Source organism: Lissotriton helveticus, chromosome 1_1 (assembly GCF_964261635.1).
Source record: "Lissotriton helveticus chromosome 1_1, aLisHel1.1, whole genome shotgun sequence".
Lineage (NCBI taxonomy): Eukaryota > Metazoa > Chordata > Amphibia > Caudata > Salamandridae > Lissotriton > Lissotriton helveticus.
In genome coordinates, this window is record NC_136057.1 from 1,787,977,173 (window position 1) to 1,788,121,351 (window position 144,179).

A 144,179-nucleotide genomic window follows, 5' to 3' on the forward strand; every position below is an offset into this window, starting at 1 on the left:
TAGGAAGCTCTGGACACCAAGAGAATGGTTCTGCCATGTTGGGAGTGGGCAGAATGGTGTATCTTAGGATAGCCATATGCCACACTTCCCAGTAAGTGGTCATCAGGAGGGAGGAAATCTTGCAGTCCATTGGCCACTGAAAGCATATACCATGAGGGCACTTTTGGAGCATAAATAGGGCACCCAGAACTCAGATCTCAACTGGACCGGAAGAAGGATCGAAGAAGGACAACCCCTGATGCACCGGTATTGACTGCACCTGCTGAACATGGTGGCTGCCAAAGAAGAGGTACTATGTTTGCTGTGTCCTACTCGTGAAGAAGTTATCTCCGGAGCTCAGATGAAGCAAAGAGACTCCAAGGATCAGTTGGCTGATCTGTTTGAAGTACAGGGCCACAACAGCTGGGAAGCAAGTTGGAAGGTCAGAGTCTTCACATCGCCACTAACCACCGTTGTGCAGCACCAGAGACCAGGACCAGATGCTTAAAGTTGCACCGGAGTTCGCTGAATCCAGGAGAGTCGTCGGAGTGCAGCTTGGTCATCCAGAAAACAAGACACCCAGGGAAGGATTTGGATGGGACCACAATACTGGGTGATTGGTAGCCCAGTGGTGACTGGAATTCTGTCAGGACCGAGAGAACTTCTAGGAACTTCTGCCCTGCGACCAGGAGCACCTCACCCCCTTTATGGACCAAGGAGTAGCCACAGGAAGACCTGTCGACAGCATTGCATCCACAGCATCCTAGAGCATCTACAGCATCCAGCATCCTTTGCATCAAGACCAGTTGCATAGGGGATGAATGAAGAGGGATTTAAGTGCCTGGAACTTCCTGAAGACTGCTTCTACTTTTGAGTTACATCTTCCTGTGGAACTTGCTGGTCCCCCTGACTGGCTCCCTGCCAGAGTTGATCTACTAAAGTAACCGCATTGACTCTTGCCCAAAATGGGGCGTGGCTTGGACGCCGACCGGGATGGCAGTGTGAGCGATCAGCTCCGCGCCGGATCCCGCTATTCATCCTGAAATCCATACAATCGGTGCTCCCGGAGACGCGGTTTCACCGCTCGAAGCACAGCGGGAACGGGGGAGAGCAGCTGGGGGCTTGATGGAGACCGAGCGCTGCGCTGCGGGCTGATCCCAGACTTCGAGGGGACCGGACCGACACAAAGGAAGATGGCGGCGCCAGGGAACTAAGGGGACGGCTGGCGGCCTGAGGAGAGACCCGACTGGAGCCGGATTGCCAAAGACTGCTTTCTACGGCAAGTGAAACAGGGGCTCAACAAAAGGACTTTCCAGCGCCGGGCAGGAGACGTGAGAGGTTCTCACTGCCCGAGGAACAGACGAACACGGCGCCCATCCCCCCGCCCCCTGTAATGGTGGCCGAGTGCGGAGCAGTCTGACCTAGGATCCGGCGTCTCCATCGGGCGGCGGCCGGGGCTTTTGCAAACACGGCCGGAAACCATTTAGGGGAGAGCGGAACGAGATTGCGGGTCCGGCCGCTTGCGTAAGGGACGCTGATCGCTAACCCTGATCCCACACGCAACTGCAGGCGCGGACCCGGATCGCGAGCGGCCCCGGGCTCTAACTGCCGGAAGACAATGGCGGCTGCCGTGTGCGTGGGGGCATGCTGCTAGCCCAGCGCGAAGCACTGGCAGTGGCTGCGGGGGGCTGATGATGGGCGGTGATTACTACAGCACTGATGGGCTCGCTGTATGGTGGTAACGCCGAGTGACTATAAACGGAGTAATATCCGTGAACGGGCAGAACGACCGGCTAAGGAGGACACTCGCCTACATCGTTGTGATCACATTGCCGATTGCCTGTGTCTAAGCTGAACGCTTCCTGGACCTTGGGGTGGAGGTGTAGTGAGCCCACACTGTGGACGGCCAGAAACTGTGGGGGGGTCCCCTGAATCAGGAGCGCTCCGGGGGTGCATGGGAAAAGAAGAAGCTCTATAGACGATCTTTGGCTTCGGAAGCTGGGCCCTTCCGCTGAACACGACTGGGCCCCGCTGAGACACGTCAACGAACAGTGTTCCTGCGACAGGGGACCAGCATAACCCTTTGAGGCAACCCCGGGGCGGTGCTCGAGGAAGCCAGGATGGCCGCTACTGGTGGCGAATCCGGTATGAAACGAGGTCATGATGATGCGACCGCCCTGATCCAAGATGGCGGGGCTCATGCCCCCTCGGACGCATCGACCCAGGAGCAGAGGCTGAATCGACGACTAGACAGCATATTAGAAGCGATAACGGCGACGAAGGACTCGCTGCACCAGGACATAGCACAGTTCGCTACGGGGCTGGGTCTCCTAAAGGCGGACCATGCCAAGCTCTCAGACAAAGTAAAGGACAATGAGCAACTGCTGCGTGAGCTGAAGCCGGCAGTGGTCACTGCGGAACATAACCTGACCGATATCCTGAGCCGTTTGGCTACACTGGAGAGACGTGCGGAGGATGCCGAAAGTCGCAATCGGAGGAATAATGTGAGAGTGGTGGGCCTTCCGGAAAAAATTGAAGGGGACGACGCTGTGGCCTACATGGAGAACTGGTTTAAAACGGTTGTTGCACCGGAGGGCCTCTCTCCCTTCTTCTCCCTAGAAAGAGCACACAGGGTTCCGGCCCGTCCGCCCCAGCTGGGCCGACCACCTCGACCGATGGTGATTAAACTGTTGCACTATAAAGATCGTGACCTCCTAATACAGAGGGCACGCTCACAAGGCCCATTCCAAGTGGACAATAACATGGTTACGGTCTTCCCGGATTATACACAGGAGGTCCAGAGAAATAGGGCGTCCTTCCTGGCCGTGAAGAAAGAATTGAGGGAAGAAGGGATTCAATACTCATTGCTCTTCCCAGCCAAGCTAAGAGTGATCCTAGATGGGAAAACACAATTCTTTTGAACCCCGGATGAGGCTTGGTCATGGCTGGAGCTTTACCGTGCTGGAACGGACCGCACTGGCAAAAGCGGAAGGGACACGCAGAAACCGCCCCAGATCAGAAAATCACAGCGCATCCGTAAACGGAATAAACTCAAGAAAGCGATGCGGGATGCACAAATGGCGGCGGACAGGAAGGGCGCACTAGCGGCAACAGCGATCATCACGGGATCACAACAAGAGAAGACGTCGGAGGGATCGGACTCTGACGGAGAGGGATTGAAGACGGGAGGAGACGAGTCGGAAGCAGAGAGCTCGAAGGGACCAGCGGTCACCCCACAGACTTCGGATGAACTATTTAACGAGTGATTTCTCAGAGACATGATCAACTCTGACATTTGTACTGGGGCAGTCTCTCCAGATGCTGGACGTTCTATCATGTATGGGGCTGCGACTGCAGTATGGGATCGAGGGCGCGGGGTGGGAGCTCTGGTGGCCCTGGTTTGGCGCTAATTCACTCTCTTGTGGCCCTTAAGGCCTTCTGTGGTGGAGACCACAGCTTAGTATAATGTGTGTTGTGTTACGAGTTTGGAACGGGGCTGAAGCTGGGTTATTAAGTCCTGTCCTGGGGAGAGGGGTTTGGGGAGTTTTCTGGGGAGTTCTGGAAGGGGGACACAACCGCTGCGATGTGGGGGGTGATGGGTTGTTGCTGCTCCTATACGGAGACGACTACTATGGGGACGTTACCTAATTTGAAATGCGTTTCATGGAATGTCCGTGGTCTTCGCACGATGGTAAGACGTCACAAGGTGCATGCCCACTTGGTGAGGCGGGGCATTCAGATTGCAATGCTACAAGAAACTCATTTGACAGAGAAGGAATGCACTGCACTACAGAGGAGGTGGCGTGGGCAGGTGTTTGGTACCACATATTCAGCGTTTGCCAGAGGGGTGCTGATCTGGATAAGGGCGGGGGTACCGTTTCAAGTCATGACCCAGCGGATAGACCCTGAGGGTAGATTCGCGGTGGTAGAGGGGAGGCTCTACGGTCGAGAGGTAACCCTATGTAGTGTGTACACCCCCAATGCTGATCAGGCCCTTTTTTTTGATAAACTGACGAGCTCGCTAGCCCATTTCTTGGCGGGCCCCATCATTATGGGAGGAGACTTTAATTCGATTACTAATGTGGAACTTGATAGATCACACCCGCCATTGGCCGAATCAACAGTGCGCAGATTAGCCACTCACAGGAAGGAATGGCAAGAGAGATGGGGACTACTAGATGTGTGGAGAGAACAGCATCCTGAGACAAGGGACTACTCCTTTTTCTCAGCGTTACACGCATTGCACGTCAGAATAGACTCGATCCTCTGTAGTGGCCCCTTAGCTGCCATGGTAAATCACACGGAATATTTGACCAGGACGATCTCAGATCATAATCCTTTATTGGTATCAGTGCAATGGCAACAGGTGAGATCAGCGGTCCCCACATGGAGGCTGCAGCCTTACACACTAGAGGATCCGGTGTTTAGCAACACGATCCAGCAGGGCATTGAACATTATTTTGGGGTGAATGAGGGCTCCGCGGCCACGAGATCGATAGAATGGGATGCGATGAAAGTGGTGGTGAGAGGCGTATGTATGGGCAGGTTCTCGAATGTAAGGTCATCGGTCTTGAACGATCTGGTTAAGGCTGAAGATGTGCTGAGGGGATTGGAGCAGCGTAGGCCTGAACGACCAGACCTACAGGAGCAGTTGCTTGAGGCTAAGGAAATGGTGGCGAAGGAAACTGAGCGGCTGCGATGCTATGATTATAAGCGGTACACTATCAAGGTGCATGCGGAAAGGGATAAAGTGGGTACGCTCCTTGCCAAGCTCGCCAACCCAGAACCTAGGGGGTGCCCGATCATGAGTATAAGAACGGAGACAGGAGACATAGTTTACTCGCAATCAGCGGTCCTGGCACGCTTTAAGTCTTATTACACGGATTTATATAAATGCCAGTTAGAGGTGGAGGCTTCTGAGATAGGTGATTATTTGGACTCTGTCCCTTTGCCGGTGCTAGATGTCGAGGATGCGGAAGATATAGGGGGACCCATAACGCTGTCAGAGATTAAAATGGCCATCAAACAGATGGCCAGAAACAAAACACCAGGGGTGGATGGACTACCAATTGAATTCTATGTCAAATTTATCGATATATTAGCACCCAGGCTATTGATAGTGTACTCGGAAGCGGGACAGAGGGGACATTTGCCCGAATCGATGAGGGAGGAGCTGGTGGTTCCACTTCTGAAACCAAGCAGAGAGGCATTGGACGTGACATCCTATCGACCCCTGTCCATGCTGACGGTGGATTATAAGATCTTAAGCCGTATCCTGGCCACCAGATTACTACCGTACATGACCAGATTAGTTCATAGGGACCAAGCAGGGTTTATCCCTACCAGGAACACATCCATGAATATACGCCGGCTGATCCAGATACTAGACAGTGCCAGGGACTCACCTCATAGTCCGGTGGTATTATCAGTTGACATCGAAAAGGCTTTCGATAGCCTTGAGTGGCAGTACCTGGATGGGGTGCTGCTGAAATTCGGCATAGGTGAAGGCTTCAGAAAATGGACGAAGGTTCTATACTCCTTTGCCACAGCGAGGGTACGACTGGGACCGGTAATATCCTCGGTTTACCCTGTGCGTAGGGGGACGAGGCAGGGGTGCTCGCTGTCTCCCTTGTTGTTCGCACTGGCGATGGAACCTTTGGCAGCACTGGCAAGATCAGGCGTAATGTATCAAGGGGTAACGCAGAGAGCGAAGTCGCATTACATATCACTGTATGCGGATGACCTGTCACTGTACCTAGCCGACTCCGGACGAGCCCTGGAGGGAGCGGTAGACATGCTATCCAGATGTGGCATGATATCGGGCCTTAAGGTGAACTGGGCCAAAACTTGTGTTTTTCCATTACAGGAGGGCACACCGTGCCCCCCCCTCACACTGGAGGTGGTTTGGGAGCCCTCCAGCTTCACTTACTTAGGCGTCCGCATATATCACGAGACCGCAAACTTATTAGAGGGCAATGTGGGGCGTTGCATGCGCGCGCTGAAGGGTTGTATGTCCTTTTGGGCGTCCCTTCCCTTATCCGTGTTGGGCCGCGTGGCACTATTGAAGATGGTGGCACTTCCGCGGCTACTTTATTATTTTCGGACATTGCCGATATGGATCCCGCAACGTATGTTTAAAGACCTACAGATGATGGTGACTGGCTTCCTGTGGGGCCACGGACGACGCAGGGTGGCGTTGAGAACCCTGACTAGGCCCAAGCTCGAAGGGGGGATGGCAGTCCCCGATTTTGAGTTATATTATCTGGCAGCACAACTGCAGATATTGACGCAACATGTGGCCAGGGAATTCAGGGGACCAGACCTCGACCGAGGGATCGGTATTCAGCGGCATGTCTTGTCCTACATAATATTGCAACAGAAACTAGATATGAGGGACCTCACGATGGAGGAAAGGACGCTCAGGCTCTGCTGGAACAGGAGTCTGAAGAGAGCGAAAAGCACCCGGTCATATGCACCAGAGATCCCACTGGGGATGCTGACTGCGCTGCCGCATGGGGGCGATTGGTCCCCGTTATCGGAGTGGGAGGAAGTGGGATTGCAGATGGTGGGAGACCTATACTTTGAGGGGACACTGGTCCCCTTCCGGACATTGCAGGAACAGTTTGGCCTACCGGACGGGAACTTTCTGCTGCACGCAGCAGTGGTACGGCGATGCAAAAGCACTGGAAGGGAGGGCTGGCCGAGCCAGAGACGACTATGGCATGCCAGTACGTGGTTATGGCTGCGGGCACTACCAAGGCGGTGACCTGCCTCCATACTAGAATGTTACACGAGGGACTGGAACCGCTATTGGCGCTGAAGGCAAGATGGGAGGATAGTATAGGTAAGCCCATACCGGACACGATCTGGGGACATATTTTGAGACGAACATGGAAGGGCACGAGGAATGCCAGATTGCAGCAGGTGCACTTCTTCATTATACATAGAGCTTACCTGACCCCGGAGAGGATTAAGCGGTACTTTCGGGTACATGACGCCATGTGCCCGAGGTGCTTGGCGCCTGAGGTGGACCTGGATCACCTGTTGTGGGGATGTCCAAAGCTGGGGACGTACTGGCCTGAAGTAGGGGAACTCCTGAACATGGTTACGGACAGGGAGGTCGATTTCGACATGGCGGCATGTCTGCTGCTCTGGTTCCCTCACACAAAGAGGACGAAAGTTACAAGCAAATTTATCGACTTGGGACTCATGTTGGCTCAGAGGGAGATCACCTGGCACTGGAAGTCTAAAGAAGGCCCCTCAGTGAGGAGGTGGATGAATGAGCTATTGAAATGGGCCGGTTGCGAAAGTATTCTTAGGATGCGACAGGCTGCCAAGACCGATAACGATAGAAGCTTGGAAATGGCGAGAGCATGGGAAATGATAGTTCAAGCATTGCGTGATTACATGGTAGAGGAGGAGGATGAAGCGCAATGAATGACAAGGGCTCCATGAGGCGTAAATGAGCAGAAGTTACTCCCGATTAGTGGCGTGCTCCAGTTTTACTGCAGCTTACATACACCCACATCAGCGGCAGTTGTGGAGGGGGGAGGGGGGAAGGGAGGGTTTGATAGGGGTAGTTAGGCACACCGACACAGTTACAGAGGGAGCTGGGAGCTGGGAGATGGGATCTGGGGCGAGACCACAGTACTAGGGCCCCGGAGGTCTAAGGCAGGAACCCGGGAGGCGAGTATAGTATATCCCCAAGTTGGTCGCCACAAGAAGAAATGATAGGACTACATTGCAATAGGGGCCACACACTGAAACTGCCCCCGCGAGATGGTTGGTTGTGATTGGTGATGCATAGGGGGGTGAGACTTTAGGGGGGTAAAAAGCAGAAACCGAATAGTGTTGTTAACCGACCACCCATGCGAGGTGGGCACTGGGACATCTTCTTGTAAATATGACCTGGCACGCCGCCCGACCTCCGGGATGTGGGCTGAATGGCTGTGTATGATTGTCCTGTCATCTATATGTTTTGTGATGTCGTAAGTGTACTGGTCGACCTGTTCTGAGGTCTTGTTACTAATTCTGCAATAAAAACAACTTTAAAAAAAAAAAAAAATGGACTCTTGCCCAAAGTTTCCAGGAAAAAGTTTCTAATTGTCAAATTTGTTGAATTTTCCAATACTTGCACGCAGTTTAGTAAAATATTTTTAATGTACTATACCTTGTAAATTCTATACCACCAAAACGCTCCAGTGGATCATTTTCGTTGTGGTGTCTAAACAAACACATAAAAAATAATGGTCTATTTTTTATAAATTGGTGTCAGATTTCTTGTGTCTTGTTGATTTCTCGCCTGCTACAACAGTCGTGTGTCACCACTTGCAACATTTACTAGGTCAATCCCAGAAACATTTGCTGTCTTGAAGGCCTCTGTATCTCTAGGTTCCTAGAAGAGAATCTTCAGCAATAAAGAGTTGTCAAACAAAGTTTATTATCAGAACATAGAACTCTCAAATAGTCCCCAACCCCCTCACGAGGAGGAAACAGATGATTAAGAAGTACGTGCATCGGTACAGACCCACAAGGAGTGAAGGCACCGGGTGGGTTGAGGTTCACTGGGGGATTGGTGGGAAGCTTTACATGGAGGCTTAAAGACAGTGTTGATTGGTACAGTGGGGATTGGGAAACTGGGTCTACTGAGCTATGATGGGGCTAAATGGGGGGGGGCAAAGAACCACAGCCAGGGGGGCGAATGTGTCAAGCTGTAGTGGAGTCTCTGGAGTTGGTGGTCTTTTGATCAACAAAGGCTTAGTATACGGTGACAGTGGAAAGGGGGTCCTGGTTGAGGTCTCTTGAGGTATGGTGCACTCTCAGCTCTGCTGGCGTACAGTGTAGTCCTGGGGCGGTCTGCTGGGGTTCAGTGGAGGACTAAATATGACTACGGCGTCTGTCCTAGGTTTCCAGTAATGACTCTCCCCCCATCACTGCACCCCTCGCAGTCACAGCTCATCGGATATGTAGCTCCTGGTGAAAGGAAGGAGGTCACAGTAGTTCTCAGGGCATACCTCCCTGGGGGTGCAGCGCAGGCCCGGGGTCAGAGTTCATTAGTGCTTTCCTCCTAAAGGCTAACAGGATTGTGCGGTCTAGGAGGTTACCCTTCTTGCCATGATTCCCCAGGGGAAGAATATGTGTGTAGTTCACAGTTCGTGGTGTATTTGTAGGCATTGGAAGCAGCTTCACTAGTCCATCACAGCCCAGGGCTCCTCTCTGACCCGCTCCCCTCAGCACAACAGCTTCTTCACGAAGGCCTCCAACTGGTCCTCCTCCTTCAGGCCCACAAACTTGTCCACCACCTTTCCGTCCTTCACCGCCATCACCGTAGGGACAGCTGAGACCTGGGGGCGAGATGAGGAGGGTTAATTATAGACCCAAAGGGGGCTGGATGAATACACAGCCCCAGCCTGTCCATTCTGCTGAAGTAATGAGCAACATACATACATTTCGTGATAAATGTAAGTTACTTCCTGTAAAAAACAAGCATTTGCAATGCAATAGGTCTCGCATTAGGAAAGTTAGAGCTATTGGTCCAGTAAATGACAAATTTTTTATATGTGTATTGGTTTTGAAAATAGAGAAATTAATTGCGTTGTCATTTACAATGCCAATACTTTTAACTTTTGCAAATGTGACACCTATAGCATTTGTAATGCAACATGTTTTGTATATACGTGACTTAGATGTATTGATATTACAAATAACAATGGCTTCTCATTTTTTAAATAATTAATACTTAAATAAAAGTTATTGTAATTTATAATGGCAATAGCTTAAACTTTTGTAAATAACTTATGTGAAGATTATGTTCAGTGTGTTTTATTGTGACGAAAATCCAAGAACAGAAGTGAAATATTAACATCTTTTTGTGACATTTGTAATAAAGCTTGAAACATTGAGAGAACATATTTGAACCAGTTGTTGTTGAATGGTTGCACAGATTGATGCTGTGGTGGCGCCGAGTGATATTGTGGTGGCGACGAGTGATGCTGTGGCGTTCAGTGATACTGTGGTAGCGCATAGTGATGTTGTGGTGCCCCTGATTGATGCTGTGGTGGTGCGAAAGATAGATAGAGTGAGGGCGATAGATAGATAGAGCGAGGGCGATAGATAGATAGATAAATAGAGTGAGGGTGATAGATAGATAGATAGATAGATGGAGGGCGATAGATAGAGGGCGATAGATAGAGTGAGGGCGATAGATAGATAGAGTGACGGCGATAGATAGATAGATTGATAGATAGATAGAGAGTGAGGGCGATAGATAGATAGATAGATAGATAGATAGATAGAGTGAGGGCGATAGATAGAGTGAGGATGATAGATAGAGTGAGGCAGATCGATAGATAGAAAGATGTGTGTGGTTGTGTGTGTGTGGTTGTGTGTGTGTGTGGTTGTGTGTGTGTGTGGTTGTGTGTGTGTGTGGGGTTGTGTGTGTGTGGTTGGGTGTGGTAGTGTGTGTGGTTGTGTGTGTAGTTGTGTGTGGTTGTGCGTGTCGTTGGGTGTGGTTGTGCGTGTCGTTGGGTGTGGTTGTGTATGTGTATGGTTGTGTGTGTGTGTGGCTGTGTGTGTGGTTGTGGTTGTGTGTGTGGTTGTGTGTGTGGTTGGGTGTATGGTTGTGTGTATGGTTGTGTGTGTAGTTGTGTGTGTGGGTGTGTGTAGCTGTGTGTGGTTATAACTTTCGCAAATGTGAAACCTATAGCATTTGTAATGCAATATGTGTTGTATTTAGGCGACTTACATGTATTGATATTACAAATAACAATGGCTTTGAATTTTTTTAATAATGAATATTTAAATAAAAGTTATTGTAATTTATAATGGCAATAGCTTAAACTTTTGTAAATAACTTTTGTGAAGATTATGTTCAGTGTATTTTATTGTGACGAAAATCCAAGAACAGAAGTGAAATATTAACATCTTTTTGTTACATTTGTAATAAAGCTTGAAACATTGAGAGAACATATTTGAACCAGTTGTTGTTGAATGGTTGCACAGACTGATGCTGTAGTGGCGCTGAGCGATGTTGTGATGGCGAACGAGTGATGCTGTGGCGTTCAGTGATGCTGTGGTAGCGCATAGTGATGTTGTGGTGCCCCTGAGTGATGCTGTGGTGGTGCGGAGTGATGCTGTATGCTATGCTATGTTTTGTTTTGCTATCCTATGTTTGGTTTTGTTTTGCTATCCTATGCTTTGATTTGTTATGCTATGCTGTGTTATGATATGCTATGTTTTGCTATGCTATGCTTTGTTATGCTATGCTATGTTTTTATGATATTCTATGTTTTGTTATGCTATGCTATGTTTTGTTGTGTTTGGTATGCTATGCTATGTTTTGCTATGCTATTATATGTTTTGTTTTGCTATGTTTTGCTATGTTTTGTTATGCTATGTGTTGTGTTTTGTTATGCTATGTTTTGTTATGTTATGCTATGTTTTGTTATGTTATGCTATGTTTTGTTATGTTATGCTATGTTTTGTTATGCTATGTTTTGTTTTGTTATCCTATGCTTTGTTTTGTTATGCTATGCTATGTTTAGTTTTGCTATCCAATGCTTTGTTTTGTTATGCTATGCTGTTTTGTTGTGTTTTGCTCTGCTATGTTTTGTTATGTTATGTTTTGCTATCCTATGCTTTGTTTTGTTATGCTATGTTTAGTTTTGCTATCCTATGCTTTGTTTTGTTATGCTATTTTGTTTTCTTATGCTATGCTATGCTTTGTTTTGCTATGCTATGTTATGCTATGCTATGTTGTGTTTTGTTATGCTATGCTTTGTTTTGTTATGCTATGCTATGTTGTGTTTTGTTATGCTATGCTTTGTTTTGTTATGCTATGCTATGTTTTGCTATGCTATGTTTTGTTATGTATGCTATGTTTTGCTATGCTTCGCTATGCTATGTTTTGTTATGTATGCTATGTTTTGTTATGTATGCTATGTTTTGTTATGCTATGCTTTGTTTTGTTATGCTATGTTTTGTTATTTTAGGCTATGTTTTGTTCTGCTATGTTTTGTGTTTTGTTATGCTATGTTTTGCTATGCTTTGCTTTGTTATGCTATGCTTTGTTTTGTTATGCTGTTTTGTTGTGCTATGTTGTGTTGTGTTTTGTTATGCTATGCTATGTTGTGTTTTGCTATGCTATGTTTTGTTTTGTTATGCTATGTTTAGTTTTGCTATCCTATGCTTTGTTTTGTTATGCTATTTTGTTTTCTTATGCTATGCTATGCTTTGTTTTGCTATGCTATGTTATGCTATGCTATGTTGTGTTTTGTTATGCTATGCTTTGTTTTGTTATGCTATGCTATGTTGTGTTTTGTTATGCTATGCTTTGTTTTGTTATGCTATGCTATGTTTTGCTATGCTATGTTTTGTTATGTATGCTATGTTTTGCTATGCTTCGCTATGCTATGTTTTGTTATGTATGCTATGTTTTGTTATGTATGCTATGTTTTGTTATGCTATGCTTTGTTTTGTTATGCTATGTTTTGTTATTTTAGGCTATGTTTTGTTCTGCTATGTTTTGTGTTTTGTTATGCTATGTTTTGCTATGCTTTGCTTTGTTATGCTATGCTTTGTTTTGTTATGCTGTTTTGTTGTGCTATGTTGTGTTGTGTTTTGTTATGCTATGCTATGTTGTGTTTTGCTATGCTATGTTTTGTTTTGTTATGCTATGCTATGTTTTGCTATCCTATGCTATGTTATACTGTGTTTTGTTATGCTATGCTATGTTTTGTTATGCTATGCTGGTGAGGGTGAGTGAGGGTGAGAGAGTTGTGAGGATGAGTGAGGGTGGGTGAGGGTGTGTGAGGGTGTGAGGGTGTGTGAGGGTGAGTGAGGGTGAGGGTTAGAGGGTGTGAGGGGGTGTGAGGGGGTGTGAGGGTGAGGGTGTGTGAGGGTGAGGGGGTGTGAGGGGGTGTGAGGGTGAGGGTGTGTGAGGGTAAGGGTGTGTGAGGGTGAGAGGGTGAGGGGGTGTGAGAGTGAGGGGGTGTGAGGGTGAGTGAGGGTGTGTAAGGGTGAGGGGGGTGAGGGTGGGTGAGGGGGTGTGAGGGTGAGAGGGTGTGAGGGTGTGTGAGGGTGAGGGTGGGTGAGGGGGTGTGGGGGTGTGTGAGGTTGAGGGGGTAAGGGTGTGTGAGGGTTAGGGGGTTGTGAGGGTGAGGGGGTGTGAGGTTGAGTGAGGGGGTGTGAGGGTGAGGGGGTGTGAGGGTAAGGGTGTGTGAGGGTGAGGGGGTGTGAGAATGAGGGTGTGAGGGTGAGTGAGGGTGGGTGAGGGGGTGTGAGGGTAAGGGTGGGTGAGGGTGTGTGAGGGTGAGTGAGGGTGAGGGTAAGGGTGTGTGAGGGTGAGTGAGGGGGTGTGAGGGTGAGTGAGGGTGTGAGGGTGAGTAAGGGTGTGTGAGGGTGAGAGGGTGTGAGGGTGGGTGAGGGGGTGTAAGGGTGTTTGAGGGTGGGGGTAAGGGTGTGTGAGGGTTAGGGGTTGTGAGTGTGAAGGGGTGTGAGGGTGAGTGAGGGTGTGTGAGGGCGAGAGGGTTGTGAGGGTGAGGGGGTGTGAGGGTGAGTGAGGGTGTGTGAGGGTGAGGGGGTGTGAGGGTGAGGGTGTGTGAGGGTAAGGGTGTGTGAGGGTGAGGGGGTGTGAGAATGAGGGGGTCTTAGGGTGAGGGGGTGAGGGTGTGTGTGAGAGGGTGTGAGGGGGTGTGAGGGTGAGGGGGTGTGTGAGGGTGAGAGGGTGTTTGAGGGTGTGGGGGTGTGTGAGGGTGGGTGGGGGTGTGTGAGGGTGGGTGAGGGGGTGTGAGGGTGGGTGAGGGTGTGGGGTGGTGGGAGGGTGTGGGGTGGTGAGGGGGTGTGAGGATGAGGGGGTTTGAGGGTGAGGGGGTGACGGTGGTGAGGGTGACGGGGTGATGGTGACGGGGTGAGGGTGGGTGAGGTTGTGTGAGGGTGAGGGTGAGAGGGGTGAGGGTGAGAGGGTGTGTGAGGGTGAGAGGGTGTGTGAAGGTGAGGGGGTATGAGGGCGAGAGGGTGTGTGAGGGTGAGAGGGTGTGTGAGGGTGAGAGGGTGTGAGGGTGAGGCGGTGTGAGGGTGAGAGGGTGTGAGGGTGAAAGGGTGTGTGAGGGTGAGCAACGATGTATGGTCTGAAAGGTGCTTGTGAATTTCTAAAAGGTAAACACAAGGAAACAGAAACCTTGTACACATACATATACATTGCACCTATCACTATACTCTAACTATACACTCGTTTGTGGAGGACGAGAATGGTTTATACTTGACTTTTGTAGAACTGAAAATTAAGGAGCACTGTAAACATCCTACTGATCCATGCTCTTAGCAGTATACATACAAGCTGGAAACTGAATACCTTGTACACAGAATTCATTAAACAGGCCTCAAAAACTGATAACAGATATTTTAGAAACAGAAACAGGTCTCCATGAATGTGGGGAAACAAAAGGGGCAAAAATATTTGCCTGCAATTGAGACACTGTAATTTTAAATAAGTAGGGTGTATGAATATTGAGGTGGAGCAGTGTAAAAAAGGGGTACAGAGTGCAGCGAAACAGTGGGTGGAGTTTGTATGGAGAAAAAAAAGACACCTGGGGCATGGCGGGGATGCTGAGGAAGGGTCCAGTCGTGCAAGTGTGACTGAGTGAAGGTTGTGCTGTATAGGGAGTGAAAAGGGGTGCGGTGTGTAGAGCGAACGATAGGGAGCAGTGCATGAGCACCCGTTGAAGCTGAGCAGAGGAAAGGCAGCGCTGGGAGGGGGGCTGGGCAACCATGCCAGCATTCCGATTCATGAGCAGATGGTCCTGTTTATGACCTGCGGAGCGCGTGAAGTGGATGCTGGCAAATGGAATCAAAGCAGCCGCAGTCGCTTTGATGTTCTTGTCTTGTCTTGCTTTGTGGGAGGGGTAGGGGGAGCGAATTCCTGTGCACGCGCCTGGCTCACATGAACTGTTTGCGATCCGCAGTGGGTAGACTTTAGAAAGCAGCTTACTAGAATCTCGTCGAAAACAATGTTTACGCATTGCTTCAGCGAGACCTAAAAATGTTTCTGTTTCTAGGTATTGTTAACAGATTTACAAATGCTCTGCTCTTCTGACACCTTGTGGCTAGATATAGAACTGTCTGCAATACACAGTGTTTTGAAGACTACGGAACGCTGCAGAGGTCAATCGCAAGTTCTTCTCCCTTCTTTAAATTTCGACGCAGAGAGATTGCAATAGGTACCTTTGCCATGGAATTCACGCTTCTAATACCACAATTTAATATTTCTGCAGTAATAAAACAACACCGTAGTCTCCGAGCGGCATCAGTCTTCCATAAAATAAGGTGCTCGATAAACGCGACTCTTCGGTACCGCGCCAGAAGCCGGGTCTTTTATTTTAGGAGCCTAAGCCCTTAAAGGCTTACATTTCGGTCACAGGGCTCAGAATGTGTGGCACTGCCCTTCCACATCTCCATATTTAGGATGTTCGAAGCGCTAGGAAAATTACTGTTTCCCATTTGGGTGCTTCCCCTCCCCTCTAGCAATAAGGCCATTTTTGGATGCAATTTGTCGCCCTCTTGCGGATTTTGTTTTATACCAATTTTTTTTTTTTTAACATACCAAAAAAAAACACAATGCCATCATTATATAATGTTCCCTACTTTTGTTGTCGGTATGCATTATTATTCTTTTTTCCTGTGCACTGCCTGAAGCTCTACGAAGGGCAGACTCGCTGCAGAATTGCGCAGGCTAGTGCGGATACTGTGCAGTACTCTTGCAATGCTTGACCGCAAGGACCCTGAACCTGGGACTCCACCCACGCCTTTTAGCTCAGAAGCGAGTAAGTTACTGCTCCTCACTTGAGCCTATTTTTGTACAAAACCACCTCTGTGCCTCTATTTCTTCCACTTAACCTTTCTACTACGACAAATGTTTTTATTTCCTCTTATGAAAACTTATGCTCAGAGGCAGTTGCAAACTATGGCTATTTACTTACCAACCTTTTGTTGTTCTACACATTCATGTTTGTTGTCTTTTAAATTAACTTTATAAAGTCTCTCCTGCCTTCCCTTCCTGTCCTTGTTGCAAAATCCATCTTTAACAGTCACTAACATTGCAGTAAAATGTTTCTTCACCATGAGCTGCACAATGTTAACACGTTAACATGCAGCTATACGCTATTTGGTGAATACGGTTATTTACATATTCATCTTCACAGCCTGTTCCTCTCTTCCCCTTTTATCGTCTGTCCATTCCCTCTACTTTTAACCCCCAAACCTCCCGCCACTTCTTCCTCCTTTGAGCTAATCACTTCCTCCTTTCTCCATATCTTATGCTTATGGTCTTAGATTTCTGATTTCCCCAACCTTGTGCATATCACTTTCTTCAAACGGGCATATCCCTGCAGCACGGTTAGACAGCTCTCTTCTATTCCTTTACTATCCTTCTCAATCCAAATAACAGACTAACAAATCACCGCTCAATTTAATTTCATATTTCACCATACAAATTCACCACTAATTCTTTATGGGTTCCGGAGTAGCGTGCTACTCGCCGAAAAAGCGATTTGAATCCTCATCAGGGGATAGTTAGCCTCTATATAAATGCATTTACAATGCAATAGAATAAACTGTATCCGAGGCCATTATAGGCCTATCATTTCCCATGCTTCTGAGGACAGTCCCTTGCCACGTACATACAAAGACTCTTCCTGTTCCGCGCACTAGGACATTCAGAAAAAGAGGCGTAGTTCCAGTGCTTGGCGACGTCTCTTTTTGAAATCAAAAATCCAGTCCCAACCAGGGCACAGTCACCACAGTTAACACCCCCAGATTTTCAAGAATACCTAAGAGTGCAATCCAAGGCAAAGGATCTAACAGTTTCCAGAGGACCCTAGACAGGGTGGGAAAAATTCCCCGCCAATACAATGTTATAACGGGGTAGTCCCATACCAAATGAAAGAAATTTGAGGCATCAGCTGCATTTGGGTTCAAGGAGATTTTAGACTTGCCACACTCACTGGGACGTATGGCAGATAACATGAAGGTATTTGAGCTGAATGAGTTAGAATCTCATAGGAATAACAAGCACACGTGAGGCGCTACAGGCATATATCCAGTTGCTATCATCTAGTGGACACAGCCACCACTTCAAGCATGCCTTCATTCCCAAGAAGTAGTTAGGGGAGTGGATGACCAATAATTTGTAAATCTGAGATATCCCCCTTTCCTTAGAGGGCCCATGGGGATCTTTGCCTCGAGTGGGCTACATTTAAAAATATCAGAGAGGGACTCCTTCCGCTGTCACTCCTCATTAATGATATCGACGGTGCCCACTTAATGTCCAAAATGTACAAGGCAGCTATTGCACTTCTTCCACCCAGGGATGTGAAACGCAATGATAGGCACAAATTGTTACAATTCAAATTCCTCCGGCGGTCCTATGTTATGCCCTGTATGGTCCACCGTATAGACTCCTCCAGGCCCCACACTTGTCCTCGGTGTAAGACCCCCATGGCAGATTTCGCACACATGGCAAGGTCTTGTACCAAGACTGCCGCATTTTAGGATAAAGTGTTCGAGGCGATCTCTTCAAAGTTGTGTCAGTTCCATTCACTTTGGAGATGTTGGACTTCATTGTACCCCCTCCCAGACATCCCCAACTTTCTATATCATGATAAGGTCCCAGCCATCAAATCCCTCAAGGTGGGCTGAGTTTTCCAAACATCGACTCTTCCAGGGGTGTGTTTTGAGCATTTCCTTGCGATCTCCATGCCATCAGCTGCACCCTAGTGACCTATGAAAGGGCCCATGGGAGGGGACGACAGGAGCACTAGAATGTTGTCTTAGATGATTAATGCCACGTTCCCTAAGAAGACGTGATTGCACCATGCCCCATTCAGCCAGACATTGAGGACTAAGAACTGCGCTGCCCAATAATAGAGACGGACATGCAACATGGCTGTATTTTCCAGTATTTGACAACACAATTGTCTCAGGGGGATCAAATGGGCCTTGGACCAATTAACCCGGAGGCCTGATGCCTCCCCGTAAACCAAGAGCATTTGAATTAGGCGAGGAGCTGTGATGCATGGTCAGAAGAACAGAAAGATATCATCCGCAAGAGTGTGATCGTATAGTCCATCACTCCCTCAATCGAATCCCCAAACCGGAGCATCACAGCGGAGCCACACTGTGAGGGGCTCTATTGCCAGAGCAAATAAGAGGGACGAGAGGGGGCAACCTTGCCTGGTGCCTCTATGGCTCAGTAACAGAGAGGAGAGAGCCTCATTCACCTGGGCCTGGGTTGCCTTCTTGTGGATTTTTACGGTAATGCTTTAAGGCAACTACATGAGATCATTTAATTTAGAGACAGCAAGACTACTCACGTACAAGAGCTACTCTTAAGTAGAAACTATTCTATGTGCGTTATCACTCAAATGAGATTTCAGTTCGAACCTTTTGTACGAGTCAGATTTTAGTCAAGATAATACGTTTTGCACCCTTTGCCAGACCCAGGCAGTGCTTAGGTGCCATGTTGTGCATTCAGCTCCACAGTCAACATAATGGTTGAGCTACAGGTCTGGAGGAAGCAGCTGAACTGAGTTTATTTTGTCTGCCTTTAAGTAAGTGTGTCCTGGAGGAAAAAGGGAGGTCGGCTGACTACAAGAATCAGACACACTGTGAGCACCGTGGGTCTGTCTAGAACATTACTCACAGGAAGGAGAACCTGAAGTTGAGGGGTGGGGCAGGTGGGTAGAGGGAGGTGTTTGAAATTACCCATACTATTCCCATTAAACACTGGCCTGCTACAGAAACATTGCATCCACTGAAGAGCCAGATGGCACAGTAGTGTCTCTTTGCCGCACATAGGTGACATAATGCATTTCAAACGCAACCTAGTCCCAGCTGTGAGGGCAGTAGAGGAGTACAGGGAAGAGGGGGATTGACCCACTGTTCCAGACAGGGACATATTATTGGGTTCCACTGTTGCAACTTCCCTCATAAGGGCTCAGGTCCCATGAAAATACTGCATGACTGAAGTAGTAAAATTCACAGTTAACCCTTTGTCACTGGATGCTTGCACTCTTGGCATATTGTAGTTATAAACCAGAGTTCAACCTGGTAGCATGGACTGTACCAAGGTGAAAACATTGTTTGGGTAACGGCGGTCACTCTGGTTTAGTGATATTGGGTGCAAGATGGCAGGCACAGGGCAGACAGAAGCTACTGGATCCCAACTCAGAAGGTTGAGGTTGTTTCCCACTGGTGTCTTAGAGTAAGTCTTATCGCTCTGTAAACTTGGCCAAGTACAACGTTTCTGCACTTCACTCTCTGGGTAGCAAGGGAGAGCAGTCACAGGATTCTCAGGGAGGTAGAATGGGGAAAATAAACACTCAACCTACAGACACTATTAAGCATTGTCTAGCCCTGTACTAGCCTTTTGAGTAAAAGAAAGTACTTTAAACACGAAGCGGTACTAAATATTACACTCTCCAATGGTTGTTGGGTAAAAGGGTTATAGAACCCATATGGGATCTAATGAAATGCAGCAATCTTTATAGTGCTCCCTTCCACCCACCCCTTCTCTCTCTTGTGCGACTTGTACAAGGATATAGGTTCTAAGATAGCTTAGGCACAGGTGCAGATTACCTAGTGATCACCCCAAAATGGGACCCTAGGCCAGTAACATTTCAGCAAGTTTCTCTCCGTTTCCATTCAGTTACAGTCTCTCAGTTTGGCTAGACACTGTACCGCGTTACATGCTTCATGATGCTGGGGTGGCACACTTGAACATCGGCACCAGGGCCAGTGAACACGGACAGCGGACTAGTCCCCTTTTGGATTACAAGTGTTGAGTAAAGGTCTCAGCAGGTTTGCCGTTGGACATGGCATACTGCCAAACACAGGAGGGTGTTCATTTTCTGACGTTGTGGCCCTTGGAACCGATGGAGCAGATGCTCATCTTCTGCAGTTGTGGCCCTGGAGGCTAAAGCATGGGGAGGCTCATGTTCGCCATTGTAGCCCTTTAGGCCAATGCAACATTTACTCTTGGGTGAGCACCTCGGGTGGCGGCAGCAGCAGCACTAGGCCTTCAGGGTTGATGGCGGAATGTCAGCCCGCAAGGCGACAACTTGGGGAATACTTCTTTACACAGCTGACCCGGCAAGCTGCAACTGAACACAGGTTGTCCATGCAGACTTCAGATCAGGCCTGGCTATCAATCGATCATATCATTTGTAAAGCGCACTACTCACCCGTGAGGGTCTCAAGGCGCTGGGGTGGGGAATGCTGCTACTGCTCGAAAAGCCAGGTCTTGAGGAGTTTTCTGAAGGTCAGCAGGTCTTGGGTCTGCCTTAGGTGGATGGGGAGGGTGTTCCAGGTAATGGCGGCGAGGTTGGAGAACGATCTGCCGCCTGAGGTCGCTCTTCGGAAGCGGGGGACTGTAGTGAGGGCGAGGTCGGCGGAGCGGAGCTGGCGGGTGGGGGTGTAGAAGCTGAGTCGTCTGTTGAGGTACGTTGGTCCGGTGTTGTGCAGTGCCTTGTGTGCATGGGTGAGGTGAATGTAAATGTAAATGTAAATGTATTTCGATTTATATAGCGCACTAATCACCCAGGGGTCTCAAGGCGCTTGCTTAGGGAACCCGTCCTGGTATTCCCCTGTGAGATACCCCGGCAGGGTATTCACAAGGTGAAAGCCAGGCATCCCGCCGCGAGGGGCCGTAGTGGAGATTAAGCAAGCTATTGCCCAGAGTCGCAGAGTGTGACCCCGTGAGTCGAGTAGGCACCGGAGCGAGAATTGTCGAGTCCGTGGAATTTTTGAGCCCGAGACCCGCCGAGGCGGGGAATCGAACCCTGGTCCACGGCTGATCTCAGCTTCCGGGTCTGCCGCCTCTAACCACTGAGCCACGCTTCTCCACAGGTGCTTGAAGGTTATCCTCTTGTTGACCGGGAGCCAGTGCAGGTCTCTCAGGTGGGGTGTGATGTGGCTGCGGCGAGGGATGTCGAGGATCAGGCGTGCAGAGGCGTTCTGGATACGTTGGAGCCGTCTCAGGAGTTTGGCCGAGGCTCCTGCGTAGAGAGCGTTTCCATAGTCCAACCTGCTGTTGACAAGGGCCTGGGTGACTGTTCTTCTCGTTTCAGTGGGGATCCACTTGTAGACCCTACGGAGCATGCGGAGGGTGTTGAAGGAGGAGATGGCGGTGACCTTTTTAGTCATGGAGAGGGTGGAGTCAAGGATGACCCCTAGGTTGCGTGCGTGGTCGGTGGGTGTTGGAGCGGTTCCCAGTGCGGTCGGCCACCAGGAGTCATCCCAGGCCGAAGGGCTGGATCCGAGGATGAGGACCTCCGTCTTGTCCGAGTTCAGCTTCAGTCAGCTGTTCCTCATCCATTCAGCAACGGCTTTCATTCCTTCGTGAAGGTTGGTTTTGGCAGTGTGGGGGTTCTTGGTGAGGGAGAGTATCAGCTGGGTGTCATCGGCATAGGAGAGGATGTTGAGGTCGTGCCGACGGGCGACGTGGGCGAGCGGTGCCATGTAGATGTTACACAGGGTTGGGCTGAGGGATGAGCCTTGGGGTACGCCACAGATGATCTCGGTGGCTCCGGAGCGGAAGGGGGGAAGGCGGACGCTCTGTGTCCTGCCAGAGAGGAAGGAGGTGGTCCAGTCCAGGGCCTTCTTTTGGATCCCAGCGTTGTGGAGGCGTGTTCGTAGTGTGTGGTGACAGACCGTGTCGAAGGCGGCTGACAGGTCCAGGAGGACGAGGGCCGCGTTTCTCCGTTGTCCAGCAGGGACTTGATGTCATCGGTGGCGGCGATGAGGGCAGTCTCAGTGCTGCGGTTGCTGCGGAACCCGGACTGTGAAGGGTCCAGGATGTTGTTCTCCTTGAGGAAGCGGGTCAGTTGTTCGTTGACGGTCTTCTAGATGACCTTTGTCGGGAGCAGGGAGATGGGCCGGAAGTTCTTGAGGTCCTTGGGGTCCGCCTTGGGTTTTTTGAGTAAGGTGTTGATCTCGCCGTACTTCCAGCTCTCCGGGAAGGTTGCTGTCTCGAAGGAGGTGTTGATGACTTTCCGGAGATGGGGTGCAATGGATGTGATGGCTTTGTTGAAGATGTGGTGTGGGCATGGATCTGACGAAGATCCGGAGTGGATGGTGTTCATGATCTTGATGGCGTCATCGTCGTTGATGTTGGTCCAGTAGAGCAGGCAGTTGGTGGTCGTGGGGGCGGAGGTCTCAGTTTCAACGTCATGACCGCCCCGACAACCACTGTCGTGTATGTCTGTGATCTTGCGGTGGAAGAAGGTGGCCAGCGAGTCGCACAGGTCTTGCGAGGGTGGGACGTCGTTGGTGTTGGAGCTGGGGTTGGAGAGTTCCTTCACGATGTTGAAGAGCTCTTTGCTGTTGTACGCGTTGTTGTCTAGGCGGTCTTTGAAGGAGGCCCTTTTTGCGGACCTGATGAGGTGATGGTGTCTGCGGGTGGCATTCTTGTGGGCGGCGTGGCTGTCCAGTGTTCTTTCACGGAGCCAGATCTTCTCCAGCTTTCGGCAGGTTTGCTTGGAGGCCCGGAGGTCTTCAGTGAACCAGCTGGCTTTCTTGTTGGTATGGTTGTTGGAGGGTTTCTTGATCGCGGCGAGGGTGTTGGCGCAGTCGTTGATCCACTGTCTGAGGTTGCGGGCGGCGGTGTCGGGGTCGGTATGGTCGGCGGGTGTGCTCTGGGCGAGGGAGGTGGTTAGCTGGTCTTCGGTGACTTTTCTCTAGCAGCGGTGAGGCATCTGTTGGGTGCGGTGGTGCGTGGTGGGTTTCTTGAAGGTGAAGTGGATGCAGCGGTGGTCGGTCCAGTGGAGTTCGGTGGTATGGTTGAAGGAGACCTGGGGGGCTTGCGGAGAAGATGGGGTCAAGCGTGTGACCGGCGGAGTGGGTGGGTGTTGTGACGAGTTGTCTGAGTCCGAGGTTGGCTAGGTTGTTGATCAGGGAGGTGGAGTTGGTGTCGTCATTGTTCTCGAGGTGGAAGTTCAGGTCCCCGAGGAGGATGTAGTCCATGGAGGCGAGGGCGTGTGTGCTGACGAAGTCGGCGATGGAGTCGCCGAACTGTGGTCGGGGTCCGGTTGGTCTGTAGATGAGGGTTCCTCTGAGGGTGGTGTTGGGGTCGGTGTGGATCTGGAAGTGCAGGTGTTCAGCGACGCTGAGGGTGTCGTAGGTGTTGGTCGAGACTCTGAGAGTGTTCCTTTGGACGATGGCGATTCATCCTCCCGCTCTATTGGTGTGGTCCTTGCGGGTGATCTTGTAGCCTTCCGGGACGGCTATGGCTATGTTCGGTGCCGAGGCGGGGTTCAGCCAGGTCTCCGTCAGGAACGCGACGTCTGGGGAGGTTGAGTCGAATAGGTCCCAGAGTTCAACAGCATGTTTTCGGGCGGAGCGGGTGTTGAGAAGGATGCATCTGAGGTTGTTGGGTTCTTTCCTGGTCGGCAGCATGGTGGGTGGATGCTTGTGAAGCTGCAGTTCAGGCAGGTGAAAGCTCCGTGGGTGCACTTCGGGGCGGCCAGGAAGCAGGTGTGTGATCGTCCGGTGTTGAGTGCGTGGTCTTCTGGCATCGTAGCGGTGTCGGGCGTCATGGTGTCCAGGGGTCCTGGCGCTGGGCGCGGTCTAGGCACGGACGGGCACAGACGGGCTTGCCTTAGGTGCGCTAGCGGCCACTGCGCAGCTTCCATATGAGGGGATGTGGGAGGGAGGAGCAGCTGGGAGGCGGGAGCGGGGCGGCGAATGGGATTGCAGGTGGGCGGAGCCGCAGGGACGCAGCGGCGGGAAAATCGTCGGGGCCACGGGAGAACTGGGCACAGGAAGGAAAAACAAGTTTAGATAAGAAAACAAGTACAGGCAGAGAGGAATAAAAACAAGTCTGGGCAAGAAAGCAAGTTAGGCACAGGGGAATAAAAACAAGTCTGGGCAAGAAAGGAAGTACAGGCACAGGGGAATAAAAACAAGTCTGGGCAAGAAAGCAAGTACAGGCACAGGGGAATAAAAACAAGTCTGGGCAAGAAAGCAAGTTAGGCACAGGGGAAAAATACAAGATTAGGCAAAAACAATGCAGGCAGAGCCGTGCAGCAACGTGGGGAGCGACCTGCCTGCGAGCAGGGTCATAGGTCGCTATGCACCTCTCACCCGTTTAGCTGCGTCTGCCACACCCCAGAAACAGGCTGGGCTTCTTGTCCTAGACAGTCCCTCCTCCTGCAGTGCCAGAAACAATCCTTCGCTCTCTGAGCAGGCATCCAGGCTCTTAGATGCGGAGTCAAACCCTCAGCTTCTCAAGCAAGTTGCAAACTTCAGGTAGTGTCCCCTCACATCTGGCAGACTGGTTGTCATGCAGACACCAGACATGGACATACAGCAGTCTTCCAAGTACCCTGGGGAGCACTCCTATCCTTGGTCATGAAGAACCTAAAACTGGAAGAAAAGTGGGATCGTTTGGATCCCTCTTTTATACAAATTTTCCAGACAACAAATGTGGATCCTTTTAATTGGTCCTTTTTTCAAATGTGATTTTCCAGGCTGCTCTCTAGACACAGCCTCTGTGAAAGGAATGATTCTCTCAGCAGGTAGCAATGCGGCTGTCACTAAGCAAGAGTATCTGAAACCATGAGCACAGTGTGCAAGTTTTCTGCACCCGGTTGCCATAACCTCCCTGACACAGTATTTGGAAACAAACTAAAGTGCTCAAAATGCCTAAAAACGTCCTTATCTCAAACAGAAACCGAAGCCCCATACTCACCCCTAAAATGTACTGACTGCAGTGTTCAGGAAGAACTAATCAGCAGTCCTTTGCTAACAAAGACTTCACAGAATGTCCGAAGGGAGACCTGTCTCTATCATTCCTACATTACAGTCTGGGATTGCAGGCAATATACTTACACTGTGTCTAAGTGAAACTGTTGAATAACTGAATAAAGTCCGCTGCACTCCATGGTAATTATGATAGTCTTGAAGGTAATAGGTAAAGTTCAGATCATTCAGGGTGCTCAGGGTGAACCCCTTCTCTCCAGGGGGGGCAGAGACTCAATATTGAAAGAAAGACCTTACAGGCGTAAGGTAAGAAACCTGAGCACTCCTTTGTGCAAGATGAATGCAAGTTACACAGGGATGTTCGAAAGTTCAAAATTTTATTCACTTTGTAGTTTTAGTGGATGTGGTACATCCTTCTGAATCAAAAGTATTCCTTTGGGTAAGGATGACTCAAATTAAGCATTGCGTGGTAATTCCATAATCACAAGAATTCAATACATCATGGTTGTGAATATGAACAACATGAGTCAATATCCCCGAGGCATTTCGAGCTGAAAAGCTCTTCTTCAGGGGGTCGGTGTGCGCGCGCCCCGGTGACAGCGCCTGCAGAACACGTTGACCCCCTGAAGAAGAGCTTTTCGGCTCGAAATGCATCGGGCCCTATACGGGGCTGAACTATGGGGCTTCGAGAATGTTAGCGAGCTTGCTAAATCTGTTTTCAATAGACCCTGGATTTAGTCAGTCCACCCTATTCAGACCCGACCCCCCCTACAGGTCTCCCTGATATTTCAAGGTCTGCCACCCTAGGTGATGTCCATAGTGATAAGTGTCTAATCTGGATGGCAGTTTGCTCTGGAGAGGAGGTACGGAATTCCAAGGCCAATAAATACTCAGCGAGAACAGCATGAGTTAGCACCAACTCGATGCAGTCTAGCTCAGAATTTTGTGATACAATCCTCCTTGCTCTAACAATATCCTCGCGAATAATGGATCTGCATCCCCATACATGTCGCAACCAGTGTATGGCCTTATTGCGGAGGGACTCACCGCTTTCATACCCCTGCCTACAGGAAGGTTTTGGGACTTTCCCCATGTAGACTGTGGCCTGAGTCTTCATGGTCGTACCCAAAGGAAATTGTCCCTGTGGCCCCATGGCGTTAAAAAAGGTATTGAGAGGCCCGGGAACTTTCAGTGACTCATCATAGAATTTTTTGGTGCTAAAGGGAGGAGCCCAAGAAGGGGTGGGGTTTCCTCGATCTCGCAGCCCAGAGGGGATCCCACCAGCCCCTCAGAGAGACACTGATCGCTGGCCTATTCGAATGTAAAGCAGCTGTAAGGGAAGGAGGCTGGGGCAGCAGGGTGGGAGCTGGGGGGAGATGTTTAGCCCTACAATTTAAGGCTTCAACCATTTTCCTCAAGGAATCCACCTCTCTTTGGAGGAGTGCCACTTTCTGCAGCAACCCCTCATTGGAATCTCTACATTTACATCTAATCACTGAATTCGCTGCACCAGTAGCATTACATTCCTTCCTTGTTGGGGGTACAGTTCCCTCTGCCAAGTACTCTAGCGCTGAGAATCTATTAGAACAGGGGATTAGCGGAGGATATTCATCAGCAGGTCTGATGGGACCTATAGCCCCTGGATCAATCCGATTTAAAGGTGATGATAGGGGAATAGATGGAGGAAATACCTCCGCACCCTCTGCCGGTGTGCTATGAAGAATTGGGTTAGTGGATTGATATGCCTTTTTTTTTAAACATAGATGGAATTGATCGTTGGGGATTGTTACCTAATACCTCCTCCTGATGCTCTATACCAGTATTAGCTGCTACATTATTGCCTCCTAGATTTTCTTCACATTCATTTACTATGATCTCAATGTGTGAAAATATCCAATTAGGGCTTTAACAACCATGTACTGACATGACACAACTTTCGCTGCCTAAAGTTCGCCAATGGTGGTGGTATTGATGATGAAAAAGTCCCCAGGTATAAACCAAAGAAAGTCAGTCACAAGGTGCACAAGCTAAAAACAGTACCTTGTGTCCCGTAGCCTAGATGAAAGAGGGGGGGCCCTGCCCTGCCTCTTCCTGGCAAAGACGGGCCCGCCGGGCGGGAGTAATGAGTTGTTTAGATAACACTGCTGGTGGTGAGGGAGGGGCTGTGTCACACGCTAGTTGCCCCGCAGTCTCCTGGGGCAAGAAGTCAGAATAGCAATGCCCCCGTAGGCTCACGAAGCGGGAGGCGCGAGATGTATTTAAAGTCCTGCCGGTGGTGAGGGAGGGGCTGTGTAACACGCTAGCTGCCCCGCTGTCTCCTGGGGCAAGAAGTCCGAATAGCAATGCCCCCGCTGGCTCACGAAGCGTCTCCCGTGAAGCGGGAGGCGCAAGATGTATTTAAAGTCCTGCCGGTGGTGAGGGAGGGTCTGTCACACACAAGCTGCCCTGCTGTCTCCTGGGGCAAGAAGTCCAAACAGCAATGCCCCCGCTGGCTCACGAAGCGTCTCCAGCGAAGCGGGAGGTGCAAGATGTATTTAAAGTCCTGCCGGTGGTGAGGGAGGGGCTGTGTCATACGCTAGCTGCCCTGCTGTCTCCTGGGGCAAGAAGTCCGAACAGCAATGCCCCCGCTGGCTCACGTAGCGTCTCCCGCGAAGCGGCAGGCGCAAGATGTATTTAAAGTCCTGCTGGTGGTGAGGGAGGGGCTGTGTCACACGCTAGCTGCCCCGCTGTCTCCTGGGGCAAGAAGTCCGAACAGCAATGCCCCCGCTGGCTCACGAAGCGTCTCCCCTGTCTGTATATGCAAAGACTTCACCATATTAATATCAGTTTTCTACCCAAACGCAGCAATTAGCAACTGAAAAGCGACCTGCCTCAGGCCTCCGTGCTACACAAGGCCTGTCACTACCCAGCAACATGTGTTTTAGCTTGTTTGGTAACGTTATATCTGCTTGAGCGAGAAGCAAACTTTTTTGGGGTTTAAATCTGCAAATTGGGCAGACGATGATAGATGGTGTGGAAAGAGTGGCAAATCCATAATTATGTGGGAAAAGGCGCCGCTGAAAATTCGCATTATTCCAATGGACCCAGAGATACGAAATTTCAGTCACGGTGCAAGTTCATTTTTGGGTTCGAGCCTCAGGGCGGAGGTCGCAAGGAACGAAGCGTTGGAAAAGGGCCAGCTTGCGCCCTGACCCGCGAGTTGGCGTAGGTGGCCCAGTCGTGCTGACAAAGCGGGGCGCCACTTTATACACAACAGCAGCATATATATATATTATAGCACAGGTTTACACTATACCTCTATCCACCAAGGCACGAATGAGCAGCAGCTGAGACAGAGATCAGAACAATACAAATGGAAGATGTTGGTGTGGTCCAGGATTGTTGATCCAAAAGTTCTCAGCCTGGCTTTGTGAAGCTGTGCTACCTTGCCCTTGTACATTTGTCTGGATAGCCCTGTGAGTTCATCCTTCCGTGAGCGCTTTCATTCATGCAATCCCACTCCAGATTAACCGATGTGACACAACCAACCTGGGCTCTGATGTGGAGAGGAAAACCAAAGGGCATCCTTCTTTGTAAGGGCAACTGCTATCCCTTCAGGCCAGGCTTTGAGACTATGGGTGGTGGCCACTTAAACCATGGCCAAAGGAGCAACCTGTTGTCCTGTAGCCCTATAGTAACATGGCCTACTGACTCCCTCCACGTGATGCAGTAGTCTCCAATTCATTTTATGTGGCTCTCAAATAGCCATTTTTCTTGTATGCGGTGCTATGAAAAGCTACACAGGTTCTCACTGTTCTTTTCTATTTACCGCAAAAAGGAGCACAGGACAACTGTCTGCTCAGAGGCTAAAGGCCACTTCTTTTCTTTGCGGCTCACCAGCAAATGCTTCCCTTCAAAGATAATGAGCAGTTCCTATTGTCAAGCACAGTGTGAACCTCAAACACTGCCACCATACCCTATTAGGGTAAACAAAGAAACATCCAGAGTCCATGCACAAACTGCAGAGAGCTAAAATTAGTTTCATAACAACTATATGTGAAGACTGTTTCTGGGTGCAGTTAAACCACTAACCATTCATATTGCACACAATACAAAGTAAACTGCTTGGCACTAATTACTAAAGGTTTATTACCGCGCAAGTAGGATTCTTCTTTTAACCATACCGAATAAGTTAAAACACATGGGGCTGTTGAAAGAGGTTGAATGACACACTGAGCCATTGTTTCATAAGTGCTCGTGACCGGCAGGCAACGCAAGGATGCCTGCAGCAAAATCATTACCCCACTTAGATCCCTTACATGAATTACAAATATGTAACCTGCATGTTGCATGCAGTGGATTGCAGCAGGCACATTAACCCTGAGTATTTTTTGCAGCATCTACACCTCTAGACAGAGACCACACATATCTGTCAAGCAAATACAACCTCCTAAGTTACCTTTCCAGTATTATGCCATGAAACTTTGGGGATACCCAGAGATCTTCATAGCAGGAGCCACACATAACTGCATTATTAGGGAAACATTTGTCAATGTTAATACATTTTAATTTAATTTAATTGCCTTCATGACGATTTATCTTTTGTAATCTTAGAAAGCTCTTCAAGTGGTAGCTGTGGAGAGCAGCCTTCAGGCTTAGTCTAGGAAGAGTGTAAAACAGCTTGTTTCACAAGTATATAATCTTGTAGTGCAGATTAAGTGAAAAAGAACCACATAATGTAGTTATAAAAAATAGTTATTTATTACACTCACTAACCCAATGAAACATCGTCTACCCAGAGATATAATTACAATACTCATAATGCTTTGATAGTATGACAGGTAAGTAGCACGAAAATACAGTGGCCTGCCGGGGGAGACCAAACCATATGGAAAAATAGTGGAATGCGACTAGCGACCGTAGTCAGGAGTGGACCCAATAGACTTAGAAGTGCTGGGGGACTAAGGAACCACCCAAGGTACACCAAGGAGGGCCTTTGCTAAATGAATACACAAACGCGTGCTCAAGTTAAGTTAATGGGGAAGTCACGGTTGTAGTTCTTAAGAAAAAGGACCCTTCCCAGAAGACTTGGAACACACCCTGTGGAAGAAGGACAGTTTGAGAGTCACCCCACCTATGGATACCCACGAGATCAGGTTACATGCCCCACAGAAGCCTGGGACATAGGTACAAAGTGACGTTGGGAATCGCTGTAGACCCCAATGGAGGACTTAACGAAGATGCTGATGGCGAAGAAGCTGGAAGAGTCTGATGGATTCCAAGGGTGGATTCAAGAAGAAGAGTATCTGTAAGCAGAGGGGACAGAGTCTAGGTCGCTCAGGAGTGACCAGGAGGCCCGGGTGTCCAGTGCCCACCAATGTCAGCTGTTACAGGAAAGTTGATGGTGCCCTTGTCTTGGCAGCTAATTGGACCAGGTGACACTGCAACGGTGTACGAGCTGTTCCACGCTGGTGTCAATATCCAGGGGGTCGGTGTCCGGCAGAAGCACCAACAGGTCTTGGCAACGGCAACAAGTGGAAGAAGACAAAAAAGTACTGAGTCAGGACCAGCAAGGTCCAAGAGACTCACCACGTTCAAGTAAGTCAGGGTAGGCCTCAAGCCAGCAGGGGAGCCTACTGGAATCAAAGAAGACCCTCGACCGGGCCTGGAGATCACTAGAGATGAGTCGCCCAGCCTTAGCAACAGCCAGCCGATGTGATGCTCACAGACTCTGTTCTGGCAGTGTCGAGGGATCCTGGCCTCAGACTCAGTCTGAAGACAGTCCCGGCTTCAAAGACGCTGCAGAACCACCTCGTATGTTACTGAACCTGTTGGAGTCTATAGCAGGCCTACAATTCCCCCCTCCAACTCCACAGATTTGGGTTGCAGGTGGAAGCATCCTGTGTGCGTTGTAGGGCAGCTGCAGCAGACTGCTTGCATCTAGCATGGACGTGCAGCAGTGGTACTGTACTGGTGACAAGTCACGAAGACCATATCAGAGCTGGTAGAAGAACAGGTTGAGTGTTCTCCCAGGGTTTGCCTACTGGGCCTTATAAAATTGCTTCTGCTCACTAATTGTAAATTAGTGGCAGTGTCATTGTTAATTGCTACACGCAGGGTGCCAATGTGTTGGGGCAGGAGGCAGGCCCCTAAGCATGCTGAGTGGCTCCAAGATCTAGTGTATTGCGAAGACCAACGAGAAACCTATGCTGAAGAGCTCCTGCCAACTTCAAGACCAAAAGACTTTGGGGGCCCTTATGTATCCTACTTACTGTCTAGCACTGCCGATCAATGTGATTACCATTGGTCCATAAAAACACTACATGTGCAGGGGCGGGGAGGACGTGATCGATCCTACTGACTTTTTCATGGGGTCGCAGTGACTGAGTCTCATGTTGGGTTGCTCATGTAATGCTAGTGCTTTGAAAATCAGAAATAAAGAAAATACTTCAGCCTCAGACACCAGCAATGAAAATGTATGCCCATGAGGACTCTCCTCTCAAGTAATACCCCAATGGTAAAGATGACCACCTACCTGATACTCCAGTGCCAGATCAGTGTGGTCGTCTATGTCCACCTTGGCCATCAATACCTTGCCCTTCTGCTGGCCAATTAACTTCTCCAGCCTTGGGGCCAGCATCTTGCAGGGTCCGCACCACCTGAGGGGTGGAAAAGACAAATGCTAGTCAGTACACAGTAAAGTGGGACTATTTTCCGTGTCCCCCCTTCCCAGAGTCTAATCTTGTCCCAAAAAATGTCAAAACCTTCCCTATGAACACATCTCTGGCTGGAGACTAGTGGATCCAAACAAGAAGAACTTACAGTACCCCAGTCAGCAATAACTTGTTATAAGTCATAGTAAATGAGTGATAATTCCACCTAGTGTACTTGAGATATTTTCCCAGCTGGGAGCTTGACTTCTAGAAAAAAGGGAGGATTGCTGGGCATCTCAGAAGGCTATCTGTTGCTTTTTACACTATTTTAAAAACTCTTTTTATCAAAGCCCTAACCTCTCCACCAGGTGGTAAGGGGTGATATCATGCTGCACTCTATGAAACTTCCATTATTAGTGAAATTACCCAGCAAACACTAGAGACACTTCCAATATGATGCCAAGTCAGGAGTGTTCATCTCTTACGTCCTAAGCCCTACTCACTACATCAACACTCACTCAGCGTGGAAGTCCACAATGACCGGTGTGGCACTGTTCTTGACCCGTTCTTGGAAGTCATCGTCGTCCTGTACATTGAAGATCAGAGAGTTGGTTGAAGAGGTGGAGAGGAGCCGGGAGAGGGGTGGTGCAGGCATGCTTCTCCTGTAATGGTGATCGGCAGTGGAGAGGTGGCACACCGGTGTAGCATACTTACAGACAGCTGAGGAGAAAGGCAAAGGTACCGGTGCAAAGAGTGCCTTGGGTGAAGCCGAAAGAATGCGCTGCAGGAAAACTCGAAGCGCCATCTCTGTAGGGAAAAGGAAATCCCAGTCTCAAAAACCGCCCCAAAGCAGAAAAAGACACATAGAATACACATCCAGCTCTGTGACATGCAAGGGCCAATGCCCCTTTCTTTTTTTTTTCTTTTAAACATTTTATTTATAACTTTTCATCCCTGTTGCAAGAGAAGCAGCCAAGTTTACTTATTTCACAATCACAATCACAATGGAGGATACACAGTATATTGAAACCATTGTAAGTAGATAATCAGAAGCATCTGAAAAGGACATTCGCTCGGGAGCCAGGTCTACCACTCAGGTAGCCACGGCCCATTATTGTTCTTCAACGTCTGATGGGCAGGTCAAAGAGGGTGTCATCATGGAAAGCTGTGATCTAAGCAGCCAGTATGACATGGGAGCAAAGAGTGGTCCTGCTTCATATGTTTTAAAGGGCAGCAATACTTTGACTAATCTATCAACTCTATAATGCAAAATGACATTCAGTTTTTTTATGGAGTAAATGTCACAAACCTTAGTCTGACATATATGCATTGGAGGAGCACTCTGTTGCTTCCAAACTTGCACTACGGCAAACCTGGCTGCCAGTAAGTGATGTGATATTTTACCAGAAGGGATCAACGGGGGTAGATTCAGTTGTCTACGATGTGAGGCGTTGTACGGGCACTAAAATGCCTGCCCTTGTAAAATTCTCTGCAGAACCCTTCCACAGGCTGCCCTGCTCATGCTCACACACAGGTCCGTTGCTGCTGAATGCCGGCACGTTAACACACCGAACAAGCATTTGCAATGCAATAGGTCTCGCATTATGAAAGTTTGAGCTATTGGTCTTGTAAATGACAAATTTTATATTTATGTGTTGGTTTTGAAAATAGCGAAATTAATAGCTTTGTCATTTACAATGCCAATAGTTTTAACTTTCGCAAATGTGACACCTATAGCATTTGTAATGCAATATGTGTTGTATTTACGTGACTTAGATGTATTGATATTACAAATAACAATGGCTTTTAATTTTTTTAAATTAATACTTAAATAAAAGTTTTTGTAATTTATAATGGCAATAGCTTAAACTTTTGTAAATAACTTTTGTGAAGATTATATTCAGTGTATTTTATTGTGACGAAAATCCAAGAACAGAAGTGAAATATTAAAATCTTTTTTGTGACATTTGTAATAAAGCTTGAAACATTGAGAGAACATATTTGAACCTGTTATAGTTGAATGGTTGCAAAGATTGATGCGGTGGTGGCGCTGAGTGATGCTGTAGCGTTCAGTGATGCTGTGGCGTTCAATGATGCTGTGGTAGCGCATAGTGATGTTGTGGTGCCCCTGAGTGATGCTGTGGTGATGCGATAGAGTGAGTGCGATAGATAGATAGAGTGAGGGCGATAGATAGATAGATAGAGGGAGGACGATAGATAGATAGAGGGAGGGTGATAGATAGAGTGAGGGCGATAGATAGAGTGAGGGCGATAGATAGAGTGAGGGCGATAGATAGAGCGAGGGCGATAGATAGAGTGAAGGTGATAGAGTGAGGGCGACAGATAGATAGGGTGATGGCGATAGATAGCGTGAGTGCGATAGATAGACAGAGTGAGGGCGATAGATAGATAGATAGATAGAGTGAGGGAGATAGATATCGATCTATCTATCTATCTAGATAGAAGGAGGGCGATAGATAGAGTGAGGGCGATAGATAAGATAGATTGAGTGAGGGCGATAGATAGACAGATAGGGGAACGGCGATAGATAGAGTGAGGGCGATATATAGATAGAGTGAGGGCGATAGATAGAGTGAGGGCGATAGATAGAGTGAGGGCGATAGATAGAGTGAGGGCGATAGATGGAGTGAGGGCGATAGATGGAGTGAGGGCGATAGATGGAGTGAGGGCGATAGATAGATAGAGTGAGGGCAATAGATAGATAGAGTGAGGGCGATAGATAGATAGAGTGAGGGCGATAGATAGAATGATGGCGATAGATAGAATGATGGCGATAGATAGCGTGAGTGCGATAGATAAGAGAGTGAGGGCGATAGATAGAGTGAGGGCGATAAATAGACAGATAGAGTGATGGTGATAGATAGTGGGAGTGCGATAGATAGTGTGAGTGCGATAGATAGAGTGAGGGTGATAGATAGAAAGATATAGTGAGGGCGATAGATAGAGTGAGGGCGATAGATAGATAGATAGAGGGCGATAGACAGAGTGAGGGTGATAGATAGATACATAGAGTGAGGGCGATAGAGTGAGGGCGATAGATGGAGTGAGGGCGATAGATGGAGTGAGGGTGATAGATAGATAGAGTGAGGACGATAGATAAATAAAGTGAGGGCGATAGATATAATTATGTTGCACTGAGTGGTATTGTGTGGAGTGTATGTTGTATTCAGTAGAGTGTAAATATGTGGCATGTAATTATGTGGCACTGAGCGGTATTGTTTGGAGTGTATGTTGCTTTGCGTGCAGTGTATATGTAGCATAATTATGTGGCACTGAGTGGGATTGTGTGGAGTGTGTTGCATTCAGCGGAGTGTAATTATGTGACGTGTAATTATGTGGCACTGAGTGGTATTTGGAGTGTGTGTTGCATTGAGTGCAGTGTAATTATGTGGCGTGTAATTATGTGGCACTGAGTGGTATTTGGAGTGTATGTTGCATTGAGTGCAGTGTAATAATGTGGCGTGTAACTGTGGCACTGAGTGGTATTTGGAGTGTATGTTGCATTGAGTGCAGTGTAATAATGTGGCGTGTAACTGTGGCACGGAGTGGTATTTGGAGTATATGTTGCATTGAGTGCAGTGTAATTATGTGACGTGTAACTATGTGGCACTGAGCGGTATTTGGAGTGTATGTTGCATTGAGTGCAGTGTAAATATGTGGCGTGTAATTATGTGGCACCGAGTGGTATTTGGAGTGTATGTTGCATTGAGTGCAGTGCAATAATGTGGCGTGTAATTATGTGGCACTGAGTGGTATTTGGAGTGTATGTTGCATTGAGTGCAGTGTAATTATGTGGCATGTAATTAAGTGTCACTGAGTGGTATTTGGAGTGTATGTTGCATTGAGCGCAGTGTAATTATGTAGCATATAATTATGTGGCACTGAGTGGTATTGTGTGGAGTGTGTGTTGCATTCAGTAGAGTAATTATGTGGTGTGTAATTATGTGGCACTGAGTGGTATTTGGAGTGTATGTTGCATTGAGTAGAGTGTAATTATGTTGTGTGTAATTATGTGGCACTGAGTGGTATTATGAGTGTATGTTGTATTCAGTAGAGTAATTGTGTGGCGTGTAATTATGTGGCACTGAGTGGTATTGTTTGGAGTGTGTGTTGCATTCAGTAGAGTAATTATGTTGTGTGTAATTATGTGGCACTGAGTGGTATTATGAGTGTATGTTGTATTCAGTAGAGTAATTGTGTGGCGTGTAATTATGTGGTACTGAGTGGTATTGTTTGGAGTGTATGTTGCATTGAGTGCAGTGTAATTATGTAGCATATAATTATGTGGCACTGAGTGGTATTGTGTGGAGTGTGTGTTGCATTCAGTAGAGTGTAATTATGTGGTATGTAATTATGTGGCACTGAGTGGTATTTGGAGTGTATGTTGCATTGAGTGCAGTGTAATTATGTTGCATATAACTATGTGGCACTGAGTGGTATTTGGAGTGTAAGTTGCATTGAGAGCTGTGTAATTATGTGGCATGTAATTATGTGGCACTGAGTGGGATTTGGAGTGTATGTTGCGTCGAGCGCAGTGTAATTATGTAGCATATAATTATGTGGCAGTGAGTGGTATTGTCTGAGGTGTACGTTGTATTCAGTAGAGTGTAATTATGTGGCATGTAATTATGTGGCACTGAGTGGTATTGTTTGGAGTGTATTTGTAGTAGATGGAATGTTATGTGTACATTTTGCCTAAGGGGTATGGAGTGTATAGTATATAGCTTGGTAGTGGAGCCTGTACACCAGCTACTCCAGGTCAGAATCGTCCCTCTGTCAGGGGCAGTCACAGGAACAAAGAAGTGTAGAAGTAACATCCGTGTCAAGCTTGCTTTCCTGCTGCAGAACCGATGTAATTTCAAAAAGGGGGTGGTGATGGACAGAGTATCTGAGTTAATCAGAACACTCCTACCCAGTCAACAGATCAGGGCTTGATCCATCACCGTTTTTTAGCTCACTGCACCATCCCAGTTCAGAACCTGGCTATATGCAAATTAGTCTGTCCCTGGCCCAGTGCATCATGGGAACAGGGCAGACCAAACTACCAAGCCAATTCTTCACTGGAAAGGAAACAAGCTTCCGGGGACCGGTTTCTGGCATTACAGCCGTCTTCGGCCCGGCTTGCTTGAATCCTGATGGTGCAATGAGCAAGGGACTCACGTCTGAGCATACCCTTCCACACTCATGGTGGCCAAAATAATTTCAAAAAGGGGGTGGTGATGGACAGAGTATCTGAGTTAATCAGAACACTCCTACCCAGTCAACAGATCAGGGCTTGATCCATCACCGTTTTTTAGCTCACTGCACCATCCCAGTTCAGAACCTGGCTATATGCAAATTAGTCTGTCCCTGGCCCAGTGCATCATGGGAACAGGGCAGACCAAACTACCAAGCCAATTCTTCACTGGAAAGGAAACAAGCTTCCGGGGACCGGTTTCTGGCATTACAGCCGTCTTTGGCCCGGCTTGCTTGAATCCTGATGGTGCAATGAGCAAGGGACTCACGTCTGAGCATACCCTTCCACACTCATGGTGGCCAAAATAATTTCAAAAAGGGGGTGGTGATGGACAGAGTATCTGAGTTAATCAGAACACTCCTACCCAGTCAACAGATCAGGGCTTGATCCATCACCGTTTTTTAGCTCACTGCACCATCCCAGTTCAGAACCTGGCTATATGCAAATTAGTCTGTCCCTGGCCCAGTGCATCATGGGAACAGGGCAGACCAAACTACCAAGCCAATTCTTCACTGGAAAGGAAACAAGCTTCCGGGGACCGGTTTCTGGCATTACAGCCGTCTTTGGCCCGGCTTGCTTGAATCCTGATGGTGCAATGAGCAAGGGACTCACGTCTGAGCATACCCTTCCACACTCATGGTGGCCAAAATAATTTCAAAAAGGGGGTGGTGATGGACAGAGTATCTGAGTTAATCAGAACACTCCTACCCAGTCAACAGATCAGGGCTTGATCCATCACCGTTTTTTTGCTCACTGCACCATCCCAGTTCAGAACCTGGCTATATGCAAATTAGTCTGTCCCTGGCCCAGTGCATCATGGGAACAAGGCAGACCAAACTACCAAGCCAATTCTTCACTGGAAAGGAAACAAGCTTCCGGGGACCGGTTTCTGGCATTACAGCCGTCTTCGGCCCAGCTTGCTTGAATCCTGATGGTGCAATGAGCAAGGGACTCACGTCTGAGCATACCCTTCCACACTCATGGTGGCCAAAATAATTTCAAAAAGGGGGTGGTGATGGACAGAGTATCTGAGTTAATCAGAACACTCCTACCCAGTCAACAGATCAGGGCTTGATCCATCACCGTTTTTTAGCTCACTGCACCATCCCAGTTCAGAACCTGGCTATATGCAAATTAGTCTGTCCCTGTCCATCATGGGAACAGGGCAGACCAAACTACCAAGCCAATTCTTCACTGGAAAGGAAACAAGCTTCCGGGGACCGGTTTCTGGCATTACAGCCGTCTTCGGCCCGGCTTGCTTGAATCCTGATGGTGCAATGAGCAAGGGACTCACGTCTGAGCATACCCTTCCACACTCATGGTGGCCAAAATAATTTCAAAAAGGGGGTGGTGATGGACAGAGTATCTGAGTTAATCAGAACACTCCTACCCAGTCAACAGATCAGGGCTTGATCCATCACCGTTTTTTAGCTCACTGCACCATCCCAGTTCAGAACCTGGCTATATGCAAATTAGTCTGTCCCTGGCCCAGTGCATCATGGGAACAGGGCAGACCAAACTACCAAGCCAATTCTTCACTGGAAAGGAAACAAGCTTCCGGGGACCGGTTTCTGGCATTACAGCCGTCTTCGGCCCGGCTTGCTTGAATCCTGATGGTGCAATGAGTGCAATGCAGTGTCTAACCCAGGGTGGTGTGGAGTGAAAAAAACGATGGATTTAGGCCCAGATCCTTGTACTGGGGTGAATGTATGACATTGTTCTACATTCTGTCCATCAACTGTGTTCTTTGTAATTTTCACCCCGAGTGGGCTGGGTATGCTCAGACGTGAGTCCCAGGCTCTCCACACCACTGGAGTCAAGCTATCCAGGCTGAATGAAGGCTGATAGCCAGAAACCGGTCCTTGGATGCTTGATTCCGGTCTGGGAAAGACATGGCTTGGTAGTTCGGACTGGACTTTTCCCATGAGGCAAAGGGTCAGAGCTGATTTGCATATAGCCAGTGTCTAACCCAGGGTGGTGTGGAGTGAAAAAAACGATGGATTTAGGCCCAGATCCTTGTACTGGGGTGAATGTATGACATTGTTCTACATTCTGTCTATCAACTGTGTTTTTTGTAATTTTCACCCCGAGTGGGCTGGGTATGCTCAGACGTGAGTCCCAGGCTCTCCACACCACTGGAGTCAAGCTATCCAGGCTGAATGAAGGCTGATAGCCAGAAACCGGTCCTTGGATGCTTGATTCCGGTATGGGAAAGACATGGCTTGGTAGTTCGGACTGGACTTTTCCCATGAGGCAAAGGGTCAGAGCTGATTTGCATATAGCCAGTGTCTAACCCAGGGTGGTGTGGAGTGAAAAAAACGATGGATTTAGGCCCAGATCCTTGTACTGGGGTGAATGTATGACATTGTTCTACATTCTGTCCATCAACTGTGTTTTTTGTAATTTTCACCCCGAGTGGGCTGGGTATGCTCAGACGTGAGTCCCAGGCTCTCCACACCACTGGAGTCAAGCTATGCAGGCTGAATGAAGGCTGATAGCCAGGAACCGGTCCTTGGATGCTTGATTCCGGTCTGGGAAAGACATGGCTTGGTAGTTCGGACTGGACTTTTCCCATGAGGCAAAGGGTCAGAGCTGATTTGCATATAGCCAGTGTCTAACCCAGGGTGGTGTGGAGTGAAAAAAACGTTGGATTTAGGCCCAGATCCTTGTACTGGGGTGAATGTATGACATTGTTCTACATTCTGTCCATCAACTGTGTTTTTTGTAATTTTCACCCCGAGTGGGCTGGGTATGCTCAGACGTGAGTCCCAGGCTCTCCACACCACTGGAGTCAAGCTATCCAGGCTGAATGAAGGCTGATAGCCAGAAACCGGTCCTTGGATGCTTGATTCCGGTCTGGGAAAGACATGGCTTGGTAGTTCGGACTGGACTTTTCCCATGAGGCAAAGGGTCAGAGCTGATTTGCATATAGCCAGTGTCTAACCCAGGGTGGTGTGGAGTGAAAAAAACGATGGATTTAGGCCCAGATCCTTGTACTGGGGTGAATGTATGACATTGTTCTACATTCTGTCCATCAACTGTGTTTTTTGCAGAACCGATGTAAGGCACACTCTGCCTAACCGAGGCCAAAGCACCCAACTCCCGGACATATAAAAAAAACAAAAAAACGACCAGCTGCCCAAACAACATAAGTTGAAATGAGAAAATAGAACACAATATAGTATCAGGAAATACAGTTGTTATGGGTTAATTGACCAGGCAACGAGTGGGGAGAGCTCCTGTCTACGTGTTTGTAAATACCTAAATGCATTCCTTTTATTCCACTTTGGGCGTGAGAATACAAACAAATGAGCATTACACGTGCAGTAAACAGAAGGATAAAGTGAAAGGGATGAGGAGGAGGGCAGTTTAGAGGGGACAGGCAGTGGGTCAGAATAGAAGGGCAGATATGAGGACTGGCAAAAGGAAAGAAGGAGTAGGGAAAGAACAGGCGGGAGGAGGAAGGAAAGGGGCAGACACAAGGACATAGGAAAGGGAGGAGACAGTAGGCAAATGGCCAGACAAGAAGATAAGAGGAAATGGCCAGACAAAGGCAAAGGGACTGAAAGAGGAGAAAAAGGAAGACAAATAGAAGATGAGAAACGTTGGAAAATGGAAAGAGACAGAAAGTACAGTATAGAGGGGGCAGGTACAGTTTTCTCTTTGTGCAGGGTGGGTGTGGTGTATGGAAGAGGTGGAAAAAAGCACTTCACAGGAGCAGCTGAAGGGCACTCAAAGCTGCTCAGTGTCAGTCGCAGATGCTGATGTCAGATTAGCCGCCAGGGCAGTGCCGATGCTATCTGCAGCCTCAGCCAGCCACATTCAATGCCTTTAATTAACAACAAGAGGGGGCAGTAGCTGAAACACCCCGAGCCCCCTCCACCGCCACTGTGTAAACTAGTTGTTGCCCCATGATCATCGGCAACTCGGAGGACAAGAAGCTGCTGCTTCTGAGGGCCTGGACACATCCGGAATGAAAGAGGGAGGGGTGAAAGCAGAACAGCTACAGAAAGCCAGTATTTAAAGGTGCAGGCACTTATCAGGAGTGCTCAATGTCAATAATATTTAAAAGAACATTGCGTGTGCTACAACAGATTGGCATTCACTCCAACTGAATAATGATTTGTCGGACTGGGAGGAAGTGAAATCACGGCAGAAGAGACGCCAAGGAGGTGTCGGAATAAACAGAGCAGGCGTGAAAGCACGGCGGGAGAGAAGCCAGGGAGTCTGATGGGGGCGGGGAGCGGATTCCTTTGAAGTCTGATTCCGAGGCTCACAGGCGTGCAATGTGCACGCGCCCAGCTCACATGAACTGTACCTAATCCGCAGTTTGGGTACACTTTTGAAAGCCTTACTATATTCTCGCCAAACAAGCATTGCTAAAGCAATGCGTGAGGCTCGACCTAAAAACCGACTTGTCCCTCCCCGTCATACTCCTTGTCCCTCCCCGTCGTGCTCCTTGTCCCTCCCAGTCGTGCTCCTTGTCCCTTCCCAGTCGTGCTCCTTGTCCCACCCAGTCGTGCTCCTTATCCCACCCCGTCGTGCTCCTTGTCTCACCCCGTCGTGCTCCTTGTCTCACCCCGTCGTGCTCCTTGTCCCCCGCTGGAAACACCACAGGAACGCCGGGCCGAGACTGGTAGCCGGAGCGGAATGCGAATGTTGTACCACCGGGTTGCCGCTTTGAGCACTGTGGGTGTCTTTTTATTTGGCCAGTTTTGCCCTCCTAAGGCCTCAGCTCACTGAGCTGCTCTCATACCGCTGCTACTGTGCTCAACTCACCCGAGGAGCCGAGTGAGTTGCCGGCTTGCAGCAGGATAGCGGCCGGTGTGCCAGTGGGCTGTTTGTACCGAGGTAGATTGTCTAGGCCCTTTAGATACGAAGAAGCAAGTCAAGAGCTTCCCCCCTCTGTTATTACGGTTTTCTTCCCTGTCCCTCTGCCTCCCAGGACCGGATCCCGGAAGTTGGCCCAAAAATCGGGACTATCACCAAGGTCTGACTGGTGAGGACTGCTGCACCTGGTGTAATGAGGGCGTCTTGAAAATTCCAGAAATATCCCCATGCTTCTTTGTTTTGGAAGGCTAGTGGCGTGCAGGCTGTGGGTGGCGGCAGTGGCTGCCTGCTTCAGCCAGGGATTGAGGGTAAGTGGCTAATCTACTGCTGCTAATATAGCAATCTATTATCCAGCAATCCGCGGTTAGTGACCAGAAATCATTAAGGCTGCTAGGACTTTGTTTTGGACTTGAGTTTTGGAGTCACTGTCTGGGCAATCCTGAACTGTCTTGAGCTATCCACCGGTCATTACTTGTGGTTGCAAAAGGGGTCTGAGGTCCCTATCTACTCTAACCCATCTAACCACTTCAACACTTAAGAGGTGTCTGCCAGTCCACCCTCTTTTGCCACTGGAGTCAAGACAGCAGTTTCCCTTGCCCACACTACTCCATCTGGTGTTCTCAGGCCCTGGTGGGGGAGGATTACGTCTCCCAGCATTCCCTTGTCACAGGAAAGACCTGGACTAGCTTTAAAACGGCGACGGCTCTACAGCTTACCAGCTAGCATGGGGAAGTGGAGAGCTCCAGCAAGTGGGACAAAAGGGCAGCAGGGATCCACTCTGGATGGGTTTGTGCAGAGAGCAGTGGGCTTAATTAGTAAAGAAATTGACTTGGTGGAACACCAGTTATCCTTTTCTTCCCCTGTTGCGACCCCAGACTACGGCCGGCAATAGTATCTGAAAGCCCGGTGGTTGCTCCAACACCCAGCTCTCACTGGAGCATAGGGGCATGTCCAACTATCTGGGTGACAACAGTGCCACCAAAAGAGCCAGAAGGAGCTGCAGTGCAGCCAGTGGACTCCCCACCATCCCACATAAGCCCTATGCTAGTCAACAGAGCAGGAGGCAAAAGGAAGAGAGTAGCCAATCACACCAAGGCGCAGAGACTGTGCCCTCTGGCCCAAGTCGGGGTGAGTGCAGTTGAAGACAGGGCTCCAGCCAGGTCATCAATGGGCTTCATTACTTGTGCGACAAACTCATATCACTAGTGTCGGAAAAGCTAGAGCCCATCTACCAACAGGAGGCGATCGAGTCTGAAATCAGAAACTTGAAGGAAGCAGTCACTTCCAAATTTGTAACGCTTTAACCCCGCCCATTGCTCCCCGTTTCTATGGGTGCCCCCTCCCTCTTATCCCCTAAGGGTGGCGTGGTGCAGATGCATCCTGCAGCTGTAGCTCCTGACACCAGGGCCACCAGGGGTAGTTGCCCAGTTGGCAAACCAGTAGGACAGAATGCTCTTTACAATGAATGTATTAAAGACATTTCTAGAGCGCATGGCTACCCGGGGGCATCCCAGCTCTAAAAAGCAGGGCGACTTTGAATTCGAGTGGAGTTAGGGAAACAGAAAGGTCTTTAGCTGCTTGCGAAAGGTCAGGTAATTTGGTTCAAGGTGGATCCAGATGGGTAAGCGATTCCTTAATTTAGCAGCATTATACGTGAAGCGGCGCCCTCCGCCCTGACCCTACTTCCCCAGTTTATCCATGCCACCTTGCACAAAGACACATCCCTGATAGGCTCCTGGCTCAAGGTTCACTATTTAGTGAAACACAAACCGGATCTGTTTGCCTCTTTCCTGGGGCGGTAGGCCAGTCAGAGGTTGCTGGGCAACAACTGTTCAGGTTACTGTAGTTTACCTCTGGCGTCCTGGGGCCACAATACCCTTGCAATGAAGCTGAATGACGAACTACTCCTTTTTACCTCCGGACTCTCCGGTTACTGGAATTTAATAGCTAATGCATGCTCTAGGGGGTGATGTGGGGTTATAAAGTCAGACAATATTACACTTTAGATTAGAATAAATTAACTAATATTTTATTGCAGCCAAAAAGTTGGGGAGGCATGGGCGTGCTTGTACACATCCTATCTTTATGCTAATAGAGTACTCCGGTTAAATCTTACCTTATAATCAGGCCAGCCACAGGAGGTTTTAATAGGATGGGGACAATTCATTTCAGGAAGGTGGGGGTTAGAGGTGGAGTGGTACACACACTCACAAATGAGACTGGTTTTCCCTGAAACTAGTAAGTAAGTAAAAAAAAGGCTCACCGAGGGACCCTTCAGTTGGTTTACACATGAAGAGGAATCCCTCTGTTTTTAATGTGGTGAAATCTGGTAACACAAGATACCTTAGTGCTCTCTACAGCTTTCCCCCCTTCTCGCTCGTTGTTTTCAGAATGAGATCTCAATCTTTATAATTCAGGAACCTAGAAATCAGTGGTCTAGGGTGGCTTTGGTTTGAGGGAACTGTGAGGTCACAGCATTAGGAAGTAGGTAGCGACTTTTCCTCAGGTAAGATAAAAAAAGAACTCTAAACCCATGTCTTGAGAATTTCCTCTAAATATGGCCTGTTCTCTCGCTGCGGGAAGTTCACAAACCTAAATTATTGAGGCAAGAGCATTCCTCAACACCCTCTGCTTACATAGCCAATTAGTTGGTCCCTTTGAGCTATTAGACTGTAAGCTTGAGCTACTTTACAGTATCTCCTAGCTAAGAAAAGAGTTTCTCTGTGAGGCGAGCCACACTATTGCAGAGGCCTTGGAGTAGGAAGGTCACATCCATCCCTACTTTGCCTATTTTGCTTTCCAGCACCTGTCTCGAAGCCTGGATGGCTTAAAAGATTAACACTTTAGTGTATTTGTTCATCCTACCCAGTTTGGGGACTCAGTAAGGTACTATTTTCACAGGGAGTTCTTGGTGCCATTTTGAACAGGCTGTGTCTCTCCCTCTAGAGGCCCCATCTTAGTTGTTGTGCTCTAGTGTTCCTAGGTTAGGGAGGATTGCCAAGTCCTGCCTTATTTAATAGATTCTAATGCCGGAAAGCACAAAGACAAGCCCATCTGCATCGGACTGAGACCTCTCGCCTCCAGGGCCAGACAAGCTGCTGAGAAAATGGGATGCCGGTCAGTAAAATCAGCTATATCGCTGCTAAGTTATTAATCCATAAGGGGTCTAGTTGTTTACAGTATAAAAGTATTGTCAATAGGGCGAGTGGTTCCGTCTTCTATTGTTATCGTCATAGTACTTTAAAAATATTAAATGATGTGTCTAAGAAGTCCTCTGCACAGCTAAAACAAACTAAGAAATCAAGGACCCAGAAAGTTTTATCGTTAACATCACTTTCTGCTTGCCTTGCCAATTAAAGGTCATTAGCTAAACTTGCGTTAGATGTTTTTTGTCTTGTAACTTCAAACAGTTGGGATTTAATTTCCCTTACAGAAACATGGCTGAATACCACCTCGCTGCCAGATATAGCATTAGAGATTCCCGCTTGCTCCTCTATTTTACAAGTTAACCGCCAAAACCGCAAGGTCAGCGGAATGGCTTTGATCTGACACTCAGATTTTGACAGCTCTATCAGTAAATTAGATGAGGCTATTGAAGCAGAAAATCTCGTTTTCTCAATTAAGATCTCGGCCAACCATCTTACTTTGGAGCTCTTTTTCACTGTCAACCTGGACATCTTGCAGATGTCCCCAACACAATGGCAGAATAAGTTGGTCCATTACACGTACAATATTCGAATTTTACAGTCCTAGGAGATTTTAATGTGCGTGGGGAGGATACTAGTTGCATGCAGGCTGTCCCTCTGAAGGATGTATTTGCTGGTCCTAATCGATCACAGCGTCAGTAGCCCCACTCATATAGCGCTGGCCACACGATGGACTTAATTTTTTCCAATAAAACTGTGCTTTCTGCTGGGCTGCTGTTCCCATTAATCTAGTCAGGCCATTACCTGGTGCCTTTTTCCTTCTTCTATCAACAGAAGCAGGCCCTTAGCCAAAATGCCCTGATTATGTCAAACAGGCATAAAATCACTAAAGGTAACCTCAAGATATTTGGCTCCTTGGTTTTTCATGGAAGCATGGATCGAGAAGTCCAACAATAAGCACCTTCAAAGAGTGTGACGCGGAAACTGCGACATAGCTAAAAAATCAATTAAAAAAATCAATTACAAAGCAGCACTAAAACTGTCCCATAAGGCAATTCAGAAGTGTTGGACTTGGGCCTTCTGGCAGGGTCACCCCTGAACTTTTTGCCTTGAAAGTATAGTGATTTCTGGCCTTTGCGCACTTTAGCACTGTGGCGCAGTGTAAAGTGCGTGCTCTCCCTGAGTGCATGTGTGAGATTGGCCTGCCCTCCCATAGGAATGCATGGGGAATGTCTGTGTCCCTGGTAGTTCCTGATGCGTGAGGGGTGCATGGTCAAGTTTGGTATGTGTGAACTCGTGGGAGTGAATGCTGCGCAACGGTATGTGTGGCTTGTATGTGTCTAGTGGGGAAGGGCCACTTCTAGACATTGATGTATGTGTGCAGTGAAGGTGCTGGAGCGTGATTGGCTGGAGCTGGCTGGCATGCCAGGCTCCAGGAAGTCTGGATGGGTCTGCCCGGTGGTGAGTGTGGGATTAGCATGAGTGATGTGTGGGAGGAGTGTACCTGTGTCCTGGATGGGCTGGGTTTTCCCCACACAATGCTGGCTCCGCCCCCCTGTGGTGTGACTGATGACCCAAGCCCTGCCAGTGAATAGAATGGGTGGTTGGGCCATCAAGAGTGCTCCAGAACCAGCTGCGACTGGTTCCGCCCCCACCCTGCCCTTAGACAAAGGGAAAAGGTGTATAAAAGAGGGGCTGTGACCCCATGAAAATGTTCTTGTTTGCTGCTTGAATCTTGCCAGGGGCGTGCTGCTGCTTGGGCTCAGGGATGGCTTGCCTCCCTGAGCCCTGCCCAGCCCCTGGACTTCTGATGACACCTCCTGAAGGACTTTGTGGCTTTTTGTGCCTTCATAGCACTGGGAGCGCTATATTTTCCTTCCTAGCGCTTGGGAGCGCTCTCCTTTGACCCCTGGTGCATGAGAGCTTTATTCTGTGTGCCTAGCGCTGGGCGAGCGCTTTATTTGCCTTATAGCGCTTGAAAGCGCTGTGTGGTTCCTTAGCGCTCGGAGCGCTTTATTTTGACTTTTGCCCCGATTTTCGTGATATTCATGCACGGGTGCCACCCCGCCTATCAGAGCCCTAGCGGGTGCCACCCCGCCATTTACGTTGTATTTCGAGGGGGCCCACCCCTCGCTATGGCCCTGAGAAATCACCGCCGCAGCCGCGGGCAAAACCAGGAAGTCAGGCAGCATCGCGCCTGACTGTAGGCGGGACTTCCGGTCCGCCAGAGGAAGTCCCGCCCGCCGCCGCGCTGTGATTGGCCGGGGCGCCCGGCCGGAGAAGAGGAGCCCGGAGCCTTGAGGGCTCCACTTTCCAAGTCCCGGTCCCGAGATGGGGGACCGGGTGAAGATGCCCCCCCTCCCCTCCTGGAGCCGGATGTTGCGTGTTGGGGCTCCCAGGAGTGAGGGGAGCCCCAGAGGCGAAGTCCTGCGCTGCCCCCGGTGAGGGGACACAGAGAGAATGGACGCCCGGAGCCCGGTAAGGAGAGGGGCCTCGGGGCTGTCCTGATTGTTCTTTGAGCGGCCCCACATGATAGCGGGCCGCTCCCACGATGTGGCCATATCTGTCGCCAGGGGCAGAGTGATGCCTAGAGCCCGAGAGGCTGTTGGGCCCCATAAGTGATTTCGAGTCCCCCGAGAGGGACTCCGCCTACCGCCCACCTTGCTCGAGAGGCTCCCCTGGGTCCCACATTGATTCACGAGCCCCTGAGAGGTTTATTACCTAGTTTGGCCATATCGAGTCCCCAGAGGGGGGACCCCAGCAAAAGCCCCGCCCTATTTACAAGCCCAGAGAGGCTCTAAGGTGCCCAGTATTTCGAGAGCCAGATGGCTCAGTGTGGCGCAGTGTTCCTGAGGGGCTAGTGAGAGCCCCTGGCGTGTTCTGATCCCAGCTGCCCAGCAAGTAGTGGGCAGCTGCACCGTGTAGGTATTTCTTTCCCTAGGGACATACACTGTGGACTTTAGGAGTGAGGCGCACTCCTTCATCCCTGGCCTTTCCCCAGCTGCGCAGCATTTAGTGCCAGCTGCAGCGTTTAGGCCCCCTGTTCTGTCCCTCAGCTGCCCAGCACTTTGTGGGCAGCTGCTACGTTTAGGTCTTGGCGCAGTGGCGCAACCTGGACTTTGTGAGTTCTACGCTAAAGGTTTAGATGCTGTTATGATCTATGTCCTATTGCTTTTGGGTGTTAGGAAATGTACAATGTGTAGTATGTTTTGCGCACCCTGTGTTCTGCACCTCTGAATGTGTTGTTGATACATTATGTGCCCTGTTCCTTACACCGCTGAACGTGTGTTGATGCGTCATGTGTTCCTTACACCGCTGAATGTAGGTTCTGCATCATGTGTTTTGTCCCCAGGTCTATGCCCCTACTTGTATTGTGATACTGAGGTGGTTGTTCTTGCTAGTGCAGGTGGTGCTAGTAAGGTCCTGGTTCCCTGCGTGACCTGTTCCTAGGGTGGTTAGGATTGCGTAGGGGGGGACTTACCAGTTACCAGTGGGTACTGGTTGTGTGCTTTATGTCCTATTTTGTGTTACAGTGATCTTCTGTTACAAGTGATCCCAAGGGCTTGATACTAAGCTTGCCCCCTGACCAGAGTCCCAGGACCAGTGGACTCTATGGTGCCTTCCCTGCCAAATTGATGGGACTTGTCTGATCTCCCTGGGCCCCTGGGGCCTCGCTGAAGTGTGCCTCGCTCGTTCCCCTCGGCAGCTCGTGCCAGCAGCCCGTCCAAGCCTCGAGCAGCGCCGCTCTCCCCTGAGCCGCGCCGCTTCGCTGGGTCGCCCGCATCCTGCCTCCCCCTCCTCTTCTGAGCCGCACACATTGGTCGCCCCAGAGAAACGCTTGTACCGTGCCGGCAGCCCGTCCAAGCCTCGAGCAGCGCCGCTCTCCCCTGAGCCGCGCCGCTTCGCTGGGTCGCCCGCTCAAGCTTACTAAGGAGGTCACTCGCATTATCCCGTGCAACCAGGACGGAAGGTACTGTTTGATAGGCTATGTTCTAAGTTCTAGGCCTACAAGTATTGTATTGTTACTTCTAAAAGTGCTGATTACTGACAGTGGTCCAGGTGGCCCTGTCTTGTAAATATCCCCTGTAAATTCTGCCCGTGCCTCTGGCACATTGTAAAGTGTGTTTTATCTAATGTGTTTTGGTGTAATACAAAGGCTATTTTTATATAACCTTGTGTGGAGTTTCCTTTGTGGTGGGCCTTTGGGTGTTGTTGCTGGGGTGCGTGCGCAAATACTTAACTTACATCGCCTCCAAGTTTAGCCTTGCTGCTCGCGCCACGTTACCTAGAGGGTGAGTAGGGGTTATCTTGGCGTGTAACTCCCTTGCCCTGACTTGGGTGTGGTGGTCTCTGACTGACTTTGGCGAAAGCCCTGGCCAGCCGGGGATCCCATTTCCAACATTGGCGGCAAGCGGTGGGATAAGGATTTGTGTTTGCGTTGTACCTTAGTAGCAGCTGGCTGCACCACAAAACTCTGCATTTTAGATAAAAACATTTTGGGGATTATTGTATGGAGTTTGCTAAAAATGTCATTTCTGTGGAAATGTGTTTCTTGTGCACTTTGAGTTAGGTGTCCCTAGCTCGGGAGGGTAGATCATCCCCCTAAGTGCAGTGTGTTTTCTGGATTCACCAGAAGGGTGGGATCCAGTGGTGGCAGCATAAGTGTGTCCAGTGCATGTGTCCCCCGTCCCTGCCCTGGAGTAATGGTACCTGTGTCAAGTGTGGTCAGGTTGAGAAGTCAGGGGTGGTAGAAACTGCCTTACCAGTCTGGGGAGGGGTGTGTGTGGATGAATGGTGTGTGGCACTGGATGTGTTTGTGAGTTCTCTGGATGGGGAGCTTGCTGAATGCTAGTTTTGTTCAGATACCTAAGTCCTGTGTGTTGAACTTTTCCCAAGAACGCCTGCAGATAGTGGAGCCTGCTTTTTGATTTCTGTGGTCTGTTGAGAGACAGAATTTTGGAGTTGGTAATGTTCTGGGAGGAGAGAGGCATAGGGGATGGAGTGATTCCAAAAGGAGTGTCTGAGGTGTCTTCCAGCCCAGCGTGGTGGAAGAGGTTCAGTGTAGCCCAGCTAGGTCTCGGTGTAGGGGCTCACGTCCTGTCTCAAGAGGAGAAGGAGTGGGTGGGACTGCATGTCTCCAGGTGCCCGAAACCCAGTGTCAGGGCCTGGAGTGTTTCTGAAGGGAACATCAGGTCGGGGGCCTAGGCTGTACCAATAGGTCATTTGAGGAGGATCTTCCAGAGTGTCTGGAGAACGTGGAACCTCTGTAACCAGGGTTCCAGTAGTTCTGGTGTCTGGCAGTACCGCTCCAGTTGGGAGGGTGCAGAAGTCCAGATGGAGGGGTGCGAGGGGGATATGTTCCCCAGTGGAAGAACCAGTGGGTCAGGGGCCAGCCAGAAGGGTTGTGTCGCCAGTGAGTGACCATGGTGATGCCACTTCTGTCCTGAGTGTCAGGCAGACTTGTACACGACACATTAGTGATGTGTCACCCTCAAGGAAGTCCTGGTGCGCCAGGCATCTGACCAAAGGGTACGTCCCTCGGTTGGGGAGCCAGTAGCCGGTGTTTCCGGATCTGGACGTCAGGGCAACTGTATGTAGTGTCCTGAAGTTACAAGAGGGAACTCCTGCCTGAAGAGAAGGAACCGGGTAAGCTGTATGGGGTATTGACCTGCAGTGGTTGCCTTGCTGCTGAAGGAGGAGAGAAAGTCTTAGATTTTTGTTTCCAACTTGTGGAAGTCCTGGTGCGCCAGGCATCTAACCAAAGGGTAGCGTCCCTAGGTTGGGGAGCCAGGGTCAGGTGTTGCCTGTCCTGGACGGCAGGGCGACTGTAGCCAGTGTCCTGGCCGGTTTGTCTTCTAGGGGTACCCCTGTGAACACAGGTGGGGCTCATCTTAAGTGAAGAGACCCTGTGTTTCCCAGAAGGGGTGGTACAGGCCTAGCAGGGATCTTTAGGGTTCTTGGCTGAGTGTTGTGGTACTACCCTGAGAGCAGGTGGGGCCTACCTTAAGTGGAGGGACCCTGTTCTACAGTGGGAGGGTGCAGAACTCTGGAAGGGGGTCAGAGGGAGTCTGACCCCGGTGCATCCGGTGAATTTGGATCCCAGGTGGGAGATTTGTGTTCTGGAGGGTGCTTCAGAAGTAGAGGTAGGGTGGGGCATTCTTGCCCGTGACCTCTGGTCAGCCTGAGGGTGCGGACCCTAGGTTGAAGGATCAGTGGTAGTTTGGAACTACGCTGAGAAAGGGAGTGGAGAATGGCTATTGTAGGCCAGGGGTTACTACCCCCCACTCTGTGTATTGGCAAGGACCAGTGGTATCTAGGTGGCCTAGGGCCTGGTCCTAGCCGTGGACAACTAAGGAGTACCAGTGGGGTAGCCTAGTTGGGCCTGTCTTTTTTTTAAGTATGTGCTTGTCTTATGGATCAACTTGGCGTAGAACCGGAGGGTGTCCCTGCAGTGCGGGCCCGCGTCCGTGTTCTATCGCCCCAAGCAGGGAAGTCCATCACGGTGGTGATTGGCCTACCCTGCGTTTTGGCTGGAAGGGGGTTGTGTTGGACTTGGGCCTTCTGGCAGGGTCACCCCTGAACTTTTTGCCTTGAAAGTATAGTGATTTCTGGCCTTTGCGCACTTTAGCACTGTGACGCAGTGTAAAGTGCGTGCTCTCCCTGAGTGCATGTGTGAGATTGGCCTGCCCTCCCATAGGAATGCATGGGGAATGTCTGTGTCCCTGGTAGTTCCTGATGCGTAAGGGGTGCATGGTCAAGTTTGGTATGTGTGAACTCGTGGGAGTGAATGCTGCGCAACGGTATGTGTGGCTTGTATGTGTCTAGTGGGGAAGGGCCACTTCTAGACATTGATGTATGTGTGCAGTGAGGGTGCTGGAGCGTGATTGGCTGGAGCTGGCTGGCATGCCAGGCTCCAGGAAGTCTGGATGGGTCTGCCCGGTGGTGAGTGTGGGATTAGCATGAGTGATGTGTGGGAGGAGTGTACCTGTGTCCTGGATGGGCTGGGTTTTCCCCACACAATGCTGGCTCCGCCCCCCTGTGGTGTGACTGATGACCCAAGCCCTGCCAGTGAATAGAATGGGTGGTTGGGCCATCAAGAGTGCTCCAGAACCAGCTGCGACTGGTTCCGCCCCCACCCTGCCCTTAGACAAAGGGAAAAGGTGTATAAAAGAGGGGCTGTGACCCCATGAAAATGTTCTTGTTTGCTGCTTGAATCTTGCCAGGGGCGTGCTGCTGCTTGGGCTCAGGGATGGCTTGCCTCCCTGAGCCCTGCCCAGCCCCTGGACTTCTGATGACACCTCCTGAAGGACTTTGTGGCTTTTTGTGCCTTCATAGCACTGGGAGCGCTATATTTTCCTTCCTAGCGCTTGGGAGCGCTCTCCTTTGACCCCTGGTGCATGAGAGCTTTATTCTGTGTGCCTAGCGCTGGGCGAGCGCTTTATTTGCCTTATAGCGCTTGAAAGCGCTGTGTGGTTCCTTAGCGCTCGGAGCGCTTTATTTTGACTTTTGCCCCGATTTTCGTGATATTCATGCACGGGTGCCACCCCGCCTATCAGAGCCCTAGCGGGTGCCACCCCGCCATTTACGTTGTATTTCGAGGGGGCCCACCCCTCGCTATGGCCCTGAGAAATCACCGCCGCAGCCGCGGGCAAAACCAGGAAGTCAGGCAGCATCGCGCCTGACTGTAGGCGGGACGTCCCGCCCGCCGCCGCGCTGTGATTGGCCGGGGCGCCCGGCCGGAGAAGAGGAGCCCGGAGCCTTGAGGGCTCCACTTTCCAAGTCCCGGTCCCGAGATGGGGGACCGGGTGAAGATGCCCCCCCTCCCCTCCTGGAGCCGGATGTTGCGTGTTGGGGCTCCCAGGAGTGAGGGGAGCCCCAGAGGCGAAGTCCTGCGCTGCCCCCGGTGAGGGGACACAGAGAGAATGGACGCCCGGAGCCCGGTAAGGAGAGGGGCCTCGGGGCTGTCCTGATTGTTCTTTGAGCGGCCCCACATGATAGCGGGCCGCTCCCACGATGTGGCCATATCTGTCGCCAGGGGCAGAGTGATGCCTAGAGCCCGAGAGGCTGTTGGGCCCCATAAGTGATTTTGAGTCCCCCGAGAGGGACTCCGCCTACCGCCCACCTTGCTCGAGAGGCTCCCCTGGGTCCCACATTGATTCACGAGCCCCTGAGAGGTTTATTACCTAGTTTGGCCATATCGAGTCCCCAGAGGGGGGACCCCAGCAAAAGCCCCGCCCTATTTACAAGCCCAGAGAGGCTCTAAGGTGCCCAGTATTTCGAGAGCCAGATGGCTCAGTGTGGCGCAGTGTTCCTGAGGGGCTAGTGAGAGCCCCTGGCGTGTTCTGATCCCAGCTGCCCAGCAAGTAGTGGGCAGCTGCACCGTGTAGGTATTTCTTTCCCTAGGGACATACACTGTGGACTTTAGGAGTGAGGCGCACTCCTTCATCCCTGGCCTTTCCCCAGCTGCGCAGCATTTAGTGCCAGCTGCAGCGTTTAGGCCCCCTGTTCTGTCCCTCAGCTGCCCAGCACTTTGTGGGCAGCTGCTACGTTTAGGTCTTGGCGCAGTGGCGCAACCTGGACTTTGTGAGTTCTACGCTAAAGGTTTAGATGCTGTTATGATCTATGTCCTATTGCTTTTGGGTGTTAGGAAATGTACAATGTGTAGTATGTTTTGCGCACCCTGTGTTCTGCACCTCTGAATATGTTGTTGATACATTATGTGCCCTGTTCCTTACACCGCTGAACGTGTGTTGATGCGTCATGTGTTCCTTACACCGCTGAATGTAGGTTCTGCATCATGTGTTTTGTCCCCAGGTCTATGCCCCTACTTGTATTGTGATACTGAGGTGGTTGTTCTTGCTAGTGCAGGTGGTGCTAGTAAGGTCCTGGTTCCCTGCGTGACCTGTTCCTAGGGTGGTTAGGATTGCGTAGGGGGGGACTTACCAGTTACCAGTGGGTACTGGTTGTGTGCTTTATGTCCTATTTTGTGTTACAGTGATCTTCTGTTACAAGTGATCCCAAGGGCTTGATACTAAGCTTGCCCCCTGACCAGAGTCCCAGGACCAGTGGACTCTATGGTGCCTTCCCTGCCAAATTGATGGGACTTGTCTGATCTCCCTGGGCCCTCGCTGAAGTGTGCCTCGCTCGTTCCCCTCGGCAGCTCGTGCCGGCAGCCCGTCCAAGCCTCGAGCAGCGCCGCTCTCCCCTGAGCCGCGCCGCTTCGCTGGGTCGCCCGCATCCTGCCTCCCCCTCCTCTTCTGAGCCGCACACATTGGTCGCCCCAGAGAAACGCTTGTACCGTGCCGGCAGCCCGTCCAAGCCTCGAGCAGCGCCGCTCTCCCCTGAGCCGCGCCGCTTCGCTGGGTCGCCCGCTCAAGCTTACTAAGGAGGTCACTCGCATTATCCCGTGCAACCAGGACGGAAGTTACTGTTTGATAGGCTATGTTCTAAGTTCTAGGCCTACAAGTATTGTATTGTTACTTCTAAAAGTGCTGATTCCTGACAGTGGTCCAGGTGGCCCTGTCTTGTAAATATCCCCTGTAAATTCTGCCCGTGCCTCTGGCACATTGTAAAGTGTGTTTTATCTAATGTGTTTTAGTGTAATACAAAGGCTATTTTTATATAACCTTGTGTGGAGTTTCCTTTGTGGTGGGCCTTTGGGTGTTGTTGCTGGGGTGCGTGCGCAAATACTTAACTTACATCGCCTCCAAGTTTAGCCTTGCTGCTCGCGCCACGTTACCTAGAGGGTGAGTAGGGGTTATCTTGGCGTGTAACTCCCTTGCCCTGACTTGGGTGTGGTGGTCTCTGACTGACTTTGGCGAAAGCCCTGGCCAGCCGGGGATCCCATTTCCAACAAGAAGTCTCAGAAAGACTATTTTTTCTTACAAATGTCAGTCACCAAATATGCCCCAAGAGAAACGTTTAACATTGGTTGATCTTTTTGATTGCCACGCGCATGTAGGAGTAACTGCGAGAATCTTTCTTCCAGAATAAGACTAACAAAATCTACTCTGAATTTGACATCTCTGCCATTAAGGTAGACGGTATGGCATCGGACACAAGGCTATAAAGAACCCCTCCCTGCTGGAACTAGGGCACATTTTACTGGAAGAATCAGCACAAGCTATTGTGAGCAGTAGCTCTGGTTCTCCTTTGGACCTCTGTCCACCACAAGTTCTTATTAATATGCTATTTAACTAATCAATCAGAATATCGACAGTACCAGAGAGCTGAAAACATGGACAGCTTATTCCTTTGTTAAAAAGGCATCTACTGATTCCACCAATCTTAGAAATGTTGCACCAATTTCGCTGCTCCCAGCACCCACTAAAATGTTGGAAACAATTATAAACAATTTTTCTCAGTATCTGGTAGAACATAATCTTCTCCACAACTCTCAGACAGGAGTCTCTCCTGGCTAAAGTACGGAGTCCGCATTGTTAGGAGTATCAGAATTAATCAAGATGAATTGGATCTATGGCTGATGTACTAGTACTTTTAGATCTGTCCGCAGCCTTCGACACAGTGTCCCATCCTAATCTCTTGGATTAACTCAGGAGCATGGGAATTAGAGGATAGGCATGGTGTGGGCTCTTTTCTGATGGGCAGATATCCGATGGTTTGACTATCTCCGTTTACTTCCACAACCATGTCACAGAGATATAGCATCCTGCAGGGCTCGTTTCTGAGTCTAGTGTAATGTAACGTATATATGGCCCCTCTAGCATAATTCATCGAATCCTAAGGGTTTAATGCAATATCATACGTGGATGACACACAGCTGATGAGATCAAAGAGGCTTTTAGGACTTTATTATCTCTGTGGCTGAGTGGTTGAAAAAGAGCGGTTTAAAGCTCAATTATGACAAATCTGAAATTCTTTTCTCTGGTGGTCCCTCCTCTGCCTGGTCCTACAATTAGCAGCCCAGGGAATTAGGAGTACCTCCTTGCCCAACTTCTACTGCTAGAAATTTGGGATTTACATTTTACAAAGATCTGTCCTTTCACTCCGAGTCCTGGCTCTCACTGCTACCTGCTTCATGCAGGAACAGCTGTTGAATACAATTCTAAAAATTGTTCCGGATCATGCTCAGAAATCTGTTGTTCACACACTAAATAGATCACGGCTGGACTATGTCAATGCCCAGTATCTCGTATTTGCGGCTACCCTGGTTCAACGTTTACAGGTCGTTCTGAATGCAACAGAGTAATTTGCAATAACCCTAGTTCAAGTTCAAGTTCAGGAATTTGTATAGCGCACTACTCACCCAGAGGGTCTCAAGGCGCTTGGGGGAGGGGGTGCATTATTTATCGAATAGCCAGGTTTTAAGTTCCTTCCTAAAGGAAATGTGGTTCTGAGTAAGGCGGAGGTGAGTGGGGAGAGAATTCCAGGTTTTAGCCGCCAGGTAGGAGAATGATCTTCCTCCCATGGTGGATCTATGGATGCGCGGACCTGCGGCGAGGGCTTGATTGGAGGATCTTAGTTGGCGGGTAGGTGTGTAGGACAGTCGTGTGTTGAGGCATTCGGGTCCTAGTTTGTAGAGGGCCTTGTGTGCGTGGGTGAGGAGCCGGAACGTTATTCTCTTGTTGACGGGAAGCCAGTGGAGGTCTTTCAGGTGAGTGGTAATGTGAGCTTGGCGCGGGATGTTCAATATGAGTCTGGCTGATGCGTTTTGGATGCGTTGGAGTTTTTTCAGTAGTTTGGCTGTGGTTCCGGCGTAGAGGGTGTTTCCATAGTCCAGTCGGCTAGTGATCAGTGCGTGGGTGACAGTCTTTCTTGTTTCGGTGGGGATCCAACGAAAGATTTTGTTGAGCATACGAAGTACGTTGAAGCAAGAGGATGAGACGGCGTTGACTTGTCTGGTCATCGAGAGGGAGGAGTCTAGGATGAAACCTAGGTTACGTGCGTGGTCTGTGGGTGTGGGTGCCGTGCCCAGGGCCGATGGCCACCATGAGTCGTCCCAGGCAGAGGGGGATGATCCTAGGATGAGCACTTCCGTTTTGTCTGAGTTAAGTTTTAGGCGGCTGTTTTTCATCCATTCGGCTACTTCTTTCATGCCTTCATGAAGATTGGTTTTGGCGGTGTTAGGGTCTTTGGTGAGGGAAAGGATCAGCTGGGTGTCGTCAGCGTAAGAGATGATGTTAAGGTTGTGTTGACGCGCGATGGATGCGAGGGGACTCATGTAAACGTTGAAGAGGGTGGGACTGAGTGATGATCCTTGTGGTACTCCGCAGATGACTTCGGTGGCTTCTGATTTGAATGGGGGGAGTCGGACTCTCTGCGTTCTCTCGGCGAGGAACGAGATGATCCAGTCCAAGGCTTTTCCTTGTATCCCGACGTTGTTGAGGCGTTGTATAAGGGTGCTATGACAAACTGTGTCGAAGGCAGCGGAGAGGTCGAGTAGGATGAGGGCAACTGTTTCTCCGTTGTCCAGTAGTGTTCGGATGTCGTCTGTCGCTGCAATGAGGGCGGTTTCGGTGCTGTGTTTGGCTCGAAAGCCGGACTGTGAGGAGTCGAGGGAGTTGTTGGATTCAAGGAAGGCGGCGAGCTGGCTATTGACGGCTTTTTCAATGACTTTGGCAGGGAATGGGAGGAGGGAGATGGGGCGGTAGTTCTTAAGTTCAGAGGGGTCTGCTGTGGGTTTTTTCAGGAGGGCGCTGAGTTCGGCGTGTTTCCAACTTTCTGGGAAGGTAGCGGAGTTGAAGGAGCAGTTGATGACATCACAGAGATGGGGTGCGATGATGGAGTCTGCTTTGTTGAAGATGTGGTGGGGACAGGGGTCGGTTGGCGAGCCAGAATGGATGGAGTTCATTAGGCGGATGGTGTCTTCAGTGGCGATTGTGTTCCAGGCGTTAAGGATGTTAGAGGGCGGTTTAGGTTCGGAGGTGGGTGGAGTGGACTGTTCTTTGGAAATGTTCTCAAAGCTGTTATGTATGTCGGCGATTTGTTGTAGAAGAAAGAGGATAACGAATCGCAGAGGTCTTGGGAGGGAGTAGTGTCGTTTGAGGCTACGGTGGGGTTGGTAAATTCTTTGACGATGTTGAATAGTTCCTTGCTGTTTTGGGCGTTGCTGTCGAGTCGATCCTTGAATGCTGATTTCTTAGTGGATCGGATCAATTGGTGGTGTTTGCGGGTGGCTGTTTTGAAGGTGGTCGGGTTGTCAGCGGTTGGGTTTTTTCTCCATGTTTTCTCAAGAGTACGGCATAGTTTCTTGGATTTCTTAAGGTCCTCGTTGAACCAGGGGGCCTTTTTGCTACCCTGTTTGGTTTGGTGGCTTTTCAAGGGTGCTAGCTCGTCAACGCTGTGAGTGATCCATTGTTTGAGTTTGGAGGCCGCTTGGTTTGGGTTCGATGAGAAGGCGGGAGGGTTTTGTTTGAGCGATGTGAGGAGTTGGTCGGTGGTGATTTTGTTCCAGTTTCTTCGTGGAATAGGTTGTGGGGGGCTGTGGGTCGAGGTAGTTTTGTAGCTGAAGTGAACACAGCTGTGGTCCGTCCAATGGAGGGCTGTGGTGTGATCGAAGGAGATGTGCTTGCTGGAGGTGAAGATTGGGTCGAGCGTAAGTCCGGCTACATGGGTGGGGGTGTCAACAAGTTGTTTGAGTCCGAGATTGGCCAGGTTGTCCAGAAGGGTGTTGGTGTTGCTGTCGTTTTTCTTTTCCAGGTGGAAGTTGAGGTCTCCCAGTAGAATGTAGTTCTCGGAGGTGAGGGCATGTGGGCTGATGAAGTCAGTGATGTCTTCGCTGAATTGTTTACAGGTTCCTGGTGGTCTGTAGATAAGGGTGCCTCTAAGTGTGGTCCTGGGGTCGGTGTGGATCTGGAAGTGGAGGTGTTCGGTGGTTGCAAGGTTATCGTCGAGGCTGGTCGTGATTCTGATGGTGTTCTTGTGGACGATGGCGATGCCTCCTCCTGTTTGGTTGGTGCGGTCTTTTCGGATGATCTTGAAAGCGTCCGGGATGGCTATGGCGATGTTGGGCGCTGATGAGGCGTTCATCCAGGTTTCTGTAAGGAAGGCGACGTCCGGTGAAGCAGTGTCAAGTAAGTCCCAGAGTTCAGTGGCGTGTCTGTGGACCGAGCGGGTGTTCAGCAGGATGCACTTCAGGTGGTTAGAGTCGGAGCTGTGTTTGGAGTTAGTGGATTTGGTGTGGGTCTTGATGCAGGCGAACTTGCAGGAATGGCAGGCGAAGGGACCGTGGGAACGTCCTGGGGCAGCTTCGTAGCATAGTGGTGTGCGTCCGGGGTTAAGGGCAGAGAGGGTAGCAGCGTCATACGTTATGCGGGTGGAGTGGATTTTGCAGGGTCTGGCGCTGGGCGCGGTCCAGGCGCGAACGGGCGTAGACGGGCTTACCTTTGGCGCGCCTTCGGCGCGCATGGGGCGCGACCGCTGCGCGTGAACGCTGCGCGCAAAAGCATCTGTCATAAGTGGATAGTGGGGTGGGGAGGGGCGAGGGAGGAGCAGCTGGGAGGCGGGCTCGTGGTGGAGGGGACGGGCTCCTATGCACAACAACAACAAAATGGCTGGAATAACGAAACCGGGACAGATAACAGGGTAACGCTGTCGGCAGGCTACACACTATTGCACTTTAGCAGGCAAAGTAAATAAATACAAATACAGCCCTAGTAAATAAATATGGAGGCAATGTGAGTTAAATATGCAAAATAAAGCCAGGCAAAGCGATCAGCATACAACAACAATAAGCTGGAAATCGAGCGTAATACTCGCTGGGAGGCAATGCGAGCAGCGCAGGCACTACAATTCAATTTCTGTTGCTGAGTAATTCAGCAGAGTAACGATACCCAGGTGGGACCAGGGGATGAGTGGAGCGTCCGCTTCCGAAGGAATCAGGGCGGACACAGTGCAACGCGGGGACGGAGCGAGGCTAGGCGCTCAGTGGGAGGGAGGAGCAGCTGGGAGGCGGGATCGTGGTGGAGGGGACGGGCTCCTATGCACAACAACAACAAAATGGCTGGAATAACGAAACCGGGACAGATAACAGGGTAGCGCTGTCGGCAGGCTACACACTATTGCACTTTAGCAGGCAAAGTAAATAAATACAAATACAGCCCTAGTAAATAAATATGGAGGCAATGTGAGTTAAATATGCAAAATAAAGCCAGGCAAAGCGATCAGCATACAACAACAATAAGCTGGAAATCGAGCGCAATACTCGCTGGGAGGCAATGCGAGCAGCGCAGGCACCACAATTCAATTTCTGTTGCTGAGTAATTCAGCAGAGTAACGATACCCAGGTGGGACCAGGGGATGAGTGGAGCGTCCGCTTCCGAAGGAATCAGGGCGGACACCCTAGAAGGCAGTTAATTGCTCCCCAGCGTGGACATTTGCACTACTTACCAGTCAAAAGCGCACATTGTTCAAGTCCTTTATTCACACATAGGGCCCACTACAACAGGGGTCCAGGCTATCCGAAGGGCAGACTAAATCATTATCTTCCTGAGAAACTAACTAACTGTGTTCCTCAAACCTTCATCTCTTGAAAGTTCCAAAGATATGTCGGAAAAGAAAGGGTAGGTGTTCCTTTACGTTTCTTGGCCTGACACTTTGAAATAGCTTACCGGTCTCGCTCAGATCCACCTCTTCAGAAACAAGCATTGGCAAAGCCAACAGGTCTCAGCCCTATAATGTGAGCGCTGAGCTTTTGGCTTTGCTAATGTTGGTTTGTAAAGTATTTTGTTTTGGGATACGGTGCATCTGCTGCACATGATGATGACCAAACAGCACATGATGATGAACAAACAAGCCCAGTAGATGTAGTAGTGTGGGTAGGGACTGGAATGAACAACATATCTCCGTAGTTGGTTTTGTACGAAGAGTACACAGTGTGAAAGAGCAATGCTTGCATTCTTGAATGGACTGGAAGGGCACGAAGGATGGAGTGTAATTTGTGTAGAACAGAATTCAACAAAGAGCATAAGCAGCATGTGAATGTTGTTAAAATGTAATTTAATGTGGTGACAGCTAATGGGTAAAAAGAACGTGAAGGGAGGTTGTGAAGGTTTGAAGTGGAACAGGAAGATGGAGAGGGGTGGCCTTCCGGAAGGACAACAGTTGTGGTATGTGGATGTTTTCCAGTAACACAGGTGAAAAAAAAACAAATGTGGAATGAGATGAAAAGCACATGTGAGAGAGAAAGGTGTTGTGGCACCACTGCACCAATGGAGGCTACACCCTTGGAAATGGGAAGCAAACTCTAGGGACGGGAGAGAATATGTAAATGAGTAAATTGACGTGTGTGGCTAATAGGTTTGAGCTGGGGCATGGCTCCACTGCACTTGCTGCACAAAAGGAAGCTATTGGCCAGGAAAGGTAGCTGTGCTGGCTATGGACGGGAGAGGATGGAGAGGTGTGTTGGGAATGGGGTGCATCGAAGAAGGGTGACAGCTGCTTGTTGTGTTATTATAGTACAGGCGTGAAAGAGGGCACTTTGTAGAAGTGAGCGGTGGGGTACTGTGTGTGATGGCCCTAGTGTGAGGAAGTAATATGCTCCTTGTGTGCCTTGAAGCAATAACTTGTGGTCAATTGATCCCTGAAGCCACGGTGTCCTGGTGGCACTTCACCTGCTGCATGAATGGAAAGTGCTCAAGTGAAAGTGCAGATGCAAAGGGCAGGGACGAGAGAGGCACCATAGAAGATCAGTAATGGCGATTGTCATTGCTGTTTCAGAAGGATACGTCCTCATAGTTTTCAGGTGAGAATACTAGCAGCCACTACATAGTTAATGAAAAAAGTGCAGGGTCGTGGCCGGCGTATCGTTTTCAGTTGCTGGAAGGGGATGAGACCATCAGCATAAAAAATAAAATGTCCGATGGACTTACAGTCAGTATGTTGCCTTGCCAAAAGGGCTGTAGTGGAAGGCCGGAAGTAAAGTCTGAGTTACCAAATATGGACATAAATAGTATTGGGGTGGGAGGGAGGGGGGGCGGGCGCTGCGTTCCTTTCGAGTGGCCACTCTATCCCAGGCCGCGAGGGTAGCTCTGGTGATCGGCGAGGAGTATAGACTGCATGCTCTGTATTTCGTGTGTAGCCTAAAACGTCCGTAGGTGCTCTTCCATTATTGCATGCTTCTCGGTCTCTGGGAGGTGCGACTCCACCAAGAAGTGGAGCTGTGCCGCTTGATGGTAGTGTAGATTAGGAACCTCCAGGTCCCCCTCTCCAGTGGGGTGGTATATCTGATCATGATGCATACGTGGGTGTTTGCTCTCCCATACAAAGGAAGGATTTCAGCATACCTGCAGGTGGTATCAACAGAAAGGCCTGGAATATAAATAGAGCCCTGGGGAGTATTGTCATCTATAAGTCAGAGCCAGGAGAGGCTGTAATGCCTTTATGTGGCGACGTTTGTCCCTATATGGCAGAGTAAAGTGCTGTAATTGAGTCCTGGATCGTGGAGGCAATATGTACTCCGAGATACAATACCGAGAAGGCAGTCCATGCTAGAGAGTAGCTGGCAGCCAATTGCTCCTGCAGGGTGGGCGGCATCAATATATTGAGGGCCTGTGACTTCTGTATCTTAATGCAAAAGCCAGACACCTTCCCAAACCACTCTAGCTCCTCTAGGAAGGCTGGTAGGTACAGGTTTTGCTGGGCTGTACCATTAATATATGTGTGTGAAGAGTTAGAAGAGTTATATAGGGGTGAAAAAACAACAAAGTCTCGTTAACAAGTGAATGGTCTTGAAAGACCTGTGAAGTACTCGGGTGCGGCTGGCAGTTGAAACACTGTGTGTGTGTGTGGGCCCGGAAACTGCTGGGGCGGAGACACAGGAGGGGGGGGTCAGGTGGTCGCTTCTCTCTGGGTGAGCTGGCACTTTTTAAATGATGCGTTATTTTCTTTGTGCGCGATTGCAGTAGTTGCAGCCATTGTGAATATACGCACTCAAGGATGTCAAGAGCCCTGATGAGTGTCTGAAATCGAACTTATTTTTGGTCCAGAGGGTTGTCTTGTAGATTGCTTTCCACAGAGCAGACTTGTGCATTCATGAAATATAACAAGACATCATTGACATCATTTGAAAATTAGCTCAACTCTGAATTGGTACATCTGTATTTTTTCCACGTACCTGTCTCTCTCCCCATCTTCCTCATGGTCTGGCTTTATTTATGTTCTTCTATGAGGTATATTTAGGCTCCTTGTCTATAGTGCACAAGCCTGCTAACTGTGCGCCTCTTGTCCTGCTGCAGTAGAGAGAGAGGGGGGGGAGAAGCGCAGCAGCGTGGTCAACGCGTGAGGGGGTGAATGTGGCAAAGCAAAGCAAAGAAATTGTTGCGCGCCAACTTCCTCAAATCTGGGTCCGTCGTGCGCGCATGTGCATTGTTTAAAGTGAACAGCAAAACACACAAGATGATGGACGGAATGTTGCACACTGGCAAAACATTCACACCCAGTAACAGATCTGGGTTTAATCCATCGTTATTTTGCTCACCAAGCCAACCCAGTTCAGACATGCAGATATGCAAATCAGTCTTGACCCTGTGCCTCATGGAAACAGTCCAGACCGAACTGCCAAGCCATGTATTCCCTGGACCGGAATCAAGCATCCTAGGACCGGTTTCTGGCTATCAGCCGTCTTCAGCCAGGATAGCGTGACTCCAGTAGCTTAGTGGGCACGGGACCCACGTCTGGCTTTATTTATGTTTTTCTATGAGGTATATTTGGCTCCTTGTCTATAGTGCACAAGCCTGCTAACTTTGCACCTCTCGTCCTGATGCAGTAGAGAGGGGGGGGGGAGAAAGCGCGGCAGCGTGGTCAACACGTGAGGGGGGTGAACGCGGGAAAGCAAAACAAAATAATTGTTGCGCGCCGGCTTCCTTCAACTCTGGGTCCGTCGCACGCGCCGGAGCCAGAGTTGAAGGAAGCCGGCGTGAACAAGTTGGCGGCGGACTGTCCACTGTCTCACGGACCCGCGCATGCTGTCTGCTATGGACAGATGGCGAGAGCAGCCATCTTTGTCCATGCAGGCACGTGCATGAGCCCACGGCGGAGAATTGATTTCAAAAGGTCCTCTCTGGCGAGAGCAGTGCATGCGCTGCTTTCGCCAGGCAAGACCTAAAAAAGGGTAAAGGGACATGAAGGGGGCTGTGAAGCTTTAAAGTGGAACAGGAAGAGGGAGAGTTGCATGGGGTGGGCTTAGAAAACAACAAGTGGGCTTCTGGTTGTTTACAAGTAGCGGGCGCTAAAAAGCATAACTTTTGCGGATCATGATGAAAAGAACACAGGAGAGTGACTACTGTCCCAGAGCCCTGCTTCACTTACAGAAGCTCCGATGCTGGAAATATGGGGGTAAAGGCTAGGGATGGGAGAGGGCTATGTAGAAATAAAGTGATAATCGGGCCTGAATGGGCTTGTGTAGGTACGGCACTGTACACTGCACCTGCTGCACAAATGGAATAGAAAGTGCTCCCTGGGAAGCAAAGCGGATGCAAAGGCTTTGGACAAGAGACGGAGGGGCGGGCGTGTGTGTGTGTGTGTGGGGGGGGAGGGAGAGGGGGGTCTTAAATGAGCAATGATGGGGAGTAGTTCTAGTTACAGAAGGTCATGCATGTGTAATTTGTAGATTAACCCCTTCGATGCTGGTGACGGAACCGTTCCGTCATCAGTTACGGCTGAGCTGTGCTGATGACGGAACGGTTCCGTCACGACCGCGCCCTGTTCTGGAATGTCCAGCACAGGGCGCGGCTAACGCGCCGCACGGAAGCGGTTAAAACCCAAGCAGGCACAAATATCTTTTAACTATCAGAGATGGCGACGTCACTGCAACATCCTGTGATTCTGGGTAAGTCACTTATCTCTCCGGGTCAAAAAAAAAAATCTTCATCAGCATGTTACATGACATGCTATTTAAGGGTTATGTTACAGCGTCGTAAATGGAGCATAGGAGGGGAACCGGTGGGCTCCATGTGGAGATTGAAGTCAGCCGAAACCAAAGTAAACACAAGCTCCCTGGAAGACCCAGCTTGACATTTAACTTCTGTCTTTGATTGCACCGCACATGTGGCGAGATAAGACCAAGATTTACAGGTCTGTTTACAGAAAGGGAGCTCTCGGAAGGATACTGGTAAATAAGGCATGGAAGGGACAAAGTGAACATGGAAAGCCTAAGCCAGCAAATGGTAAGCAAGAAAATGTGAGTTACAAACCACAAAACCAAAGGAAAGCAACAGGCAGAATACATTCCCAGGTCAACTTTCTGAAAATCCCCAAGATGTCTTTCGCATACCACCCACCTGTGCTGTCTGGTAGGCTGCGACCTAAAAAAAGAACTAAAACCATTTTCTGTCAAACAGGGATGACTGGTAGCTACCGATGACCTACCTCACTGCAAGGATAGGGAGGCTCAGTTGGGGCAACTGATGTGTGGTAGAAGGGTTATTTCTTTCATGTATTCATTCACTTGTTCACTTTGTCTTTTGCCATGAGCTGGTCAAAGCTCGCTTGACGACATGGAGATGCTCAGTGATGCCACAGTCCGCTAGCTCTCAGCAGTCTGTCAGGTGTTACACAGGCTAGTTTTAATTCAACCTCAATGCGATGCACCGACTCGCCAGCCTAGTTTTCCACAAGCATCACATGCAATCAGGTTGCTCAGCCAGTTTGCCAAAAGCCTGCAGATAAGTAGTCTGAGAGGCTGATGCAGGCCCCTCACCACACATGTTCATAGTCTTTAGTTAGTGGGCTTGTTTCCAACTCACCTGGTTCCTTAAAAGCTTCACCCCCATTCACGCTCTTTCATACACAGTTTCTGTGTTAGGGACAGTTCCCTGCTACAGTGGTAGGATAGTCAAGACTTTATTTCTACTGTACTCTGCAGTGCCTACGGGCGCAGTGGCAGATGGTCAGGTCTCCTCTGGGCCTCGCCTTGCACCTGTCCTCTTCAATTCAGATGATTGCATAAAATGATGCCCTCATTCGCCTGGCCACAGGCAGCCCCACCCACCACCGCACATTCCCGGGCTGCCAACTTTGCTCCTACACCCATCATGGAGGAGGCCAGTCTTAGATTCCTATTCCACTAGGCGGGTGGGTGGTGTATTGAGAGATGTATTTTTTTTATTTATTTGCAAAGTTTTATATAGCTCTGTCTAGACCCGGAGGTATCAGAGCGCTTTACATGAGGATCAGCAGTTTACATGTTACATAATTACCTCAGTTACAGGAGCCAAGTATAGACATAGGTGAAAAACATGAGATCACACAATATGGGCTCTCGCAAGTGCACGGTGTGCAGCCAGCAGTAGCCCATAGAGAGAGAATCAGATCTCTGTCTGAGGTTCTCCACATGCAGGTTGGCATGGTGCCCCTCCACCAGGCACTGCCAGTTCCCCAGCCAGTGTTCACCATCATCTACTCGGCCGCTGTCCAGTCAGGCCAGCAGTGGCGCAGCCTCTCCTTCGATGCCACTTCTCAGTGCAACACAGCTCTAGCCCACTGATATACCTGTATCTGATTCGTCTCTTCAGCGCTTTACTCGGACGCCTCCAGCTCAGTTTAGTTAGCCAGGGGGACTCAATTCGGTTAACATATTCTAATGTTCAACCGTGAGAACAGGCAGGATAATTACAGATTTGCAGTGTATGCATGGGAGCGCTAACAATGGCGTCGGCCTTGTTGCACCTCAGACCATGCCCCACAACGATGAAGATGTTAACAGTTCCCTGAGAGTCGTTTGTGGCAGAAGTAGAGCTGACCACCACTCCGGTCTTGACTGTATTCAGGTCACTTCCTCCAGGCAGGTGCAGCACACAGCTAGAAATGCAGGATTTTCACAGGTCCAGAAGGAAGATGATGCCACAGACTTCCCAGGACATGAGTTTTGTCTTGAGGGGAAGTGGCAACCCTGCAGGTGTTCCAGTCCTGGCTCTTCCATTTCGTTCCTGGTGCAGATACACAGGCCCTCATTGGTGAGGAGTCAAATTTGTGAACAAAGTATTGGCTGCAGAGACCAGTATTTATCCTCCTATTGAGGGCAAGCCTTGGCAATCGGGTATGTCACGCCCTTTACATTTCTTGGCACTCCTCGAAACTGCACTTGCATGCTACCAGTAAGATAACCCTGTGGTATGGATATGCAGCCTTAGCTTATTAAACTGTACAAACATACGCGTAGGAACCCATTTATAAGTGAGGAACAGATCTATACAGTGGGAGTCCGTAGGCAATTCCCACCAAAGGGATATTGGCAAAAAACTGCTCTGCCAGCTTACTTGAAACTATGCTGCCATCACTGTCAGTATCTCATAACCATGATAAAATGGGCTGTAGCCCCTCTTGAAAAAGGGCTGTATACGTTGATAGCCCCCTAAACATCAGAGCCCACCTGTGATGTCTCTCTGCCGCTAAAACGGCAGAACCTTCGATAAGATCACAACTGACAAGACGGGGTAAAATGATCTACCAACCCATGCAGAGGACATTCATTCCAGAGTAAATGAACTTATTTTTGCCAGTAATTTAGGTATTTTGTTTTTCAAGACCTGATGATGTGAGAACTCTGGTTTAGACAGCAGAACTTCTGCCCTTGTCCTGCTTAAGTATTCCAGATGTGACCCACCCTCTTGACCTGGACGTGACCTGACTTTACCAACCGCGATGTATGCTGTTTAACAAACTCAAATATAATGTTGCTGACATTTTTGCTAAATATAGTGATTCAAATATTTACCGGACTGGCTGCCTCTTCTACCGACTCCTAGGTAATGTCCCTGCTTGTGGACCACTCTTTACAGATCTGCTGCACGCCATGAGCTTCCGACCTTTCATTTGCTATTTTTGGAGACTTCACTGTGTGGGCAAAGCAGTGATAAAACGGTCTGAAATCACCAACCTCTTTAGTGCCTCCAATGCACTTGGCCTCATACAAAAGGTTCCTGCTCCAGCTCCCCAGGCTGCATCAGCTCCATCAGATCCTTTAATGTAACTACGTTTCTCCCACCTTAGTGAAACCTACACCTTAACCTTTCTTGTTGGGGATCTGCATATATGTGGAGCTGGCCTCTCTCCATAAACCAGCCTGGACAGATCACAGGAGGTTGGTGTGGGAGGTGGGGGAGGAGGGGAAATCAAGAGCAAATCATGCCAGGATTGAAAGGGTCCCGCAAAATTCAAAAGGTCCAGCCTTCCCAAATAGCCATACCTGGTCATAATGGCAAGATAAATATCGCCCCGTTGATCAGTAGATTGTTCAATGTTTCAACCCAGCAAATGAGGAGGACCTGTTCCCAAATGCAGTAGAGAAAATGCAGAAGAGTCAGGTGTGAGACTGCTAGGGAGGCTAACATCCCTGCAGACTGGCCTTAATTCTAGGATGCCTGCAGAAGGACCTTGTTGCTAGACCTGTGGAAAGATGGAAACAAAATAGATAACTGCTGGCACAGCTAGATACAACATCCAGGAGAAAATGATGCGTTTAACTGGTGTCAGACAAGTATCCCAACAGCTGGAAGGACCTGCATTAAAGACATCCTGAATAACAGAGATCGCCCAGGATCCACCATGTTGCCCCAGCCAGCAGCCGAGAAACCAACATCATAATCATCTTGACGAACAAGTTCTTATTATCCCAGACCCTCCAGGACCATGAGATGCCTGCACTTACTGCTCCAGCTTTCCCCTGGGGAAACTAGAGACATCCAGATTTTAGCCTCAGGTCTAGAGTCCCATGCCATCAGCTGGAGGAGACCTCCCTTCTTTCAGAATTTTGGGAATTATCTTCCCACCTAAAACGGTCCTGGAGGCTTTGCGGTTTAAAACCACCTAGTCACGACCTTTGGTCAAAGCTAGTGCGGTATTCCACTGGCCCCTGGACTTCCTGCAGCCTTTTGCTGGTGCCCTCTGACCCACTGCTACCCGCACTATAAAATATCTACGACTGCAACTTAGTTCTAACAAGCATGTCGTTTACCCCATTGACCACCTAGGTACACACGTGGGGTGAAATGGCACTCTAGCCATCTTCTGGTCTCTCAGTAGAGTGTAGAGTAAATCACTTCCAAAAAGACTCAAGAGCAGCCAAATAGTCCCAATAGGATAATACTGGCAATATATTAAACTAAAATCTAGTGTGGAGTAGCTACAAATGTGCTTGGATTCGTTCGCGGACCCAGAATGTGTTCAGCACTTCTGGGTTTTGGTGTGTATAAATGTATAGAAGATTTACACTGAGATAATTTCTAGTAATTTGGGCAGGCCCAGTTTCTAAACTACTAGCCCCAAAGCACCTCATAGAGCAAGCATTAACTGCTTGCCCCCACTACCCTGAGAGAGTCATGTGCTTAAAGGGAGTACTAGGTCAGTCACTTTGAGTTCATTAGTATTGTGGCCCCAATAATTCACTGGAAAATAACAATATTTGTTCTAGTTACTGCCAACTAACATCTGACTGCCTTGGGATCCTAAGAAATGGCATCACACCCACCATCAAACTTGATCTGTCCACCATTAAACTTGATCTGCAAGTCATTGCTCCAGTTGTAACTTAACTCTGAAGAGATTCCTTGGTCACCTTGTCACTTTCTTCACTGCGGAAGTAGGGCAATGTGAAACCGCTCTTGAAAAATATCAAATGCCACCCCTGTTCTTTAAATGAACTTAAGTCCTAGGTTTTTACTGTCCATTGCAACTAAACAAGGAAAAACCCAATTAACGGAGAGCTTTCTCCTTTTTAAGATCAGCACAATCTTGATGATACAGTACAAGCCAGATTCCAATGGCCCCACCAATCGTATGTTTTGCTTGGCGACCGCCTTCAACAATGTTCTTCTCATTCTCAATAAGAGTGCATTTTTTAACCTTTTCTGCTTGATCTGCCTATGGTCTTCAACACAGGCTTTCACCCTATCATACTATTTCAGTTTGCCTTGGTTGGTGTGAGAGGCAGTGCCCTAGCGTGGGTACCTTATTTTTTTCACAACCTCTCTCTAGCGGTTGCCATTCACCCTTTGTGTCTATCCTTTAGACCTCCCACAGCTTGTCCCATGGGATATACTTTAAGGTCTACCCTGTTCTGTATAAATATGTAGCAGTCCTCACCAAATGCGTCGATGTACTCATACTGAACACCGACAGTAGATGCCCTGCTAGGCAACATAAACTCTTGTTTATCGGACTCCTGGTGGTCAACCATTTGGGGGACCATCTCAGTCTTCAAGGACATTTGTTATTCAGGTTTCCTTTTTGACCAGTCTCTGTGATTGCATCCTTGGGTGAAGAATCTCCTTTGTTTTTTTCTACGGTCTCAAAATGTTACATACACTCCTTCCTCTTCTACCCACGGAGGGTACAAAAATTCATGATCTAGGGCAGTTGCTCTTAACCTTTTTTCCACGGATTCCTAGGGAAGGCAACGCCTACACAGGGGGTCCACGATTGCTTTAAAAATTAAATATTATTCACAGATTAATTCAGTGTAGATAAATACAGAAGCAAAATATCAAATGTAACATTTTAAAACGTTCTGTGAATGTGAAGGAATTGGAAAATACAAATTAAGTTTAAATTAAGAATCTTGATTTTTAGGAGTAGTTGAAGGGCATCAAACAGAATATAGTATGGACAATAGGTGACAAAATTGAATTCAGAAAAACTCCAACCTTCCCATTAAAATCTCGTTTTTTAAATAGATATGTTTGTGAATTAAATAAAGTATTTAATAATGTGTGTGTTTGTTTGGTGAATGCTTATTTCTGAATCTGTGTGCGCTGTTTTGAGGCTGAAATCCTAGAACTTGATGAGGACAGGGTCCCTTGCTTCCACTAATGACTCAGTAGGGGTACCCAGACTCCAAAGATTATTCAGTGGGGGGCCCTGGATAACTGTAACAAATAAGTGTAGGTCCACTTAAGTGAAAAAGGCTAAGAACGACTAATGTAATCCATAATTTGTTGATGCCTACAATATGGCAATTTGATTATCCCAGCCTGCGAAGCACTATCATTTAAAGATGAAAACCCATTAGAATGCTGCTGCTCAATTTGTCTTATCTCACTCACGTTTAACTCACATTGTCTTTAATTAGCTGAACAACACTGGCTACCAGTAGAAAAGTGGATCGTATTCAAAATGAATTCTAGAGATGTTTGTATGGTTACCTTCTTGAAAAATGTCTGTTAAAATCAAAAGTCTACACATTTATCTTGGACTGTTAGTTCTTCAGAATAAATGCCACAGACGTTCTTCTCTTAGTAATCTTAGTTCTAGACCAATGTTCTCCTGGCCTCCACGATCCATAAAGTATGTTACGGTGGGGGAACTTTTCCCATCTTGCATTCAAGCAAAGGAACACCAGGCCATTGTTGTTAACAATCAACATAAAACATCAAGGTTTTAACAAGCATTTGCAATGCATTAGGTCTCGCATTTACGAGAGTTTAAGCTATTGGCATTGTAAATGACAATGCCTATTATTTTAACATAAATAAAAGGCATTGTTAATTACAATTCTAATAGCTTAAACTCGCGTAAATACAAGACCTATTGCATTGCAAATGCTCGTTTCTGTTTGTATTTAGAACCTTTTTCCTCCATCCCGAGGCTGCATTTTGGAATTCACATGGGGGAACAAATGAAAGGAAGGCGAGGAGAGGGTAAGGGTGATATTTCAAAGGCATGGTTTTCTGCAAGTGAGAAGAAGCTAGACAGAAAGAGGGAATAAGAGGAAACAAGTAAAAGTGAGCAGTAGAAAGAGAAAGTTTGTGGAAAAGTTATTATAGAGGAAAGGGATAAGAAAAAAAGTAAATATGACAGAGTTAAATAAATGTGACTGTAGAAATATATGTAAGAAAGAGAGAGATCGAGAGAGAGCCAAAGAAAGGAGTAGTGTGCGGTGTAACATACATTTAGTAATTGCAAAAGAAAATGAGATTGAGGAAATTAGAGACAAGAAAAAAGAAATAATAGTGAGAATAGAACAGAGGGAATGTCTGAAAATATTAAAAGGAAAGGTGCGGAAGATGACCAGAAAAGAGGGTGTAGGGAAAAGTGCAAAGGAGTGATTTGCAAAGAGAGGGATCTAAGAAGAAAGAGAGGAAGAGGAATTGCGAAGAGGCTGATGGCGGCAGTGGGATGTCAGGAGGGCTGCGGCATGCCTTTGTCCTTGATGAATGAAGCTTACTTCTTTGGGTTTTACATTTAAAATATACATTTATTTTTCCTTATTGATTTTGAATAAATTCTCCTTGTAGAGACAAGGAAGTGGATCTATTATTCTACAAGTACATGGTATAAATAAAACATACATCAAGGACAAGTTCTAATCTCCAAGCAATACTGAAAACAGAATCTGCAAATGATACACAATTAACATCACGTTGACTAATAGCAAAACTTTCAAACACACACTTGCAGCCACAAACCCAGTCGTCACACATGCTACCATACACACACATAGCCGCATGTTAACTCTTATACATACATATACATCAAACACAAGCAGTCTCACGCCCACCTGTTATGAAACTATCAATCACACGCACGGCCACACGTCCATTCGTTAATGAGCTGCCGTAAAAACATAGCCACTATAGTCACTAACACACATACTGCTAGAAACACAAAAACACACAAAAACAGCCACAAATGCAATCATCATAAAAAACGTCCCATATACATACATAGCCATATGTTCACTTCTCATACATGCTGACACACACACCACCCACCTATAAACACACATACACTGTTTCAGTCACTATCGGGCATAAAAGTGAGTTATTCGCTGTCCTGTTCTAGAGCAGGGCTCTGCCCTAGGACATTCCCGAGTACTCCCCTTAGGCTTTAGGATTTGGAGGGGGAAGCTGTGACACCCTCTCTACCCACACCTCACATGCAGGGAATGTCACCTATTAAATATAATTTTAGGATTATGTTTGCTTCCTGCCATACACACACACCGTGTCTTGCCACAGCCGACAAATTTCAACATTGACAGTCCACAAAGTAACGTTTCTGTAACCTAAGAGTGCGTGCAGTTTCGGAAGGCACAATAATAGGTTAAGTAAATAAGCTGTAAAGTGGATAAGACAATTCCATCAAATATAATAATTGGAAAGCCTTGGTGCCACCACGCAGTGCTTGCTCATTTTAGGGGTCGGTGTGTGTAGGACAGTTAGTTTTGCACTGCAGGGCTTTCGTATGCACGTGAAAGTCACTACAAGCACTGTAAATAAGCGCTACATGTAAATGCAATTCAAATCCGTGAGTGCTGGGGGGTGGTCAATGACGTGAGTGAGATCCAAGAGCAGATCATAGGTTTCTGGGAAGAATATAGTTTTCAGGCAAGAAAAGCACATTTGTGTTGATTGTGGAAATAATACCTTTGCAAACAATGGCTTTGCAAATGGCTTGCGATCCTTGTCATTGAATACTTTTTCTGTCCTAAGATCAATAACTTTGACATTTGTGCTTATAGCTACTCTACTGTGTCCTTCTTTTATACCAGTTCCTCCTTTCAAAATACGTGGCTAATTAAAAAAATGTAAAAAGCCTACCTGTTGTGCTGTTCGGTAACTTTGCCCTACGGCTCCGAGAACAAGCGGGAGCCGGCTCGGGCGCAGCACGTCTTCCGGAGACGTGCGCGTCCACAGAGCTGAGTCGGCTCGTGCACAGGCCAGTAGCGGCTCGTGCACAGCTCTAGACTCCCTTGCCAGTGAACACGGCGACTATAGAACTCGCTGGCGGAAGCGCTTCGCGCTCCAACGCCAGCTCGACCTAAAAAGGGCTTGACAACTTGGTTTTTCATGTCTTTGTTTTAGATCGGGTTTTCTCTGTGTGTTACTGGCAAGTACGTACCACCAAGACACCCTAAACATGGCTGCTGCGCCTTACCAATCTCATTTCATTCATTAATTCAGGGAATTCTGCAGTGTGGGGCAAACAGGCGTTCTATGGTTTTATGTGCTGCATACAGTGGGATTCCACTGATGAGGGCATCCAGTACAGCGTTGCACATAGGGATTCTTTGTTTCACGATATACTTCATGGTGCTGCACGTACAGGAGCTTTACAGGGGAAAGGATCCTATATTGTGCTGCACACTCCAAGGACCTATTGGTTGGGGTACCCTGCTCTGTACTAAAACATGGGTTCTATATTTTGAGCTTTTCTTTGATGAAGACCTCAGACTTTACCATTGATTACCCTACTGGTAATGGACAGAAAGCACTACAACCACACACCCCTCCAACCAGTTCAGTCTGCATGGAACTCCAAGAAATAAATAGTGTGAGCGCTATGATGCCACACTAGTGGCAGTTGCTCACTACTAGATAACATGGTGTTAGAAATCGGGGTCTCTAGTTGACAGAGGTAGGTATCTCTGGCCAAGTAGGGACCCTTCTTCCAAGTCAGGGTAAGGGAATTACACTTTGCAAGATATCCTTAAAATTGCAGAAATACCTCAAAAACACAGTTTGTACGAGTCGGTAGCTCCATCCGGGGCTACCTCGATGCTGAAAAAAACAGTCGATCAGTTCCAGACGACCGCGTCAGTACGAGCCAGCCATAGCGTGGACAGCTTCGGTCATAGTACCTTTCTCGTTGCAGATGGCATGTTGGTGCGAGCCAGTCGTGGCAACCATCGCAGTTGCGTTGCAAAATAGAAGTAGTGCATCGGTCGCCCAGGCTGCTGTTTGGGACGAGGTGGTGCGTCGTGAAACTTACGAGCAGTGCCTCCAGCTACGATGCGGTCATAGGTGTCGAAGTCAGCAGTAGCAACGGCATCGGTGAGACCAGGATGGTGAAGTGAAGCGAGGCGGTGCCCACAGGTCACGGTGCAAGCAGCAGCTCGGAGGCATCGTCGTCGTCATCTGTGAGAACAGGGTTGCGGTGCGAGATGCGGATGATGCCTTCGGCGGTGCCGTCAGCACAGAGAGACAGCGGCGGAGACAGTTGCGTTTCCCTTCTCTGTGGCAACTGAAATAGCGGTTCCAGAAGCGGTACCCAGAGGTCGGTGAAGTCTTTGCAGTCTGTGAGACTTCAGAACAGGAGGCAAGCTCTACTTCAAGTCCTTTGAGATATTCAGCACAAATAAAGAAAGTTCAGTCAAGTCCTTTCACTGCCCAAGGCAGAAGCATCAACAGTAGGCCAACCCAACAAAGCAACAACACAGCAAAGGGGCAGTATTCCTCCTGGCAGCTCATTCAGCTCTTCTTCTAGGCAGGTTCCTTGATTTCAGCGAGTTCTAAATTGTTGGGGTCTGGGCCCCAATATTTATACTCAAAATTCCTTTGTTCTTTCAGGCAGAGAGTATCTTTGCTTAGTCCAAACCAGTTCTGTACTCTCTGGCCCAGCTCCCTGGCAGGAGGTGAGGCAGCATTGTTCAAGGCAGACAAGGCCCATTCAGGTACAAGGAAATCTCCTCCCACTACTCTAAATGCAGCCCTGGTCTATTCAGTCCAGCCCTGACTCATCCAGACTCTCTGGAGCCACTGCGCATCCCCAGCCCGTGTCCCTCCAAAGCCAGACAGTCAATCCACAAACCCAGCAGAGGCACACAGGATGGCTTAAGCAAGAAAACACCTACTTTCTATAAGTGCTATTTTCAAACCCAGAACATAAAAATCATCCTTACTAAAAGATGTATTTTTACATTCAGAGTCCAGGCATACTAAACTCAATTTCTCTATCTTGTTCCAATGGGAAGTTATGCGCATAAGATGTTATAAGTAAAACTCCCATTCTTTCCTATGGGACAGATATCCTTACAGTGGTGAAACATAAAAGACACTGTAATTCACCACTAGGTAATGTCACACACCAGTACATGTCTCTGCAGGCTTTCCTGAAGAGACCCCTGCTTTCTTGTCTACTGGGGGATGGGAACCTTTACCCTGGGTATTAGTTTGGGGCCTTTTAGAGAACTCCTGTGCTTTCCCCTGCCCCCCCACTTTTCTGCTGTGGACCCTGCCCACCTTTGGCTGAATCTCCCCTAAACACTTTCTTGTGGAGCCTGGTACTCACACAGCGGTCCACCTCCGTTGCAAGCTTCCCTGGGTCAGTCAGCTTACTATCAACCAAGTGCTGGTGCACCTCTGCAAAACATAACTAGACACGTGTTCCCATGCAATTAAATTGTAGAGCCCCTGAAAATCTGTCACATTACTGCCCTTCACCCAGCCATCCAGTGGCCTGCAAAATGAATTCACACATTCCAAACCTAGTGTAGGCATCAGTTTTCTTAATGAACCTACACTGATCCCTGTACTTTTCAGGAGTGAGACCATACCTTGTAGGAAGGGCCTCCTTCATGTCCGCATAGGTGAGGTTACAGCCCTTACCCAAAGCAACTAAAGTATCCCTTGAGTCTTCTGGGAAAAGTGGCCACATCCTGCCTCCAATTCTTCTCAGGGACCCCATTCATGTGGATGCCTCATAACCCTGAAACCACCTTTGTAGGTCATCCCCCTTCTTAAATTTCTTGCCTACATTCTTGGGGATGTGCACAATCCTATCTGCCAGCACTGCTGTATTGCTGCCACCATCTGAGCTGGACCTACTCCTTGGCTCCAGCTCCTTAAGACTGCGTTCATGATCTAAGATCATCTTCCTTTCCTCCATGGCTATTCTTTTATCTTCCCTTTCATTCTCCATCCTACGTTTTTCCAACTCTAACTTCCTTGCTTCCCGCCTGTCCTCCAGCTCCTCTGGGGATAGGCCGTTGCTGCCTGGCCTGGAGGGTTCCCCCCTTCCCAAAGCACTTCCTTCCTAGGAATAGGCTCCTTCATCTCTCCACTGAATTCTCCAGACTGCCTACTGGCATGTCTGGCCGCGACCCAGGCCCTCAGTACCTTCTGTAGCTCCTCCTTCCTGGTGAGGCCTCTGACTTGGACCTTTAGGTTTTTGCAAATAGCCTTCAACTCGTTCACGTTGTGGGATTCCAACCTATCCTCCTCAAAGGCAACTTCCAAGGATGCAACAGATGATGCTCTTGATTCAGGCATGATGTAGTAAATTCAAACTGGCAAGATCAAAAATAGGCCAAAAAGAAAAAGAATCAGTATGTGGCACGTAATGGTCTGCGATATGGTGGCAGTGCAACCCAATCACTATAAGTTAAGTGCAAACTTAAGTCCTAGCCCACTGCTGACAACCAATGTTAGAAATGGGGGTCTCTGGTTGGCAGAGGTAGGTAACTTTGTCCAAGTAGGGACCCTTCTTCCTAGTAAGGGTAAGGGAGTTACACTCCTGAAATAAGCCCTGCTCACCAACTTGGTAGCTTGGTATGAGCAGTCAGGCCTATCTAAGAGGCAGTGTGCAAAGCATGTGCACATAACCAACATACAACGAAACCACTACAAAAGGACAGCATACCAGTTTAGAAAAATATTCAATATTTGTATACGTCCAAAACAAGACCAAATCGATAAGAATCCAACACACAGTACTTAGAAATCTATACATTGCAAGATATCCTTAAAATAGCATAAATACCTAAAAAACAAAGTTCGTACAAGTCGTTCGCTCCATCGGGGCTACCTCGATGCTGAAAACAACAAAACTATAGAATCTAACAGTTCCAGCCGACCGCGTCGGTACGGACCAGCGAAAGCATGGACAGACTTGGTCAGAGTACCTTTCTCGTTGCGGCTGGCACGTTGGTGAGAGCCGGTCAATGCAATCATCACAGTAGCGTTGTAAAAAGGAAACAGTGCAGGGTGCGGTGCCCTTTCGATGCGGTGCAGGCAGTGGCTCGGTGACGATCGTCCAGACGGCGTCGGTGAGACCAAGGCAGGGCGAGGTGGTGCTCGATGCGGTGCTGGCAGGTTGCGGTGCAAGCGACAGAGCCAGTTAGTGGGAGCTTGAGTTAGTCGGGCCAGGCTGCTGTGTTGGAGGCGGTGCGTCCTGAAACTTACGAGCGGTGCCCCCAGCCATGATGCGGTCACGGGTGTCGAAGTCAGCAGCAGCAATGGCGTCGGTGAGACCAGGATGGTGAAGGAAGGCGGTGTGGCGCCCACAGGTCACGGTACAAGCAACGGCTCGTGGCGTCAATTGTCTGTGAGACCAAGGTTGCGTTGCGAGATGCGGACGGTGTCTTCTGCAGTGCCGACAGGACATAGAGCCAACGACAGTGTCAGTTGCGTTTCCCTCCTCAGTCAAGTCCTTTCACTGCCCAAGGCAGAAGCAGCAACTGCAGGCCAACCCAACAGTTCTGTCCTCTCTGGCCCAGCTTCCTGGCAGGAGGTGGAGACAGCATTGTTCAAGGCAGACCAGGCATATTCAGGTGCAAGGAAATCTCCTCCCACTACTCAAAATACAGTCCAGGTCTATTCAACCCAGGCCTGACTCTTCCAGACTCCCTGGAGCCACTGCACATCCCCAGACCCTGTGCCTCCAAAGCCAGACAGGCAATCCACAAACACAGCAGAGGCACACAGGATGGCTTAAGCAAGAAAACACCTACTTTCTAAAAGTGGTATTTTCAAACCCAGAACATAAAAATCATCCTTACTAAAAGATGCATTTTTACATTCAGAGTCCAGGCATACTAAACTCCATTTCTCCATCTTGTCCTAATGGGAAGCTATGCTTATAAGATGTTAGAAGTAAAACTCCCATTGTTTCCTATGGGACAAATAACCTTACAGTGGTGAAAAATAAAACAAAAGACACTGTAATTCACCACTAGGACATGTCACACACACCAGCACATGTCCTACCTTTAACATACACAGTACCCTGCCTACAAGGGTACCTTGGGCCTACCTTGAAGGTGACATATGTAAGAAAAGGGAAGGTTAGGGCCTAGCAAGTGGGTGCACTTGCCAGGTCGACATGGCAGTTACAAACTGAGCCAGACTCTTCATTGGCAGGTCTGAGTTACCTTTACAGGGCTACTTCGGTGGGTGGCACGACCAGTGCTGCAGGCCCACTAGTAGAATTTGATTTACAGGTCCCAGCACACTCAGTGCACTTTACTACAGGCTTACCAGTAAATCAAATATGTCAATCATGGAAACACCAATCCATAATAACAATTTACAACAGAAGCACTCCCACTTTAACACTGAACAGCAGTGAGAAAGTGCGCAGAGGCACTAAACCAGCAAAAACAGAGTCAAAACCGGGAGGTCGGAAGGCAAAGACAGGAGAAACACGCCAAAAGACGCCCTGTCCAACACATGGGTTCTGTGGCTGAAGAGGTTCTGTATTGTGCCGCACATGTGGGTTATACTTTGTGATGCACACATGGTTCTGTGAGCTATTAATGTTTGCTACGCCCACACACACAAAGTACAATTGGTGAGGGTATCCATTGTTTTTCTGTATGTGTGGGTTCTATGGGCGAGAGAATCCTCCTGTTTGATGCACATACAGACGTTACATATGCAAGAGGATTCTATAATCTACTGCATACACTTGGGTTCTGCAGTTCAGGGGCTCTTGTCTTGTGCTGCACAGAGGAGTTCTATATTGGTAAGGGGCACAATACGGTGCAGCAAACAGAAGTACTTTGGAACAGGGTGGGTGATGGGACCCTATGTTGTACAGCACACAGAAGGGCCTTGTGAGAAAGCAGCTCCCAGTACTGTGCTGCACATATAGCTTGTATGTAGCATGGTCACCTCCAACCAGGTCGCCCTACAGGTGTCTGCAATATTAAAACATTGGACTTCTAGCCTACAAATGATTGCGCTTAGAGATGCTAATAGTGTGAAGACAAGTAGAAGGGTGACTTACCTACTTCTATAGCGGAACGGACCATTTATTGTACTGCCCACAAAGGCGTTGTATGTGATGTGGTCCTATCCGTGGTATGCACAGAATGCTTCAGGAGTAGATCCTGTATTGTTTTGCACAAATGGGGTAAATGGGTGAGGGGATCCTGCATTATTCTGCACACCCAGAGCTTCTCTGACACAGGAGGCTGTATTGTACTTAACATACAATGTTTCCAACCACATGGCAAAGTTCTGCGCATGTGCACTGTTGGCTCGAATTTCAGACATAGATACTATGTATTCTCTGCATATAAAATTGATCCACAAACCCAAGCTAGCTATCACTAGTGAACCCCTAATGGTGCAACACTTACGGGCCAGATGACTTCTCACATTGGTAGATCTATATATGGGGGGGGCGACAGTTTATCAAATTGGAGGAGGATCTATAAAGGGGCAGCTCTACAATTTTTGCAGTGCTCCTATACATCAACCTAGAGAGTCAGCGAGGGAGGTGTTCTCCACATACCCCCAAGAACCAGCAGATTGCCGACTGCCGAACCTTGCAGCAGCTAGCTCGTTGGCTACCAAAACAATTACCGTAATGTATACCACAGTCTTGAGAGATATGCCGAAGGGGGGACACTGCTCCAAGGATACTTGGTTGGGAAACCTGGGCACACAATTGGCAGATGCACTGTGGGAATATTGCTGTCAACACACCAAAGAGATCTCCATGATTGATAGACACAGATTAATATTATAACTTCATGCATCAGGTTCATTATACCCCAGATAAAATGCACAGGTATAGTGGGAGAGATAACAATACATCTGAGAGATGTGCTAGTCCAGCAGCAGACTTCTTTTACATAGCCTGGGGGTGGTACGCAGTAACAGATGATTGGAACAGACTGTCTCATGTAAATTGTGGGCTTCACGCTGCAGGCGGAGACTTTACTGGACCTACTGGGCTTTGTAAAAATAGCACCCAGATACAGTAGAAGGTTTGTTGGCCTGGCTCTCCTGTCGGGTAAACGATGGGTAGCCTTGCCATGGGCAAAGGGTGCCCTCCTTACAGTGGACAAATGGCTTGATGACTTGGCATACTGTAACACGAACTCCGAGCTACACTGCACCCTGCTAACAGTGGGATCACACCCAGTGGACATCGGAGGAGCTACCTTGCTGGAAGGGCACACAAAGTGGCCAATGAAAGAAAAGACTCATGACTATGCTGGCTTGCCACAGAAATGTTACATGGTGGGGCACTCTCTATAATGCAATAACTCAACGAATGGGGAATGAAAGATAGGATACATAATTGATGGCAGTACTAACTACTTAGATAACAAATTGTGCATATTACTAATTTATGCTATGCAAGAAGTATTATTGATGCTGGAGCGAGCACAATACTGTATCCTAATTTGCTTGAATAAAAATAAAGCTTAAAAAAATATACAGTTTCACATGTGAGTGGATCCTGTATTGTGCTGCAGACAGACAGGTTTTATGAGTAAGCTGTCCATATGTTGTACTATTTGTATAGTGCTGTGTTATCCTTATACATACCGATCAACTCACCCTCATTTAGTAGGTGCCATCAGATTTTCAATCGTAATAACCAGCTTGGCAACTAAAATGTCTCCACAGAATTCTGTACCCTATGCTGTTAGTATTTTAGTGCTATACGCAACAACCAGATGTGCACTCCATGACTGATGCTGTACTGTGCTGTACGCATGGGCTATACATATAAAGTACAGCATATTGTGATGTAAGCAAAGAGCTCAATGGAATGCTCAGTTACTTACCATTAATTTTCATAATCCTTAGTTCGTCACTATCACAGACTTCTGAGCGCACACACCTCTGTTTTTTAGCAACTACATGTCTGCACATTTCAAACAGCTTCTAGTATAAGTGTGGTCTGATGTAAACTGTTACTTTTCACACCAATAAAATGTACATGTAAACTGCTCACACACGGCCAGAGACTCTGTGGCGCACGCGCCCTTTGTTGTTTTTTTACCATCTACGTGCGTGCAGCACTATTGGCTAACTAACCTTATTCTTAACAAAAAACGGCAGAGCTTTTAGCTTTCGGCTGTGTGCCGCTTACACAGTTATCAACTATTTTCACCACTGTTAAGCAGCATATGCGGAATAAAGCAAAGGAACTGTGAATGGTTTTTCTAGAGGGAATGGTAGGCGGCATGCACCTTTACAGTGGTTCCACCGTGTTTTTTGCCTTGTCCACGGAGCGCGGCCTGAAGCTGCACGTCTTAAAGCGCTCCTTGTGCATGGTGTGTGCCGGCACGGCTTCTAAGCGCTGCGTGGAGGGAAAACAACTAGCATTGCTTGTGGGTAAGGTACAATATCATGCATGCCACCCTGTCCTTGCCATTTTGGGCGGAGCTAGGTAAACCTTATATGTTTAAAAAACAAGCTGCTAGTGCAGTTAGGTATATGTGCCACAAAATATAAATACATGCTGCCAAGCCTTTGAACTTCTATATTAAGAATGTGTGCAAGTGGTAGAAAGCAGTGTTACCATAAACAAAGAATCGCAACACTTAGCTTGGAAATGCTTTAATTTGATCAAAAGGATTGTTCGTTTCTGCTGTCAAGAAGAGTAAATTGCAGCCACGAGAAAGCAAAACACTACCGTCTCCTGGATAGATGACTGAGGGTCTCTACTACATTTTAGATGTCTAGCTGCAGAGTCCACTGCAGCAGTTAACAGGTCAGTTTGGAAAAGGGTTTCATTTCCACATATTTTAACCTGGCAAAGTCCAAACCGATGCCTTACTGAAATAAATCATTTGCATGCAGTGTGTGCTTATAACAAATCAAGGAAAAATACTTCTATGCCCTTGGTCTGAAGTTTGCAGAGACAAATTGTGCTGAAAACAAGGCAATTCAAGAAAGTGCTTTAAATGTAGAATGAATATCTGACTAACAATGGAAACAACATGAATTTCTGCGCAAACATGTGTTCAACATCAACAAGCATTGGGCGCGTGGCTGTAAAAGCGACGCGGCCGCGAAAGTGAAAGCGATCGGGCTAAGAAGCAGCAGCTGTTTTCAAGCACACTCGTGCTGTGGCACTATCTGCCTTGCGCGAGCGAGCAACAGCCAATTAGCATGCGCACCGCTGCCCAACCCCGCTAGGTGGATACCGCCACAAGCACGAGTATGTGCTTCCAAAAAGAGCAGAGCGACGGCTAAAGGTCTTCCTATGCAGCGCACGCGCGCTGCGTAGGCGAGAGCTAAAAATGACAAAATAAGCAAGTAATACTATTCTAAAATGTCCCGCATTACACCGCATAATTTGCCCTTTCTTGACACATCATTTTCTAAACCCTGCCATATAATTTGGCCTTCCATTGACTCATCATTTCAGTGGTCCTGTGCATACCAAAGCTTTACCTGACCACAGATAAACAACATGAATTAACAATATCTTCGCATAGGTAATTCTGCAGAAACCAATCACTCACATTTATGGAAGAATCATTTATCAAAACCTTCTGACCAAACAGCTTTTCATCTAACAACTTGAATTCTATAGTGCTTAACAAAAGTTTGTGTAGAGGCCCAAGTAGCCACCCTACAGATTTCATTCTCAGTAATCCTATAGACATCTGCCCAAGAAGCAGAAACACTGCCGGTGGATCTTCCTTGTACATTATCAGGCATTTGTACATCTCATAATTCTTCATCTTTAGTAAAAGAATCAGGGACAAAAGAAGGTAACACCACCCCTTGTTTGACATAAAATTCTGAAATAATTTTAGGACAAAATGCAGTATTAGGACTAAAAATAATCAAATCTTCCATAACTCTAAGAAAAGGAGGCTTACACAGAAAAGCTGTCAGCTCCCCAATCCTTCTGATAGAGGTTACTGCAACCAGAAAAAAACACCATTATAGTTAGGCACTTTAAGTATACCCAGGTTAAGGGTTCAAAGGAGACACCCTACAAAGCTCTTAAAACCAGAGGGAAATTCCAGACAGGTAGAAATGGTTTAGCCACAGTTTTAGAAAGTGAAAAACTCTTACAAATCCTAACGACTAAATCTTCATTTTGAAGAACTATCCCCAAAACAGTTCTAAACGCCCTAATGGCTGTGTACTGGGCTTTTTATGTAGAAACTGCCAAGTTCTTGTCAAAGCCATCTGAAGGAACTGCAAGACTGTAGCAATGTCAAAGGCCACAGCTGAAGTAAGAATTCACAGCACACCGACACTCTAAATTCTACCAGTGCTTTGTATAGGACTTTTGTGTTGAGAGATTATGAGATTTGTGAATGATTCTGCCAAATGTTTAAGAATCCTTCAACTTTCAAGGCCCAAACCTTCCAATTTCCAAACCAAGAGGGACAGGAAGGCCCCCTGAAAACGCAGAAGAGGAAGGGAAAGTGGAATCCTCCAACACAGTTCCACTACCATTTCCTTAGACAACGGGAAACAGGCTATGTGAGGACAGAATGATTCTACCACAATTGCCTTCACTTTCTCCCTCTTGATTGTTAGGAGTAGGTGTAGAATAAGTGGAATATATGGGAATGCATACAAAGGCCATAGTATGAAAAGGGCATCCAATCCCAATGATCTGGGACCGGAAACTGAGAAAAACATTTGGGAACCGGGTTGTTGCAAGGAGAATCAAACAAATCCAGAACAGAAGTTACAAAATGTTTGCAAATCCCAGTAAATGTTACAGATGTCTGAGACAGGACCAGAGTCATCAGAATCAGTACCACCCTCCTTAAACGGTATGTCTCAGAATTGTCCTTCCCTTTTAGGTAAGTCGCTTTCAAGGACAGAATATGGTCCTCTGTCCAGAACCCCATTTTCATGGACAAAAGACGGAGTTCTTTATTGTGTGCCAATTACATGTTGAGTTCCCATTTGGATGTGGGACACAGATTTAGGTGTCCAGGATGAGATGTGTCTAATCTTGAATGTGAGGATTTAGGTGCAATGTATGCACTTTTGAAACTACTGATTGAACAAGCATTTGCAATACAATAGGTCTCGCATTATTAAAGTTTGAGCTATTGGTGTTGCATTATTTAGCAATGCAAATAGTTCAAACTTTAATAATGCGAGATCTATTGGAGTAAAATGCCATAGGATGGAATGGGGAAGCAGATGCTTGTACACGGGTTGGATATAAGCTCATTTGAGCTCTAAAATATTTCACTGCAGACTCTTATCAAACCTCAACTTGTAACTTTCTACCCACTAAGCATCCACCAGCCTGTACAGTCACCTGTTCTGGGGTCACTTCAGCCATTTGGTTGGGCCCAAAAGCCTGAACACCAGATAACCTGAATCTGGTTCCAAGACCACGTCCTTGCCTGCGGGGCATGAAGTTCTACAAGTGTCCTTGTTTTGGCCCTTCCGTCATGACGTGTCCTCCCTTTTCCCTTGGGCCCATAATTGCAGGGTAGAAAGTTAATGATTAACGCCTTTTGCGGAAGTTGTTAAGGCCTTAAACAGTGTCTCCATTATAGGGTAGTAATGCTTAAATACGTATTTTCTTCTGTCTACCTTTTGTTTTATGCCACTCCCATGTATTCTTCGTTAATTATCTTTTTTGTGTTTTATTTCGCTTGTTGTGTCCAACTCGGACGCCTGTGACCTAGAGTAGCGGTAAAATAAGCCAAGATAATATTACTCTATAAACATTGTAAACATCTGCATGATTATTCAGACTTAAAACCAATAGTGGCTATCGATGAATTAATGCAAAACCTTTGATATGAAGACAGGAAGCACAGTGAAACCATATTTCATGGACCAGTCGATATCTTAAAAGAGGTATGCAGCGTTTAGAACGCAAGCATTACCACGGAATACCTTTACAACACGGGCGTAACAACGAAAGTTGTTACCACGCATTGCACTGGGGGGCGCTCAAGGATAGTAAATGATTTAATTTACTATCCCAACACCTTCCCTACTATCCACGGGGACTGGTGTTGGAATAGTAAATTAAATTAATCAATTTTGCGCCCCCCAGCGCAATGCGTGGTAACAACTTTCGTTGTTACGAACGCGTTGTAAAGGTACGCGTTGTCAATGTATGCGTTCTAACGTCATACATCCCTTAAAAGAGCATGTCAGTAAAGTGTGAAGTTCTGGCAGCAAAACCTTTTAAAACACTCTCTCTCTTAAGTCACCTAACAATAACATTCCAGTCCCTTAAGCCTTATACTTAAGAAACTATAGAAGAAGATATTTGGCATTTGTATTGTTGCTGAGAAAGGCCTACCTCATAGCTACTGTGCTTTCCGGAAGTTAAATAATTGGGGTCTTATTCATCAAAGACGTACGCTGCAAATATAGTTCGGGGAAAACACCTTTTGTTTTGAAGGCTGCCATTATCTGCTGGTTAATGTGAACTGCATGACAAAAGATTCAAAGGCAATGCTCCATGATTGAGATCTCATGTGATAACTTAAAATGTGATGTGTCAGCAATATTTCACACAGGACTGGTGAAGGAGGGCTGTTTGGGGCACTATATACATCCTACTAGTAGCATAACCACAAATATAAAGGCTGTAACAAAGCATGTAAAATATCCTCAAATTTAGATCCCTTGAAAAACTTTCTGGCAGGTTTAGTATTCTGAAAAAGTCAACATGAAGCCAGGTGGTCAATGCATGTGTAGCACATTTGGCGGATCAAAGGCTAGGTGGTGACAATAACAAATTGAGGCGCTTCCTACTAGCTTCTCTGTGACAATTTTCATCACAAAACAGACTTCATTCAGGAGCGTTCTAGTTTATTTTGTGGAAGTGAGGGTAGGCCTCAGAAACTGACATCTAATCTTGAGATTACCAGTCTCTTGGTATTCTTCTCCCTGGTAAACAGGCTGGCAGACTGTTTATAGGCAGGCAAGGGCCAGGCCCACTGCAGTTCACCTTTAATAGTGGTTCTTGACAATTTTTCTTAGCTTATTTTTTATTCTCATGATTCAACAATATCTCCAAAAAGGAAATTATAAATGTGTACTAGTGCTATGTGTTTTGAATTGTTTTAAAATTACAAACAGTATCAATGATAGATACAAATATTATAGCTGTATAGTCGTGCTATGCGTTTTGAAAAAAAATATTAAAACCACTGACTATCTGTACAGAACCAGCAGGCCTCAGCAGCGGGTTAAGGGTTAGATCCAGCGCAGTGTTCAAGAGCTTGTGAACAGCACGTTAGCAGCCCTGGAGTACAGTGTGAGCTGAAGTAGACAATGCTGTCCATCCCGCGGCACGAGGAGTCTGCGCATAGCGGACTATCACTACAGTGGACCGATAGAACACAGATTCTCCCCATACACCTTCAACGGCAGTACAAGACTTTGCCCTCGTTGCTTCAGACACACGATTGAGTGAAGGTTATTCGATTCACAGCAGGGACACTCCAAAATGCTATAAATTGACCGACAAAACAGTTACTGGATGCAATAGATTCCATGGAGACTGTCTCACTCTTACCAAGATTATCGAAGCCAGATTAAAGATGTATAAACATTCAAATAACAAGACGATGACAAGCGGAGGTATCACTGCTATGCTGTCAACTATCCTCTACTCAAGACGCTTCTCTCCATACTATGTCTATAACATCATTGGCAGACAGAGAATCTCTATAACATCATTGGTAAACAGAGACTCAGATACTTGGAACAGACACTGGGACAACTAGAGGAGCGCCGGGAGTCCGGCACTAACAATGACCTAGAGGAAGAGATTAAGGAACTGTTAGGTGAATTATTATGAGGAGGCAGACAAGGAGATTAAACACATGGGGAAGTATGCGTCGGCTCGCACGTATGGCGAAGGAGATAGGCCAGGATCGGTACTCGCAAGGGTACTAAGTGCAAAACGGGGGAAGACGTAAATCACAGCGATACGTTCGGCAGAGGGAGAGCTCCTAACTGACGACGCAGACATAGCGGCGCGGTTCCGACAGTATTACACTGATTTATACACAACAAGAACGGGGGACATGGACGGGGAGATCCTAGATTACCTGGAGCATATTGAACTTCTGTTACTTACAGACACACATAGCGAATTCCTAATGCTCCAATTGAGAAGGACGAGATAGGTGAGGCATTAATGAGTATGAAGACAGGGAGCGCCCCGGGTGCAGATGGCCTCACGGTAGGGTATTACAAGGCCTTCATAGATCTTCTGCTCCCGCATCTAGCCTCGCTTTTTGACGATATGTATGACGTGGGTAGTATGCCACAGTAGATGAGGGAGGCAATTTTGGTGGCTAGCCCCAAGCCGGGAAAACCCCTGGAGGATTGCAGCTCGTACCGCCCGCTTTCCCTCTTAAACGTAGATGCTAAGATATACGCAAAAGTGTTAGCTAATCATTTGGCACTTCTGGCTCCGCACCTGGTGGCTCCGGAGCAGGCGGGGTTTATGCCGAGCAGGAACTTGACATATAATATTCGCACTGTTTTTGGAACAATTTAGCATGTAAAGTAGGATACTAAGGCGGTGTTCTTAGATAGGGATAAGGCCTTTGACTCTGTGGAGTGGCCCTTCATGAGACATGTTCTGAAGAGAATGGGTATGGGGCAGGTGTTCCTGCATATGATTGGTACCTTGTACACTAGCCCTAGGGAGAGGATTCGTTTGGGCAATTTGGTCTTGGACTCCTGTGCCATTTCCAGGGGGACCAGACACGGCTGCCAAATTTCCCCCTTGTTATATGCCCTAGTTGCGGAGCCGCCGGCATGCGCGCTCAGAGAATATCATGGCAAAAAAAGGTATTGGTTTCCCCACGTACAAGATTATTGTTTCCACTTATGCTGATGATACGCTGCTCTATGTTGGCGACCCAGTGAACAACCTATCTGAGGTGCTTAGAGAGGGAAGGCACTTTGGAGCGTTCTCTGGCCTGAAAGTAAATTGGGCGAAGTCTTTAGCTTTCCCTCTCACTCCGTCTAAGACGGAATTTGAGATGGAGTTTCCGCTACAGTGGACTACAGACTCGGTTAGATATTTAGGGATCCAGCTACACACGGAGTCTGAGATTGTATTCCGAGAAAATTACGTGGTAGCCATCAGCAAATTGGAGGACGACGTAGAGGCCTGGTGTCGCCTCCCACTCTCACTGATGGGCCGTATCTCTATTATGAAGATGGTGGTACTGTCTAGGCTGTTGTTTCTGTTCATGAACATCGCAATGGTGCTCCCACAGGTATTTTTTGAAAGACTGAAGCAATCCATGATAAGACTAGCCTGGGCGGGCAAACAGGCCCGGGTACAATGGCAGGTCCTTACGCTACCATATAGCATGGGAGGCCTGGGGTCTCCGGACTTTGAATTATACTACAGAGCTGCCCAGGGAGCCCACGTGCATACCTGGATTCACGGTAACTCGGATATCCCATTTGTCAAGCTGGACAATCTTTTTGCGGAACCCCTCCCCGTCCCGGCGACGATATTCAAATCGGTTGACCCCCGAAAAGGAATATTAGATTCGATAACTGCTACCAATCATGCTTGGCACTGCTTGCTACAGCAGCAGGGGGGAGCTCTTCTGTACTCACCCAATATGCCATTGGAGTGGGTTCTCTGGTTGGCCCCCTGCAGAGATGGGGGGTGATAAGGGCATTACACCAACTGAAGATACTGACGGCAGGGGACTTATTTCAAGATGGGAAGGCTAAGACATGGGAACAGGCAACTGAGATCGCGGGAACGAGCACTGTGCTGCAGCGTTTCCAGTTCTACATGATACGCAGTGCCCTGCAGGAACAGTTAGGGGAGGACCTAGACAAGTCACCGGAGGTTCCTGAACTCACTTATGTAATTAAGTCTGAATCTCCGCGCAAGGTTGTTACCAATATATACAAAATAGCAATGTCCCATAGGGAGAACAGGTACACCACGGCGAGGCTGGCGTGGCAAAGGGACCTACAAATGACAATAGATGACGATATGTGGCGATACTGCTGTATAAACACAAGGAGAGTCTCGCTACATGGTAAACACCGGCTTATACACTTTAAATACTTTAATAGGGTATATTACACGGCAGAACATTTATGTCGATACATGCTGTGGGAGGAAGAGACATGCGAGAGGTGCAGCACGCCGTTAGCGGATTTTATGCATTTGGCATGGCAATGCCCGAGTGTACATACATACTGGGTCGATATATTTAGAGAATGGAGTAGAATAGTAGACATACCGCTGGACCCAGATACCGTGGTAGCCCTCCTGGGATACTCCAAAGAGCTGCCTAGGGCAAAGCGCAGGCTGGTGGACATGGGCATGCTCATACATAGCTAAAAGGGTGGTCGCCTTGTGTTGGATGCGGGGGCCGAAGCCCATGGTGAGGCGATGGACACATGACGTGCTATATTGCTGCACGCAGTCAGAAAACTACAACGAACTACTCCCACCACGTAGCAGACCGAAAAATTTCTAGGGGTTACTTCTGGAACAATTATCCAAAGGGAAGGAGAAAACATGCACACCCAGGGGGAAGAGGCAACACAACACACTGTGGCACACAATGGATGAGCACGATTAGACGGTTATAACTGGTGCTGAGTGAGGGAGGAGGGATCTGGGTAAAGCCCTCCATTTATAGTGTAAACTCTGAGTTGGCACGTTCTTGGAATAAACGTGGACAGCGAGGGCGAAAGAGAGCGGTGCCCTAAACGATGGAGATGGACTTGAAGGGGATTTGACCGTGGACGTGTGACAACATTGCTAGATAGTAGGTAGCGGGAAGGCTGTTGAGACTCACATAACACCATCTCGAGGGCCTCCTGTAATTGTGTAAATGTATGTGAACTGACCATAATGCGCCGCCTGTCCCGTGCTGGGATGTTGGCATTTGGCTGTGCGTTACCTGAGGAGGAATCGTGCTGCTGTAAGGACTCTTCAGATGTCTGCGTTGTACGAATGTATGCTTTTGGTGTTGTTTGCGATATACCTTAATAAATAAAAAATAAAAAAACACATCATTGGTGGACTTGATGAAGGAAAAGGAGCAGTTTACGGTTTTGATCCTGTTGGGTCGTACCAACGAGATGCATACAAAGCTGGAGGCTCTGCAAGTGCCATGCTTCAGCCACTGTTAGACAACCAGATCGGTTACAAGAATATGCAGAATGTGGAGCGTGTGGAGTGGACTATGGACAGGGCCATACAGCTTGTTAAAGATGTCTTAATTTCAGCTGCAGAGAGAGACGTGTACACCGGTGATGCCCTTAAAATTAGCATTGCCACCAAGGATAGTGTAAAGAGGAGACATTCTTGCTGCAGAAGGACTGATTTATTGCTCTATGCCCGGCGTTTAGTCGAACAAGTGCTCTGCCCTGTTCAGAATTTTACTGTCCAGTTTTTCTAATTTAAAAATAAAAATAAAAACAAAACAAAAAAAACACTATCTGTTATAGATACATATACTAAGAATGTGTACTAGAGCCATATATTTTGAAAAAGAATACCAAAATATTAAAAATCCAAGCAAAGGCCCGCCAGCCACACTTACCCTCTGCTGCACACCAGCTCGAGCACCTCCATGTGCCCGTGGTAGGCCGCCTGCAGCGTGGGCGTCATGCCGTCCTCGTCAGTTGTATTCAGGTCTTTCCTGGTGGCTTCCTTCAGCAGGTCCAGGAATGCGTCAACGGCTGCTTGGTGGTACTGGGTGGACATGTGTGTGCTTCCTGCGCCGGGCTCCTCGGGTGGATCCTCGCTGTCGGTGGACGTGCTACCCCGAATGCGTGGCGCCACCTCGCAGCAACGAGCGTTTAAGAGTAATTAAAAAAGTCACAGAAATGGGAAAGCAAAGTCCACTCTCTGCAGCCAGCAGTTAGCAATGGGGAGGTGGGTGACTCTGGTAACGCACAACTTTAAAAAGGTTTCAAAGTCCCGTTCCTTTGAGGTAATTAGGCATAAATACATTTGATTTTTTTTTTATTGAGACTATTAAAAATAGCACAGTATTGTTTGTCTGTCAGGTCCTAGCCTTCGCGCCTGCATTGCGAACTGCATTTCCCAGGGATTGCGGGCCAAGAACTACACCTCCCATGATCCTTTGCTGCCCTCGCGATATAGCGTTGCCGAGCGGCTTGCTCGGAGCTAGTGATTCTGGATTCCCCAGCGGGAGCGGCTGCTCTCCGTTCCGGTGCTTCGTCCCAGGAGCGAGGTCTGCGTTTTGCGTGTCAGCGCGGAAGACTTTTCCTGGCTAGGTATTCGTTCTTGATTTTGTTCCTTTGTTTGCTGGCTCCTTCAATTCGTAAGTGAGCCAAACTTTTACCTCGGACAGGCTCTGCAACTCTTAGAGCTGGTGCTGTCTCAACGTCTGTGGAAACGGCGTGTTTTCTTTTACGTTCTTTGTTTCTTTCTTGAATATGGTGCGTCAAGTGGCGGAATGAAGGGGGGAGATTTCTCCTCATTGCCGTCATGAATTCCTGAGGTGTGTTTATTCCTCGTATTCGGATTACAATTCCCAAAGCGGAAAGCAGTGGCAGTGTGCTACACTTCACCGTGTTTGGTTGGGTCTGCCTAAAGGGAGGTCACATGTTCCAAGCAAGGATTTCAATGAAGTAATTGATATCGCACTTTGTGGAAACAGGCCTCTGCAGTATAACCCATTGTGGCTTGCATAACTTGATCTGCTGGATAGCAGGAACTGATTATCGTGCAGATCTTTCTTGGTGTTAGAAATATATTGAGGAAGAGTGTTACCACTCTGAGGGTGTGTGGAATTAACATACCATTAATAGCTAATGTACCTGGTGTGCTCATCCTGTATATGTTAACTGTGTTCCTTGTGTTGCATAGGGATTGGAGGAGAGGGATGAAGGTCGTCGAGCGGAGAATGATTCATGTTTGATGCAGGTGATTAGTTCTTCTAGCGAGACTTTAATGAGAGTAGTCATAAGGAAATGTGCTAACCTGTTCTTTTGTTTTACAGCTTCCTTTCCCTGCTGCCCCCTCCTTTCCTTCCTTGGGTTTTCCCCGTTTACGGGGTTTTTCCCTCACCGTATCACCCGAACACCCTGTGCATTTCAGTTAGGGTGTTTGGGAGGTCCGGAGGTGGAGCTTATTGCTGCGAATGAATCCTGCAGAGTGCTGATCCTGACAGAATCACTAGCCCAAGAATTACACTCTGCCCGGTTCGTTGGTAGCAATAATGGCCTCCATGGAGGACGTGCTGCATGCATTGGTATTGGTCCAGCAAGAGCTGGCCTCATCAAAGGCAGAGACAGCAGCTTTAAGAGAAAAGGTAGAGCAGTTGTCTAGGAATCCTTTCAACGCCTCCTCTCCTGCCTCGAATGTGCAGGTGACTGTACCCCCACCTATTCCTTTGGCCACCCCAGATAGGTATACAGGAGATCCTCGGAAGACACAGGTCTTTCTGACTCAGATCTTGTTACATTTTTCTTGTAAACCCGCGTCTTTTCCTACTAACCATTCTAGGGTGGCTTTTGCCATTTCCTATTTAGCGGGTGATGCAGCTATATGGGCGGTCCCACTGGTAAAGAATAACGATCCCCTTTTGTCTGATTGGGCGGCTTTTAGAGCCGAGTTTGAGAAGGTATTTGATCGTAGGGCCGCCTCGTTCACAGTAGATAGGGAACTCATGGAGTTGAGACAAGGAAGGAATGATTTGGTTACTTATCTGACTTCGTTTAACAGATTAGTGGCAGAGGCCGAATGGCCTGAGGAAAAGAGAATGTCCCTTTTTTATCAGGGGTTAAAAGATGAGTTAAAAGATGTGGTGGCTCAAGTGGACCCCCAGCCCAAGACTTGTGTTGACATGATCAATCTTGCTCTTCGGCTGGATGGTCGCTTGTCAGAAAGAGGGGGTGCTAGGAAAAGATGGGATAGAGGTACATTCCATTACGATCGCACCTCTTCAAAATCCACTGGTGGGCCTGAAATTAGTACAGAGCCTATGGAAATCGGAGCCCTCAGATCCCCGTTGTCAAGGGCAGAGAGGGAAGCTAGGAGAACCCAGGGGCTATGCATGTATTGTGGGAAAAAGGGGCATTTCGTGAGAGACTGCCCTTCTAAGCCCAAACCCTCCAGTAACAGTAGGTTCAAAAGAGTAGCTGTTTCTGCCAATACACCCAGAGATGAGCAGGGGGAACATGTTAGTCCGGGAAGAGGGGAGAAATCAGAATGGAATCTGACTTCCTTGTCGACCATCGAGGTGGGGGAAACAGAGTCCCATTTGGTGATCGGAATGACGTTGCAATGCCAGAATGAGTGCCACCAAGTTCTGGTTATGTTGGATTCAGGGGCAACGGGCAATTTTATTGATGAGGGATTAGTTTCTCGTTTAGCCTTACCTCGCATCCTGAGAGAGAACCCCGAGGTTGTTCTAGCGGTGGATGGTAAACCTTTAATGTCAGGACAAATCACCGAAAAAACAAGTGAGGTAGGGTTGTCAGTGGTATTGCGAGGTATGATTCACTCCGAGTTGCTGTCATTGAATATCATAGCGGCACCTCAGTACGAGGTAATACTGGGAATGCCCTGGCTTAGGAGACACAATCCTGTGATTGATTGGAAACATAAAACCTTTGCGTTTTTGCCTGAGTTTTGTCAGGATCACATGGAGGCTGGTCCTTCGGTTCATGTAGCGGTTTTATCCACTCCTTATGTAGCAGCCACAGCAGCGGAAAAGGATGTACAGCTTCCAGCTATGTATAGTAGTTACAGGGATGTGTTTAGTGAAGTGAAAGCAGAATCCCTTCCTCCCCACAGGGAGTATGATTGTTGCATCGATCTGGTAGAGGGGGCTACAATTCCATCTTGTAGGATATATGCATTATCTGTCCCTGAGACTGCTCACCTGAAAGAATATATTGACCACTACCTTCGCTTGGGTTTCATCAGACCTTCCCGCTCCCCGGCAGCCTCTCCTCTGTTCTTCATAGCGAAGGCCAATGGGGATCTCAGGGCTTGCGTGGACTATCGCGTCTTGAATAAAAATACCATCCGGAATCGTTATCCTCTCCCCCTCATTTCTGTCGTGCTTGACCAGGTGAGGGAAGCAAAGATTTTTACCCGTCTGGACTTGCGGGGGGCTTATCATCTGGTCAGAGTACGTGAGGGGGATGAATGGAAGACGGCATTCAAGACGCGATTCGGTCTATATGAGTACATGGTGATGCCCTTCGGGCTTTGTAACGCCCCTGCGGCGTTCCAATTTTTCATTAATGATGTGCTGAAAGATTATCTGGACCGTTTTGTGGTAGTGTATATCGATGATATACTGATATACTCTAAGGATGACTCATGCCATGCTGAACAGGTGAGAGCGGTCTTGGATAAGCTGAGGGAACACCGCCTGTATGCAAAATTGAGTAAATGCGAGTTTGGGGTCAAGGAGGTGGAGTTCCTGGGAGTGAATCTGAGCTCGCAGGGGTTACAGATGTCAGACCGAAAGGTCCAGGCGGTGCAGGAGTGGCCAGTCCCTAAGAATGTGCGAGAGGTGCAAAGCTTTTTGGGTTTTGCTAACTACTATCGCCGTTTTATCGATCAGTTCTCGCAAAAGGCTGTCCCTATCACTAGGTTGTTAAGGAAGGGAGTGCGCTTTGAATGGAATGATGAAGCAGAGGGGGCTTTCCAGGTTTTAAAAAAGGCGTTTGTTACGGCACCTGTGTTAGCACACCCTGTTCTTGAGCATCCCTTCGTAGTGGAAGCGGACGCTTCGGATGAAGCAATAGGGGCAGTTTTGTCTCAGAGGGATTCACTCACAGGCCAGCTACACCCTGTAGCGTATCTATCAAAGAAATTGAGCCCTGCTGAGTACAACTATACAATAGCGGAAAAAGAACTCCTGGCCATTAAACGTGCCTTCCAAGAGTGGAGGCAATACTTGTGGGGGGCCTGTCATGCGGTTACAGTGTACACGGATCATAGAAACCTCCAGTACATGACTTCAGCCAGGCATCTAACGCAAAGACAGATGCGTTGGATGCTATTTTTTGCAGAGTACAATTTTGTGGTTACCTTTAGGCCTGGCGTTGACAATCGGAAGGCAGATGCCCTGTCCCGACAAATCATGCCGGATGTACCACAGGAGAAAGAACAACAAGCCATTATTCCGGCGGCCAAGGTGTTATGTGTGGTTCGTGCTGAGCGGTTCTTGGAAGAAGTGCAGAACGCACGATCTAGACAGGCCTGGAATACATGGGCTGGAAAAAAATCGGGGAGGTCGGTGAGAAATGGCCTGCCATTTCAGGGGGATAGTCTTTACCTGCCCACAGTTGAGATCCGGAAGAAAGCCTTCGGCTGGTGCCACGTAGCACCTATGGCAGGGCACCCTGGTATAACCAAAACAGTAAGATTGCTTCGGAGATATTTCTGGTGGGAAACATTGGTTGAGGATGCCACTGTGTGGGTCAAGGGCTGTGAGGAGTGTGCAAGAGCAAAAGGGGAGGCTACCAAACAAAAGGGTCAGTTGATGCCCATGCCCACGCCCGCTCAACCATGGCAGAATATTAGTCTGGATTTTGTTACGGGCTTGCCTATGGAACAAGGGTATTCAGCTATTTTGGTGGTTGTTGATAACTTGACTAAGATGGGCCATTTTATTCCATGCACGAATCTTCCAACAGCTGGGCAAACTGCGCAGTTACTGGCTTCACAAATCATCCGCTTGCATGGCGTTCCCAGGGTGATCGTTTCAGACAGAGGACCACAATTTGTTGCTCGCTTTTGGAAGATGTGGTGTAAGGCTTTAGGGATTGAGGCAGCTCTCTCCACAAGCTTCCACCCTCAGACTGATGGGCAGACAGAGCGTTTAAACCAAACCCTGAAGAAGTACCTACGGTGTTATTCTGCTTCTGCACAGGAATCATGGGTGAACCTGTTATGGATGGCTGAATTGGCATATAACAACGCTTGGCATAGTTCAACCGGCCTGTCTCCTTTCAGGGCGAATTATGGGTACGATGCCAACACTTTGCCCATTACTCTGCCCTCAGAAGTAGGAGATCAGCCCACTGTTTTGGCTCGCATGCGTACCTTGCGAAGAGTGCATAGAGAGGCGCGGAACCATTTGCTGAAGGCCAAGGCTACATACAAACGATGGGAGGACAGACACAGACTGCCGGGACCTCAGTTTCAGGTTGGGGACAGGGTGTGGTTATCCACCAAGTATATCCGCTTCAAGATGAGAAGCATCTTCCATCCTAGATACATTGGCCCTTATCAGATCGTGAAAAAGATCAACCCTGTGGCTTATAAGTTGCGGTTGCCTGGCTCCTTGAGAATACATCCAGTTTTCCATGTCCACCTGTTGAAAGCGGCCCTCACCTCCCAGCGGAGGGCGCCTCCGCCAGTGGCTCTTGTGGATGGCCCTGAATATGAAGTCCGGTCCATTCGTGACTCCAAGGTGCGCAGAGGGGTGTTGTGGTATCTGGTCTCGTGGAAGGGATATTCTAGCGAGGATGATTCCTGGGAACCATGGTCCAATGTTCATGCTCCCAGGGCTGTTGCTTCGTTCCATCGGAGGTTTCCCTCTAAGCCCGGGCCTAGGAGGCGCATGGGAGGGGGGCGTACTGTCAGGTCCTAGCCTTCGCGCCTGCATTGCGAACTGCATTTCCCAGGGATTGCGGGCCAAGAACTACACCTCCCATGATCCTTTGCTGCCCTCGCGATATAGCGTTGCCGAGCGGCTTGCTCGGAGCTAGTGATTCTGGATTCCCCAGCGGGAGCGGCTGCTCTCCGTTCCGGTGCTTCGTCCCAGGAGCGAGGTCTGCGTTTTGCGTGTCAGCGCGGAAGACTTTTCCTGGCTAGGTATTCGTTCTTGATTTTGTTCCTTTGTTTGCTGGCTCCTTCAATTCGTAAGTGAGCCAAACTTTTACCTCGGACAGGCTCTGCAACTCTTAGAGCTGGTGCTGTCTCAACGTCTGTGGAAACGGCGTGTTTTCTTTTACGTTCTTTGTTTCTTTCTTGAATATGGTGCGTCAAGTGGCGGAATGAAGGGGGGAGATTTCTCCTCATTGCCGTCATGAATTCCTGAGGTGTGTTTATTCCTCGTATTCGGATTACAATTCCCAAAGCGGAAAGCAGTGGCAGTGTGCTACACTTCACCGTGTTTGGTTGGGTCTGCCTAAAGGGAGGTCACATGTTCCAAGCAAGGATTTCAATGAAGTAATTGATATCGCACTTTGTGGAAACAGGCCTCTGCAGTATAACCCATTGTGGCTTGCATAACTTGATCTGCTGGATAGCAGGAACTGATTATCGTGCAGATCTTTCTTGGTGTTAGAAATATATTGAGGAAGAGTGTTACCACTCTGAGGGTGTGTGGAATTAACATACCATTAATAGCTAATGTACCTGGTGTGCTCATCCTGTATATGTTAACTGTGTTCCTTGTGTTGCATAGGGATTGGAGGAGAGGGATGAAGGTCGTCGAGCGGAGAATGATTCATGTTTGATGCAGGTGATTAGTTCTTCTAGCGAGACTTTAATGAGAGTAGTCATAAGGAAATGTGCTAACCTGTTCTTTTGTTTTACAGCTTCCTTTCCCTGCTGCCCCCTCCTTTCCTTCCTTGGGTTTTCCCCGTTTACGGGGTTTTTCCCTCACCGTATCACCCGAACACCCTGTGCATTTCAGTTAGGGTGTTTGGGAGGTCCGGAGGTGGAGCTTATTGCTGCGAATGAATCCTGCAGAGTGCTGATCCTGACATTGTCCTTTAAAGAATGCAACAGAGTCTTCATTTTGTAAATCCCAATAATTTGCATTATTTTACACCTGTCGTATTTGAAAGGAAGTATTTTATTTTTGTAACTTTGTGTTAATATTAAACTAGTGGTGCGCGCGCACCATAGAGGGGCGTGGGAAGGGAGTGCGGCAGCAAGGCAAACGTGCGCTGCTGCGTGTGCTGGCCACCGTCGGGAATGGGCGTTTCAAAGGCGGGACAATTTGCCCAATCGCGTGCTGTTTTTATTTTTTTTAAATGTGCGTTCAAGCCAATGCCAGACGGGGTAAGCAAACCCACACGAGTGTGCAGGTAGCTTTCTTAACCCCGCACAAGAGGTCTTGAGCTGCGAGACTGCAACGCTAGGCGTGCCTAAAATTAATGTGTGTCCGTCCTCATGTAACGTAACTGGTGCTATGTAAAGCGCTCTGATACCTGATTCGGTTCGGGTCTAGTTCGCGCTATATAAAACTCTGCAAAAAAAAAAAAGACCTAAAAATCATCTCTTGGATTAGAAAAACAGGGAGGCTGGAATTTGGTATCTATGGAACAATCAATGGACTAGCATCAGTAAAATTGGGATGTCATGAAGAAGTTCACTGATGTGGACAGAAACGCATTGCCTGTGGCTGTAACAATTGGATTAAGAATATTGAAAACATAGAAACTTTTTGGAATATAAAATAAAGAAGAAGTTAAGAAAATTGGACAACTGGATTGGACGTTTTATTTATTATTGATTCTCTCTATGGGTGCACCGCTATATTTATGAGAAGACTGAGGGACGTGGATCTGGAAAGGCCCTGCCTGTTCACATAAGAAATAGCAGCCCTGTTGACCATTCTCATTAAGATATTCTGTTGAAAAATGTAATCTTGAAACCCCAACAGAGCATTGTAAATCAAAGACAGTTCCCTTCAACTCGAGTAAATGTTCTGCTCACTGAGTAGAAACACCATTGCTAGTGGCTCCTCAGCACTCATAGCTGGCGTCTGTGGTTATGATCACCAGATGATCCTGATGCAAAGGGAACCCTCACTCCAGAGAAGCTGGGATAAGCCACTAAAGCAGAGATAATTTGATCTGGGGTGTAACAAGAATTTCCAGCTCCAGAGGCACATAAGCAGGCTTCCAGTATTTCAGAACATGATTACGACTGGTCTCAGATACAGACGAGCCTGCAGGAACTAGGAAAAAACACAATGCCATGTGCCCCTGAACATGGAAATATAAACCAGGTATGCAGTTACTAGAGAAAAAGGACAAAGTTGGATGGTTCCAAGGAAAAGAATATGCTCCAATAGGAGCACTGGCTCTCACACACCCGATGTGGGTGTCATGCTTCATCATTGGGCTAGCGCCTCGTCAGGCCGGTGCTTCAATACCAGAGAGGCACCCACGAGGGGGCACTTTGCCGAAGAACTTTTTGAGAAAGCCGGGAGATGAAGTGAGGGTGTGTGGGCTAAAAATGCAGTGTAGAGTGGTGAAAAAATGTGAATTAGAATAGGTAAAGTGATGCTCAGAAACAATCAATGTAATGAATGAGATCACTTGCCTAGTTAAACTTGTGTGCTACCTCAGGGTATAAAGTTCTTAGACAGCTTGGAAAATCAATACTTTAGTTGGTCAACATGTTTCTTGCCTGGTTATGTCAGGAATGATCAAGTGGCAATTCTTCAGGACCTATAAATACCCTAATCTACAAAAAATCTCTGGTATCTCTAAATGTGAATGCTCAATCTGAGATAACCAGTCTATCAGCCAATAATACAGTAAACATTGTACCTCGTATTTGATAAAACCATTCCAATTGGGGTAATGGATCAGGCCTCATAAGTAAAAGCAGAGAGAAAGCCAATTAGCGTCACTGACGCGGAAAGTTGTCCATGACAAGATCAACCGATCTGCTTCCAAGAGGACATAACCAGCGGAGAAATACACTCTCTCACTTCATCGCATGGCAGTTCTTAAGAAGATCTCCAGCAAAGTGCTCCCTCGGTTCAAACAGCAGGCTATTATGAGCTACTGGTGGCAAATCAGCAGTGGCATGGTGCGCCTTGCACTTGCATTTTGACGCCGGCTGTAGATTTTCCTGGGGACGTCCAAATCCAATGGTGGGGAAGAGGACATAGAAGTTTGTCAAGTGGAGCGTTGGACCCACCGAGATCCCTGAAGGACTCTGGAGCGGAGCACGCCCATATTCATGGTCCCGAAGGACCGAGGCAGCAATCTGAGAGAGGACGTCAGCCAAAGAAGTAGGAGAACCCTCACTGAGGCTCACTGGGCGAAGCCCGCATCATTGGTCTCAACATTGCTGGAGAAAGAATCCCCAGAGGATCCCACCAACTCTCGCCATCCATAACAGACATGGGGTTGCTTAAAAGGCCTCAAAGCCTTAGTGAGGGCTTGATTAACAGAATCCTGCATATGATTATCCAGTGCTTCCACCAACCTCTCTTCCACCTGGTGCTAATAAGGCACTTCTATATACTCTATATATTCTTCCTCTTCAGCATAGTATGCTATGCTGCTTTCGGGAAAATGCAGCGAGGGGCTGGAAGATATTCAGGGAAGGATATGAACCCTAAAGCAGGTGCGGTATATCAGAGCCTAAAAGGTCACAAACAAGGCAAAAACCATCCAAACCAGCCACAATGGATGTGGGGGGGGGGGGCGGTCACCTGTACTTAATCCTAGAGCAGAGCTCTTAATCAGCATTTATTCACCCGAACGTTCTTGGGACAGGAGCACTGCAAAACTGCGTGCAGTCTGCGAAGTCGATCAGAGACTCGGAGGACACGGATTTCATGGGTCTGGGTCCAGAGGCTTACCCGAGAGCCCCGACATACGGAGTGAGTGTGGTGTTTGACTGGGTCCGTTTCGCAATGCGAGTGCTACGGAGCTCCGTAGCGTTTAAATGCTAGAGGTCAGCGTTCTAGACACCTCCAGCCGGAACCACCTAACGAATCCTCAGCGTGGGTTGAACTTCCAGGTGGGACCACTTTTAATCCAGCGGCGTTCAACCCAGCGCTGCTTCATATTGAGCCTTATATTGGGAGTCTGGATGAGACCAGCGCCTTCATAGAGCATTCCGCTCGGATTCCTTGGATTGTGAATCGCCGGGACAACTTGCGCACCCTCACGTGAGTACTTACCAGTGGTACTGGAACAGTGCCGGAGCGCTGCACATTACAATTGTTCATAAGCGCAGGAGCGCTTGTAAATTCTTTTCGGAGGGGACGCTTGTGGCAGCGATTTAACTGCCAATTCCTACACGTGCAGGAACGCTAGCATTATCTTTTGGAAGCAACGCTTGTGGCAGCGTTTTAACTGCTATTTTCTGCACACACAGGAATGTTTTCCGTTTGCAAAGTGTTTCTTGTACCCGTTTATCTTCCTGCATGGAGCACCCTTGTTGTACACAAGCTTAGCTCTGCTTATCTCACAACTATGACCATGGCTCCTTGCACATGAGTGCTTACCCTGACATCCTGATTTCAGTTAAACGTTAACTGAATTTTCCTTGAGGATGTCCTGGTTATTGGCATGGACCACTTTCCCAGGTGATTAAACATGATACTTTGTACTTCCTTAGTCCTGTGCATATGTGTATATGTATGTGAACTAAGGGAATAGATTCTCTGATGCTGCGGTTTGTCCCCCTAGGTTGCTGTTACTAAATGGGTCCCTCGTTTCTTCCTAAACAATCCTTCTTTGGGCTCCATCCTCCTCATAAACAACGGATTGTTCATACTCAGGTAAATATCTATTACCCAGGGTAGGGTGGGGTGCATTCTCTTGTCTTAAAGCAGGGTAGATACTGATTTCTGTCTTTCTTTTGTTAAGGTCTGCATACAGAAGAACACACACTATACCATTTAGGATTCCCTCTCTCAGCCCCAACCTTCACCTTGGTCTGTTCAGTTGTTATCACTAGGAGGTAGGTAACGGACAGTTGAGGTTGTTTATATCGTCTTTGCAAGAACGCTCCGCGAGCATATGGTAAGGCTCGTAGAGCTCTGACACGGGATTGGATTCACACACATGTGCGAGAGCAACAACAGAAAGAAGACTGTGTCCTCGCTCCAAGCGGACAGACCGCTTCGACTCCTTGCTCCATGCTGGTAAGGAAACGGGACAATGTCTATAAAAGGACACCCTAAGAGTGGAGCCCGCTCTGTGAACAAAACATTAAGCACAAAATCACAGGCCAATAGAGGTTCACAGCAATAGCACACATATGAATGACAATAGAAAAAAAGACACTTAGCTCAGCTGCTGCAACAGCAAAGAAAGACGAAGGATCAACGTCATATCGCTATATATGGGGGGGCATGACCCCTATGACTGGATGGGACACTGGGCTGTTGGGGCTTATGGGATATGCAGTTTAAAGTTTTAAGTGTTTTGATAGGCTGCTGTGAATTTATCAGTAAAGAAAGAGAATCATAATCCTCACCTCCATGTCCTTAATAAAAAATAAAAATTCTTGACACGTTAGCGAGAAACAAAAATTATTCCGAGGGCCTGTAATAATATAATAATCTGCGGTGCCAGGAGAATTCCCAAATGTGCATATGCTGATAAAACTCCAATAAGCATTAGCAGAAAAACAGCAGAAAAGAGGGCCACAAACTCCCAGAAGCAAGCAACACCAAAGAGAAAGACCAAAGTTCCACTTAATGTCAAATAAAGGGGGAAGCAGCACATACCCAACTTCAAGCAGCCTCCAAATGAACGATAATTAGAGAGGTATGAAAGGAGCACGCCTCCCACTAACAGCGCCACACTCGCTGACTCCTATGGAAAGAAAGCAGCAAAAACAGGACACAATGCTGATGGTCCATGCTCTGACAGTCACATTTCCAGACATGGCCGCCTCACCACAAGAAGCTGCTATCCAAAGAATCTGATTCAAGGCAGCTACATTCTGCCCCTAAGCCAGCCATGCCAAGCTTAGAAGGTTAATGGGGCACCATGGAAGACCCCTGCTGCCCAGCAGAAACCCCAACTTCTCACTCTACCAGTCAGGACAGAAGAAAACAAAAAACACGGAACTGCAATTGGTTTAACTAGCTTTACATGACTGTGGGTGGGTGGAGCAGTAGTTTGAACTTCCTGTTCTTCATTAATGCAGAGGTGGGGTGACCTCATGTTTAATAACTGGGACGAGTAGTGATAATACCTTATTCAGCTGTAGACAAAGGGGCACGGTCAGATTGGGATCACAAGCCCTGACACTTCAAAAAACCTAGCCCATATTCTTCCATCATCACTTTCTTGGATCACCCTCTCGTTAGTCTCTTTGGAATCTGGCTGGTTATTTTATTTTTTTGTAGTTTTATATAATGTGAACTCAGCTCAAAGGCACTAGAGCAATGTACATGAGCACCAGCTACATTACACATGGTCTAATTTATTTTTATTTTAGGTGATTTTATTTATTTAGGGGAGATTAAATTATTTGCCAAGGATCTCAGGATGTTGAGCTGACGCCAGGACTTGAACCTAGTTCCAACACCAACAGCTCTGACCATAAGCTACATCCCTTTTTTGTTTTCCTCTGGGAAAGGTGGCCTCACAGTGAGGCTTCTACAATACACCCACCCACCCCAACAAGGCCTAAAAAAGACTGGGTCCGAGATAACAACACCTGGCCCAAAGGGGTGCCACTTCTCTTACTCACCACCTTCCCAACCCACTATTGTCTCAGGACAATATTCTGGGAGGGCAGGGTTCAAGGAAAGCACAGAGCTGCTGCTGCTCAGGTGAGAATGGCCCAAGGCCACAAAATTACCCGAATGCCATCCCCTCCTCCCCCACACAGTGAGGCCCCTACATACTGCAACACTCCCCACACCCACCATGACCTAAAGTTGAAGGCCGAACTGGGGATGACACTCTTTCTGGCAGGGTAAGGCGCAGAGGTGAAAATGCCCAAAGGTCAAAGCAACACCTGACCCCAAGACCCAATTTACACAATGGCAGGTGAGTGCCCATGATACTGACACCACATTAAAATGTATGGGCTGGGAATGGGGAAGTAAGTAAGTCTTTTTGACCGGTACACAGAAGCGCTAAAAAACCAGCCCATAGGTGATGCTGCGGAACCGACCCTTCGCCCAATGCCCACCTTCCCAATTCGACCCTGTAGAGGGGTTCTGTGAGAGAGACACCTATGAACACACACACCCACCCACCTTTGGTGACACAGAGCTTGGGGTCTGCCATGTCACCAACCAACAACCGTCACCAGCCCGGGCTACCTTGCTTAGGCATACATATAGACTCCAGCTGCTGCTCTGGAGCTCTGATAGTGCACTGGGTACACCAAAGTTGAATTGGGGTCAAAAATAGGCTCAGGCACCCTAAAAAAAAGTGCCCCACATTTGCAGATTGCACCAAGTATTATGAAAAGAAAGGGTGCGGTTAGGGTGACCAACCGTTTTCAACAACCGCCCGTCATTTTTGTGTGATGTCCGCAATCATTCCTTTTACGGAAGCCTTTTGTCTGTAATTTTGGACATTAATAACAGGGAACTGTGCTGTTCCACTGCGAGAAGCCCCAAGAGATTAAAAGTTCTCAGGGGCCAGCTCTCACTTCTCTGTTGAACTCCGGAGGCTGCAGCAGCCCCTCCCTGAGCTCTCACAGACTGTGGGCAGGCCCATTGTCATTCCAACTGAGGCTGATTATCCCCTTTCGAATGACAATGCGCCCGCCATCTGCCTTCAGTATATTATGAGCCAGTGGGATGTAGTTAGTGATTACAGAGGAGCTTTCCCCAAACAGAGTACTGTGGGGAACTTGCCGCCTTGTGTAATTTGTCATTATTGTACACAGAGTGAATAGGGAAGGAACATTGACGAGACAGAAGAGGCGATAGGAGAAGTGATGGAGTCGGAAAGGTGACCGGACAGAAGTAACGGGCAGGCGCAGTGACAGAACAGGAGATGCGACAGGAAAGGAGAGGTGATGGGGCAGGAAAGGAGAGGTGATGGGGCAGGAGAGGTGATGGGGCAGGAGAGGTGATTAGGCATGAGCAGGAGCAGTGGAAGGACAGGAGCAGTAAACGGGGCAGGAGAAATGATGGGACAGAAGTGATGGGGCAGGAGTGCTGACCGGACAGGAGCAGTGACCAGGCAGGAAAAGTGACCAGGCAGGAAAAGTGACCGGGCAGGAAAAGTGACCGGGCAGGTGAGGCGACGGGGCAGGTGAGGCGACGGGTCAGGAGCAGTGATTGGGCAGGAGCAGTGATTGGGCATGAGCAGGGGCAGTAACCGGGCAGGAGCAGTGAACGGGGCAGGAGCAGTGAATGGGGAGGAGCAGTGAAAGGAGAAGTGAACGGGCAAGAAAAGTGTACGGGCCAAGAGAAGAAGTAACGGACCAAGAGAAGAAGTGACGGGCCAAGAGAAGAAGTGACGGGGCAAGAGAAGAAGTGACGGGGCACGAGAAGAAGTGACGGGGCACGAGAAGAAGTGACGGGGCAAGAGAAGAAGTGACGGGGCAAGAGAAGAAGTGCCAGTGATGGAGAGGCGAAGGGGATGGAGAGGCGAAGGGGATGGAGAGCCGACGGGGATGGAGAGCCGACGGGAAAGGAGAGCCGACGGGAAAGGAGAGCCGACGGGAAAGGAGGGGCGACGGGGATGGAGGGGCGACGGGGATGGAGGGGCGACGGGGATGGAGGGGCGACGGGGATGGAGGGGCGACGGGGATGGAGGGGTAGGAGAAGTGACGGGGCAGGAGAGGTGATGGGGCAGGAGAGGTGACGGGGCAGGAGAAGTGACGGGGCAGGAGAGTTGAAGGACAGGAGTAGTGATTAGGCATGAGCAGGAGCGGTGACCGGGCAGGAGGGGTGACCGGGCAGGAGCGGTGACCGGGCAGGAGTGGTGACCGGGCAGGATCGGTGAACAGACAGGAGAAGTGACGGGCCAGCAGAAGCGACGGGCCAGCAGAAGCGACGAGGCAGGAGCAGTAAATCGATCATGAGCAGGAGTACTGACTGGACCGGAGCAGTGAACGGCCAGGAGCAGTGAACGGCCAGGAGCGGTGGCGGGGCAGGAGAAGTGACGGGGCAGGAGAAGTGACGGGGCAGGAGAAGTGACGGGGCAGAAGTGACGGGGCAGGAGAAGTGACGGGGCAGGAGAAGTGACGGGGCAGGAGAAGTGACGGGGCAGGAGAAGTGATGGGCAGGAAAAGTGACGGGGCAGGACAAATGACGGGGCAGGACAAATGACGGGGCAGGACAAATGACGGGGCAGGACAAATGACGGGGCAGGACAAATGACGGGGCAGGACAAATGACGGGGCAGGAAAAATGACTGGGCAGGAAAAATGACGGGGCAGGAAAAAAAATGACGGGGCAGAAGCAGTGATTAGGCATGAGCAGGAGCAATGAACGGGCAGGAGCAATGAACGGGCTGGAGCAGTGAACGGGCTGGAGCAGTGACCGGGCAGGGGAAATGACAGGGAAGGAGCGGTGATGGGGTAGGAGAAGTGACTTGTACTTATCTTCCTTGCGTATTTATGTATACACTATTGCATGACATCCACGGATGTGTCTGCAAGGCATACCTGTTGTCCCGAATTTTTTACCTGAATTTTGACCTCCTGTCCTGAATTTGTGTCCTGAATTTTGACCCTTTGTCCTTAAGTTTTACACTCACCATCCTGAATTTGCACCCATGCCAGTTGGCCACCCTGGGGGGGGTTCTCTGAAAGAGGCATGTTTTCTTAACTTCACTGAGACAAAAAAATGCAAATGTAGCCAGGACTGTTTGTGCTCCAATTAGTTTACAATGGTGAACTACACCTTAATATATGTGAGGTCAAAAAAACAGCAATGGACCGCACACCGCTAGCCCTTCCTCCGTGTCGCCCCTAAGCACTCTGGTATGTGCAGTTCCTGAAGTTTGAAGAATTGCTGAAAGTTTGTAAGTGGTTCACCTATGTAGGTGCAAGTAGCTAGCGGTGTGCAGTCCATTGCTGTTTTTTCTACATAAGGGCTCCCTTGAGCCTCCCAAGATGACGAGCTTCTGGACGACGCACCTGCGTGCTGGGCAACGAGGCCCGTGACGGTTACGAGGCGGCCTTCTCTTCCACCCCTATTGACTTTCTCTACTGATGAGGGAAGATATCCCGAAACCCGGGCCATGTCCCGGGTCTAGAGATCGGGGGAACAACAAGTATCTACTTGCACCTACATAGGTGAACCACTTACTAACTTTAGGTAATTCTTCGAACTTCAGGCACAGCACATACCGGAGTGCTTAGGGGCGACCCGGAGGAGGGCCTAGCGGTGTGCGGTCCATTGCTGTTTTTTCTATATGTGAGGTCACTTCTGCTCAGGCCCTCTGCGTCTGCTCAATCTTCATACATTAATGTGAAGGTCTGGCGAATGACTAGGAAACTAGACATCTCCACCTCGTTGGTAAAAGGGAGGTAGTAGAGGCCCATCTGCCTTTGGAAAAGCATCTCGGCCCCCACTGGGCAGCTGGCGGCATCTCAACCGCAGAGACACAGCCCAAATCAGCCACCATCCTGGCCAAAAGAGCGGCCCACAGTTTCAACACAGAAACCGGCCCATTGCCCGCCTTACCAATCGGACACTGCCTGTTGACAGGCATTTCTATATTGCAAATATAAATAAAGCAAAGAAACGTCGAAGCTGAAAACCGGGTTACGTTGAAATTTTAGACCTCTCTAAAGATATGCAACGAAGTGAGAATTGTAAAAACTATTTTGCAAAGCCCAGGGGATGTCAAAACATGCACGGAAAGTAAAATAAAAAAAATTGCGGTTAGAAATAATCTGCGTTTTCCCTCCTAAAGGGACTGTTGGCGAGTAGGATGAGGCCACGCCGTTAACTCTCACCCACAAGGAGCTGCAAAGATTCAGATGTCTAGTAGAACGCGGAGATCCTATATTGCAAAAACCACTCACGTAGCTTTAAGGGGAGAGACTTCCTATAATATACTGTGCACTGAGGTATTTGCTGAACACAGGGGTGGGGGGGAGACTGTAAAGTGCTGCCAAGACGACAATTAATGGGTTAAGATAATTTTCTGCTCCACACACCAGCAGAGCAGTCCAAGGACGCACTACCCTTCACGGTACAGCACATATAGAGGTGCCCCTGCGTGTTCCCTTTAAAAGACCCAGCATTCCCCGGGCCGCCAGTGTGACGTCACGCACGAGTCCAACGGTGATGAAGACGGGTCCCCTTAACTCACCTCTTTCTGCTCACACCGGCGCTAAGTGCCTTCACGTGCTTCCGCGTTCGCGTGATTACTTGTGTAACAACGGCTCCTTTGACGTCATCTTCCAAAACATTCTTTCACCCAGCCTCTCTAACTTTACTTCCGGGTTGCGATCCCTCTTATTGGTTGGTGTCAATGTGAGACTGGAGGGGCGGGACATTTTCTAAGTGTGTGCGACTAGGCTTGGAACGCATGCTTATGTTTGACCTCCACGTGGGGCATGTTGTAATCTTGTAGATGTTATAATTTAGTAACGACAGCTGTTGAACTGATTCAAAATTAATGCAGCTTGTGGGTGGTGACCTTCATGCTTAGACAAAATATTGCAACAGCCGCGGAGTTACGGTAGTAAACGTTTGCATCACCAAATTTATGTCAAGACCAGAGGTTTATATTTATTTGTTTATGCATTTTTATATGGCGCGTACTGTACCTTAAATTGACAGAGTGGTTTACATTGGAACCAGCTATAATAAATAAAGACTTCCGAGTACATGAATTACATAGCATGGACATTTGACCCTATGCAAAGCACTTGAACTGTCCTCTTCCCGCGGCTGTGAGTTTCAAGTAGGGTTACCAACTGGCATGGGTGCAAATTCAGGACGGTCAGTGTAAAAATTCAGGACAAACGGTCAAGATTCAGGACAAAAGTTCAGGACAAAAGGTCCAAATTCAGGACAAAAATTTGAGACAAAACATAAGTTTTACAGACATAGCAGAGGAGGTGACACAATAATATATAAGTAAGTAAATAGACAAGCAAAATAAATACAAGTCAAAATTAGTTTATATAAGATTGAGCCAATCGTGCACTTCACAGTTTTTCAGTATGCGCGCAGCTTTGCAAAGCGACATCGGGCCCTTTCCGCAATCGATTTATGCTAGTAACAATAAACATTAATAAAGAGTATTTTTTTATTTTTATGTTGAAATCTGTCTTTTAAATCTACAGTGAAAATGCTGTTAGTTATTTTATTTTTATTTTCTCCAGCATGCCGCCAAGACAAAAGCAGAATGCTTTGCACTAGTCCCATGCAGGAGAAGGCACACCACATGCTGTCACTACAATTGGGCCCATTGGTATTCTAAAGTGCTAATCAGTTGCAGTCTCAGAATGACAATGGGCCACTCCACAGTTTGCACGAGGGAGGTCCGAGAGGGGCCTCTGCAGGCAGCCTCTTCAGTTTAAACGATAACTGCGAGAGGGCCGAGTTAAATCTTTTAAACTGACGGGGCCTCTCGAATGGGAAACAACGATCCTTACTGAAATTTCCCATTTTGATTTTAGTATGATGTCTGTAAGGCAGTGTTTCCCAAACTGTGGTCTGCGGACCCCCAGGGGTCCGTGACACATTCCCAGGGGGTCCGCAGGCAACAGTTTTAAAAGCACAGAAAAGTTTCTTGTATAATTAGCAGCTTTCCAGCAGCAATAAAAGTGTCAAGATAAAGCCAGTGATTAATGTACTTGCTGGAGCGTGAGGAGAGTTTTGTTTAGTGGCAGCTTTGACTTAACTAATGTAGCACAGAGGGTTAATGTGCCTACTGCAAAGAACGTGTAACATGCATTTTAAAAAGCAGCATTTTATGTGCATAGGTTCGTGGTTACTGCTTTTGTCACAGAGATTCTTTTGTTACTGTAGCAGAGGGACCTCTAAACTGTCATCAAAGAGCTGCTTGCAAACTGCATGGTACCAGTTAGTAACTTTTGTTTTTTCCCAGTTATTCATTATCCTGATGCTGCTAAAAAGATTTATTTGGGTGGAAATACATTTTTAATGTTAAAGTCAGTGCTAGCCACTGTGTTATGTTCTGAATCCTGAGTTTGTGCTTTTCCAGACCAAGCACTCTTTAAACATTTCATATACACACTGTTTTACATGTCCGATTCAATGTCTCTATATGTGTGTGATGTAAAGTGCTCCGACATCCTACAATGGTATGAGAGATGCTATAAAACAAATGAAATACATGTGACAGAGGGGCTATTACTTCAATATAGAATACTAAGGGCCAGATGTACGATCCGTTTTTATATGCGTGAACGGGTTCGTGAACCCGCTTTCACATGCAAAAACGTATTGGACCATGTACATTGCCTATTTCGCGAGTCGCAATTTGTTTGCGACTCGCTAAATAGGTTTTGCAACTTGCTATTTGGAAGGGGCATTCCCTTCCAAATAGCGAGTCTTAAAACCATGTACACATGTTTTGTGGTTGCAAAACGCTCGCAATTACCACTTACTTCAAGTAGATGGTAATGCATTTGCAAAGGGGAAGGGGTCCCCTGGGGACCCCTTCCCCTTTGCAAATGCATCCAAAATTATTTTTTAAGGGCAGGCAGTGGTCCCAGGGACCTCTGCCTGCCCTTAGAAAATGAAACGAAAACGTTTCATTTCCTTTTTTTTTTTTAAATGCATGGTAAATGGGCTGCATTTTTTTTTAAACTGCTTTATTTAAAAGCAGTCCCAGACATGGTGGCCTGCAGAGCCCAGCAGGCACCATACCTAGGAGGGCTGGCATTCCCAATAGGCTCACAAATTGCGAGAGGCTCATTAATATTAATGAACCTCGCAATTTGCGACCCCATTGGGAATCCGAAATAGTGTTAAACACACTGTTGCACATTTCATTTAGCGACTCGCAATTTGCCACTCACAATGTGTCGCCAATTGCGAGGTGCTAAATGAAATGGTCGTACATCTGGCCCCAAAATCCTATGGGGCAGATTTATAAGCCCCTTGCTCCTCTTTTACGCCACCGTTGCGTCACTTTCGTGATGCAGCGGCGACGCAAAAGATGCGTCATGGTGCAGGGTATTTACAACGTGACACATCTGAGAGATGCGCCACGTTGTAAAGCCCTGCGCCAGAAGGAGGCGTTCTGGTGCAGGAACGCCTCCTAAAAAGTGGCTGAGTGAAATCTACAGCTTGAAGCAGACGTAAGGATTGACGCAGCATTAACAAGATTCGCCCCCCCAGAGCATTGCTGGAGCTGTGTCGCGTTTGCGACGCAACTCCAGCAATGCGCCACCTTTACGGCACAGATGCGTCATGCTTCTGTGCTTTTTTGCCCCATGAGGTGCAGCATTGTAAATGCGGCGCATCAATGGTGGCGGAGGCATGGCACACAATAAGTGGCGCATCCCAGGTGATATACATGGATGCGTCACTTATTGTAAATCTGCCCCTAAGTACTTTGAGTATTTGTTTTGTGTGCACACGTGTGTATTTTTTTCGAATTACTGTTTTAATATTTGAAATTTAACTCATACAAATTGCTTGGGGGTCCCCGGCTTCCAGTGGTGACTCAATGGGGGTCCTCAGGAGTCAAAAGTTTGGGAACCACTGCTGTAAGGCATCCGTAATTTGGGATAGTGCGTGTTAGCAGTCCCACATCGCGAACCTTGGTACAGTGACCGGTCCGTGCATTCAGTAATGCCCCAGCTCTTGCCAGCCTGTGAGTCTGCTCATCCACTACCACAGGGACCATGGCAGCAGAACCTCGCCAGTCGCCCTCCAATTCAGCAGCAAGCTGCTGCTCTCTCCTCGATACCAGGAACGCTGTCTTGGGTGAGGGGGCGCCGCTTTGTGCATCCAGCACCAAACACCACAAGGTTGCCGAATAGAAGCGGAGCACCAAACCGCGTGCCGGTCGTGCAGCGTCGACTGCTGCTCACATATCTCCACCACGAATCCCACATCCTTGCTAAGAAACAGGTCTGACACATGCTTTTGGACAGTTCAGGCGAGGTATATATATGATCAAGGATCGTTGGAGAGCAGAAACGCGTTATGACGACTTGCACAAATAAAATATAACAGCACTATGATTGTGGTCCGTATCCGTTTGTGGTGAGAACCCTGAGAAGAAACGGTATATATATATATAGAATGCAATACGACACTCACATGAGCATGATTGAAGAAATGCAAATGAGGGACTATAAACAGCAATCTGCACGCATAACTGGAAAAACTGGAGAAAAGTGGAAATACGAGGTGTGCATCCTGTATCCTTCAATGGACTATAAAGTGGGGCATGTCCGCAGTGTCTTAAATGGCCCGTGATCAAGGACTGTGTTAGTTTGAAACGCGTTGGGCCTGCATTGATTATTTTGTACCTGGATTGCTGCTCAACTGGATTAAAATACGCTTTGAAGGAGAGTGAGTCTCTGTTCTCTGTGGTAGAGATGTGGGTCCTAATACAAAATGTTTGCCAGCTGGGAGACAGCACTATCGCAGAATGTAGCGAGTACATGAGTGTCAGGATTCCCAGGAGGTTTCCTTCTCATCGTTCTATAATTGCTAGTATCCTGCTTTCCAAACATCCTAGGAAAGGTAAGAACTGAAGGATGAGTTGGCAGCATTGGAATTCCAAGATGGCAGCCAACTCGCATTTCCTAGTAGCGCTCTAGTGCCTGAATTCCGATCTGGATTGGAATGTGAAGCACGCCCAAGCATTTGAATGCGCACTTCACCTGAGGAATTTCTGAAGAAGGAGCCTTGTTCCTGAACTTCGGTGCAAAAGTTAGTGGAGGTTAGAGCAGGCGTCATTTTATTCCTTCCTTGTCTTGCTTACAGTAGGAGTGTCCCTTTTTTAAGGTCAGCGTATCTGTGCATGCCTCAGCGTAATTTGGAGCTTAGCATTTAGTTCCCACGCATGCTTGGTCTGTCAGAGTTGCGTCTTGCTCTCAAGCAGTTCAACTTCAGTTGAAGTAGAAGACGCCGGTGAAACTCCTGTATTCACTGCGCCTTAAACCAGAGAATCTATTTTCCGACTCATGTGTTCGAGTGCCGATAAGGCGCCGGTTTAACTATTAATGACGCCACATCTTGATGTGAAAATCCATTTCCGACTTGCGTATTCGAGTGCGGATAAAATAAATAGAGAAACTGGTGTAAAAGACAAACTAACGCAAATAAAGAATATACTTAACAAAACTACCTAGACAGAAGAAATGGTAGGGCTATTACTAAGGCTATTAAACCAATTAGACAATATCAGAGTTAACAAACACTTGATACCACAAGATTGCACAAGAGAGCTAGTAATAGAATTAAGAAATTATTTACATGAGTTCTTTGATCAGTGATTAATAAATGCCTTGAGTAGCTTTCCTTTCTGAACTGCTGTCATCTCCTGCAAGAGAAGAAATGAGGTCAGAATTATTTAAATATAACTACATCACAGAAGGGAGGCAATAGTAAAAAGTATTACTGATGAGAGTTGTTAAAGTAAATGTATGAGAGTTTAACAGAAATAGAATGTTGTAGTAAGCATTGTTATTGTGCTACAGCTGAGAAGAAGAAAGAAAAAGACATTGTAAGAAACTGTCAGCAGAATACTATCAATTGGCTGTCTCTTCTTATCCCCATCCCCTTTCCCCCCCATGGCACATACTTGTAGAGGCCATCTGATAACCTTGCAGGGGTGTTCTGGAAGGGGCATTGGGAATTAGGCGTCATTCTGCTCCTGTGCTCGTTGGCAATCAAGAAGTTATTGATCCTGACAGTGAGGCATTGAATGGAGACTCTGAACATAACATTCAGCAATTTTTGTCAGTGCAGAGACATTCTGAGTAAATATTCCTATTGATTAAGCACTATACTTACCTATTTCAGGATGATGAAGAGTGATTTCCGTGCCACAGACTCATGGCCCCAGAATGCAGTATGAGGCTCACATGAGCATGATTTAAGATATGAAAATGAGGGACTATAAAGCACGGCATGTCCGCAGTGTCTTAAATGGCCCATGATCAAGGACTGTGTTCGTTTGAAACGCGTTGGGCCTGCATTGTATATTTTGTATCTGGATTGCTGCTCAATTGGATTAAAATACGCTTTGAAGGAGAGTGCGTCTCTGTTCCCTGTGGTACAGATGTGAATCCTAATTTATATATGTATATATATATAGTCACTGAAAAAAACAGGTTTTAGGGGTGTTATAGTTAGCTGGACATTTCACTCATACAAAACCATTGAAATTCCTCCAATACAGTTAGTTCTGCTAACTATAACTCGCGCGCCCGCAATCCACTGCTGATGATGTCACACATTACATCATTCATGACATGGTCAGTGACATCACTGATTACATCACTGATGACATCATCCAGTGAATGTGGTTTGGTTCGTTATTTAAATATGTATGATATATAAAGCAATCTGCATTGAAAAATGAGTGGATATATAAATATAAATATCTGGATGGAGGATTTAGTAGCAGTGTGATTGACTGTTTACTTGACTAATTTATAGTGTCTCACTAAATATATCGGATAGTGACTAAACTGTGTGAATATCTGTATCACTTTGTCAGTTGTTGTGTAAACTGTTGCACCAGTTGGTTACTAGCTATGTGAAAGTCTATATTAGTTATTGATTAGTTAACTGAGTATTTCTATGGGAGAGTAAATGTGTGTGTGGTTCGGTGGAGGGTGTGTGACTGCCCAAAGATGTGTGAATAGTTGATTCAGTAGGTATATGAGGTTAAGACGACATGTTATAACAGTTGTTTGGGTGAGTGAATATCTTTATGGGTGTGGTGATGAGCAAAAATATCTCTCAATGGTACATGTCCAACAAACTAGAAAAATAAAAGGCAGTGTATGTGACAGTTGTTGTATATAAATAAGTATACATAAGACTCAGTGATTGTATGAGTAACTGTATGGATAACTGTATACCTGTAATAGTGATTTTATAACACACTGAGTATGAGTTACTATCTATGTGAATAAATGAAGTGGTGTTTGTATAAGGGTGTAGCTAAGTAAATGTAAGTATGATCCATTGTTTGCATAAGTGAGTAGGATGACTTCATAAGTAAATAGGATATGTGCTTGTGTGTAATGTCGATATAGGTGTATAAGTATATTTGATAGTGTTCTATTGATCATTGACAGAATGTATGAGTGAATCTATAGGTAAGTGATTAGATGTGTGTGTAGATCTAGGTATCACTGAGTGGGTTTTTAGAAACTTGTGTGTCAATGGATTCAAATATGGCACTCTGTATTTTACAGTGCGTGATGAAAGGTTATACTAGTGTATGATGAGGTGTATCTGATTGTCACGTGGATGATGTCATCAGTGATGTCATTTGAGATGTCATCAGTGATGTCACTGATTATGTCATGAATGATGTAATAAGTGACATCATCAGCAGTGGATTGCGGGCGCGCGAGTTATAGTTAGCAGAGCTAACTATAACGGAGGAATTTCGATGGTTTTGTACGAGTGAAATGTCCAGCTAACTATAACACCCCTAAAAACCTATTTTTTTCATTGAATTTCTAAGGTTTTTTAAATGCTTATTCCTAACTATAACATGTCTGAAACCTATGTTTTTTCAGTGAGTTTCGAAGGTTTTTTAAATGCCAATTCCTAACTATAACATGCCTGAAACCTATGTTTTTTTCAGTCAATTTCAAAGGTTTTGTAAATGACAATTTTTAAATGTATTAATTGTTATATTTATTTTTTTGATACTGATTTACATTTTTTAAGCTATTTATTTTTAGAAATATATTTTTTAAATTACATTATAATTACCTTATACATTACATTACAAAATACACTTTCTCAGAATTAATTACTTTAGTTAAAATACTTTGCAAATAGGCAATAGACTTTTAAGTACAATAGTTACAGTTGTTGCAATGGGTAACACAATTGCAAACACAATGCAACATTGAGCTCAATGGGGATTTCTAGTTAAATGCAATTACTTATTTTATGGATTACTTTTCTAACCACAGGACTGGATCCTAGATTCAGTCCTGGCTATCTCCTGTAAACAGTTGAGTAAAAGCGTTTTGGTTACAGTAGTGATTTTTAAGGAATATTATTGTATTTTAAAAGTCGACACTTAAAAACTTTTTCACATAGAATCACCAATGTTATCCTATGGGAGGAAATTCACTTAGCAGGTAAGTAGTGTTATTGTTACTTTTTCTTACTCAGTGGTGGATCCTGGATCCAGCACTGGTGCATCTCCTGTAAACAGTTGAAAGAATGTGTTTAAGTCATACAGGCTATTTTTAAGGAATATTTGTAGTTTGTGAAAATCGACACTTAGAAACTTTTCTGGTGAAAACCAGACAATGGATTCCTAAGGAAGGAAATACAAGTTACTGGTAAGTACGGTTAGAATTACTTTTCAGGGTCAGTGCTGGGCTAAAAGATGCAGCACTGGGTTCTCTCCTGATAACAGGTGAGGAAATCGGAATTCGTTGTTCGGATGATTTTAGGTGAATATTTTAAAGTTCCAAAACTCCACACACAGAAGAATTTCCAAGTGAAACCAGTCAATGTTAGCCTATGGAAGGAAATTCAAGATACTGGTAAGTACGGTTAAAATTGCTTTTCAGGATCAGTACTGGGCTCAAAGATGCAGCACTGAGGTCTCTCCTGATAACAGGTGAGTAAATCGGAATTCGTAGTTCGGCTGATTTTATAGGAATATTTGTAAGTTCCAAAACTCCACACTAAGAAGAATTTCCAAGTGAAACCAGTCAATGTTAGCCTATGGAAGGAAATTCAAGTTACTGGTAAGTATGGTTAGAATTACTTTTCAGGATCAGTACTGGACTCAAAGATGCAGCACTGAGGTCTCTCCTGATAACAGGTGAGTAAATCGGAATTCGTAGTTCGGATGATTTAACTTTGGTCCACTCTATATAGAGCCACTTTCCTACACCGTCCCCTCCCTTCACCACTGTGTAAACGTGCCCTGTGTCCCTTTTAATTTTGGACATTAAGTCCCCTTGAATTCTGAGGGTCCCTGGGGTCCAAGTAGCCCACTAGGTACCTCCAGGAAGCGCCACAGAGCTGCGTTGCAGAGAGCTGTAAAAATGGACACAGCCTGGGCCACCTCTCTGCAACCAGGCGCAGTGGCATTTACTGGAAGCACCTGGTGGGCTAGTTAGCCCCCAGGGGCCCTCAGGATTGAAGGGGAATTATTTCATCAACTTAAAACACGCCACAGGGCGTGTTTGCACACGTCACCTCAGGCCCCATCCCCTCCCTTCACCACTGTGTAAACGCGCCCTGCGTCCCTTTTAATTTTGGACATTAAGTCCCCTTGAATTCTGAGGGTCCCTGGGGTCCAAGTAGCCCACTAGGTACCTCCAGGAAGCGCCACAGAGCTGCGTTGCAGAGAGGTGTAAAAAGGGACACGGCCTGGACCACCTCTCTGCAACGCAGCGCAGTGGCGCTTACTGGAAGCACCTGGTGGGCTAGTTAGCCCCCAGGGGCCCTCAAGATTGAAGAGGAATTAATTTTTCAACTTAAAACGCACCACAGGGCGCGTTTGCACAATGGTGAAGGAAGGGGGCGGGCCTGATGTGACATGTCTGCAAACAGGCCCTGTGATGCGTTTTAAGTTGGGGAATTAATTCTTCTTCAATCCTGAGGTCCCCTGGGGGCCAACCAGCCCACCAGGTACCCCCAGTATGCGCCAGGGAGCTGCGTTGCAGAGAGGTGTTCAGAGGCCATGCCCCTTTTTACAACACTCTGCAACGCAGCTCTGTGGCGCTTACTGGAGGTACCTGGTGGGCTAGTTGGCCCCCAGGGGACCTCAGGATTGAAGAGGAATTAATTCCCCAACTTAAAACGCGCCACAGAGCGTGTTTGCACACTTATCACCTCAGGCCCCGCCCCCTACCTTCACCACTGTGCAAACACGTCCCGTGGCACGTTTTAAGTTGGGGGATTAAGTCCCCCTGAATCCTGAGGTCCCCTGGCGGCCAACTGGCCCACCAGGTACCTCCAGTACGCGCCACGGAGCTGCGTTGCAGAGAGGTGTAAAAAGGGGCGTGGCCTCAGAACACCTCTCTGCAACGCAGCCCCCTTGCGCATACTGGAGGTTCCTGGTGAGCTAGTTGGCCCCCAGGGACCCCCATTATTGAATGGGACTTCATTCCCCATCTGCAAACGCGCCAGGGGGCGCGTTTGCATAGTGGTGCAAAGAGGGGGCGTGGCCTCCAGCGCAATCCTGTTTTGTTTTTTTAAGAAGGGGGGCTGTGTAGCCCTCCTTCTTTTTCTAATTTATTAGCCCTGGGTACCCCATCCCCCAGGGTCTGCCCCTATTTTTTTTTTTTAAACATAGAAATTAGGAAGGGGCCGGCATGGCCCCCCTCCCAAGGCCTTAATTGGCCCCGGGGACCCCATACCCCGGGGCAGGGCCCTTTTTTTATTATTATTTTTATTTTGGAGGGGGCTGCCTTGCCCCCCTCCTGTGGCCACTTATGACCCTGGATACCCCATCCCCCGGGGCCGGCCTTTGTTTTTTAAAAAAATATATATTTTTTCAATTTGCGGAGGGGGGCCGGCATTGCTTTTCCACATGGGGAGTAGCTATTTTTTTTTTAAAACATAGAAATTGGGAAGAGGGCGGCATGGGAGGAGGGAATATAAAATGAAAATAAAGTCGTGGGTGAAGTGAGTGGGACAAAGGGCACACAGGAGAGGCACCAAGAGCGCAGGGGTCAGTGAGTGTTGAGAGGGAAACAGCACACTAAGACACATTGGCGGGAGCTGGAAAACACATACACTCAAGGACTGCTGAAAGAAAAACAAAATAGTTCCCTAAATGTTAACAGTAAAAGCATACAAGACATCCAAACAACAAGAAAAGCGGACATCAAAGGAAGGGTGGGAGGGAACGAGCATATGGGGTGTGAGCGAAAACGAAAGTTAATTGCTGTAAGAGGGGAAGCAGGAAGTGAGGCAGAGTGCGCGCTGGCGAAAGCAGTCTGCTGCTTTCAAGTCCGATGCCAGATGCCAGCTTCGCGCTTGAATGCCTCACATGCACTGGCCATAAACCGCATTCGAAAGGTCTTTGGCAGCATTTTCTGGTGCCCCTCTATATCTCTTGCATAGCGATTGCTTACGCAATAGCTAGGCTCGACCTGAAAACGATTCAATATTTTTTTAAACTACGTTCCTTTAATGGAAAAATAGGCCAAAACATTATAAATAGGTATTCACAGCCTATTTACAATCACAGCGATACAAAAGGGGATGATGGACGGAGCGTTTGAACAAATCAAACACTCACCCCCAGTCAACTGATCTGGGTTTAATCCATCACCATTCTTTAGTTCACTCAGCCACCCCAGTTCAGACATGGCTATATGCAAATCAGTCTGACCCTGTGCCTCATGGGAACAGTACAGCCCGAACTGCCAAGCCATGTCTTCCCTGGACCGGAAACAAGCATCCTGGGACCGGTTTCGGATTCATAATCCTCATCAGCCAGGCTATCTTGAATCCAGTGGCCAAGTGAACAAGGGACTCACGTCTGAGCATACCCTGCCACACTTAGGGCGAACAAAGCGATACAAAAGGGGATGATGGACGGAGCGTTTGAACAAATCACCATTCTTTAGTTCACTCAGCCACCCCAGTTCAGACATGGCTATATGCAAATCAGTCTGACCCTGTGCCTCATGGGAACAGTACAGCCCGAACTGTATCGCTTTGTTCGCCCTAAGTGTGGCAGGGTATGCTCAGATGTGAGTCCCTTGCTCACTTGGCCACTGGATTCAAGATAGCCTGGCTGATGAGGATTATGAATCCGAAACCGGTCCCAGGATGCTTGTTTCCGGTCCATGGAAGACATGAAATGGCAGTTCGGGCTGGACTGTTCCCATGAGGCACAGGGTCAGACTGATTTGCATACGGCCATGTCTGAAATGGGGTGGCTGAGTGGGCTAAAGAATGGTGATGGATTAAACCCAGATCAGTTGACTGGGGGTGAGTGTTTGATTTGCTCAAACGCTCCGTCCATCATCCCCTTTTGTATCGCTTTGTTCGCCCTAAGTGTGGCAGGGTATGCTCAGACGTGAGTCCCTTGCTCACTTGGCCACTGGATTCAAGATAGCCTGGCTGATGAGGATTATGAATCCGAAACCGGTCCCAGGATGCTTGTTTCCGGTCCATGGAAGACATGGCTTGGCAGTTCGGGCTGGACTGTTCCCATGAGGCACAGGGTTAGACTGATTTGCATACGGCCATGTCTGAAATGGGGTGGCTGAGTGGGCTAAAGAATGGTGATGGATTAAACCCAGATCAGTTGACTGGGGGTGAGTGTTTGATTTGCTCAAACGCTCTGTCCATCATCCCCTTTTGTATCGCTTTATTTACAATCACAGCAATATAAGTCGAACAACATACATCCTAATTAATACTAAAGAAAAACAAAAAAAAACTCAGCTTGAGATTTTTTTTTTTAAAAAGGTTTTAGGAAATATTAAAAATCTGTGTGCTGAAAAAATAGGACATGACCCGGGATAAAAAGCTCTAAGAAACTTTAAGGGGCCTCATAATATAGTGTGTCATAAGAGCTACACCCTAAAGACTTTTAGATGGTACTAAGGGGCCGATTATGATGGAGGATTTTCCGCATCCTCCGGGCCGGCGGAAGCCACCGCCGGCCCGGAGGATGCGGAAAATCCTCTGCGGACCCACCAAAGACCACCGCCACATTAGGATGGCTGGTGGGTCCTGGTGTCCGTCTGCAGCTTTTCCGCCGCGGTTGGCTTACAACCGCGGCGGAAAAGCACTAATATGGTGACGGTGTCTCTTAGACACCGTCAGCCAAATTAGGATGCCCGAAAAGAAATGCTTTTCCACGGCGGGTTTTCCGCCGTGGAAAAGCATACAGAACTACACTGCGGGGGGCCCGTTGAGGGCCCCCTGAGTGAAGGGGGGTGGGGGGTGCACATGGGGGGTACCTATGGTACCCCCCTGCATTTGTATGCAGTAATCGGCAGGCACCGCACGGTGCCTGCCGCTTGCTGCATACAAATGCAATATATGCATTCTTAACATTGCGGCGGGTGCAGCTTGAAGCTGCACCCGCCGCAATGTTAAAGATTGAGGATGTGACCGCCACCCTGGCGGTCACATCCTAATCTGCACGGAGGGACCGCCGCAGCCCCTGCGGACGGTCCCTCCTACTCTATGGTGGCGGACGGACTCAGGTCCGTCCGCCATCATAATCGGCCCCTTAGTGTGCCTGATCCATACAGCCATTAGGAACTTTGCTATAAAGAATAAAATTATACGAGTTGTATTTGTCTTCATTATTCTATATGTCTCCTTGTGTCCCCTTACTTCCATATTTCTATAAAGGGGGGCAATCCATTTAAGTTGGGATCGGGAGTATAGGGGGCAAAAGAATAGAACATGTTCAGGTGTCTAGGTGATACCCTGGCAGCAGGAGCAACATTCTTCAGCGCTGTCCCCTGCTTTACACCAGTTCCTTCAGAAATGATTTAGGGGTAGGCATCCATACCTAAACTTTAGGTACAGTTTCCTCGCTAGTGGGGGTTCGATTTCATCTAGTGTGGGCTCAAATAGCACAGTCTGTTTAAAAATCATAAAATCAGTCGAAAGTGATCGCTTACAATTCATTATCAGGTCAGTTTTGATAAAGCCCCAATACACAGCTTTGAGACTAGATTTGTTTGTCTGGCTAAGGGTTTCCGGGTCTCTCCAATAGGCAACCAGTCCTAACTTAACTAACAAATTCTTGACTGTGAGCATCCAGGGGATCTTGTCCACACATGTTACTGCCATTAGCTCACAGAGACCCCCCCCTATAAGAGGCGAGAACTGCAGTGGTCCACAACCGGTGCCAGAACATGAGTATCCACAGGCCAATTTTATGTGAGACCCTCATCTGGCCAAGATCTAAATAAGGAGGACCCATCGGAGTAAACACCGGAAGGTTCACTAGAGAACTAAAACATTTCTGTTCAATGATTAGGAAATTATTACAGTTAGAACAACCCCAGAGCTCTGCACCACATAAGGTCGCGCCTAGGGCTTTAGTGTTGTAGATTTCTAATGCTGGAGTCAGCTTTCTAGATGTGGTTCTTTTATGAAGGATTTGAAAACATGGCTGTTCACTTCCACATAGTCCTCCGGTAACACAGGTCGTACTTCCTTTCAACATACACTAGTGCCTAGCGCCAAGACGCCACGGCAATCGAGCACTCTATAAACATATATCCTATCCTATCCTATGAAGTTTCATAATGCTTGCCATTAGATATGTCTGGGTTAACTGAGCTTTGACCAATTGTGGGACCCAACTCATATTCTGGGTGAGTTTAATACCCAGATAATCAAACTCTGTCATCAATTCTAGTGATTCACCACCCAGATGTTTCTTACATTTGGTCTTCAAGTTAGATGAAAAAAGAATGCATTTTGTTTTGGAGATGTTTAGCTCCAGCCCCTGTCCCGAACAGAATTCCTGAAAATTATCCAGCAGCTGCTGGAGCCCCTGCGGTGTCTTTGATATGAGCAGAGTATCATCCGAAAATAGGAAAGCAGGGGCCCATTGTCCTCCTATTTTTGGAGCATCACATCCATCCCTGCTCAAAAGTCCAATGATGTCGTTATTGAACAGGGTGAACAGGGTGGGTGCTAATACGCACCCCTTCCTAACTCCTTTATCAATGTGGATCCCTTCTGTTAGGTTCCCATTTTCACCCCACCTCACTTGTGCCCTAGTGTTATTGCGAAGTCTTATTATAATTAAGAAGAGGGGCTGGCACTTCCATGTTTTCTAGGACAATCATTCAGAGGTACGAAACAGTTCCTGAAGATTCATAATGATGGAAAAGAGACAAGATCGTACACGATATAGGAGCTTTCATGGGGAATGACATAACTGTGACCAAATGTTTTCAGATTCTGTAGCGTATATGCATGAGGGTGAACAACCTTTACAACGCAACTTTTACCACGCAGTGCCTTTACGACGCAACTTTTACAACGCAAACCATTACAACGCATTGCGCTGGGGGGCGCTCTAGGATAGGGAATACGTTTAATGTACTATACAACACCTCCCTACTATCCACGGGGACTGGAGTTGGAATAGTAAATTAAACTATTCACTATCCAGCGCCCAAAAGCATTATGCGTTGTAAAGGTATTCGTTGTAAATACCGCGTTGTAAAGGCATGCGATGTAAAAGTATGCGTTGTAACATCATACATCCATGCATGAGTTTATGTTAATGTTGAAGCAAAGTCTGAAAGCCTTGAAGCAGGTGGACTCTAAAAACTTGGAAACTGTTTTGTGATCAAAAAGTCATGATCAGATCGGTTTATGCAGATTTAATAAAAATATTGTATATGCAATTTCAGCATCATCCAGCGCAGTGAAAGGGAAGGTGCTAACATTCGTGGGTAAGCAGCTAGCCACAGTGGTTCCAGCACCAACACCGGGGGACGCCATGGCCTGGAGGGTGAGGGGAGTGCAAAGGAGGCCTCCGGCAACGCTACATCTTCTTCAGAGGCCTCCTTCAATGAGCACACCCTATTGAGTGCAGACCCTACTGTATCTGTTACACCTGCATCCTTGGCCGCCACCCAGAATACCATCTCCACCGTCCCTCTTGCTCCCCCTAAGTTGGCCAAACCCGTCACCCTAAAAAGGATTGCTTCTCCTTTGCTCCAGGCACCTCACTCCCTGGCCCTGTCCCCCCAGCTGTGCTGAGTGAGGATGCTATTGACCTCCTAAGGAATATCTCTGTAGGCCAGACTGCATTACCGAATCCCATCTAGGGGCTTGGCTGCTAATTGCAATAAATGGTAGCCTACCTGTTTCACATGTCTCGTGCAGGCCCACTGTCATTTTCTCTATGTTAGCATGTTGCAGACTGCCCTCTGCTTTGTGCACGTTACCATACAAACGTATTTTGCTTTGTGCCACACTGTACTGTCACACAGAACCTGCTGTTATTTTCGTATTTCAGTCCTTTCCTGGGATTTAGTCTGCACATTGTAGACAAGGTCAAACAACAATGCCCCTTGTTATTGTGTTCTGGTCAGGCCTGGGCACCTAGACAAAACACACAAATGCAGCTGTTGTTTGGGAACACGTACTTTGTCATATTGCTATGTACAGAATAGGTAACAACACCCTTGGAGAGGTATCTTTCAAGGGAAGAGATTGTGACAGCACCGGAGATGTAGAAATTTCATCTGTGCATGCTAAGGTACGGGGTCTGCTGCCAACACCCAGAGATTTTCTGATATATAATCATTTTGCTTCTGTCGAAGGGGGGGGGTTAGGCTATCCTGTTGTATATAATGACAACTCCTTTTATGATTTATGGACTACTTACTATGCTAACTGTATTTGTGCTTGGCATTTTCTTATTGAGGCATATATACTGCATATCAATCTACATTTATTTATTTGATTTATTTAGAGAGTTTTATATAGCGCGAACGTGATCCTTGGGTATTAGAGCGCTTCACATTCACATGAGGTAGGTTCGATATACATATACATCTTATCTGGCATGCGGTAAGTTTTGTACAAAGCAATATAAAAAACATTTCACATGGTATGAGGTAGGTTCGGAAATTACATATGTCTGTATAATTCCTGTAAATGTCTGACTTAAAAGTTTCAATGGAGGTTCTTGGACTAGTCTACTGTGCTGTACTTGGTGTATTGTGACTCCAGTACCAATAGTTTTGAGTTGCCCTATTCCGTGCATTCCGCATCCGTAGATCTGGATTAGTATTGTATCGACACACGTTATCCTTAGCATAGCATGTGACTTTCTCTTCCCTTCCATTTGTTGATCTATTTTGGAACATCTATGTTCCGGTGGCGGTGATGCCCTGTCCTGTCTATTTGAGGAACTTACTCATTAGGAGATCTTAGCTTCCCTCTTGAATGCTGCAGTGTTTGGAATTTTCCTTATATTTGAGGGGAGTGAGTTCCAAATTCTGGGGGGCGGCTCCGGAGAAAGCTCTGTTATAGGTTTTCTTCTGTCGGAACATGGGTGGTCTCGGCAGCAGCTCCTTGGCACTCCTGGCTGGTCTGCCTCTTCCAGATAGCTTGATTTTCTAGGCCAGGTATGTTGGTGTTTTATAGTGGAGCGCTTTGTGGGTGATACATGCCATCTTCAGTTGGATTCTGGCTTCGTACGGTAGCCAGTTTAACGATTTCAGGTGTGGAGAGATATGATCGAATTTCCTTGCTCCGGTGATGAGTCTTGCAGCTGCATTGAGGCATGCTTTTAGTGTAGGTGTGTACATTTTTGGTAGACCTGCTAAGGTTGTGCATCCATATTCAATCCTTGTGACCACTAATGATTGTACTGCCTGTTTGAGGTCCGCAGTAGAAATTAATGGTTTCACTCTCCTAATGTAGTTCAGGTGAAAACGGGCACTTTTTGCCATTGATTTGATGTGGGCTTTCATGTCTAGGTTCTTATCTAGCGTGATTCCTAGCGATTTTGCTGAAACCACCAGCGTAGGGGTGCAGTTTAGTGCCGTGATCAGTTTGGTCCATTCCTTCACTTCTGTGTGGTTCTTTGGTGGTGAAATTAATAGGAATTCTGATTTTTATGCATATAGTTTCAGATGATTGGTAGTTAACCAGCAAAGTGACAGTTTTAGGGCCTCATTCATTACCTTGATGTCTTCCAGGGATGCGATCTTCATGTAAATCTGCGTGTCATCTGCGTACATGTGATAGGATATGTTTGCGTCTCAGAGAATTTCTGTAAGTGGTTCGACATAAATTTTGAAAAGAGATGGAGATAGGGTAGACCCTTGAGGGACTCCAATTGAGTTAGGACATGATGGGGATAGTGTCTGTGTGGTAAATAAATAAATAATTACCGTACTATTTTTCTATGCATTAACTGAAAAGGATAGCTCAATAAATAAGAGGCAGAATCCGTGGTATCTGAGTCATACGGGCTTTAATTAAGTGGCTCGAGCCAAAGGACCATCGGGTTCCATCACCTGCTAAGGTTCAGGAAGGGACAAACTCAGGAAAAGAGGGGACAGCCTAATATTTCATTAACATCATACAATATATATAGTAAAACAGTACAGTTGCATTGAATACAGTAGGCGTAACAAGTGACAAATGAAAGATAAGAACACATGGGCGTGAAAAGAAGGCGTGCACAGGGTGTGCACGGAGGCATGTGATGTAGACGTCACAGAAATGTCATAAGTGGGTGGATACATGGAGGGGGCTACCTGGGCAGCTGGAACCTTTAACCTACTGGTGCGCGCAAACGAATCATGACGTGTAACTGGGGAGAGCTGGGGGCTCTGACTTCTAGCACTAGAAGAGGAGACTAAAGTCTAGGATGTCAGAACGACCTGTACCTATAGCATATCTGATATCTTGTGTTTAGAGTACATGTTGCTTGAATCTAAAAGTCATCAGGGCAGAGGCTACTTGTCACTAAGGCTAATGCATGCATATATTTCTTCATGTATTGCGTGTGCTATGGATCTTCTATGGATACTAATTCAGTAATTTACTTGCATGGAGACAGGAAGACTAGACTGTAGATGAGGATGTTTATGCTGCTCGTTAGCTAGGAATGTGAAGCCGGGGAGCTGAACAGATAACTGTAGGCATAACATATTCCTGGCAGGCAGGCCAGGCCAAGCCGGGCACCGCGGTGCTTGGCAGGAAGTAAGTGAAGGGTCAGGGATGCGGGCGGGGCTGCATCTCTCCTCGGAGTGGTTCAGGAGACTTGAAGCCTGAATCTGGTGTCCGGGCCCTGTGAGGCCTAGAAACGGGTGCATCTCGATGATTTATCGTGCACAATGAAAAGACATGACAACATAGGCCTGAAAGCCTAATTCACGTTGCTTTCATGGGGGACTGGATAACTGACGTAAATAACGTTGGACGCAACTGTAAATGCGTCTTTATTCTCGGTCATGGGGGGAAATATGCATAGCAATCATGCACATATAACATATGATGGGGAACACGTAGGGACACATAGCAGGGCAAAATTCGATTTTCCTCATTCCCTCCTTGTTCCCTACGTTTCCTTCAGGAAACATCAATATTCATGATACCATCTATCTGTTCATACAGCATCATTTGCTCGTCTTTTATCTTTTGGGAATGGGACTTTGGACGTGGAATACAAGATGTAGCGCACAAGCCGCAAATCGCCGGGCCACATTGTAAACAGAGACAACAACTGAATATGATCATTACTACTACTCCTAGGAATGACAGTACTTTCCATCCCCAGGCAGATATTATACTCCAGAGCCAACCGGACCAAGTCCAGGTGCCTGGATTCTGGTGTAGCTGATGGGCTATTTTATGAAGTCTAGTTATTGCTGAATACACAGACGGCGCGTTATTAGGAATGAAAACGCAACAACTAGATCCGATGACTCTACAAGCTCCGCCCCTATCGGCCAGTATGACGTCAAGAACAAGGCGGTTCTGAAGAACAACAAGTCTCATAGCAGACTGCCCTTCTGTTAAGTTACCTAGGGCGGAAGTAGTCTCATTCACTACTGCTTCGAGAGTTCTGGTTAACATGCGTATTAATTTACTATTCTGGATAGGACCTATGAAGAAAAAGAAACCTTTGTTGAAATCTGTATACTGTTCTAGTGCAGTTTCAGTCTGATCGACAATTGGGGACTCGATCTCCCTTCTATGTCTAACGTGTACTAGATGGGTATTTCGGTGATAATCGGATGGGGCTAGGAAAACTGGTGGCAGTAGGAATGCAATGTAACATGTTCCATCCCAATCTAGGGGCAAACGTACATAAGCGGTCTGACCACATATAAAATAGGAATGACGTGAAGTTTTGAAAGTAGACTTCCCACTGTCACTGTACTCGACCACAGTAGTACAATCACTGTGTCCTAGGTGTACTGAACCATTCTTTCTAACACATAATTCGCCTTTCACTGGTAGAACTGTTATAGAAGGCAAGTCTGGATTAGTCTCGGACTGAACATTCAAAACCATAAGGTTAGAGGAAAAATTGCCTAGATCATATACTTCATTTTCTAGATCTATCCATGTCCTATGGGGAAGACCATCCTTGTCTGGGAAACAGGTTTCATTCATAACTGTATTCAGAAGGGACTTATCGTCTAAAGATGACGTTAATGTAAACCATGCTCCACACGAACCATTGTGTGAAAACAGATAGGGAAAGAGTGGCAGAGCTCCCTTCACTGTCTGATAAGGGGGAAGTCGACCACATACCCAGCAATTAGTGGCATTACTGGTCTGATGCGTATAGTGTAACATACGAATAAAAGTATTGTTGCGCATTGCAAGTCGATAGGATAACTCGTGAGGGGGTAGTTCACTAAATGTGTGCTCTACTGTATCATTAGAGGAAAGGTGTGAATGCGAACCGAGAGGAGGAAAAAATACGTGTAACATACAACTTATACATGTGATCGTAAGACTCAGAATAAACATAAACAATAATGTAACGATGCATCTGCTTCGGAGACTTTTACAATATTTCATTTTCTTGAAGTTTCGTCTATCTCTCTCACTATGTGGGTCTATCTCATACATGTCAGGAACCTGTCTAACCGCTTCACCCGAGGGGGACTTAAACAATTAAACGCTGTCTGACTTACTAGACCTCAATTTAAGTTTATACTCCTGCTGCGGAGTTTTCTCTAACAGGGGAAGTTTAGAGTCAGTATCGGGGCAGTCCTTGAAAAAGGTCTTTGGACGCAGTCCATGGAAACGCTTGATGTGGCTGGAGTGAAGCCAGCCTTTTCGTCCTTCCAGCTTTACGGCGGTCCTTGTGGTCATCAGAACAAGTTTCGGCTCCTTCCAGCGGGGCTCCAGAGGGCTTGAGCGATCAAAATTTCGAACCAGAACGAGATCACCGGGAACGACCTTGTGCGGTTTCACCTGGGTGTTGTCCGGAAAGGCAGCCGCGACCTGTGAACGACAAGAGAGTAGTGCAGACATCAAGGAAGCCAGGTAATCTGTCAGCATGTTACTGTCAACATCGGTGATTTTACGAGGCATAGGTGTACCCCACATGTTTGGGGGACGACCAAAAACTACTTCATAGGGTGACAAACCAGATCTGGAATGAGCGACCATTCGCATATAGAAGAGGGCAACCGGCAGGGCTACCATCCAATCTACACCTTTTTCTGCACAGACCTTCGCTAATCGTATTTTCAGAGTTTGATTGTGTCGCTCGACGAGGCCAGCTGCCTCGGGGTGTCGTACGCAGTGGAATTTCCACTGGTACCCTAACAGAAGTGATACCTGTTTCATGAGTTCGGACGAGAATGGCTGTCCATTATCTGAATACACGACACGGGGCAAACCATATCGAGGGAAGAACTCACGAACCAACTGCTTGGCAGTGGTCGCGGCAGTATAATCTGGGACTGGATATGCTTCTGTCCATCTGGACAGAGCGCATACAACTACGAGGACATACTTGAATTTTGTAAATATTTTTGTCCACCCTAATCGTGGAAGGGTATACTCAGACATGAGTCCCTTGCTCATTGCACCATCAGGATTCAAGCAAGCCGGGCCGAAGACGGCTGTAATGCCAGAAACCGGTCCCCGGAAGCTTGTTTCCTTCCCAGTGTAAGAATTGGCTTTTGTAGTCTGGTCTGCCCTGTTCCCATGATGCACTGGGCCAGGGACAGACTAATTTGCATACAGCCAGGTTCTGAAACTGGGATGGTGCAATGAGCTAAAAAACGGTGTTGGATCTAGCCCTGATCTCTTGACTGGGTGAGAGTATTCTGCTTAATTCAGAGACTCTGTCCCTCACCACCCCTTGTTGTAAATATTTTTGTCCACCCTAATCGTGGAAGGGTATACTCAGACATGAGTCCCTTGCTCATTGCACCATCAGGATTCAAGCAAGCCGGGCCGAAGACGGCTGTAATGCCAGAAACCGGTCCCCGGAAGCTTGTTTCCTTCCCAGTGTAAGAATTGGCTTTTGTAGTCTGGTCTGCCCTGTTCCCATGATGCACTGGGCCAGGGACAGACTAATTTGCATACAGCCAGGTTCTGAAACTGGGATGGTGCAATGAGCTAAAAAACGGTGTTGGATCTAGCCCTGATCTCTTGACTGGGTGAGAGTATTCTGCTTAATTCAGAGACTCTGTCCCTCACCACCCCTTGTTGTAAATACTTGAATCCTCGACATCGATCCATCTGGATATAATCCATCTGGAGGACTTCAAAAGGGTGGTCAGGAGGATGAAATCCACCTTGTTCCACGGGAACACCTTTACCTGGATTGAACTGACAACAGATCATGCAGGTACGCACTTTCTGCTTCGCTGCTGCTCGTAAATGCTTGTTAAACCAGAGGTTCTGGATGCTGTCTAACATGGCTTTTTCTCCTAAGTGTGCTGGACTATGTGCTGTATTAATGATGGCTTGAACCATAGAGTCGGGGAGAAACCATGAGGCTTTTCCCTTCGTCAACCATCCCTGATCTGTCAGAACCCCTCCTTGTTCAGTCCATTTCTTGATTTCGTCTGGAGTAGCATGTGTCTGTATGTCTAGTACATCTTGTGTAGGGTCCTTGACTGTCATACAAGTCGTCAGGACTGAAATGTCTGTTTTTGTCGTGTCCGCTGGAATGTCTAGAGTCTGAGCTGTAAGCTTGGCTGTTCGATCTGCCAGGTCGTTACCCTGGGAAATGGTGTCAGTGACTCTCGTATGTGCTTTGCACTTCATAATGGCAATAGCTGTAGGTAAATGTATTGCTTCTAACAGAGCTTGAATGAGGGGGCCATGCTGAATCTTGGCTCCATGAGAGGTCATGAAACCTCTTTCTTGCCAGAGGACTCCAAAGTCGTGAACGACTCCGAATGCATAACGTGAATCTGTATATATGTTTACTTTCAGGTTCTTGGCTCGTATGCAGGCTTGGGTCAGAGCGATGAGCTCTGCTGCTTGAGCAGACAGGGTGTCAATACGATGTGTGTCTATAACTTCAGTTTCAGTAGTCACTGCATATGCTGCCACTAACTCTCCTGTACTTGTTCTCATACATGAACCATCCACATAAAGTGTCAGGTCGGGATCAGGTAATGCAATATCCGTCAAGTCTTGTCTTGGCTTCGTCATGGTGTTAATAACTTCCACACAGTCATGTGTGGCAGGATTTGGTACAGTCGAGGGTAACAATGTAGCAGGATTTAAAATGTTGCAGCGTCTGATTTCTATGTGTGGCTGGAACAGTGTCAGTTCATATCCTGTCAATCGTGCAATTGTCAAGTGCTGAGTCTGTGTTCGGTTTAAAAGAACTTCCACGGAGTGTGGAACCTGTACTGTCAGGGAGTGTCCTAACACTATGGAATCACTTTGTCTGATAGCTAGAGCTGTGGCGGCAACTGATTTGAGGCACGCAGGCAAAGCCTGGGCTACTGGATCTAATGTACTAGAAAAATAAGCACAAGGCTTGTGTTGTCCTGCTTGATCTTGAGTGAGAACAGATAATGCTGTACCATCACGTTCAGTGACGAAAAGTGTAAAAGGTTTGCTGTAGTTTGGCGTCGCTAAGACAGGTGCTTGGCATAAAGCTTTCTTTAATTCGTCGAAAACAAGCGTATGTTCCTGGGTCCAAGGGAGGACAGTCGATGTCGCTGCCTCCTGTGTTGTCAACTGTATCAGTGGCTTGGCTAGATATGCGTATTGAGGGATCCATTGTCTACAGTAAGAAGTGAGGCCGATAAATGCTCGTACCTCCTTCTGTGTCTTGGGCTGTGGAAGATGTGCAATTAACTGGATACGGTCAGGTGTCAACTGTCTACCCCTCTTGGACAGCAAGTGTCCAAGGTATACCACTTGCTGGACACAGAATTGCAGTTTCGAAGGGGACACCTTGTGCCCCATTTCTGCCAGAAAATATAAGACTGTCAGTGACGCACGTTCGCAGTCACGTTCTGTACGGGCTGTAATTAATAGGTCATCAATGTACTGGAGCAGGGCAGTGTCAGTTGGCATGTGAATACTATCTAGTTGTCGTTTCAGTGCTTGACTGTAAATACTAGGACTTTCTGTGAACCCTTGAGGTGCACGTGTAAATTTATAGCTTCGTCCATTTAAACAGAATCCGAAAAGGAACTGGCTGTCCGGATGGATGGGGACACTAAAGAAGGCGTTCTTGAGATCGATGACAGTAAAGAACGCTGCTTCGGAATCAATGGCAGTTAATAGGGAAGAGATATCTGGAACCACTGGGTACTGGGGTATGATACATTTATTAAGTTCTCGAAGGTCAATCACTAGTCGATAAACTGGAGGTGCATTTGGGTCAGTACGTTTAAGAATTGGAATGATAGGGGAATTACATACATTGGAGTCAGTTTCTACAACCACTCCTTGAGCAATGAGCTCGTCAATGATTTTCGATAAGGCTGCTACAGCCTCAGGTGGCAACTTGTATTGTCGGATTCGCGGTAGTACAATTCCTTGTTTCAGAGTGACACGGTATGGTGTAATGTGCATACAACCTACATCAGTAGGGCCTTGCGCCCATAAATGCTGTGATACATTCAGTAATCTTGGATCAAAATCTCTTAACACATAATGTCCTTTAAAATCACTTAAAAACAATCTCACTCCTTCCGGAGAACAACAAATCACTGCACCCAGTTCTTTCAAGGTTTTAATACCAAGTAAGTTTTCTGGACATGACTTCGTAAGTAACAAGTCTGTAGTTCGGGACAATGGACCAACTTCTAAGGAAACTGGTTTCGATATTTCATTAACAATAGGCTTTCCTGAAAATCCCAGGGAAACATTTCTTGAGCCTGAGAGTAGAGCCCCTGGAACCTCGCTATGACTGATGGTAGTCCTACTTGCCCCTGTATCAATTAGAAACTTTCTGTCTTTCCCTAATACTTGACTGTGTACATAGGGACCCTCTTGATCTACAGGAACCTCGATGAGAGGCCAGCCAACCTCTCTCTCTAGGCTGTTTCATGAATACTGCTGATATTCTGGATAATCTGACTGTGCGTACTGGTACATCTGCTGTGTAACTTGTTGTGTGGCAGCTATAGGCTGCGGTACTGTTACTGTCTGTTGTGCGTTCTGCGGTGGTTGCGTATTCTGTGGAACATGTTCCTGTCTAGGAGGACGCGGTCTTTCTTTCGTCTTACCAGTAGCTATGTTGTGTTTCAGAACGGCACATTCGTTTATATAGTGACCTGGCTGTTTACAGTAATTGCATGTCCCTTTTACAGGAGCTGCAGAATGACTGGTCTGAGTCGTACCCCTCTTCTGACTATCCACCGGAACAGACTGTGCCACTAGTACTTTCATTTTCGTGTCTTTCATACGTCTTCTTTCGTGTTCTTGCTCTTCCCTGATTCGGTTCTGGTGATACTGTAACATCTGTAGCATTTGGGACGGGGTATTAGCTTGCCAGGTACTCTCGACTTTCAGTACTCGATTTTTAACTTGCGGTAAAGAATTCTCAACTAGTTTGGTAACAAAAAGATGTGGATACGACTCACTACTCGTTTTCAAGCCGCTATTAATAATGAAACATTTCTCAAATCTGGAATAAAAATCACTAGTGTCTTCGTCTTGTTTCTGTTTACAGGCTGAGATGGCATCCCAGTCTTCCTTTTTCGTCGCTAGCAATCTTGGCAAAACTTGTATTAACAACTCGGGCAATGCTTTAGCTTTTTCCCCGAGACCAGTACCAGGAACTCGTGTTTTATCTTCGTCTTCTAATTCTGCCCAGTCAATCTTTTTCTCTCCCACCTCCCATTCTTTTTCTTTAAGCTTTTCATATATGCCCGCAGGCAACAGAACCTTTAACATTTTAATGATATCGGGATACGTGTATTCTCCCATACGGAGCATGTCTTTTAATTCACGGTGGAACCCTGCTGGATCTTTATCGTGACAGGGTACTAACTTTTTCATTTCTAGTAGTTCTATTTTCGTTATAGGGGTGTAAACAAATACTCGTTCGAGCTCACCCCCCGTTCCCTTAACAGGATGCACTTCTCGCAAGGGATTCTGTCTGTCTATATAAAATGTCTTCCTGACTGGGGGTGGAACAGGACCAAAATGTGGAGTCAGGAACGTTCTGTATTTATGACGTTGTTCTAAAATGACATTAATCAAGTCGGTACCTAGACCTTTCCATCTGTTTGGGAGTAACTCGTCCAGTACACGATATAAGGGACCTGGATCAGAACGCTGACTTTCGTACAGTGTGATGAGATGCTGGATCATGTACATACCCACCAATCGCTGTTGGTCTGGGGAAAGTTTCAGAAACATTTGGGCCACTATTTCGTCTGGAAATGTGGTAGAATCACTAGTCCATTGGACTGCTGACCGGGCTAGTTCCTGTTCATGCATGGTACTGAGCTCACTGTAACCTTTTCGCTGTTTCAGAACTCTATCGGTAGCTTGGAATAAATGCTCAAGAGAACACTGTTCTGGTACGGGAGGAGGAAAACTTTTCTTGCTCTCTAGGCGTGTGTGTCTATCAAAGGGTCTCGTCCTACCTACGTACGCGATTCTATCTGGGTTGTCTGTATCTACCTCTTCGTCTGAAGTGTCATTCTCTTTCTCGGTTTCTCTCGTTACTTTCTCCCTTTCGTGTATGCCTAGAATTTCCTTACGAATCTTTCTATACATGGATTCTATACAACCTTGTTTACTGTGTTTTCCGTCTGCTATGTTGTCACTCCATTTTATCAGGGCCTTCATCTCGTCTTTGTTTTTACCAGGCTGGTCTTGTTCTCTTATTAAACAATTTATCAGAAACTGCAAGATCATATTTTGAGTCTCGACTTTCCTGTGTGCCATAGCCTCGTGAATACTTTCTGGTCCTTCTCCTGTTCTGATGAAATGATATATTCTGTCTAAATGTTCCCTCATCTCTGGTATGATAGCCAAATAGCTGGCAACTCGTCGTAGACGTATGGAATATAATATCATCTGATCTTCGCCTGGCACTGGGTCATATCTACAATCAGTAAGGTATTGTTTGAGGGCTGCGTATGTAGCTACTTTTGGCGTGCGCTGTAATGCTGCATCTCTCAGCGTCATTCGTTTTACTTGAGGCGGGGTGATAGGGATACCTCCCCCTGCTCCTCCTGACCTGGAATCATCGATTAATACTGGATGTGTAACTTCTGGTAACGTGACAGGTAAAGTGGGCATACGTAATGTGGGTTGGTCCTGGGGTACTGGCGGATTAACAGGGTTCCCGGGACCAATGACTGGAGGAACAGGAATTACGTTATTAACAGGGTTTGGAGGTTGGGCAGGCGGGGTAGGATTTGCATATTCTGGGACAGTATCGTCTAAATAGGAAGAAAGGAAAATTTCAGCTGCGGTCGGTTTATGACGTAGCTTAGTCGGGACCAATGGTGGCGGTAAATTACAGGGTGTTTCCGGGGTCGCCTTCGGCAAACCCTCGGCGAGAAGGGGATACATACCTTTAATAAGGGCATTTCTCTGTCTGTCTGACTGTTCTGCTCTAACTCGTTCACCTTCTTCTAGTAATTCCCTTTCTTGGGCTTTTTCTGAGGATTCCCTACTTAGTTCTGCTTTTCTGAATTCTTTTTCCGTTCTTTTATGCGATTCTTTACGCCACAATTCTATGGCATCTTTCTGGGATTGTCTGGCTTTCTTTTTCCATAATGCTTCCTCTACTCTCATGATGCACTCGGCATCCCATGTTCCTGAAACAGGCCATCTATATTTCTCTTCGAGATCCTTGGTATAATCCACCCATAAGTCTAGATACAGTATGGCATCTAAGCCATGTTTATGATACATGAAATGTCCGGGACTGTCCCTAGGCGGGACAGGAACTGACTCTTCGAGTAATGCTTTTCTAGTTCCTATCTGACGTAACTTTGAAAACAGAGGCATATTTGAACGTACTTGAACTCGAACACAATACACAATGAGCACAGTAATGAAATAGCGAACAAATCACTCATACCACGACATCAAAAACACATTAAAAACAGTTCGAACAGATACTACCTAGTACATTGAGAACATAAATGCATCGAAAACACAATACTGGAACACTTTCTCGAGAAACGATACTAGAAACAGAATCACTAGAATTACTGGATGCACTGCTAAAACAGTACAGAACATACCGGTCTCTTAAAGAGACACGTCATACCGTATCCACCTAGGTGAACACGTCGGACCGGATCTGTGTACCCAAACCCGTCGGACCGGGCACAAATTAATGAACCCGTCTAGATGCGTCCCCAGCAACGGTACTCACCGGGAAGCAAAACTGAAGGCCTCCGACTGGACTGGACTGCTACGACGTCTGGTTACTGCTACGCACTACGCATGCGCCTCGGGCTTCGGAAACAGGTGGGCCTCAGGATACCTCGGACCTTGCTCTCTCGGCTTGGGCTCTGGTCGGGATGTTCCGCCTTCCTCACCACCTCGTCTGGATGCCGGACCGCAGTCTCCGTCTCCTCCGTGGGCCTGAGGGAGACTTGAGCAGGAATACCTGCGAGTGCACTGTAGGGGTCCGTCACGGCTGTAGAAGGGTCAGGGGGCCTGCGTTACATCGCCGGCGCGTGGGGAAGGGGCTCGTCCCTGTTCGGGCGCCATTATGTGGTAAATAAATAAATAATTACCGGTACTATTTTTCTATGCATTAACTGAAAAGGATAGCTCAATAAATAAGAGGCAGAATCCGTGGTATCTGAGTCATACGGGCTTTAATTAAGTGGCTCGAGCCAAAGGACCATCGGGTTCCATCACCTGCTAAGGTTCAGGAAGGGACAAACTCAGGAAAAGAGGGGACAGCCTAATATTTCATTAACATCATACAATATATATAGTAAAACAGTACAGTTGCATTGAATACAGTAGGCGTAACAAGTGACAAATGAAAGATAAGAACACATGGGCGTGAAAAGAAGGCGTGCACAGGGCGTGCACGGAGGCATGTGATGTAGACGTCACAGAAATGTCATAAGTGGGTGGATACATGGAGGGGGCTACCTGGGCAGCTGGAACCTTTAACCTACTGGTGCGCGCAAACGAATCATGACGTGTAACTGGGGAGAGCTGGGGGCTCTGACTTCTAGCACTAGAAGAGGAGACTAAAGTCTAGGATGTCAGAACGACCTGTACCTATAGCATATCTGATATCTTGTGTTTAGAGTACATGTTGCTTGAATCTAAAAGTCATCAGGGCAGAGGCTACTTGTCACTAAGGCTAATGCATGCATATATTTCTTCACGTATTGCGTGTGCTATGGATCTTCTATGGATACTAATTCAGTAATTTACTTGCATGGAGACAGGAAGACTAGACTGTAGATGAGGATGTTTATGCTGTTCGTTAGCTAGGAATGTGAAGCCGGGGAGCTGAACAGATAACTGTAGGCATAACATATTCCTGGCAGGCAGGCCAGGCCAAGCCGGGCACCGCGGTGCTTGGCAGGAAGTAAGTGAAGGGTCAGGGATGCGGGCGGGGCTGCATCTCTCCTCGGAGTGGTTCAGGAGACTTGAAGCCTGAATCTGGTGTCCGGGCCCTGTGAGGCCTAGAAACGGGTGCATCTCGATGATTTATCGTGCACAATGAAAAGACATGACAACATAGGCCTGAAAGCCTAATTCACGTTGCTTTCATGGGGGACTGGATAACTGACGTAAATAATGTTGGACGCAACTGTAAATGCGTCTTTATTCTCGGTCATGGGGGGAAATATGCATAGCAATCATGCACATATAACATATGATGGGGAACACGTAGGGACACAAAGCAGGGCAAAATTCGATTTTCCTCATCTGGTTGACCAGAAATCTTTGCGTTCTATTCTGAAGGAAGGATTCAAACCATTTCAGGACATTTCCTGACAGTCCCATCCTGTCATGAAGCCTGGCAAGTAATTTTCCATGATTTACCGTGTCGAATGCAGATGACAGGTCGAGAAGAATTAGTAGACATGTTCTATTGCTATCTAGGACCTGTAACGCATCATCGACAATATGTAGGATCGCTGTTTCCGTGCTGTGGCCTGTTCTGAATCCCGATTGGCAGTCGTCCAGTAGCATGGAATTAGCGATGTGTTGACTCAGTTGATTTTGCACACATTTCTCAATTAATTTGGCAAGTAATGGAATATTGGTAACTGGGCGAAAGTTATTAGGATCTGCCGGGTCCGCTCTAGGTTTTTTGATGACGGGGATGACTTGGCCTGTTTTTAGGCAATACGGCAGGATCCCTTGTGATAGTGAGGCATTTATTATTCTAGTCCATATAAGGATGACAATGTGGCTGATTTTTTAAAGACATTTAGAGGGGAGTGGGTCATTATAGTGGTTATTAGGTTTGATATCCGAGAGCGTTTTGCGATGGTCTTCTGGTCGTATAGCTTGAAGGTATCCCACTGTGCTTTGTTCTTTGCCCTATCAAGATCGATTGTCGAGGTGGTATTGCTCAGTATTTGTGTTTGGTTGGGTATGTTGTCAGCTGCCGTCCTGAGCTCTCTTTCAAGCATGTCGGCCTTATTGGTGAAGAAAGTTGAGAATTCTTCACAACCCAGTTGAGTTTTAGTAGTTTCTTGGGCAGTTTTGTCCAACTTGTTTGATTGCTGCTTTAATATCTCGGATAGTTTCCGTGGTCTGTTTTTCGCATTATCCGGTTCTGATCGAATTAATTCTTTCTTGGAATTGAGGATCTTTTTGTTGTATTCGTTCCTGATTTTTCTGAGTGATTTCAGCTCGGGGGATGATGGGTGCTGTCTCCAGTTTCTTTCAGTTTGTCTTAGTTTCCGTCTATCTTCGTTTAGTGACCCATTGAACCATGGATTTTTATCCTTTTCTGTGACTCTTTTCAGTTTTAGTGGCAAGGTAGAGTTGACTATATTTGTTACTGATGTAGTGTAGTGGTCCGTTAGCTCATTCACATTCTGCAGATTGTTAGGTGGATTCAGTTCCTTCTCACAACTTTCCACCAATAGCTCAATATTCAAGTCTTTAGTGTCCCGTGACCACTTTTGAGTTTAATAGGCTGCGTGGTCTTGTTCCTTTTCAAGGTGAGTATAAGGAAGGTATTGACATGGTGATCTGACCAGTCGCACGATACAACTGAGTGGGTCAAGATATTCTTGTTTCTCGAAATTATCCAGTCTAGTGTTGCTCCTTTCGAGTGTGTTGACTGTGTGCAGGCTTGGGTAAGGTTTAGCTCCATTAAAAGTCTTTAAGAGCGTTGACCTGTTTGTCCTCATTGTCCTCCCAGTGTAGGTTAAAATCGCCTAGGAATATATTGTTAGAGTGATCGTTGGAGTTAGCTGTGATGATCTCCATTAACTGTTCTATGAAGGTCCCATTATTACCTGGAGGGTGGTACAGCGCAAATAAGTTGCATCTTTGATTGTCTGTTGTTCGTATATTGAGACCTAGATATTGACAGGATTCGAGTGGTTCGGCTTGTATTTTGTTGATCTCTATATTCGATCGGTGGATGCAGGCTATACCGCCTCCTGTCTTTTTTAGTCTATCTAATCTCACAATGTTGTATTGGGGGGGAAGTAGAAGGTCCATGATTGGAGATGAGGATTCCGAGAGCCATGTTTCTCTCAGGATTGCTAGGTACATTTTCTGACTAATGATAAGGGCAGCTATGTCTGATGTATGTTTTGTTGCGGACCGACAGTTAAGCAGTAGGCATATCATCGGTTTTCCTGAGCTACTAGTGCTCAGCTCTAGCAAGTTGGTGGATAGCTGGACTTGTTGTAAGTTGTTAAGGTTGGTTTTTCTTTCATTTTGTCTGGATGTTCTATTCGCGTTGATTGGGACTGTTCTAATTTCCTCCCCTCTACTGTGGTCTGAAGGCTCATACGTCCGGAGTAAGGATAAGATTTCCTCTTCCTACAGGTAACCAAGATTCTTGTATGGCCGGTTATGCCTATTTGATAATGGCATAGCTGTCTCAATGACCTTTCCTTGGGAATTATGCACAAATTTTCGGATGTGTTCGACTTTTAAGTGCTTGCTTACCGTGATTTTCATAATCTTTCCCATTGCTTGTAGTGTGCTTCGGATGTCCTGTGACATGTTGTCGATTTGAGCTTGTAGTTCTTTTATTTCTCTCTGGGTCTGGAGTGACTTATTAGGAGTGCTCATCCGCTCTTTTCGGGACTCACAGTTTGCATTCCCATATTCCATATCTGTTCTTTTTCCTAAGTACCTTTCCTCTGAGTCATAAGTTTTGCTGTTTGCTCCTCCTCTATGTGCTCTGTGTGATGCACTATCAGTGTCATTTGATCTTGACACTCCCCTTGGGTGAAGGGCATTTCGTAACAGTTCTTGATGACATTTGTGCTGTAGTAGAGGGGGGTATGGGATGGGTGGAATCTTCTGTATCCTTTATTCCTGGGTTCCTAATGAATGGCTTAATCTTAGGAGCTGTCTTAGGGGCTGTCACATCAGGAGGGCAAGTGAGACACTTTAGCTAGTCGTTCCCGGACTCATGGGTACTCAGATGGTACTATGACTCAGTCCCTGCCTACTAAGGTTATATGATCACAAGCATTGTTCTGTGACTCTACAGAATCCATGCAACAACTGGAAGGCATTCACAGTGGCCTACTTTTCACGGTCTAGCCTCCTCACTGTCCGCAGCCTTCCAACCAACCCAACCTTGTGCCCCACCTCCTGTCCCATCCCAAACCAAATTCCCTATTCCCCAACCTGTCCCAAGCACACTCACACCTTTGCACACATCCACTCAAATAAACAAAAGCAGCACACCCACACACAAACAACACAAAAACATAGGTATGCATCCAAACACACAGACACCACCCAACCTCTAGCACAACCATATACACTGCACCCACCACCAAAGACACATCCAACGCCCCAGCAGAACCACATACACTGCAACCACCACCACTGACACATCCACCACCCCAGCACAACCCTAGACACAGCACCCACCACCATAGACACACCCATCACCACATTAACAGCCACAGCCACCACCCCCACAACCACAGCTACATTCACCACAACCACACCCAGCACCTCCACATCACACACACCTAAAACATAGAAACGCACAAACTCACACATACAACACACACCAACAAAGCAAGCCACCCCCAAACATTCACGGCATACACCAGACCCACAGACACCTGCACCATCAACAGACAGATGCACAACAGACACTTCCCCTCCCTCTACCTCACAACTCCATCTCTCTCCTGACCATCCTATCCATCGTCCCCGTGAAAGTCTTCTGTTTGTCCTTGCCCTGAAGGCTGACACACCAATACCCACCCCTCCCAAATGTACACCTACCCCCACCACCTTCCAACCCATCCACATCCGAAACTACCCCTCAAAAAAGACCATACCCACCCTTACTACCCCTAAAAAAGGCAAAAGCCCCATCCAAAAACAAAAACCACCCCTCCCAAAAGCACCCTGAAACCCAAGACCACCCCTTCCAAAACCAAACACCCCTTCCAATTCAAAGACCACCCTTCCGAAAACCCCACCTCCCCCTCCCACACATGTGTGCAGGACATTGTGGACACTTATGGACTGACAGTTGCCTTGTTTCATGCTAGTTGATAGTTGTATCATTATGAAGAAATCACAATTTTTCTTTTCATCAAGCTTGTCCTGACATTAATTTTCCTTTCCAATTGTTTGATTCCTAGCAATGTTTCAGTGTAAAATGTGAAGTACCTATTTTTCTTTAGCATGATGGCAGGAACTACTGTATACTTTTTATATGTCCACTATGTTAAGTGCATACACTGGTTCACATGGCATGTGATGGTGAATTGAATGTAGGTGCAGCCATAAAACATAGTAGTGGACATTTGCATGAACAAATAGATGTTGAGAAATTATTTAAGGATATTTTACTACAGATGTGTTGGTTTAACCTTGAGTACTGATAAGTATGTACACTTATGCATTTCACCTTGTAATATTATGTGCAAATTGAAATTGTATACACTACAGAAGTTGCGCTACACAAGGGTATATGTTACATGGATGAATATGTAGAGTGCTTCAAATGTGGGACTTCCATTGATTTTCCAGGTAATCTATGAGGTGAGGGTTACAGCTGGTCTAGTGCAATTTATACATCACACTTATCCCAATGATGTGTGATGCATGTGTTTTTATTGTGACAATTTTCGTACTTTATTTCCACACACCTGTATGGTGAGTTTCAGATTTTGGATTTGATATTCTTTTTTGTGCAAGTGTCCTTTTTAGGTCTCGGCTGAACGCGCGGAAGCGCGTCTCCGCCGAGAACCTATTGTGGCCGTGTCTCCTTTCCAGGAGACAATCCTGGCCGCGCGCATCGCCTTGGAGGCGATTTCAAACGAGCACGCGCACGCGAACGCTCGCTGCATGCTCTCAGACACACACACAAGCGCCCATGCACGCACGCACGCACATACAGCCTCCCCCACACACATACACACGCGCACGCACACAGACACACGAGTGCTGCCCCCCCGCCCCCCCCCCCGTCGCACACAGACACACATACAAGGTTACCAAGCCACCCCCAGCCCTTTCTAACTTACCGGGCCAATCTCGGGGGACTCCGCCGCTGCAGCTCTTGCCAGCTCCTTTCACGGGGCTCCCTCTTGGTCAAGGGAGCACCGCAACACTCGCCTAACCTCCTGCTGGCGGGCCCGGGGCTCTCCACCGCTCACAGGAGCCCCGGGCCGCGATACGCATGCCTCCTCTTCCGGTCCGGACGCGGCCCGCCCCCGTCACAGGCGACATTGCCTGACTTCCGGTGGGTGCGTAGATTTTTCTATTTTTCCACCTGCCCCTTTCAAAATGTGATAGCTTGCGGCCAGTGTGGGGCGGAAAAATTAATCTCTACTTTGTAGCGAAGCAACTTCTTTGCTGCTGTGTTTTATAGATTAATTATTAATAAAATGTTAATAATAGCAACTAGTTCACACAGACTTGAATGCCACTTATTCGCCTCGCAATTACAATACAAACGCACATTCATGTTTGGAGTGTTTGTCAGTTCTATTTTTATACTAAATGTATCATGGATAAAGCTCACTCCGTCTAGGAGGCAACGTAGCGTTTAGATCGCAGAATATTTTTGAGGATGATTACAGCCTACTTTGGTCAGCTGAACTGCAGACCGCCGTGTTCTTACAAACTAAAATATAGAGGAAACTCAGGGTCTCCAGAAATCTCATGATAGTTGTGAGAATTTGGATCGGTTTTTTTCTTATTTCATTTTTCGTTACATTATCTTGAAATGAGAGCACGTATATTGGGGTCGTACACATTCTCCTGGCTGTTTATTGTCTTTAAAAACTTGTTATCTGTATTAAGAGAGAGACGGACTACTGTGCGCGATTAACTTTCCTCTTGTAGACTGTTCACAGAGTAGTGAGTGCAGAGTAGTGAGTACAGAGTGCAGAGTAGTGAGTGCAGAGTAGTGAGTGCAGAGTAGTGAGTGCAGAGTAGTGAGTGCATAGTAGTGAGTAGTGAGTGCAGAGTAGTGAGTGCAGAGTAGTGAGTAATGAGTAGTGAGTAATGAGTAGTGAGTGCAGAGTAGTGAGTAGTGAGTGCAGAGTAGTGAGTAGTGAGTGCAGAGTAGTGAGTGCAGAGTAGTGAGTAGTGAGTGCAGAGTAGTGAGTGCAGAGTAGTGAGTGCAGAGTAGTGAGTGCATAGTAGTGAGTAGTGAGTGCAGAGTAGTGAGTGCAGAGTAGTGAGTAGTGAGTAGTGAGTGCAGAGTAGTGAGTAGTGAGTGCAGAGTAGTGAGTAGTGAGTGCAGAGTAGTGAGTGCAGAGTAGTGAGTGCAGAGTAGTGAGTGCATAGTAATGAGTAGTGAGTGCAGAGTGAGTGTGCAGAGTAGTGAGTGCAGAGTAGTGAGTAGTGAGTGCAGACTAGTGAGTGCAGAGTAGTGAGTAGTGAGTGCAGAGTAGTGAGTGCAGAGTAGTGAGTGCAGAGTAGTGAGTAGTGAGTAGAAACTAGAGAATGATGGAACCCGCACAGCTTGGGTTGTAATCCGTGAGGTTGAACAGGTAAAGTTCTGTAGTGTGCTCAAAGGGAATCGCTGTCTGGCCTGACAGAGAGAAATCCACAAGAACTAATACATT

General features: G+C 47.5%; 1 protein-coding gene and 1 pseudogene across 2 annotated transcripts; one reads left to right on the forward strand and one right to left on the reverse strand.

Moving 5' to 3' along the window:
- Positions 1-8,399: 8,399 nt before the first annotated feature.
- TXN2 (thioredoxin 2) lies at positions 8,400-108,340 on the reverse strand. 2 transcript variants are annotated; one of them, XM_078640486.1, is made up of 5 exons: positions 108,212-108,283; positions 62,668-62,782; positions 31,880-32,168; positions 31,244-31,367; positions 8,400-9,323 (listed from the first exon to the last, which is right to left on the reverse strand). In XM_078640486.1, the coding sequence occupies exons 2-5, from the start codon at positions 62,690-62,692 to the stop codon at positions 9,210-9,212; spliced, it is 552 nt and encodes a 183-aa protein (XP_078496612.1). In that variant the 5' UTR covers positions 62,693-62,782; positions 108,212-108,283; the 3' UTR covers positions 8,400-9,209. The 2 variants fall into 2 exon arrangements, with proteins under 2 accessions (XP_078496612.1, XP_078496616.1); XM_078640490.1 differs by lacking the exon at positions 62,668-62,782 and having other exon boundaries at positions 108,212-108,340.
- On the forward strand, positions 86,525-90,768 carry LOC144774518 (proteasome subunit beta type-1-like; annotated as a pseudogene).
- Positions 108,341-144,179: the final 35,839 nt, after the last annotated feature.

Bases quoted from the DNA above. Each gene is read 5' to 3' on its own strand.
- TXN2 (XM_078640486.1), bottom strand. From the start codon at position 62,692: ATGAGGAAGATGGGGAGAGAGACAG. The intron at 32,169-62,667 runs GTACGTGGAAAA...TTTTCCCTACAG, and splicing joins GAAGATGGGGAGAGAGACAG to AGATGGCGCTTCGAGTTTTC. The intron at 9,324-31,243 runs GTAGGTGGTCAT...TCTCGCCCCCAG, and splicing joins ATCTGGCACTGGAGTATCAG to GTCTCAGCTGTCCCTACGGT.